Below are 126,852 nucleotides of genomic sequence, written 5' to 3' on the forward strand. Positions count from 1 at the left end.
TCCACAGGGAAGCATTAAAATAAGCCCGTCTTTATAGGCGTGCGGGGCTCAGTGTTTCGGCGGCGGGAGGCCAAAGGAGCAGGAAGGCGAGTGAGTGGCTGGAAGTCCTGTCCCGCCGGTCGGGTGGGGACCCCTTGGCCCGCAGGGGGGATCACTGGCCTGAGGAAAGGCTGCTCCACCGGGGCTGAGCTTTCAGCGGTAACCCTGCTCCGGGAAGTGCTGGCTTGTTGGAAGTCAGGGTCCCCCCTAGGCGCACTGCCCGCAAGGCTCGGGGCAGGGCGCGCACCATGCCCCGGGGCAGCCCCAGGAAGGGCTGGGGGTTCCGTGCCAAGGAAATCCTCCTGCTCCGCTCCCAGCCCCTGCTCGCTCAGTGGTGCCCACCCCGGAGCCGGCCGCTCCCCGAGGCGCTCGGAGCTCTCGCCGGGCAGCAGGCGGGCTGGTGCCTGGGGGAAGGGGGCCCGGGACCCGCAGCCTGCAGGGGGTGGCCAAGGCGCCCCTGGGGAGAGGGGAGCGCAGGGCCGGCTCCAGCCCAGCCGTGTCCCCGCGCCGCTGACTCTGCCCAATGAGAGCCCGGAGCGCACAGGAGCTGTCAATATTTCTAGGCTGCCCCCACGCCCGCAGCTCCAGTGTGTCCGCAGCCCCCGCGCCAGGAGCCCCATGGAAGCGGCCCCTTCCCTGCTCGGGAGCGAGCTGCTCCGGCCTGCGCTGGGGGCTTAGCCCTGCTGGAGGTGCCCGCCAGCGGGCGGCGCGTCCCCAAGCCAGCCGGTGCGCCCGGGCGCATGGAGCAGTTCTCCTGCCCTCGGCTGCCTCCCGCTGCCCACGCAGCCGTGGAGAGCGGGACCCGCCAAGCCGCGCTCGGCCCCACGGACGAGGCGGAGCCTGGCTGCCCCGGGAGGAGTGAGGGGGGCCGGCCCCGTCCCGCGCCCCGAGGGAAGCTGGATAAAACTTGCCCCTGTTCTTTCTCCGTCTCGAGAGCCGCCCTGGGGAAGCGATGCTGAGCTTAAGCCGCGGGGAAGGCGCTGGTAGGATCCCCTTGGCCCCCCGGGCCCCCGGCTGCAGCCAGCTCCCGCGGACAGCGGCCCCCGCCGAGGGCACGAATGCCAGCTCCCGGCTCTGCTTCGCGGTGGTGCTGGTGCTGCTGACGCTCACGCCCGGAGTGGACTCCTCGTGGTGGTAAGTGATGGGGGGGGGGGGCTTGAGGGAGCTGGAGCCCGCAACCCCTCCAGCAGGCTGGCTGGGGAGCGCTCCGGTTCGTCCCCCTGCCCGGACAGCTCGGGCCGGTCAGGGACCCAGCCCCGGGAACCGAAGGTGCGAACGGGCTCCCGCCAGCAGCCAGCACGCGGTGACAGCTGCTGCCTGCGGGCGCGGGCCGGGCTGGTCACCGGGCTTTCTGCGTTGGAGGGCGGGGGGGTGTTCCGCGGAGCTGCGCGCAGGGCGCAGCGAGGGTGGGAACGGCCGAGGGAGGACAGGGCCGGGGCTGGGCAGCGCTACGCCGGGGCTGGCTGAGCTGGGAGAAGTTACTGCCCTGCTGAACCCCCGAGCCGGGTTTGTAACTAGCCGGGGGCGCTTTCCCTTGGGCCAAAGCTCCCCCGGCGCCAACCCCAGAGCGAGCGGCCCGCGGGTGGGGGTCCCGTCCCCGCCAGGCCGGATCCCTGCGAGGGACAGGTGCTGCCGGGGGGGGTTCCAGCCAGTCGAAGGCAGCGTGACACTCCGTGAAGACAGAACTGCTAGGCCCTAGGACCCCCGGCCCGGGGTGCTGGTGCCCTGCACCCCTTCCCCTCGCGTTAGCTCCGCTCGCCCCGACTGCTCCCAGCCCTAGTGCTCCCAGCAGAGCCGGTGGGGTCAGGATCCAGCCCCCACCTTCCCCTAGCAGAACTGCCCTGTTAAAAGCCCCCCTCTGCCGGGGGGGGGGGGGAATACTACAGGCTGACTGCTCGGTTTGTCCGGTTGTTAGGATACCGGCTCATGGCCAAAGCAAAAGTTTACGCTTGTCATTGTTAATGCAGCTGTGGAATAAACAGGTCTTTAGCCTCCTACTCACACACGAGTTGTAATTTAAGGGTGTTTTTATTTTTCATACTTTGGAATTAAACAAAAAGCTCCTTGAATGACTAAGGCCGACCGTCCGCTGCGGCGGGACCCAGAACGACCGAGGCGCTGGGTCAATGCTGCAGCTAGTTAGTTACCTTGAGAGCTTGGTAGTACAAGCTGCGGTCTAGAGCGTGGGGCTTTTATAAAACATGGAGAAAACCTGTTTATTTCAAATACGACTATTGGATTTAACTTCCAACGTGTAAAAATTGTCAACCCCGAGCTAAGAGCCCCGCTGACCCTTCAGACACATAAGGGAAGAGGGGGCAAGGACATATTTCAGTCTCGTGTAAACTGCATGTTTAGCCCGAGAACAGGGTGGTTGTTAAAAATTCGCTCTGTGCTGACGTGCTAGGAAATCATCTCACCCACTGTCTTGTTATCCGGAGAGAACCAAAACGAATTGAACAAACTAACCGACCCCAGCCTCTCAAAAAACTCAAACCAAGCAAAGATACCGAGAAACCCGCACGATTATACTCAGGCAAGGAGTCCGGCGGACATTTGGCTGAGTAAAAACTGCAGGATCGGGCCCGGAGCTGGGAGAGGATTGACGCATGAAAACAGGTCCTGTTTCCCGACGAGAAGTTCCCCAAACCAAAATGACAGCGCCCCGTCCAGCCATGCCAACGCTTCATTACCCAGGCTAGCAACGAGCCTACTTTCATGTCCCTGTTCCAACCTGCACAACGCTACGAGAAACTCCCCCCTCCAACACTGGCGTTCGCTGAGCAGGGCGTTGATCAATACAGACATAGGGGCGCAAAGCCTCAGTTCTTTATTCCCCCACTTCTCCCCCCCCCAAAAAAAACCCTCCCTGATTTCTCCTGTCCTGTGAAAGATGTTCATTAGCTGCAACCATTGCGGATCAGGGAAAGGGGCTTACACTTTTCCTCCTTTATGCTGCTACAAGTTAAGAAAAGGAGAAGGCAGTTAACTAACTGCTTGCTTTGATTTTGCTACGCATCCAAATCGCGGACAGAAATAGAAAAACAATGGGGGGGCGGGGGTGTCCGACTTCCACAGCCAAATACTCAACCTGGGTACAGGTGAGTAGGTCACTGCTGAATTCTGCAGCAGGCAATACAATAGAAAGAGGCGAGTCACCAAAGCTGGTGTCCTTTGGAGAATGCTCACCTGTGGACTTTGAGGATTGGAGCTTTCTGATCATCCTATGGAAGATTAAAACTCTCTGCCTCAGATACAGATCTATGGGACTTCAGTATCTCTCTGCTATTCAAAACACCGCCTTTCAAGTTCAGCTTCAAGGAAGAGTCTAGCCAGAAGCAGATCAAACCGAGTTTTCCCTTCAGAAGCCCCCTTTGTGGAGCTCTTGTCAGGTTTTGCTGCTACCAACCTTGGTTGAACTCCAGGGAAGGTCTGTTCTTCATCTCATCAATTTCCTTAAAATCGGGGATTGAAGCCCCTTGCTTAAGAGAACGGTATTAGGACCTGATCGGGAACGGTTGTGAAATCAGTGGGAGCCAGGACTTGTTCAGCTCCTCTAGGATCACACCATTAGCCAGCAAAGTTCAATGAGCTGTCTCATTTTGCTAATCCCCGGCTCCAAGAAAAACGGCCAAAAAGGTTTGAAAGATTGTGAATGCAACGGACCTAGCCTTGGGTCTGACAGGTGGCTCGTATTAAGAATCAGAGCGTGTTAGTGAGGGCTTGTTATGCGTTTTTGAGTTGCCAGAAAGAAACAGACTTTTTTTTTTTTTTTGGTAAAGCATTTGCTTATGTAGCAAAGTGAAGAGAAGATGGCATCACGGCTTTTCGTACTGCAGCTCTTAGATTCTCTGCTCCCAGGGAGAAAGGTGGGGAAATTCCTTATTGTTCTCACCGGTGAGGGTTGGGGGAGATCTCTTGAAAAAATCTAGCCCCAGGTATACTTTAGGGGGTTGTAATGACCCATCACGACCCAGTGCCTCAGCATCTGCAGATTCTCTAACGTGAGATGAAACCTTCTAAAAATTGCATTTCAACCATAAAGTCCCCTCCCTGCCCCAGAGCCCCCAAAGCATTTGAAAACATTTTTGGCCAACACACTGTTTGCAAAACCTCTTAGCTCAGACACAAAAAATAATCCATTTAAGCAGCAAAAAAGCATAGCCAGTTCTGGGGTATCATGGTATAGATGCCCATGTCAAAGAAATTGGGAGCGCAATTTAAGCCACTACATTCTTGGGCTGGGCTTTTCAAAGGAACCCACGAGATTTAGGCACCCACTAATTTTCAAAGGGTCCTTTGAAGATTGCAGCTTTAATCCTGCTCTTAATGAGCTGTCAGTCACTTCGCTAGAGGTTAGATTTTATACCATGAGACAGAAATGGAATGCCACACTGCTATTCATAAGGCATATTGCCTGAATGGCTCTGGGATAGTTTATTTTCTGGGATATTTGAATTAACACAGGAACTTTGCTCTTTCATAGTTCACTTGCTCCTGATGAGTCCTTATTGAAATAGGTAAGCCTGTCATAATCATCTCCATGACAACTCAAGTATGATGTCAGAGAGAACTCTTGCAGGGACAACGTAACAGGAGCCATTCAGCCTTCTAGTACTAGTCTCATTCCTTGTTAGTTCCCTCGGAAATAAGACGTGGGGGAGACAGAGCAAGAGTGACCAGAAAAATGGAGAATGTGAGGTTTTCCAGAAGGCACTAGTGGCTCTTTAACATTCCAGTGATACTAAGACTGCATCACTGGCTGCTGCTTCTCAGGTTCAGGGAAGCTGTCAGTGCAGTCCAGCCTGCAAAGGGCCCTAACCCAACATGGATTTAGTTGCCAGTTTTTAGCAAAGCCAGAAAGTGGGAGTGAAAGAACCAAACCTGACAGTGAAGAGGAACTTGTCTTCTCACCCTGCTTAATTCATACTCTGCCTCAGTAGCTTCTTGGATGGCAGGTGCCCTCCAAGTGCTCTCCAGCCAGGAAGCTGGTTGTTCTTGCTGTTGAGGATGACAATTGCATTCTCATTGGCATAATCTCAGAGGCCACTTCCATAGTGGTACCCTGATTGCCGCTGGACTGCTTCAGCAACTGGTAAGAGGGGAGAGGCCAAGGATGGTGTGCATTCAGCTCATAGCCCAGAGTTTAGTAACGAGGAAGAAGTGGTGACAGACACAAGAAGTGGAATGTGTGAACTATAGCGCCCAGTACAATGGGGCTCTGGCCGCTAGTGTAATACAAACAAATGAACAATAATGCTGTTCCCAGCAATACCCAGAGGAGGACTCGTACGGCACATTCAGCCTGTGTGGAACTGAAGTGACTGGGGCAGCAAACGTGCATCACCAGCCATGAGTATCAGGTTGATACAGGCACTGGCCTGGGGCCACAGCTAGCTACCTATGGTGTCTGCCCCCAGCTTCAGGGCAGGTGAGAACAGAATAACATCCTCTTGGAATGTGAGGTTACTGATACATGAGGAGCTGAGGAAGGAAAAGACTCAGGGACTAGGAGGGGAGTTGGAATATTTCAGCTCCTTACCAAGGAGGAGGGAGAAGGGAAGGCTGGTTAAAGGACTGTGTATTTGGGGGAAAGGGGCTGGAAGAGAGCCCTCCATGGGCCAGCTAACAGCATTTGGAGTAAGCAGTCATGAGTACTGGCTAGTCCCAGCTGAAGTGCTTCCTATCTTATTAACTGAGCTGGTAGGAAAAGGCCATTTATTTTTCATGGGAAGTTTTGAAAGACTTGTTGCCCCATTTCCTCCAGCCTCCCCTCCCCCCAAAAAATCCTGCAACTTTTCTTCCACTTTTCCAACCAAAACCATTTACTTTAAGTTTTCCTCCTGCTGCCTCCCCTACTTTTTCCTTTTTGCGACTGTCAGAGGAGGAAAAAGGCAAAGAAACAGGGAGAAATAAAATGACCCATTTGTTTCTTAGGTTTATGATGAAACACTGACATTTCGAAGGGAACCAATATTTTCTATAGAAGTTTTCATTTAAGAAAAGGCCATTTTCTGTTCAAAAACATTTGATGGATAGGTTTTTGACCAGCTCCAATCTTTACATTTTAGTAAGATTTCTAGGTTCTGTGCAAACATACCAGAAGATGCAGATCATGCCCCTCAGAGCTCACTCTACCATTCCTGCTCTCACACACACAATATAATCCTGTCTCCACTCTGCTGGTTAGAAAATGTTTGGTCAGAGGATTTCTACCCCTCCTCCTCCTCTCACACTGTAAATGTAACTGACATTTTGATCACAAGGGCATGGGGAACAGGGAGTGAGATGTGATCAGTGCTGGGGAGCCGATAAATCTTATACAGTAACTCCAAATCGTTTGGAGACAGCAGATGTCTGACAGTGTCTCCAATGTCTAGTGAGAACATGGCAAGAGTAGGACCTGTTCTGGATGACCAAAGCTAACTCCCCCTGTGCTGAATTACAGGCCATTCTGGAGCATGGACTTGAACTTCTGCTTATAGATCCATAGATAGTAAGGGCCAAATGGACCATTAGTCTGACCACCTGCATAGCACAGGTCAGAATTTCACCCAGATTCCTGCAGTGGAGGGAATTATTCTTCCCTGGAGGGAGTCCCTGATCCAAACCCTCTGAGCTTCAGGCAAACTCAGATTCAGACCGGCATCCAGACTTGGGCTGAGCCCTGGGATGAGGCCCCAGAAATCCTAGCACCTGCATGGCTACACAGGTCTGATCCAAGCACAGCATTGTCGTTGGATGCCATGGGTAACTCAGGAACCCACATCCAGGTGCCCAGACCTAGGTAAACTCTGCAGTGAAGGGATACCCATAGCGGCTAGCACCCTGAATGCTATGGATTTAGATGCAGGTCTAGCCTTTGTGCCCAGACTCCCTTCCCTCCCTCCTCTCTTGCTACACTGAAGGAGGGGTGGGGGGAGAAGAAGAGAGACTATCCCAACATTTTCAAACAGAACAAGGTGTGGCCATAGCTGGTATTTATATAGCACTTTACAGAAAGTGAGAAAATACCATACCTGCTCCCAAGAGTTTACAGCCTATTAGATATTACGGTTACTGGCCTGCTGCTCTCCTGACAGTCCCAGTTCTGGGACTAAAGAGATCTCCTGGCTCCTGTTCTAACAATTCAGCACCTTCTACCATCACTAAATTCACATTAAAAATATTTTTAAAGTTGGATTTTTAGAGCTGTCACTCAAACTGGGAATTCTCAGGGATTCCCAGGAGATGGCAGGTGTGGACCTCTCATTTTAGTGATAGATAACAGCTAAGTTCTGTCTATCCAGATTCTTACAGGCACCCCCACCCCCCATCACCGTGGTATCTGATCATCTCTCAGGGTCTACAATTCAAGGTCTCTCCCTCTTTCCGGCTGATAGAAGTAAATACTTCATTAGATTTAGGAGCATGTTTAGCATACTTTCTGGGGAAGCTGCATCTAGCTCTTATGAAAGCCATCTCCCACGCTCTCAAGATGACCCTCTTGGCTGGCAGTTTTTGTTCTGGCAGAACGTGGCTCTAGAGATGGGTTTTGCGGAACCGGAAATGGCTTTCAGGTGATAAAACCCTGCGTGGGTATTGGCACTAACTCCGCGCTGGCTGGGGAAAGAATTCTGTTGCACAACATTGGAGGTTTCGACATTCGTTTTTGCTCCACACTGGAATACAAACAACCTTTCAAATGTTTTTGCAACACAGTTATGTGAAAAGGGCTGGTTTGGGTCTGAAAAGCTCAGGTGTTCACAGTTCAGGTCTCTCTGGTCAGATGTGACCAGTGAGCCCTGGACCTCAGACATTCCTGATGAAAAAACTTTGTATCTCTTTGAAATATTTCAGCATATTTAGATGAAATGACTCTTCATGGAAAGTGTTCTGGCCAGCTTTTCTTTGAATGCTATCTTCCTTGTGATCTAGATAGGTTTGCAAGCACATCTTTTATGCCATTGCTATTACAGTAAATGCTCCTGGTGGTGCATCGTTCATTGTTTTTATTATTGCCAAATCCCTTTAGGGATTGACACACAATCAACTTGTGCCTTAGAGGAAATGCGTCTCATTTTCCCAGTCAACTTTTAAAGGAGTTTAATTGAAGGAACTGGGTCAGTTCAGCCAACAGTGCGTGGAAAGGAAATATCAACCAAATGCTTCACCTAAACAGCAAATTCTGGATTTTTCAGGGACATCAGGCAGGCCCACGTTGCTTCACCAAAGCTCCAGGAATTGGCAAACTTTGCTAGCTGAAAACAAGGTGTTTGTTCAAAGCCTGTAGCTCTGAATATTTGTTATTTATACTACCACGGAAGCTCAAGTTCAAATGATGACATGGGCTCACTCGACGGTCTCAAAGAGCTGTGAAAGTTTGTGGTGCCATCACATCTGGGTTTGTGTTCCTCAGTGCAGTTCAAGCATCACAGTATATTGTGTTAACTAGCAACAGCAAGAAGAAAGAAAGTCACGTATATATCACAGCACATATGTAGAAAGCCTCCAAACTATAAAGTGTTACTTAGCAACACAATACCAGCTGATCACCAAAATTGAAAAAGGAGCACAGAGGGAAAAAATCTCAGTCACATTTGCACATGAGCTCACACTGGTCATATACAAAATGACTTCAGGCCTGGGGAAGCCCGGTTGTCCCCAGTCTCTGCTCTGGGATACAGCCCACTTCGCAAAGCCTTACTCCAGTGCTTAATCCTATACACGATACTGGGACTATTGTATGAAGGAGAAGATCAGGCCCCACCATGGGCCTCAAATGTCTTTCGAAAGATTAGGGACAGATTAAACAAATGTTGCTTGTCAATATAAACTATGCAATAAACAAATGTGGTGCAAGTAACTTAGTAGAGTTTACGCGCTGTTGAGAGCTTGGTTACTGGAGTGTGGAAAGTCATTTCCAAATAAAGGTTTGGTTAAAGAAGAATGTACACAAACATGTGCCCCCTTCTCCCTCAGACACCCAACCCTCACACGCATGCCCCAGCCCCCTATAAACTCAGAGCCACACAATCCTCCTTAGCTAACTTGTTTAATGCTAACCACAATCCTTGGAAACTACAAATATTTAATTTTGTCTGGCACCAGAACAGATGTGAGGCATCAAACTCCTTAGAGATAAAACAAGCAAGCTCATTCCCTGGCTCAGAAGCTCATGGGATGCTTGGGGCCACTTGGGTTCCTTTAAAACCACAGACACAGTAAGGGAGATCCTGCGCTAACACCGATTGTATTCGCATTGGAATTGTGTTTAAATCCACATGAAGATGCATCCCAAAGATCATTACTGGGGCAGACTGGCAGTACCCAAGACAGGAGGTCAAGTCAGACATGGACACATTCAGTAGAAACAAGTCATCGGCATAAAGTCAACCTTAAAACTGACTCTTACAGTCAGTGTAGCCCTCTAGCGAGGGTGTATTCGAGGGTTCCCTCTATGCTGATTGGCAAAGGATCTGTCACAGCCCCGCCCAAACAGCTTTGGCCCACACAGTAGCAGTTTATGCTTTTAGCTTGGAGGTGCCTGGTTCAATCCCCAGTGCATCTGCCAAGACGGCAGCTGTCACAGCAGCTCTCTACATAGCTCTGCCTTGGGCAGAGAGTGCTGTGGTTTGCTTCTCTCTTCCACAATACCTGCTGTAAAGTACAGAGCCATTCCTTTCTACCCAGTCTCATTCCACATGGCTGAGTAGGGGAAACAGGATGCGACGGGCAGGTTCCCAAGAAATGGACTCTCTGGATAAAAGGAAGTGTGCACACACTGCTGCTGAACGGTAGCAATTGGGGGTCACAAACCATCAGATTTGTGCTGAAGTGCTCTAATGCGAGCTATCCAACAATGGCCTCTTTGAAAAATACGTGTTGGGTTTGTTGTTGTTGGTTTTTAAGTCAAACCCAGCTAAAAATGAACTCTGGCCTGTGGAATTGTTCCAATGCGTGTTGGTGGGAACCAATTGCAACAGATGGGTTCTCAGTCATTGCACACAATCTGGTCCAATTGTATTTCTTGGTTCATTCTTCAGAGGAACTTTTACCTAGACGGTATTTCACTGAAGAAAATGGAGGGTGCAGGGGGAACTCATCTGTTGCTGTTACAAACCTACTAGCCATTATTAATAGTCACTGCAGCAGTGCTTCAAGGCCCTAACTGAGATCAGGACTCTCTTGTGCTAGGCTCTGTCCAGACACAGGAAAAGGTCTCTGCCCTGAAGAGTTTACAATCCAAATACACAAGACAGAGGATGGGAGAATTATTATCCTCATTTTGCAGATGGGGAACTGAGGCAGAGACTAAGTGATTTGTCTGAGGTCACACAAGGAGGCTGTGGCAGAGCCAGGAATCCAACCCAGATCTAAGTCCCAGCCCAGTGCTGGAACCACAGACCATCCTCTCTCAGAGCTACCCAAGGCCCTTATCTGAGCTCTTGAGCAGGGTAAACACTGTAGTGGCTAGGAACTCGCAAGCCCTGGCTTCTAGCATTGGTTCATTGTACGAGCTTGCACAAGTCACACTGAAGCCAGGAGTATTGAGCACCCTCAGCTCCAGTTGAAGTTGATGGGAGATGCGGGTGCTCGGCACCTCAGAAAAATCAGGTTCCTCCGTGTATTCGCTTCCTATCCATCAAATGGGGGAGTGATACTTATCCACCTTCCAGCCTGGACTGAGTTAGGTTTCCATTCCCTACTGCTTTCTAAGACCACATTTGGGTCTTCTCTTCAATACATTCTTTGGCCCAACACTCGGGAGACCTGGCTTCTATTTTCTAGCTTAGCCATTGACCTGCTGTGCCAAGTCCCTTCGCCTCTGTGCCCATCTGATCTCTGTGCCTCTTTGGGAATGACATTATCTCTTACTATGGGTTTGTACAGCACCAAGCACAGAGCCCCAAGCTCAGTTGGGGTTCCAGGTACCACAGCAATACTCCCACATAACCAAGATGGGGTGTCAGTATGCCATTGGCCAGTTCTTGGGGGCAGGCTCTTTGATTCTTCAGATCCAGAGGAGATCAGTAGTTTCTAGACACTTGTTTATGAAACAATTCTCTGTAGTATCCACATTTTGACACCATAGACATTAGGGCTGTAAGGTCATGGAGTGGAGGGTTTGATCAGGAATCAGCTACAGGGCTGGGGAAAATTAAAAAAAAGTGACCAGAGAGCAAAGAATGGAAAAACCCACACAAATTAAATGGGGTTGGGAGATTTAACAGCATAATGCTGTGCAGTGAGACCAGCATTTTCAATATACAGAGCAGTGGCTCTAAGGAAATTAGGGCTGTTAATCATTCCAAGGTGTTAACAATTTTAACAGGCCAGGATGGCTCCACTCCCAGTACGGCTTAATAAAATATTAAGGATTTATAACAACAAAGTAATATCTTGCACATATATAGCACCTTGAGGTCAGACAGCTGATCATACTGGTCCCTTCTGGCCTTGGACTCCATGAATGAATCCTAAAGTGCTTTGTGGTCAGCTAGAAATTCTGTACCCACAGTAGCCAGGGCCAGGAAAGGAAGAGAACACAGAATCCATGTGAAACCGGCTCAGGGAACAGTCATCCTGTTTGGAATTTGCCCCCTGCTTTTGCAAAAACCCACCATGGGCTCTTTAGCAACCAAAAGTGACTGGGATCTCCATTTTACATCTCACCTAACAGACCTCTTCAGTCTCCCGGTGTCCTCTAGCACCACACCAATGCACTGGTTCAATAATGAGTCAATAGGTGGGGCTCTTCCCAATGAGTCACCAGCACCCACTTCCTGGAGCAGGGAGCACCATGCTAGGCCAGGGGTTTAGTGCACAGAAGGATTGGCCCTCCACGTCTATGATTCTCTGTGATAAGTTGCACGAGTCTGTGGCACACCGAAAATGGAAACCACAGGGACAGCGTGAAATAAATGGAATATTAAACCAGCTAATGCAAATGCCACTGGGCTGAGCATCTTGCTCATGTTTAAATTAAGTGGATGCAGAACCTCAGAACCCTGCTGCAGGTTCATCTAACTGTGGCACACATGGAGCACTGGGTATCAAAGCAACTGGGAACTAAGGGGGATTCCATAGGGGAGCTGGAAAGGTCAGAGAGGAGATGCAGAGGTTTCCCCTCCACACCAGCAAATCTTTTCCAGCCCAGGCCAGCACCACCTGAAGTGATGCCCAGTGGCAGCTTGGGGATCTGCTATATGAAGTGAGTTCATGGCCCTAGACCACTTCCTATGGCCTGATTCTGCAAGGTACAGGGTTCCCTCTAAGGGGGGTCCAGAGCCCTTCACTCCAGTGGGTGCTTGCACTCCCCCCTCAGGGGGCAGAATGCTGCCCTCACAAAAACCATCATAACACTGCCAGTCTTGGAGAAGAGGCAGAGAATGAGAACAAAATCTGGAAGCTAGGTACACAGCTGTCAGGACTTTGGAGGCTTCAGGATCAACCTGTCACTTATGGATTTTTGTGGCCTACTTCAGTGTGTGGTGTGTTGAGGGCCCGGAGACCCCAGTCTCTTCCCTCCACAGAAGAAATCACAGCAAGGCAAAGCTTCCCCACGCCTGTACTTACTCCTTGCCAGAGATAGCACTGTGCTGTCCCTTCCAGAATAGAATCCTATAACACGCCCTCGTACATTGCCCCATCTACAGCTGGCAGCAGCCCATGTGCCAGAGATCAGAATGAAACCTTTAAAGAATCCAGCACTGATCCATTCGCCCAGCAGCTAAGACAGACATCCTGTGCTCACGAGTCATGTTTGACTGAGGTTATAACTCAATTGAAGAGGTTCTGATGGCACCGCTTGCTTAGCTGCAGAGGGATTACATGCTTAGCATTTCTTCCAAATGATGCTGGGCCTACTAGCCTGAGTAATAATAGGTGGGAGCGTGAAATATTACAGGCATCCAACAGCCAGAGGAGGGTATTGAATGGGGGAAGAGCGTCTGATGCATGGGCCAAAAACAATGGATTGGCTGCTTTTAAGAAAGCCTTGTTAAGCTCTGAGCCTGTGAACACTGCTCTGCAGAGAGCCACAGAAAAGGCTGCCAGCATTTCTTTGCTTGATCCAGTCTACCTGCAGCTGCCAAAGCCGCTGCTTGTGACTAAGTGGTGACTATACTGAAGGGCAGGCCTGCACAACTCGTAAAGCGGCGAGGGCCATATTACTCCAAAGAAAATAGCCGAGGGCCGAAACCCCCCGGCCGTACTGAAACGCCCCCCCCCCCCCCCCGCGCCACCCAGCCCCGCCGAACCCCATCTCCCCCCCCCCAGCGCCGCCCAGCCCCCGTGTAAGCAAGCAGGACTCACCCCGGCGGCGCCTCCTGCTGGTCTTCTCGGGAATTAGCTCATCCAGCCGTTGGAGGGTCCGGGGGCATTAGCTGCCTTCCCCGCGGAGCCTCTGGCCCCCCGGCCCGCTGGAGCGCAGCCGAGCGGGAGAGGTGCGGGGCTCCCCGGCAGCGGCGGGGAAGTTTATCGGTTGAAGGGGTACGAGGGAATCCAGAGCTTCCAAACTGTCTTAAGGGAGTATAGGAAAGTTGAGTGCCAGGTACTTCAGTGTGAAGGCACCACCCACTCCATCATTCCGTGTTGGACCTTTCAGAGCAAGTCTTAGGGCCCAGTTTGCCCTAAGAGCCTGCTCCAAAGGAGTCAATCGAAAGTCTCCTACAGCTCCGACATGGATATTTTAGGAGTTCGGATTTACTCTGCTTTCCTTGGTCAAAATATCCCCTCCTGACTCTGCCCTGCGGTGCACACTGTACGTCCTGAGCGGTGTTCAATTTGGGTGGTAGTGGATAGTCTGCAAGATGCCTTGGGAGCCTTTGGGATGACAGAAGACGCAGGAAGAGCAAATATTATCCTGGCATCAGTTTGCAGTCACGACCTCTCCATGCACTACAGAGAACTAGAGCTAGCACCTCCTGCCTTGGCTCTGACCACGCCAGGGCCGGCAGCCCGTGCACCCTTTGTGTCTGAGCTGAAGTCAGTGGGTCTAAGGCCTTGCCTATAGTCAGAGGTGCAGAGGAATTTAAAAAGCCAGCTTAGTTTTACCAGTGCAAATCCATGTGGACACCCTTAATTTGATTTAAATCTTGTTTATCATATTTAAGTAATTTAAACCAAGTTAAATCCGTTCAAAACCAGCACCTTTCATTGAACTGGTGCAACCCTGAATGCAAGAATGCTGGTTGGAAAATGGAATTACCTTCCCAGGGGAAATCCCGACCCTTCAAAATTTTGACGACATTTATTGTGAAACAAATTGCAAAAATATTATGATTTGGAAATAATGAAAAATGTTGAAACATTTGAGATAAACGTTTCACTTCAGTCATGTCAAAACGTTATGTAAAATGCATTCATAATATTACATGAATATTTATCATACGAGTCTCTATAAAACAGACATTAGCAAAATAAAGTAAGAGCCAAAACGATTCCTTTCAACTTTCTCCCATCTAAAAATCAAAGACATCAACACACTCCCACAAAATGTTTCAATTTGACAAAAATGCATTTCCCCACCCCCACCCCAGTGGAAACCTGTGCTATTGAGCACTAGGCTGTGTATATCCTAAAGCCAGTCAGAGAGGTTCCTATTCTAGCTCTCAGCTCCCATCAGATCACTACTAGAGCCCTGAATAATGACCTTGACTGTTGTGAGGTCAGTAGCGGGGAGGCCTGGACAGTTTCCCTGCTTGCTCAGAGCACATGGCTTGTGTTAGAGAAGGAGAATCTCCGATATTCCGGAGGAGCAGCTAGTGTCATGTTGGTATTCTAGCAGTGATTCAATCCCCACACCACACTAGGAAGAGGAAACATTTTTGCTTTCAAACTAGCAGCCTGTCCCATAAACATGACCATTCTTTTCACCCCAGAGCCCTGCCTTGATTTCATTAAAGCCCTTTACAATTGCCATAAAGAGCCCAAGCATTTCCACCAGAGCGCCAGAAAAGCAGAAGTTTCCCTTGATGTGTCAAGGGACAAACTTAATTATTTTCAGACAGTGAGACGCTCTGCTTTGCTGACGGGCAGCGATGGACGGAGCCCCTGCAGGGCTGTTCTAGTCAGGATGTTATACTCATCACCAGAGCACCTAAGCACCTTCCAGCAGTGCATTACTCCCGGTGCCTAACATCTGTCACATTGTTTGGTCTCTCCAAGGGGAGAAGCATGTGCCGTGGAGTGTCTTGCTCTGGTAGGGGGTGTCATATATAGCCACACATCTGTTGCTGTGTTTGTTAGTGAAGGGAAGGAGAAAGAAATGCGCCAATACACTTGGAGTGCTGAGGTTTGCGATAGCCCTGAGCTCCTGGAGGAGTTTTATTCCCCAGCCTGGGACCAGACCACAAGAAGTTGTGTTTCACAGTGACAAGTTTCTCCCTTGTTGCGAGTTCCACTGTCCCAGAGGAGTAGTTGATGCCCATGGGCTTTATCCCAGAGCTTTAGATAGTCTTTGCTATCTCCTGGGCCCAGGCCATGGAGCATTTTGATGATAAAGACCAAACCTTGAACTTGATCCAGTATTCCATCTGAAGGCAGAGGAGAGGATAGGTGTGATGTGCTCATGGAAGCCTGTGTTGCTGAGGAGACACAAGGCCACGTTCTGTACTAGTTGGAGCTTCCTACAGGCCAAAGGCCTCATGCCCATGTACACCATTGCTGTAATCCAGCCGAGAGGTAACAAAAGGCCAGAATAACTGAGGCCAGTTCAGCTTCTGCCAGGATGGGGTGGAGTTTCCTAACCAAGCAGAGATGGTTGAAAGCACTGCTCATGGATGCTGCTACGCAAGAGCTCAGCATTAGTGAGGAATCTAGAAATCCTCCCAGACTAGACTGAATTGGCCATTGGGGAAGAGAATTTACCTTCTTTACCTGGACCATTGGGGCTGGGGTTATCTGTAGGAAAATTGTGGCCCAGTTTAGGTTTTTGGGTTGGTTTTTTTACACCACACACAAATTAACAAAATTAAATTGATTTCCTTTTTGTTGATTGTTTCACTTGCAACAAGCCCTGTGCTCCCAGGCTTGAGCTGGGGCAGGCCCCGAGTCTGCCCGCCATTGCTACAAGCAGCTTTCAGTGTGGCCCTAGTGCTAAGTGGTATTTTGGGAGCGGATTTGATTTTTAAACAGCAAAAGCTGGGACGTCCTCTGGGTTATGTCTAAGCTGAGCATAAGCGGATTTCCCCCTTCTCCCTTGGCAGCTCTCCCCCCTCCTGACCCTTTGAGTGGCCCTGTCCCCTATGGAACCCAGGCAGTAGCCCCTACCTTGCAGACGTGAGTCTGTGCCTCCATCCCCCGAGCGGATCACCACACCAGGGCTGGACTCCTCCGAGGCTGCACACTGGTGCTATAAACACCCTAGTGCAGTAGCACCTGCTTTCCTCCCAGGGAGGCTTTAGACAGACACAGATAATGGAGGTGCCTTCCTAGGGAGCCGTAGGACATGGGGATCTAATTGGGAGCAACTAGGGTCAAACCCAATTGACCATCTTAAGGCTTGTTGTCGGTCCATGTAAGCAGGGCTATAAATCAGGCTGCATGATGCAGAAGCAGTTCACTCACTTAGGTGGAAGTGAGCAGTGGAGGGAGAAGGGGCATGAAGATTCTCAAATTGCCAGTGTTCTGTAGAATGGTTTCTTTTAACTCCAGCAGGCAGACTTTGCTAACTTATCTGCACATTCAGGGCCTGCTCCAGGCACCAGCGAAGGAAGCAGGTGCCTGGGGCAGCCAATAGAAAGGGGCGGCACATCCGGGTCTTCGGCGGCGGGTCCTTCACTCCCTCTCTTCCTCTTCGGCAGCACTTTGGCAGCAGCTCAATTGGGTTCCCCCTCCCCCCCCTTTGCCACTTGGGGCAGCAAAAAAGCTGGAGCTGGCCCTGTGCACATTCCCTGTAAGCCTATAGCACAAAGCCATTGCTGGGGGAGGCGGGAAAAGATTCTGCACTACCACAGAGGAAGGGTCGTCAATTTTCCCAATTGCTACCAAGTGCCTTATTCAGCGTTAGAATGAAAAGGTTTCCTCTGGTGATTCTTTACCATGGTCTCAACCTTCCCGGCCACATGCCTATTGCTAGATCTCTCTGAGACAAGTTAATGGGTGCAGGCTTTTCAAATCCATTAATGTAGCAAAAATTAAATACATTTCACAGCAAATATTCCCAGTTCTTTGGAATATTCGGTACATTTGCTTGAGGCCTCAGCGTGCTGGGTCTGCTTGAAACCCAATCCCTTGTATACAGCAGCTTCCCCATGGCCTAGGCACCATAAGTGCCACTTCAACCCAGAGATGCAGAGACTGTGTGCTGCCTCTACAGAGGGTGGCTGGGACGTGTCTGGTACAGCTGAGGGGAGCATAGGGCTCATTGCTGATGGCCTTTGCAGAATGAGAAGCAAGGGCTGCCCAGGTCCCCGTTACAAAAGAACACGGAGAACAGAATGATTCATTTTTAATTCAGGCCAGAGAAGTTGTGGCATTTAAACAGGAACTTTACCTGAGACTGGTCTATAAATGTGTCAGCTGTTCCCTTGACTGGGGCTTGGTAGTCTCCCCTGCAGCACAGCCTTAAGAGCTGGCTGCAGCCTCAGATGCAAAAGAGAAGGGGCAGGATGGAGCCATAGATAGCTGGTAGAAGAGCTGATGGGGTGTTTGCCAAGTCCTTTGGGGTGTGTATGCACTGGGAGCTCAAAGTGCATGGTCAGGGTTGGAGACAGCTTATAACCTGTTCTAAATCCTGTATACAAGTGTGCTGTCTGTACTGACCTCCCCAGCACCCCCAAAACCATAACTCGGTCACTGCAGCAATCCAGGTGGCAAGGCAAGTTTGTTCCATGTTAGAAGCAAGGATCAGAGGATCACAGGGACAAGTTCTGTCCCAGAGCAAAGCTCAGTTCATGAAATTCAATGACAATGGGGCAGGAGAAACACAGCAGGAAGTAGTGAGAAAACGACCGCCTAGCCAATAAGTGGAAAGATGGGTGTCAAACCTTCTCCCAAGTCACAGCCACAGCTCCCAGAACATTCCAGTCAGCCTGGGGACTGGTCATGGCAGATTGTGGAGGTATGTAACAGGAACGCATCTTGCTGGAGAAAGAAGCCATAAGCCAATTCCTCTCTGCCGCTTGGTGTCACCCTAGTGCTTTCAGGGTGCTGCTTGTTACAGAGCCAGGGCCGGTGCTACCATTTAGGCAAACTAGGCGGTTGCTTAGGGCACCAAGATTTGGGGTGCCAAAAAGCGGTGCCCCCAATTTTTTTTTTTACATCGTTCCTACGCCCCCTCCCCAAGTGCACGGTCGCCGCTCCACTTCTCCTGCCTCCCAGGCTTGCAGCACCAATCAGCTGTTTGGCGCTGCAAGCCTGGGAGGGGAGGAGAATTAGAGCGGGGGTGGAGTGCTCGGGGAGGAGGCGGAGCAGAGGTGAGCTGGGGTGGGGAGCTGCCGCACGGCTCCCTGGGCCGGGGGGGTGGGGAGCTGCCGTGGGGGTGCCTCGGGGGGAGCTGCCGCAGGGCTCCCCACCTCTGCTACGCCCCCTCCCCAAGTGCGCCATCACTGCTCCACTTCTCCTAGGGTGCGAAACTGCCTTCCACCGGCCCTGTACAGAGCTGGGGGGTAGAAGCAAGGCAGAGGGATTTTAAAAAACTTATCCGCATGGTGCAAGTCTGCAAGAGATTATTGTTGAAGAACAAAATCCCCTTATGACGTGGAGGTGGAACAGGAACCAGGGACTGTGGTCCCAGCAGACGAGTGACAGAGGCTCGGTCTACACTTAAGGGTTAGGTTGACATAATTACATCAGAGGTGTGAAACAACCCACACCACACTGACATAGCTATGTTGACCTAACCCCCAGTGTCGACCTGACAGAAGAATGCTTCCATCATTGTAGCTAACTTTATTCAGGGAGATGCATCTCCCAGAAAACCTCTTTCATCTGTGTAGGCTGCATCTAATGCTACATATGCTGGTCTAGACATGGCTATGTAGACTCCATGGCATAGACACAGGTACAGCCTTTATCCACTGTGCAACAGCCATTCCTGCATGCAATACACAGGTCTTTCCTCCCTTAATCCATGGCGGAATTGAATGTAGAATCTCAGGAGAAGTGATGAGGGTAGGAAAGCCCACAGCCCTGCGGACCTTATTTCATAGCCAGAGCAGTAGGAGAGCAGGGATGTGACGCAGGATTCAAATCTCTCTTGGATGACCCAACCTAGTGCCAGCAGCCTTCTGAGAACATGAGCCCCCATGGGAATTTTTCAAGAACTAGAGTGCGCACTACACAGGAACACCCGCTGGTAGGGGGTTAAGAGGAAACTTGTACTGTTGAGTAAACAGATGCTTCTGCCTCCAGTTTGTGTGTTTATCTTAGAAGCAATTTAGGGTTCTCCTTGTTTATAAGGATAGAAGTCAGCAGATTCTTAGAACGAGAAACAACTGGAAGCCAACATGTGACAGTTCTCTTCTGTTCTCCCTCTGCACTGGAGGAGCCTGCACTCAGAAGCAATTGAGAAAGAGCCCACGTCAACTGCATATTTGGATTTGCTTGTAAGACAAATTTACCCATGGGGGGTGGGGGTGGGGAAATAGTATCAGGAGGTCAGAACCACTTTACCTCCTTGACATCTCCAGCTCTCAAAGCCACTTGCCTGTGTGTAGAGCAACCTCAACTCTATAGTCAGCACTCAGATTGCCAATGCTCTCAAAGTGTGTTATCCAACTGCTCCTGAAGGGAAGAGTAACAAACAGAAGGTGGAAGCTCAGAGTAGGAATCAACATTAGCCTGGCATCTCCCATGATCCTCCTTGAGGCTCACAGCCATCTCCTGGCAGCTGTGGGATCTGAGCTCTGTAGAAATGGGAGGTTCGGATGCTGCTCTAACGGGTCTCCTGGGTGCTATTTGTAAAGAGTAGCATTGAGGACAAAGTAGTGATGTGTCATCGCCAGGTGATGCACACACAGAGCATCAACCCTGACCTCTGCTTGAGCGAATCAAGTAACTCCTTTAGCTGGCAGCAGTCAGGCTCTTCTCCTCCATGCAACCAGCCACGAGAGGGGGACATGAGACTTTATGAGCATGTCAAACTACACGCGTTCACTGGAGTCACAGACTTAACATTACACAAAGTATGTCTCTTATTTAGCAAAACTCGTGGAAAAGAGCAACATCCCAAGTCTGTCTGCAAGTCTGGGTATAGCTGTGCTCTCTTTCCACTGTCCCTGGGGATAGAATAGACACTGGCAGGAATAGCCATACTAAGATTTACCCTATTCTCCCCTCTCCCGAACACCACCTCACTGCCTGCCCCCCAGTCACTAGAGAGCTATCCTTATGCCCATTTTGCAGACAGGCAATGTTTGTAAATTCCCCTTGCTCCCCATGCCCAGCTCTCCACTGGCTCACCCTACTTCTCACCTGGCCTCCTGCATGCCCTTCTCAACTCTCCCTCTCCAATATTCAGCAGCTAAAATAGCCTCCCTCCCCTGGCATCTGCTGCCTTCCGTGGCTTGTCACTGGCCCCCTGGCTCTTTCCATGGGGGCTAGGAACTGCTCAGCCTCGCACCTGGCTGAGGGACCTCATCACCCCTCACATCAGCTCCCCCTATGTGCCTCTCCCCATTGCCTCTGACACTGCTCCGGTCACTTGGACAACATCTCTCCTCCACACCCACCGGTCTTCCCTCCGCCATGTCTCCCTGCTCCCGGCCCCCTTGCTCCTCCTCACCTCCTTTCCCCATTCAAAGGGGCTCACGCCAGAACAGTCTGCCTGGGCCATCTCCACTTGCTGGGGCCATTCTGATTCCCTCCCTTTGCCTTCCACCCCCACCCCCAATTCCATGGCTGTCTAGAGGCGACTGCAAGTCGAGCTGGCTGACGGCTCATTGGGGGCCAAGGGGTCCATCCGAAACACAGATTTAGCGAAACACGGCAGGGAAAGGCGTCTGACTAAATTCTCATTTACAAACAGAACAGAGCATTTTGGTAAGATCAGTGTCCCATCTCCACCTTCTCAGAAAGGAAGGCTTCCGTTTTCTGTTTCAAAATGACTTGGTTCCATTTTTTAATAATGGAGTTATGAGTGGAACATTTTGATTTCTCTCAGCCCAAAACCAACCCCCCCCCCCCAGACACCCCAGCAATTTTGTTTTCTGGGAAATTTTGAAGAATTTCCATTCTGAAATGGACCAAAACCAAAAACTTCAAAATCACAGAATTTCACATGGTGCCATTGGAGTACAGGGCTTGATTCTCCATTGCCCCAGCACCATGTGTAGTCACTGGCCCCAGGGCCAATTAGGTGCATCAAAAAACCCAACCAAACCCAACTTCTTCCTTGTGTAGCATTCACACAGGTGTAAATGACCATGAGGTGCAGGACAGCAAAGAATCAAGCCACTAATGCTAAAGAAAAATCAAACCATTGCCTTTCTTCCAGATTGCAGACAGCTGCAAATAGCTCTCGCACACTGCATGGAAAGGGAGCTCTGGGAGCCAGATATGCTGGCAAGGTGCATCATGGAAAAATGAAGGAATCAGTGACCCTACTCTGTTCTCTCATCCCACTTTCTCCTTCCAATAATATCTGCTGTGATCTGGCTATTTGGCAGCAGAGCTGAGAGCAGAAATTAGCTCACAGCATGAGAAAGGGAGTGCCTGGTGTTTATCTTGTTCAGAGGATTCTACGTGACCAAAGCTTCCTGTGGGGATAAGTTAGTCAGTCGCCATTAGTGATATGGCTTCCTGCTATGAAAGCATCTCCTTTGTCAGCTCACGGTGTAGTCTTTGTCAAGCCAGCAGCCCCCATTCGCCTCTTGCTTACACCCGCTTCAACCTGCATCACTCTGGGGACATCAGCGGAGCCATTGCCAGCTTAGACTGGTGCGAGTGGGGAGACCCCGGGCCCTGGGGCGTTTTCCAGAGCCCTTCATGCTTTGGCCAGGTTCTCAGGCCTTGCTTAGTAATGCCTCCCTCTCCGGGCACCTCTTCCCAGGCCCCTGGAGACTGAGCATCTGTTCTCAGATTGCTGCACTCAACCCCCCAGTCTGCCTCTTGAGACTCCAGCCCTGGCCTCAGCCATGGTCACTGGTCCCGTAGAGGCTAAGATGGTGACTCCAGGTCTGACCTCTCCATCCTTCCTCATCTCTCTTGGGGACACATGTATTCCTGCTCTCAGAGCCCCCAGCAGCCCACACTGATCACATCATCCAACAGCGCAACCCCCCGCTGCAGCCCAGAAGCGGGAAGAACCACTCAGTTACAAGACAGCGGTTCAGCCCCTTAGCAGAACCCTCCCAGCCATCAAAGCAGCCCAGGGTCACACAGCAGTTCTCTTAGCCCATAGGCAGCAGCTCTCCCAACTGACCCCGGAGCCAAGCCAGGCTCAGCATTGTCTCCCCCTGAGCAGGCTGAGCTAGCAGGCGCTGTGGTGAGCCAGACTCACCATCTTCCTCCTGCCCCATTTCCCTGCTTTGGGGAGGAGCCTCCGTTTCCTTTGACATATTGGGGAACAAGGGGCTTAGGGAGCAGAGAGCTCTGCCTTGCTTTGGGGAGCCAGCCAGCCCTGCTGCTGCACATCCATGCAATGGCTTCTTGCCACTGGGCTCCGGCCCATGCCAGCAGCACACAGAAAATCTTTAAGCCATAAAGGTCTATTAGCAGCAACAGGCCAGCCTGCAGATGGGCACCCGAGCAGAGCACACACCACTCAGCTCTGAGTTTCCAGCAGTGCCCTGTCCTGCTGAGTAAAGGGGGGGAACCCACTTCCTCTATGTGCCCCTGCTCTTGGTGGAACACTCCCAGAGCAGGCCGAACTGAACCCAGCATGCACCCCCATGCAGCCGTGACACCCCATCCTCCCTTTAGAGCAAAGCACAAGAGGGCGGTTACTGGCCTCCATCCCCTGGTAGCGATCACTTGATGAGCTGCTGTTGGCTCTCACGGCTCCCTCCACCTCCCCGGCCCTGCTGCTGCCCGATGAAAGGTTGATGAGCAGGCTTGCGAGAATCATGTGCTTCAGCCAGCACAGCCCTGGCTTGCAAAGCCATGGGGAGCCGAGTGTATTATCCACAGCTCCAGCCTGAGATGACCTTGTGCTTCTGCCAGCATTTAAACAAAATATTTTAAAAAGGTGGTGGTGGGAGGGGAAGCCTTTCCTCCCTCTGTAGTCACAGGGCTTTCTTGGGGCTGCCAGCTATCTCTGAGACGGATATAGAGCACAGCCAGAGACTGAAATATTACCCACATTTATTGCTTTTATTATTAATTATTTATTATTATTAATTATTATTAAAGGGAGGGTCTTATTTCCAGTCTAGGGGCTTGAAAAAAAACAAAAAACTGACTCTCACCCCAAGCTCTCCTCTTCCAGCCAGCAATGCAGCTCAGCGGTATGTGGCAAAGCCCATTCCCGAGCACAAAGGATCCGTTGCTTTCTGGCTGGGATAAACAAGGGACCTAGGCAGGGCTTTCGGATGGATTTGGAAAATGCTACACCCAACTCCATCATCGGTGTTGCTTTAGAGTCGGCAGAGAAGTCTGGTTCTGACGGGGGAGTTGAGCAGACTGGTACAGGGCACACCATGCCTGAAGCATGTTTGCCGCTACAGACAAGCCTGGGATGTCAGTGGATGGAAAACATCCAGACTCGCAGCAGTAAGGGTTTAAAAACCTAAGTGTTTTGGAAGGGATAAACACACCCCTGCTTTGGGCCAGGAGTCAGCCTCTAGCTAAGTGGGGGACGAGGGGAAGAGACATTCCCCAGGGGCAGGTTATCCCATCACTGCTAGTGCAGGATTCTTTCCCCTTCCTCTGAGGCAGCTGGTACTGGCCCCAGGCAGAGGAGACTGGTCCAGATGGACCTGAGTCTGAGCAGGCAAAGCAATTTTAATGCTTTTTTTTGGGTCCTTACCCACTGATCTTGATCTATTGACTGGCAGTAGGGGGCTGGGCTGCCCTGCTGATTTCTGGGATGTGCTTCCATAGGCAGGAAAAAAGGGGGAGAGACTGTCAGTGAATATTGAGGGCAGATCCCTCCACCCCCTTAATGTGTCACAAAAAGACTAGGGCAAAGATTGGAGATCTCTAGAGCCCAGGGTCGCTGTTACCCCCAAAATACGCTGCAGGGCTTCTAACCCTATTCCACGTGGCCAGCTGAGACCTCTGAATGCTGTTTGCTCTGATGTCACTGCCTCCCAGCCCACCACTGCTGTGCGGCATGTCTGTTTCATCCAGCTGTTGCTTCCAGTCAGCCCTGTGGGTCACGATCTCTGGGGCAGGGACTGTCCCCTTTCTAGCTTGTCTGTACTGCACCTAGCACAAGAGGGCCTGTTCCTCGATTAGGCTCCCAATGGTAATCATCAAGCCCTGGCCATGCTGGTTCATGTGTTTGCCCCACTGCTCTGAGCGGGAAAGAGCTTTTTGATCAAATCCTGCTGCTGCCAGCAGAGCTGGATTGGTGCGGCAGGAGGGACAGGCAGGGCTAGAGGGTTTTGCATATCAGCCTGTTCCATCAGCTGCCACCGCAGTAACTTATCCCCTGAGTGGAAAGTTCACCAGGCTTTAGCAGACAAATGTCACTTTTGAAAGCGACTGCCTCCCTCGTGCACCTGATTGCAGCATCTCAGAAGGGGAACCTGCTCCACGGGTTTCTTTGCTTCCTACAGCAATAATTCAGGTCGAGCACACAGCTCCCCTCCTCCCATTCTGGGCTTGGTGCAGCTCAGGGTTATTTTGTTAGACACAAAGTCCCTGACGGCTCAGTACTGCAACATCTCCTACACCCTGCCAGTCTGGTTTAATCACAGCACTGGGAATCGAATTCAAATCCGAGCAGAGCGCTCCAGGTCTCCCCGTGAAGTACAATGAGCGGAGCACTGCCTCCCAAGGAGGAGGGTCTGCTTGCCAGTAACACGCACAGATCCTTGTAGGCGATTTTCCCCATCCTGGCATCAGACAGCAGGGCTAAGCTCACACCACTGGAAATCAAGATTGAATCCCTTCTGCGTCTAGTGCACCACTCTTAAAGGGCAAAAGTTAGACCTTTAATAAGCAGCCAGGTAGGAAGAGTGGCAAGTGTGCAGCAGAGATGTGAAATGGGGGGGTGGGGGGGGAGAATCACCACCTTTGTGCTCCCACCCACACCTTGCTGCAGAAGCATATTCCACCCACCCTTCCTGTCATGATTACTTCATGCCATCCTGCTCATGGGGAAAACGGGGTTAGCCCCCAGCCAATGTTCTCCCAAAGCAGTCATAAGTCAAGTGACTAGATCAGCTTCACCAGTAGGAGGCAGCACGGTCCCTCCCAGAATGGCTTCTGGCATGCAGGGAGGAGAGGAAGGATGGGGAGGCTGAAGCAGCAGGTTGCCTGCCCAGTGGTGTAATCCAAGACTCAGCACAAGAGGGAGAGGAATGGGGCACACCAGGCTTACCCTGGTGTGAGCAAGATCATACAGAGTGAATTATTTATTTATTTATTTTATTAATGGAGATATCCTATCTCCTAGAGCTAGAAGGGACCTTGAAAGGTCATTGAGTCCAGCCCCCTGCCTTCACTAGCAGGACCAAGTACTGATTTTGCCCCAGATCCCTAAGTGGCCCCCTCAAGGATTGAACTCAGAACCCTGGGTTTAGCAGGCCAATGCTCAAACCACTGAGCTATCCCTCCCCCCCATTGCAAGGAACAGAACCCAGGAGACCTGACTGCCAGTCCTGCCCCAACCCTTTGCCAGTAGATCCCTCCCCCAGGGCCAGAGCTAAAGCAAGAGTCCAGATTCCTGGTTTTTAACACCAGACCTCATTCCCCTCCCAAAGCTTAGAATAGAACCCAGGAGTCCCGACTCCCAGTCCCCCCTGCTCTAACCCATTGGACCCTACTCCCTGAACACAATAAAGTGCCTGCACTGTGCTGATTTTTCACAGTGTATTTTCTCTTTCTACAGGTACATCGGGGCACTGGGGGCAAGGGTGATCTGCGATAACATCCCTGGATTAGTCAACAAGCAACGGCAACTCTGCCAGAGGTACCCTGATATCATGCAGTCTGTCGGGGAGGGGGCCAAAGAGTGGATCCGGGAATGCCAACACCAGTTCCGGCACCACCGCTGGAACTGCAGCACGCTGGATAGAGACCACACGGTCTTCGGGAGAGTCATGCTACGCAGTAAGTTCTGTCAGCTTTGCCTTTCCCACCCAGCCCAGGGTAAATTATTGCTCAACTCCAACCTGGATGCATTTGTCTAAGGGAGGGGAATTTGGAGAGCGGATTGAAAAATGCCAGTTATTTTTTGTAGGAAATTTTGAAGAACTCTTTTAAATAGATGTTTCCCCTCTACAATTTCTCTGGAGTTTTTGACCAAAATATGAAACTGAAGAGCATTTTTTAACAAAAAAATGTTTTCAAATGTTCTCATCAAGAACCAGATTGGGTTTTTCCACCAAAACTGAATTTTGATGGAAAGACTGACTGACTCTACTCTGCATACAGTGGCAGAGAGAAACCTGGGCATAGCCCTAAATACAGGAAGAGGGTGGACAATTTCTGTTTGACAGAGGAAAGGAGTATTTGCAGAGAAGGTTATTAACTAGGATCTATAAAGACCTTGTGTAATGCACTGGAAGGAAAAGAAAACAATCTAGTCCCTCCCTCTGGATTTAGGAGGAGCTCTGCATTTAAGTTCTCATATCTGAGTCACCGAGTATCTGAAGGCGAGGCTGGAAGTTGAGAACCCACAGGGAGGGGAAAGGTTTGCTAGAGGATCTGACATTGATGTTCCTAGCCATTGGACCATTGGGTTCCTCCCCATCCAAAGGGGGGGGGGGGGAACGGTGTAATCCTAAAGAGGCCACAGGCAGGCAGGCTGCACAGTGTGCTGCTGCATGGCACATTGGGGAAAAAGCAACGATGCAGCAACCCAGGAAGCCAAGGGGCCGACTGGCATTTCCACCACAGTCCATTCATAGCAGGTACAGCGGCTGGGTCGCTTTAGACACACCTTTGCAGAGCTGATCTCCAGCATAAGTCAGAGCAGCCTCAAGGCAGCTCTAATTTAGACTCAGCTCCCTATGGCCCAAAGGGACCAGTCCAGCAGCTAAGAATCACCAAATGCAGAAAAACCCTCTTTTCACCAGCCACAGCCCTGATGCCCCATAAACTAAGGGCACTAATGGGGAAGGGGCTATATAGCCACTGGTCAGCCCTGTGCCATCCAGAGAATCCCCCTGTGCCAATGGGTGTGTCCCAGTGGCCAGATCCGCTGGCTTCACAGCCCGTTTCTTGTACCAGAGTGATGTAATGGGACCACCGTAGCACACTGGTGGCTCAGGCACCAAAGGCGTAACAGGCAGGGAAGAGGCGAAAGGGTGGCTGACAAAGGAAAGTGTTACTTTGCAAGCACATAGGGGGATCCCAAAGATCTGCTTTCACTGAGGATCCCTGGCTCCTTCCCTCACAACTTAACCTAATTGAAAGTCAAGGCACCCTGTGCCAGGGGGTCGTCACATCCCCTGTCTGACAGTCTCAAGCCCCTTCCCTCCCAGACTCACCCCTGCAGCCTGTGGCCCCACCTCCTGTTTTAAAAGAGCAGCCAGTTCCCACCTCACTTGCACAGGACTCTGAGCACCCCAGAACCCTGCAGCTTGTCCTGCTGGACACCACCACCACCGCCGGGCTCATCTTCCTAGCCCTGCTCCAGCCACTGACGCTGCCAGACCTGATGTGAACTCAGCAAGCTTCTGCCCGTCAGCAGGAAGACAGATGCCCAAATGCCCTTGGTCGACCGACTTGATGGGAGCTGTGGTTCACACCCATCCAGGGGACAGTTGTGTCTCTAACCATGCTGTGCTAGGTTTCAGTAGCAGCCAGGGCAGGATTCTTCCCATGTACCCAGGAAGAAATCCCAAGCAGTGCAGCACCCACCCTGGGAAGGAGGATGGCTTTGTGCTTGAGGCATTGCACCAGGATTCAGGGCAGCTGGGTTCATTCTGGCTCTACCATCAACTCCCGGGGGGACCATGGCATTGGCACCAGATTCCAAAGGGACACTTCTGGCCAGACAGTCAAAAGAGCCCAGCACCCGACATGCCACGCTTGGTGTTCCAGCAGGCACCTTCAGGGCAGTGTGGTAGGGATGTACCTCATGGAGCAATGCCCAGCTGAAGAGTGGTTCCGACAAGGTGAAGGCATATTAACCCCCTTCTGGAGTCTAGCAGACCCCCTGTGTCCATTGCTACTGAGCCAGCTGTCTGTCCCCCCCTCCCCACACCCCTGGGGGTACATTACACTCACACTCCCAGACCTCAGCTATACCCAGAGGCTAAAGTCCCCCCTGAAAGCAGAGCCCCACGGCCTTCCCAGACAATATCCTCCCCCGCAGCCCCACAGTCAGCAGTGCACAGTGCAGCCAGCCCCTGATTCCCTTGCCCCCTCTATCCATCAGGTAGGTGCTCTGGTAACGCCGGCAGCTCCTATTATGCCAGCACTCAAGAATCACTTAGAAACCTCTTTTCCCTTGTTTCTCCGTGGCTAGGCTGCCATGTGTGGTAGGCTGGGTTACTTCCTTCGAAGCGGGACTATTCTCCAAGCTAATCAAGCGGTAACAGGAGCCTATCGCTGCTCTGGGACAGGAGTGGGTGGGGGAAGGAGACACCTCTGAAGAACAGGCTTGTATGTAAACAGTAATGGGATATATAAATATTTGGAGAGCAGGGCTGGCCAGGAGTCAGCTGCTCACATGGGAACTTGCTGTCTCCCTACGTGACAGGGAAGCCAAGACGGAGAGCAATTAGATCCCAGGACAACCACAGCTTTGGGTTCCAGAGGAGTGGGCCATAGGCCTGGCACTGAAGTGACACCTCCCTGTCCCCCGTCCCCCCGATATAGGGACAAGGGGGACAAAGGGTGCATTGTACCATAAATCAGAAGGCAATAGCCATGGGTGCAGCAGGGGGACTGCATCCTTCTCTGAAGCCTCCAGCATTAGCGGCTGAACTAGACAGACCATTACCTCACAGCACTAAAGCAGCCTAGTGCGGCCATTGCACTGCTCTAGAGAGTGAGCCAGGGAGGAAGGTTACTGACTACACAGACCATCCATCTGACCTAGTGCTTCTGGTCTCCACGCCCTGGCTGCAGGTAGCATCGCCAACTCGGAGCTTTCACAAATCAGGACTCTGGTCCCCAAATATCATGAGATTACTTTAAAAACCAGGGGATTAAAAATAGTGAGTGCTGAGGTCTGTTTGCCACCTGGCCTGGGAGCCTATAGGGGCCAGGTTTTCAGGCTAGTCTCTGCTACCAGGCACAGTAGAAACTTCCCTCTAAAAAAACAAATCAGATTCTCACATAGTACCACGACTCCAGGAGTTGGGGCTTTAAGAAAAAACACCAAATCCCATGAGACGTGATGAAGTTACAAGAGTTAGGAACACCATGAGCTCAAACAGTGGGCAACAATTTGCATCCTGCATGCCACAGAGACCATGCTGCACTGATCAGATACTGTAGCTCCTACCTCCATGGAAATGACAATAGCCAAGGTTAGAGTGTCCACAATGCCCCCCAGCCCCCATTAGCAGTCCAAGTCCAGAGGACCCCAAAAGGCTCATTTCTTTTAGGGTAAGAGTTCCCAGCCTGTTGGATATACTTTGCACCAGAAAGATGCAGGCATCTCCTGGGAGATGAGGGAAGTGTTTGCTAGGCAGAAGAGCAGGTTGGCACTCAGCTACTCTGAGGAAAAGGAAGAGCAAGGAGGGAGAGAGGTGTGGCTCAGTGGAGCCACAAAACTGCCCAACAGAGCAACAAGACCCAGCTCAGAAAAGTTTGAGCAAACGATACCAAGACTTATTTTAAATAAAGGCCACTAACAGCAATGAATACCTTTAATAATGTCAATCAAGCAGAGCCAGGCTCCTCTAGGTGACTCTTCCTCCAGCAGCCATAAAGAGCTGGCTTGCAGTTGCCAGTTTTATAGAGGGCTTCCTCACCCAGAACCCTTTGCAGGGAAGGGAAGTCCCACCCCTGTTTCTCTGGGTGATTGACACCCCATCCAGCCAATCAGCTCTCTTTTCCTCACTCCTGGTTCTGCAAAACTTTCACCCCTTCACAAGGGGTTCTGACACCCAATGCTCTCTGGACGGAGTGTTTTTAATTCATGTGTGATCAATTGTGAATGAGGCTGGAACCAGAATGATCTAGCAACAAGATAGATGATCCTGTCCTTTCCCACCCTGCCTGCCCACCTGCCCCCCCCCCCATACACTGGGTCACGTTCAGCCACAGGGCCTGGAGGCCAAGATCAGCTGGGAAGGTGCTTCCCTTCACCCCAGATAACTCATCTGGAGAGTGTCTGAGCACCCCTGGGTAGGAGGCAGAGGCACTGGCACCCTCACTGCACATCAGGGACTGGCTAGGAGGCAAGGAGGAAGGAGCTAGCTAGACCCAGAAAGATCCCAGTGCGGGTTACTGGAGGGAAGCTGTCTGGGTGGGAGGAGACAAAGGGGGAGCACTGTCGGCTGCAGCCTGCAGGAGAGATGGGTCTGGGGAACTGCCCCAGCCCCTGACTGAGGCACACTTGCTGCTGGGTCAGAGCCTTCCTGTCCCTGCAGAGCCAAGGGCAGAGGCTGGGGTTAAACCTGTTGGAGTTATGGGCCCCCCACAATCAGATGCAACCAATGGCTTTAAGCGCCTGCTCCCCGAATATGATAGAGGCCAGAGACCTCTGGCCTTTATCCCTGCCCACCCAGACGTTCAGACTGCAAAGCCTGTGACACCTGGAACTCCCTACGCTGAGTCCAGGGGCATCCTCCATAGCCCCAGTGCCTCCCCTGGGGCCTGGCACACGACAGCCTGGTGGGTAGAGGAGTCGCCCACCCTCTGGGATGCCCCACCTCTACCCCCGAGCCAGCAAACAGCGAGCAGCAGTTCCTGCCCTGGCAGCCCCGGGGACCCCCCAGGCTGCGTAAGCAGAGGCAGCAGTGTGCAGGAGCAGGGAGCCTACGTAGTGGCTGGAGCTGTATGTGTGACACTGGGCTGGGCACACACCCTGCCGTGCCAGGTCACCGTGCACGGGGCATTCACCCTTTCCCGGGCACCTCTGATCACCGTCCGCAGAGCAGGCGTCCTGCCTAGGACGCCAGTCCTCTTCCTGCCTGCTACACAGCGCCAGCGGCTGGTGCTGGGGTGTGGACTGCTCGCTGCTGGCCAGCAAGGGGTTCAGAAGGCCTGTGGCCCGTTGGATAGAGCTGGATGGATTACCCTGGGCAGCCCGGAGCTTTGGTTCATAGGTTGAGAGCAGAGAGATTGTGACCGTGTGTCCCCGAGCCCCCACGCACCCATGTTTGTTGGGAGAGCCAGCGAGGATGGAGAGCCGACAGGAGAGCTCTTGGCTTTGGTACCTGTCCCCCAGCTCTGGCCAGGTACCCAGAGAACTCTGTTCTTTGAGGCTGTGTTTGAAAGGGTCCCTCCTCAGTGAACCGATGCATGGTTTTGATTTGCAGCTGCTTTTACAACTTATAAAACCAGCTGTGAACTCAAACCAGAACCATAAAATACCAGGTGGCATCCTGTGCTGCTTGGGGCATCCTGCAGCCTGCCCATTTGCAGCTCCGGCAGGCTGGGATTGTAAGTGCTTCCCAGCACAGGAGGGGGAGATCAAAAGCTGGCTGCTGTCACTGCCCGAGAGGGAAGGGCTCCTCTGCTCTGGCTGCAGCAATGGGAGGAGAGGGAATGGCGGGGCAGATTGAGGTGTGAGGAGCTGGGAACTCAGCTAGAGATTTGAATATATGTACAGCCAATGTCCTGCAGAACGCCACGCTCTCCAGCCAGGGCAGGCACACCGGGCATGCCCAGGGAATTACCCCGAAAGGCACGACAGTTGGTGTCTTTTCTAGCTAAACCTCAATCTTCCATCCCATGTTGCCATGATACACCCCCCGCCTTCCATCAGCTCCGCTCTCTGGCCTTTGTCCCTTCCCAGTAGGGCCCAGCCCTTGTGCTTTCAGTCTGCCGCCTCCAGGGCAGTTCCCCTCTCAGCACCCTAACGCCCTTGGGTCTCTCCTCCATCACGCTGGCCATGGCATCCCTCTTGGGGGCTGGACTGTGCCCCCAGGTTCCACTTCGAGCTCATGCTTCCCAAGCTCGGCTTTGTGAGGCGAGGGATCTGCCGGGGGGAGAGCTCTGTGCAGGGACCTGCTGGAACCTGGCTCAGCTTTGTTCTTCCATGGGACTCCTATCTGCCGACAGGCCGCCCCCTTTATCTCCCTGTTCCTTCCAGGGGCCTTAGACTCTGACCTCACCAGATGGCAGCTCTAGTTCAAGCACGTTCCGAACAGGACCTCAAGCTCTATGCTCATCAGAGCCGCCCACCACTCATTGTCATCCCCGGGAGCTCCCTCTCAGAGCCGAGTTACACTGCTCCTGTGGTGCTCAGGGTCTCTGGGGAACTGTCCAGCAAAGGAACTCTGAACAGGCTGGTGCGAGTGCTGAGTACTGACTAGCAAGGCTTCTGGATAGCCCCCGGGGGGCATCTCCCGTCTCCTCCAGCTCCTCCAGCAGAGGAAAAAGTAAGCTCCATTACGCTTAGCAATGCTGACCACCGCCCGCCCAAAGCCCACCGTGCAGCACCGCTGCATTGCTTCCCAGGCTAATTCACACCCACACACCCCGTTAACAGCCGGCCCTTTGGGCCCACGTCCCCTGGTTGCTTTTTAACGTGGTTACAAAATGAACGGGGGGGCGGAATGCTCCGCTGGAGTTCTTCAGTCAGGCCGCAGGACGGGTCTTGGGGCCTGCAGAGCACAGCAGCCCGTGGCTCAGCTACCCCAGCACGTTAGCCCGCGCGCAGAGTCCCTCGGAGGGGTAACACACGGGGGTTATTTGTTTTTCAGTAGCTACTACAGGGCCCAGTAAGATAGTGGGGGGCCTTTGTGCCGGGCACTAAAAGAGAGGCTCTGCCCCACAGGGCTTTCAGGAAGCATGACACGAGACAACAGGTGACTCCCACAAATAAAAGGAATGGCAGGGGCCCAGGTAAACTGTCCTAATTACCAAGGCGCCGAGATCCCAGCCAGGCAGGGGGTGGGCTGGCATGGGATGGGCAAGCATCCTGGCAGAGCCAGCAGTGAGGGGGCTATAGGGTTGCCAACCCTCCAGGATTGTCCTGGAAACTCCAGGAATTAAAGATGAATCTTTAATTAAAGATTATGTCATGTGATGAAACCTCCAGGAATACATCCAACCTAAATTGGTAAGCCTAGGGGGCTAGCCTGGTGGCTGTGCAGCTGTTTGGCGGGACCGTGGGCAGAAGCATTACGGCACTTGAGGGAGACGTGGAGGTCGGGCGATAAAGGCCAGCGCTGCCAGGCTGCCAGTTCCTCCCTCCCAGTGCAGTCGTCACCCCCTTGTTGGCAACTACCGGGCTCTGCATGGCCCCGCCCCCCGGCTCATGCCATGCATTGCTCTTGCTGGGCAGTGTGATGGGGGACGAAGCGCAAGCGCTGCTAGCCAGCCCCCGGGTGAGGTGCCCCACTCACGCTGTTTGGGCTCGCAAGCCAGCCGTGACCTTAGCAGTCCAAAGCTGGGCTAGCGCCAGGTCAGCTCCAGGCCCTAGTGCCCGAGCATGGCCGTGAGGCAGACAGGGCAGGCGTGAGCAGCGCCAGCCAGCTGCCTCTGAGCTAGGCTGCCTCGTGCGGTAGGAAGATGGAGGCCGAGCATGCCCACCTGGCTGTGGGATGAGCAGACGGGCGGAGCTGGGAGGAACTGGTGGCCCCCAGCCCTGTAAGTCTGTTTAGCCGGGTTCAGTTGAGGCCCTGCCTTTTCCCAGCCGGAGTCCCCGGCCTGTGGCCTTGGCCGCTTTTATGCCCGTGGACTCTATGCATAGAGCAGGGGGGCAGAATGAGGAGGCAGGTGCCGCAGGGCCCTGTTGGAGGGGCCTCGGGGCAGCCAAGCACAGCCATGCTTTATACCTGGGGATGTCTCTGAGGTTTCCTGCTCTCATGGGGCTGCCTATGCCCGGGCCCGGTGCACACCCTCAGGCCTGTCCCTTGCTCCCCCCGGCAGGCAGCAGAGAGGCGGCCTTCGTCTACGCCATCTCCTCGGCCGGGGTCGTCTACGCCATCACCCGGGCCTGCAGCCAAGGGGAGCTGAAAGCCTGCAGCTGCGACCCCCTGAAGCGTGGCCGTTCCAAGGACGAGCGAGGGGAGTTCGACTGGGGCGGCTGCAGCGACAACATCCACTACGGGATCAAGTTCGCCAAGGCCTTTGTGGACGCCAAGGAGAAGAAGGTGAAGGACGCCCGGGCGCTGATGAACCTGCACAACAACCGCTGCGGGAGGACGGTGAGTACCAGGGTCCAGGCCCGGGCCAGCGCCAGAGCCCGGCGACTGCAGCCGGCCCAGGCCACCACCCTGGGCCAGCTTGCAGCCTGAATTCCTACCCTGCAGGGCCCCTCTGCACCCAGCCTGGTGCCCAGTAGCCAGGCTGTTGCCGAGCTGTGGGCACAGCTGTTCACACCCCCCTCGGGCTGAGCACCTAGGGACAGCATAGGGCACAGGAACTGAGCAGCCGCTGTGCCAGGCCCCTTGCTGCAGCCCCAGTCGGCCACTGGAGCCTGGCAGGAAAGCAGCTTTCCTCCCCAGCCGGGCGCTCCGGGGTGAGATAGCTGCCGGCTGATTCCCAGCCAGAGGCACAAACTCTCCAGTGGGGGGGACCCCGTTCCAGCCCACACCCTCCCCCCACCAGCCGGAATGCCCTCGCCTGCCTGGACTCCCCACCCTGGCTGTTTGCAGCCCAGCAGTGCTAGTTTGTGGGGGGAGGGTAAGGGGGCTGGGAACAGCACATCCAGCCTCCAGGGCACAACAGGGCCCCTGTGTTTGGGATGATTCCCCATTTAACTGGGACTCTCTCAGAGGCAACCAGACTGGCAGTGCCCTCCCCACCCCCGCTTGCTGAGCTGCTTGCTTCCAAGCTCTTCTCTGCAGCAAAGAGCCCAGGCTCCTGCACGAGCAGCTGGGAACATGGAGGAGCAGCTAGTGCCGGGTCCCTGCACTAGCAGGGGAGCAGATGGATCCTGTGGGCCACCAGGGCCTGCAGCCCTCCCTGCAGTCCCACTGGCCTTGAGGAAGGCAGAGCCCCATGTGACATCCCGCAGGGTATAATCTGGACTGCTGAATAGCTGTGTCTCCTATCACACTGCTTTACTGGGGAGCAGCCCCTCCTGGCCAGTTCACACACAGCCTCCAGCATGTCCCTTGCTCCCAGCTGCACACTACTGAGTGCTACTAGCTGGCCACTCATGAATGACACAGCAGAAGACCACCGGCAGATTCCTGGTCCCAGCCTTGTCCCCCAGAAATGTGTGTCATGTCCTGCTCAGCACACGGCTGAACAATGCAAGCTCATAGAAAATCTGTCATTTCATCAATGGAACATGATATGCACCAACCTTGTGATCCCAAATGGAGTTTCCTACACACTTTAATCCAAACACACTGGTTAAGATTAAACAATAAAATAAGTTTATTAACTACAGAAAGATAGATTTCAGAGGAGCAGCCGTGTTAGTCTGTATCCACAAAAAGAACAGGAGTACTTGTGGCACCTTAGAGACTAACAAATTTATTTGAGCATAAGCTTTCGTGGGCTACAGCCCACTTCATCGGATGTAGTGTAAAATACAGTAGGAAGATATATATATACACAGAGAACATGAAACAATGGGTGTTACCATACACACTATAAGGAGAGTGATCAGTTAAGGTGAGCTATTATCAGCAGGAGAGAAAAAGAACTGTTTGTAGTGGTAATGAAAATGGCCCATTTCCAGCAATTGACAAGGAGATGTGAGGAACTGGGGGGGGGGGGGGGGGGGGAGGAAATAAGCATGGGGAAATAGATTGTAAGTGATTACAAGTGATGATGCATCAAAGTCAGGATTGGTTACAAAAGAAATGAGTAAAACGCCAGCTAATACCTAACTTAACAAGCTAAGTGAACTGAAAAGCAAAAGGTTTTGTCTTGGCATACATTTACTGCAGTCTGTACTGGCTGAAAAGCCAGCCAGAACCACTGCTCCCCCAGTTCAACGATGCTTTCCTTGTCTTTTGAGCATTGCAGCTGCCATGAGCAGTGATGGGGGAGAAAGAGGTGATTTGAGGCCACTGTCTCTCCTTCTTACACCACTCTCCCCTCTGAGGATTACCCCCAGCTGGGTGCAGGTGACACGTAGTGTCTTGTGGATGTGAGCGTTGACGAAATGTAGATTTCTCTTTCACATCTTCCCATTGCTGGAGAATGGTCGCTTAACTAAGTGATAACCCAGGTGACTGTGTTGATACATGTCTGGGTGTGCCAGTGTCTCCGAAGAACTGGTTTAGGTCTGCCTGTCTAACTTTGGAACATGTTACAGCAACGTTATACAGTAGAAACTTGTAACTTTACATACACGGTTGATGCACACATTTTACTAGGATGATAATGTTCAGCAGATTACAACGTTTCAAATGATACCTCACGAGGCAGACTTTGTACAACATTTATCATAGTCTTGTAAAAGTGGTGAACATCCGTCACACCCCATTAGCACTGAAGTCAGGCCTGTGTCTGTGTCCCCTTCTGGACAGAGCTAACCCCTGACCTGTCCCCAGCCCATGAGCTCAGTTTTATAAATGGCCTGATGCTGAAAGCTCCCTTCTCTCAATCAGTCTTATCGCTCCTCCCACACCCATTCCAGGATAAACGGCCACAGGGCAAGACAACTAGCAGTAGCACAGACCTGCTTTCAACTGAAGCTTTGTCTACACTGGCAAGTGAACGACAAAACAGAGATTAAAAAAAACCTCACACCCGAAAGTCAAAAGTTTTGCCGACGACAAGCACTGGTGCGAACACACTAACACCGCTTGTGGGGGGTGGAAGTTTTTTGTCAGCACAAACAGCAGCTACACTGTGCACCTTTTAGCGGCATGGCTGTAGCGACACAGCTGTGTCGCTGAAAACTGCATTGTGTAGACATAGCCTGAGATGTGCCCTGTGCATAAATCATTCCTGTGGCCTTTTGGTGTCAGAGCTGTTGCAAGGGGAGAGAGGTTTGTGGCATGGCAGAGGCCTTCTGCCTTCAATCCCTGCTGCTCGGCTCCCTAGGGTGATCAGGGGGCTTCACAAAAGCCAGTCTTGCGTGATTTTCCAAAGCCTCCCTTTGGCTCTTCTGAGAAGAAGGCTCACAGAACTCCCTGCCTCTTCCCATTAGCTATCACCATCCCACGTGGGCATGAAACAGTGAGCAACTCCAGGAGGCTGAGCATCCATGGCTGGGATCTGACCGACGTGAGTGCAACGGGCTGGCTCGGCCCTACCTTTTCCTCATGGCCTCTTTTCTCTTATAGGCTGTCAAGCGATTCCTGAAGCTGGAGTGTAAATGCCATGGAGTCAGCGGCTCCTGCACCCTAAGGACTTGTTGGTTGGCAATGTCAGATTTTCGGAAAACTGGGGATTACCTTAGGAAGAAATACAATGGGGCCATCCAGGTGACAATGAACCAGGATGGCACCGGCTTCACCGTGGCCAACAAGAACTTCAGGAAACCCACCAAAACAGACCTGGTGTACTTTGAGAACTCTCCTGATTACTGTGTGATGGACAAGTCGGCAGGTAAGAACAGCTGTCTGCATGTCCAGTGCGGCGGGCAATCTAGCAAAACATCTCTCACCCCCTTGCCAGGCCTGCAGTCTCCCACTAACCCACAGGAGGACTCCCACAACCCATATTAAAGAGCAACCCACCCCTTGGACTATTTGCTCTCAGCCCAGTTGTCGAATTTAGGCAGCACAGGCCTATCTCACCTGGTTACCACTTAGAGACCAGGTGGGTGAGGTGTTGTCTTTTATTGGACCAACTTCTGTTCTGAGAGAGACAAACTTTTGAGCCAGAGAGCTCTTCTTTAGCCCAGAACTGTCTCCCCAGCAGAAGTTGGTCCAATAAAAGATATGACCTCCCCCACCTTGTCTCTCTAATATCCTGGGACCGACACGCCTACAGCCGCACTGCAGTTACTGCTTGGCATTTAGCTTGCACGTGTAGAGGGCTGCCTAGCAGAGAGTGAGGATTGAACGCCTGCGGCTGGGGCCGGGGCTGCACCAGCAAGGCAGAATGTAGGGTAACCTCCAGCATACGCTGTGCGTTCTCGGCTGTTCCATTGCTTTGTGGGACGTGTCCAGGTTTCAGAGCCATATTTATTCCCTTCTCTCCGCCCTCAAAGGCTCCACAAAACAGCCCCTGAGGGGGTTTACTGTGGAATTTCTCATGACAAGAAAAAAATTAAAATAAAAAGCCCAACAGCATCTTCCCAACCAGCAAAGTCCGTGATTGTGAAAGTGCAACTTGCAGACCGCTACCACTTGGGCAGTCTGAGCAGCAAGGGATTATGGGAGCTGCAGTAGGTAGCAGGAAGGACATGAAGGGGGCTGGCTCTGTGCTGCACGCCTGGGAAATCAGAGGTGACTCAGGCAACGGGGCAGGGGAGGCTCAGTCTGATGTGAATCCTGTAGCCATCCAAGCGCACAAACGTCCAGGTGTGAAAAAATGGTGAATGGCAGTTGTCAGGCTGCTGCTGGGAAGGAGTCAGAGGAGCCCCACGCAGGCAGCCCAGCTCTGGAAACACCCCAGCCATTTGCAAGCCTGCTTATTGCTGTGTGTCACTCAGCGCCGAGCGAGGGGCTGGTGGCTACTTCTCCTCTGGGGCTTTCAGCCGAATATACTAATCAGCTCGGAGTCCCAACAGCCAGGGGGGAGCCAGCCCACTGGAGTTCGCCTTACTGGCCTCAGGAAACTCCTGTCAAACGTCCCAGTGCCTTTCCCCAAGTTCTGCCACCCTCCCACCACCAGGGCCCTTCACAGCACAGGGCCCAGCTCTAAGCAGCGTGGGTTTGATCTGGTTACACTCTGACCCCATATGCTCAAACGGTAGGAAAGAAGGTGCATTGAGGGCCCAGGAATATCAGGGAATCATCCCCCAGTATTACCAGGCAGCCGCTGCCGCCTACACCTGCCCTCCAAGTTATCAGCATGTTCCCTGGGCAGCAGCCAGCACTAGAAGTGAGCAAGGGGCAGAAATTCTGCTGGGATAGAGATTTGCATTGCACCGGTTTCTCCAGAATTTCACCTGCCCCAGTTCTGGGTGTATGTGATTGGAGACTCCTCTCTAAACCCTAGGCCTTTCTTGGACACACTGCTCCACAGGGCCGGCTCCAGGCACCAGCTTGTCAAGCAGGTGCTTGGGGCGGCCACTCCAGAGAGGGGCGGCACGTCCAGCTATTCGGCGGCAATTCGGCGGACGGTCCCTCACTCCGGCTCGGAGCGAAGGACCTCCCGCCGAATTGCCGCCGCAGATCGCGATCGCGGCTTTTTTTTTTTTTTGGCTGCTTGGGGTGGCCAAAACCCTGGAGCCGGCCCTGCTGCTCCAGCACGCTGCCATGCAGGGTGTGCACGAGCTGTTACTGCAGGCTTTTGAGTCACTGCAGCTACACTGCATGGACTTGGGGCGACGTGCAGAGAAGTCCAAGTTGCTGTTATTCAGCTTCTGCAGAGAAAGCACCCGGTCTTCTGTGTGACGGTTCTGGCCACCAGGTCAAACAGCCCTGCATTGCCATCGGTTTCCCTGGCAACAGGCACAGCTCCCTGGACCCAGCAGTGCAGCCGCGGTACCCAGGCAATCTGTGAGGGAGGAAAATAGCAATGAACAAACGGTTTCTACACTTAAACAAGCCACTCGCCCCACATTTATTCTATGCATCAGCAGCACAGAGGTATTTCTACCTTCTAGTAGTCCCACCCGTCCCCTTCCACCTCAGCCACCCCATCATACACATACGCAGACCCGTGGCTGGTCTCTGCCCCAGGTGGAGGGAGCCTAGCCGTACCTGCCGCCGTGTTGCAATCAAGCCAGCAGAGGGCGTGTATGCCAGCGGCAAATTGGATGAACTGACAGGGCAGAAGTAGCTCACAACCAGTTCGTTGCTGCCTTTGGCACCAGGCAACCCCATGGAGCAGCACGGTGGTTTCAGTAAATACCATGCACCCTCCTCCTGATCAAAGACATGCTCCAAACAATCAACCAAACACACAATAAACCAACCACAAACTTTGTCACCCTTGTGCAGGGGCAGGGCCGGCTCCAGGGTTTTGGCCGCCCCAATCGGCGCGCAAAAAAAAAAAAGCCGCAATCGCGATCTGCGGCGGCAATTCGGCAGGAGATCCTTCGCTCCGAGCGGGAGTGAGGAACCGTCCGCCAAATTGCCGCCGAATCGCTGGACCTGCCACCCCCTCCGGAGTGGCAGCCCCAAGCACCTGCTTGGCAAGCTGGTGCCTGGAGCCGGCCCTGTGCAGGGGCGGCTATATGTATTTTGCCACCCCAAGCACGGCAGGCAGGCTGCCTTCGGCGGCTTGCCTGCGGGAGGTCCGCCGGTCCCGCGGCTTTGGCGTCCCCGCCGCCGAATTGCCGCCGAAGCTGCCGGACCGGCGGGCCTCTCGCAGGCATGCCACCGAAGGCTCCCTGACTGCCGCCCCCACAGCGACCGGCAGGCCGCCCCCCCAGCAGCTTGCCGCCCCAGGCACATGCTTGGGGCGCTGGTGCCTGGAGCCGCCCCTGCCCTTGTGTAACCTTCAGAGCCAGCCAGGGCCACTTCAGACATGCCTGTACAGTTAAACTCACAAAGAGGAACAAAAGAATCATCAAGCCAGGCCCAGGGCATATTCAGACCTGACTTACTTACTCACTCTCTCTCTCTCTCTCTCTCTCTCACACACACACACACACACACACACACACTTCAGACAGGTTAATATTAAAAAACTTATATTTTGTTGAACAATTTTTTTCACCATTTGGGGGTTTTTGAGCAGTGGGTCTGAATTTTTTATTTGTGAAAAAATTCTAAAAAACAGCAAAAGAATTCAAAAGCGTTTCACAACTACTCGTTTTCCAACTAGTTCTAATAAGCACTAACAACATAGCAAATTAAAACCAAATAGCCACATGGTTTATTAATCACGCAACTGGAATTCCATTGCGATTGCAGCCATGCACTGCAGGGCCCTGCGGCTGGACTCGGCGGGTGCATCTACGCTGCAGCTGGGAGCGAGACTCCCGGCCCCGGATGACAGACACACACAAGCACTCGAGCTAGCTTGCTAAAAATAGCAGTGTGGACGTTATGGCCCAGGCTGGAGCTCAGGTTCTCCAGCCCGCCCTCATCCCTAGGTGTCAGAGTCCCAGCTCCAGGCCGAGCCGCGGCTGTCTACACAGCTGTCTTTACAGTACTAGCCCAAGTCTGTGGAGTTGGGGCAGGAGGCTCGCTGCCACAGGCTCCAAAATGCTGTGCAGACAATCTGCCAAGCTGGGCTGCAAGGCTCGCTCCCAGCTACAGCGTAGACATGCCCTGACGTCCTGGCCAGGCCGTGAACTGTGAAGTCAGTCAGAAAATAGACTCAAATGAGTCGAATTTTCAGTCTTGCTTTTTTGGGAGGGTTTGTTTAAAATGTGTCCCAAAAACTGAGTACTAAACCCACACACGGCACTAGTGTAATACCAACAGACCCCAGTTGTTGTCGGGCGGGATTGAACCTGGGACCTCTGGAGCTTAGTGCATGAACCTGTATCGCATGAGCTAAAAGCCAATTGGCCGTTAGCTACAGGGTGACCAGATGTCCTGATTTTATAGGGACAGTCCCGATTTTTGGGTCTTTTTCTTATATAGGCTCCTATTACCCCCCACCCCCGTCCCGATTTTTCACATTTGCTGTCTGGTCACCCTAGTTAGCTAAGGCTGTACAGCAGACTCATTTGATCTCTAAGTGGTCTTTGTGCCACTGGATGGGACAGAACACCCCACCCAGGTGTGTGGGTTAAACTATCACCTTCCATCAGAGCCTCACAAAGCGCTTTGCACTGTACAAACAGCAACCTGCATAGCAGGACGTGACGAGAGCTGGTCAGGAAAGAATTCCCTCTTCTCCCCCAGAGGGAGAGGGGTTTGATAAAAAAATGAAACCCCCCAAATCTAACACATTTTCATTTTAACACCCAAAAGTTTGTTTTTTCCCCCCAATGAAAACATGAAAATTTGTCAAAAATAAGTTTTAAATGAAAAACTAACCATTCTTTTTGACAAAATTTCAACCCCCTCTAGTAAGTATTACCCTGTGGCCTGGTCCACACTAACCCCCCACTTCGAACTAAGGTACGCAAATTCAGCTACGTTAATAACGTAGCTGAATTCGAAGTACCCTAGTTCAAACTTACCGCGGGTCCAGACGCGGCAGGCAGGCTCCCCCGTCGATGCCGCGTACTCCTCTCGCCGAGCTGGAGTACCGGTGTCGATGGCGAGCACTTCCGGGATCGATTTATCGCGTCTAGACAAGATGTGATAAATCGATCCCAGAAGATCGATTGCTTACCGCCGGACCCGGCAGTAAGTGTAGACCTACCCTGTGTTACTGAAGGGGGAATTGAAGCAGAGAAGTGAAGTAACTTCACCCAGAACTTGCCCAAGGTCTCGCAGTGAATCAGAGGACAGAACTGGAAACCCAGGAGTCATCTCAGTTCTTCGCTCTTCCCACTAGACCATGCTGCATCCACTACTAGAATCATAGACTTTAAGGTCAGAAGGGACCATCATGATCATCTAGTCTGACCTCCTGCACATTGCAGGGCACAGAACCTCGCCCACTCCTGAAATATCCCCTAACCTCTGGCTGAGTTACTGAAGTCCTCAAATCATGGTTTAAAGATTTCAAGTTACAGAGAATTCACCATTTACACTAGTTTAAATCTGCAAGTTTAAACTAGTCCTATCTAAACTCTGTCTCCATTTCAGATGCTGGGAGTCAGCCTGTCTGACTGACCCTTACACTGGTGTTAATCCAGAGTAACCCCATTCATTTGCACCAGGGCAAAGCTGAGCAGAATCTTCCAAAGTGATCTTCAGTCACTCAAAGTCTCCCTTACCTACCTGAACCAGTGCAGAGAGCAATGAACAAACCTTTACATGGGGTTTTCAGAGCAGCAGCAGGCCACAGTCTTTTTTTTTTTTTCTTTTCTTTTTCTTTTTTGTGCGACCAGAGAAGCCTGGACTTCCAGGCGGTGTGGGGTAAGAGCAGCTATGCCAGTTCACTGGCAGCTGCACCAGCTCTGCAAAGGCCGTTAGCCCTGCAGAGGGCTTCACAACTGGAGACATTTCCACTTCTAAATAGGGGTTGGCCAGGGCCACTTAACTGGACATTCAAGCCCGCTGTCTCCTGCCCAGCTGTCTGCCAATGCCTTGGTACAGGTCCCAGGTCCAGTAGCTTCCTGCTGTGTATAAACCTTTGCTCCTAGTACTTGGCCTCTCCAGCCGTCATACAGGATAATTAAACCACAAGTGAAGGGAATTTGACACACGCTAGTGGGGAGAGCTCTTTGCATACCTGCCTCAAGGGAGGGCTGGCTGCATGTTCCATCCAGCTCAGAGTAACACACCCCAGGGGAGACAGGGCCAGGCACAGGGAGAGAGCAAACCCAGGGAATGCAGAGCCAAACTGCGAAGACGAGAAGGGGGTGGGGGGGGATATCCATGGCCTGTACCTGGCCTAGAGAACGGATTAGTGCACAGACAGAGGGTGGGGTGGGGAAGGAAGATCAGCAAAGCTGAGGGGATGTTTAATAGGAGAGTTTCAGCCATTTTAGGAGGTTGCTTCCAAATCTCCACCTCTCACACACTAGGAGCTGCCGTGAGGGTCTGGCTGATGGGCCAGTGCAGCCGGAAGGCTCTGGGCTAGGGAAGGCAGCTTGGAAATCACCCCGGGCATGCAGCGCTTTCCAAAGGAGCAGCAGAGAGCACGAACAGGGCTGGCCCTGGTTGTGCATACAGAGCGCACAGATAGAAGTGCGAGGACGGTCCCCAGGGCAGCAGGAGGGGCTAAGGTAGCAGTGACAGAAATGATTCAAGAATTGGGGAGTAGCTCTGAGGAGAAAGTCACATCCAGCCCCCCTGAAGGGGCCCAGCCAGAGGGTCCCCTCCGTGGGGCGGCACCATGCCCAGCCTGCTGTCTCAGGAGCGGCGGCCTGGAAAGCGTGTGCCAGTCCCGGCTCAGGGGAGCCTGTGCGCGTGGGCTGTTCATCAGATTCCACCCTCTGTAGCCTCTTCCTCCCTAGGGACCCATAGAGCATTAAACACACGAACCCCTGCAGCACCCGCGGGCCTGATCCTTTCCCACTGTACTGGTGGGGAGGCAGCGGCAGAATGAGTGCCGTGGCAGAGCTGAGAGCCCAGGAGTCCTCTAAACCCTGGGCCTGCTATTTTATATGCCTCTCCCCGCAGACTCTCTCTGCTCCTCCCTCACACCAGCTGGCAAGGCACACAGGCAGGAGGATTCCAGCAGAATAGACAAGCCTGCGTTACCGCCTTTGCTGGATACTAGAAATCACCGAGCACGAGTTAGCACCGCTCTGCTACCACCACTCTCCCGGTGCTACCTGCTTCCCTAGGCCTGGCATGAGCAGTACAGAGTCCCCGAAGCCAGCCAGCTGAGTCTGGCCTGTCGTGCTGTGAAGCCAGGGCCACCCAGGGGGGGGGGGGGCAAGTGGGGCAATTTGCCCCAGGCCCCGGGCCCCACAGGGGCCCCCACGAGAATATAGTATTCTATAGTATTGCAACTTTTTTTATGGAAGGGGCCCCCGAAATTGCTTTGCCCCGGGCCCCCTGAATCCTCTCGGCAGCCCTGTGTGAAGCTGATGAGCAGCGCAGACACTGATGCTAGGATGGGCACAGCCTGCAGCTCCAGAGGGGATTCAGCAGTGCCCAATGTTCAGAGACCTGGCGAGCATTCGCTGCTGAAACCAGGAGCACGGGGCTGGTGTAGATACACACGTCCATCAGGTTCGTTAAACTGACACGAGCTCCTGCCAGGGCAGAAGTGGCTTCAACCATTCTGGCTTGAGCTGGTTTAGGCAAAAGCAAGATCAGCCATTTCTAAACCAGTTCACGTGTCAGACAGAGGTGAAAGGGGACCGGTTTGTGTCTAGACAACCCCTGAACTGGATCCAAGGGAGAGGCCAGAAGAAGAAGGAATTTACTCAGTGCATTGCCCCAATTCCCCAGAAACCAAAGGCCTGTCTGAATAAGGCGTGATCAGCAAGGCTGAAGGTCCCTGTCCCTCACCAGCTCGGTCCCTCAGCTATGGCTAGACGGCTCAGAGCGGCTGCTAGAGACCAAACTGGGGCCTCTTTCCCCTCAGAGACCTGACCTCAGCCAGGGCAGGTCTGAACTCGTCTGATACTAGACAGAAGATGTGACCTCAGGGCCCAGACCCCCCCCCCCACCACATCCTCCAACAGAAACCCCGCAAGAGAGGAAAGGCTCTCCATTGACATGGGCACTTGCACACAACACTGCCCCCCAAAATGAGAATGCGAGGGGTTTGTGCTAGGAAAACTAGAGCCCAAGAATTCTAGGAACCGTACAGACATAGGGAAGAGCATGCAGGTTCAGTTTGGGGCCTGAGCGACCCCTCGGCTCTCCCTGTTGTTTAAAGCATGCATTACTGGGTCTTTCCCTGCTGCTCTTTAGGGGGCTTAGCTGATACCATTTATGTCCATGCATGCAGAGGCCCTCATCTATGGGAACCAATTCCCCATTTCCCTGCGCCTGGTGCAGTCATTTACGCCAGTGGAGAGTGAGTGGGGAATGTTACCGTGCCAATGTGGCAGTGGTTCCCACCCACGTTGCACTGGTCTAATCATCAGCCTTAGGTGCAGGGCCACGGGGAATTGGGCCCCAATGACTCCTGAGCACTAGCCAGTAGATGCCACGCTTGTGCTTTTGCTTATGGGGCTACCACGGGATCAGGGACTTTAAGGCAGGCCACTTTGTATGACCAGGCTCCACCATGTGGGCCAGCGCTCAGAGCAGCTCGGGGCAAAGCGTCTCTATTTCTGAACCCATCTGCCCTGTGAGTTCTGAGCCACAGGACACAAATGAAACGTGGTTCAAGGATGTGGCCTGGTTGAAAATTTATACAGAAAATTGTGCTCTGCATTTCATAGAAAGACCTGGGGCTGTTGTGTAAGGATTCACGTCCTCTATGGACGAGGGAGCTGAATGCTAAGGCAGAAAGACAATTGGTCCATAGATCTATAAACATACTGCTGTTGACCCACAAGGCACAGTATGATCCCTGCACCCAAGAACCTACCATGTAAAAACAGTAAATTAGGAGTTCATGCACTGCTAAAACAGCATGTGTTTAAACTCAGTCTCTCCAACTTATATTGCAGTAGGGCCTAGTGGCCCCCCAATCCTGACCTGGTCCCATCACGTGAGGTGCTGTACAGACAGAGAACAAAACAGGCAGGCCCTGGCCCAAAGACCTTACAGTCTAGATGGACAGTAGTTGGTTTCAGAGAGCCCCTGATAGCAATGCCTGGAAAATCACCCCAAAAACTATACAAGGGGAACTAGATAAAAAGAACGAGATAGGTCCATCAATGGCTATTAGCCAGGATGGGCAGGGATGGTGTCCCTAGCCTCTGTTTGCCAGAAGCTGGGAATGGGTGACAGGGGATGGATCACTTGATGATTCCCTGTTCTGTTCACTCCCTCTGGGGTAACCTGGCATTGGCCACTGTTGGAAGACAGGATACTGGGCTGGATGGACCTTGGGTCTGACCCAGTAGGGCCGTTCTTATGTTCTTATGTCACAATGGTGCGTTTTCATTCATGGCGAGATTGAGCGGGACAGTGTAATGAACCCTTGCTTCCTTCCTACAGGTTCCCTGGGGACGGCGGGTCGTGTGTGCAATAAGCTGTCCCGTGGGACCGACGGCTGCGAGGTCATGTGCTGTGGCCGGGGCTATGACACCACCCGCGTCACGCGTATCACCAAGTGCGAGTGCAAGTTCCACTGGTGCTGCGCTGTGCGCTGCAAGGAGTGCGAGGACACTGTTGACGTGCACACGTGTAAAGCACCGAAGCGGGCCGAGTGGTTAGACCAAACCTGAGGAGACAGGAACCAGAGAGGGAAAAACAAACTCACGCACGACCCGTGCCCCATGGGCCATGGCATTCCGGGAGCTGTAGTTCAGCTGCATGGCTTTTATTTAATTAATTCTGCAAAGCACTAACGACAGGACTACATTTCCCAGGAGATACCGTGGACCCTTCCAACTGCTCAGCAAATCTATCCCCTTCCCTAGAAGGAGTCTGCAATCATTGCTTAAACTGTGAAGCTTCCTCTGCCCATTGTCGTCTTGCAAAAGGTCAGTGCAGCTGCTTACGAACTTGAGACCGATCATCGGAACGTGGGTGACTGATCCCTGCGTGTCCCTAAAGAATTTTGTTGCTATAAATTAAATTTCACCAGGAAAACAAACAAAAAACCCCAAAACAACCGTCACCAACCTAGAGCAAACTATGAAATCCTTGCAGAAAGCTCTCTCTCTTTGCTTTGTTTTTAGCGAGGCCCAAGGAAGGATGTTGCAAAGCCCTAAGGAACTCGATGGTCTCAAACAGACCCAGCATGTTAATGCACGGCTGCACTATAGACAGGAGCTGACAAGAGCAACTCTTTGTAAGTGGACTTTTCTTCCACTCCTCAATGAAGATGACAGGCAGAGTTGCAAATTGTCACCCAAAATCTGATTAACTACTAAGGGGGGGGGGGGAATCCAGAGAGAGAGAGAGCAAAGAGTCTGTGAAGAGACTGGTAGGTTTTAAAGTAAACTAATATAACAGTGGCTCTTTGTAAAACTCATTTGTATGTTGTGTATACTGCTTTATTATTTTAAGATAAAATTCATTATAAACCTATATCAGAAACCAACGCTCTTTGCTTTGTGCATTACTACACGTGTGACTGGGAGCGAGAGCTTCTCTTCACAGTCTCCAATACAGAAGCCGACCTGCTTCCCCACTCTGTTTAAAGCCTGTAGGCTGGCAGATGGTGCAGTCTTCCAGTGAGATTTCCACCACAACCCCCTGAAATGATCATTCTTGGCTTTCCATGAAGATCGTCAACATGCCAGACATGTCCCACCAGAACAGAACAATAGTTCAGGTAGAGCCTCCTGTCTCTACCGCTGGCTGCCTTATAGGCAGGCAGTTCTCTGTGTAAGCCGCCTGACTGCACAGTGCTAGACCAAGTACTAGGTTAGCCTCCAGATCTTTGCTGAGTTGCTGAAACTTTATTATTGACCGAAATTCAAGTTGATAGAAAAAAATACTTGTTACCACCCCACACACACCACCCCTTGCCCCCCACCACCGCAAGCCCTAAATTAGGCCTAGTCTACACACAGAAATTGCACCAACTACCTACGTTTCTGAATGAGTATAGTTCAATCGGCGCAGCCTGGGAGTGCAGAGAATTTGGTTTAAGGGTGCTTTACGTTGATTTGTTAGCCACTCTGAGCTGGTTTAAGACTTTCCTAACAAGCAGGTCGCACCAGTGTAACTAAACTGGTTCAGAAACCGATGTAGCTAACCCAATGTAATTTTTGCGTATAGACTGGCCCACCATTTGTGGTGTCCAACTCTCAAGAGTATGCACCCTTGCTTGGACAGTATTGTGCCTTAGGAGTTAACTGTAATTTAGTGTGTCCGATGCACATTCCCCTCCCGCCTGGTGGGTTTACAGTAGTGTATTTATTTACTGGGATACAGATATAGTTCGTTTTTGTGTCATTTTATACAAGTCCTTTAAAGGCAATATATATGAAATGCCATGATACTGAATCAAATGGTTAAGGATGCCTCTAAACTCTCCTCCCCAAGTTTGCTTCCCTATTTGCCCAGGGCGAGTCATGCTTGTTTGATGGCTGACTAAAGTGTGACTGGGTTTTCCATGATCAATCATCCTGCTGAAGGGCAGGTGAGTAAACGGTGTGCCTGAACCTGGACATTTTCATGCAAGTTTGCAAGGGTGTCATAAACCTAAAGCAACTGGAATGAAATCCAACTTCCCTGGAAACATGGCTCACTGGTTTCCATGGCAATGGACAATTCAACGTTTACATTTTTTTCCATCTGAAAAAAAAGATTGGGGGGTCCTTTCTGCACCTCTTTGTATTTCCACCACGCCTAAGAGAACTGGGGAAACTCTCTGATGATTAGCCTCCTCTAGCACTAGGCAGTTAGAGATGCAGCCAGCAGAAGCGGGGCAGGGAGGGATTAAAGCAAAGGGATTTTTTTTTGATTATTTTTAACCCATGCCTGTGCCGTTTCACGGCTCGGAATGAAGCTCCTGCTCTGGACTGTGATCTGACCCCGCTCTGCCTCGGGAGTTACTAGGCTGAAGTAGTGGGGGAACCAGCTTACCTAGACGCATCCCAGGAATCGAAACCGTTTGCTGGTGAGCCGAGCTGTGAATCCCTTCCTCTGCGTGGCAAGTTGGCGTGGGCTGCCCAGGGGTGGAAGGGGCTCCCCGTCTGGCCCTTGCTGAATCCTTTTCATATAGACAAGGTAATGAGCTGAAACTTGAACTAGTCTTGTAGGAAATGCAGTGGCAAAGGACTCGCCCCTCGGCCAGCCTAGAGCAGGGCCAGTGCAGCACTGGATGGGTTTGTGTGTGAACACGGACTAGAGGGGACATTTCATAGCACTACAAGATGGTACATCCAGTCTGTAACTGCAGCGCGTTACCAGCCCCTGCTGAACTCCTGTGATGGATGAAATTGCTTTCACCGTGTGCGCTGGGTTTCCACTGCCCAAAAGGCTGGTGCCTCCAGGCACTGATGTGTCCTTTAGGCCTGGTCCACACTACCCCCCCACTTTGGACTAAGGTACGCAAATTCAGCTACGTTAATAACGTAGCTGAATTCGAAGTACGTTAGTCCGAACTTACCGCGGGTCCAGACGCTGCAGGCAGGCTCCCCCGTCGATGCCGCGTACTCCTCTCGCCGAGCTGGAGTACCGGCGTCGACGGCGAGCACTTCCGGGATCGATCCCAGAACATCGATTGCCTGCCGTCGGACCCGGAGGTAAGTGTAGACGTACCCCTAGACAGGCAGGACAAAGTCTTCTCTCAACCTTGCTTTATCAAGGCCAGATTTTAAACCTGCCTCTTCCAAAAGCCAGGCAGAGGCAGAGGTGCCTGAACATCTTCGCTTTGCGATCTTCACTCACGCATTTCATCCCAGTTAAGAACAAGCCATTTCAGAAGCAGTTCCCTACCTGACAGGCACACAACAGCAGCAGATTCAGGGGCACACAACAATGTACGCACTGTGCACTGGAGCAGAGGCATTCACTTCTGCGAGGCCATGGTGCAGAGCCATTGTCTCCGGATCTCCTTTTTACTTAACTCTGGGCCTCGCAGCCAGCGGAGAGGGAGCAGAGGCGGTTTCCCTTTTGAACGGTGCTCATATTAGGTGTTAGAGGGCCCACCAGCAGCTCCCAGCCTCTCTCAGCTGATGCAAGGCTTTGGTTCAAGGTCAGGTTTGTTCATCTCAGAGGTTTTGGTGCCTCCCCCCTTGGGCTCTCCAAACCCCTCTGGGTTTCTGACATTATGCAATTTTCACAGCGATTTGTTTCCTCTCCAAAGGGTGTTGGTGGAATTCCTGCAGGTGAAGGGGAGGAGAAGGGTTTGTACTCCACCCAGGGCATTTCAAAGCTGCTGTAGCAGACGTGTTCACCTGTGCAAGGTCTAATCTACCAGGAAGAGCGCCCCTCGTTTATCTTCATTACGGCCCCGCCTGCCATCAATTTAAGACAAACTAAAAAAGAAAAAAAGAATCTTTGCAAGAAATCTGCCTCCCCTCCCGCTGGGTAATGCACACTGAATGGGCCAGAAAGGCCCCCAGTGCCCTCAGAGCTGAAGAAATGTTTCTTTCTCCCTGCAGACCTTTCAGGAGTGCTCCTCTGGCAGAAATACGATGTTGCGGGTTTACAGGCCCACCTGATGAATGATAGGACATGTGCTGCACCTTCATCATTAACTGCCATTAAAGCCTTGGAATATTTCTTCTCCCTGAACGCGGGTGTTCAATATTTTAAAGCAATGGAGAAAAAAGTCTTGCACACCATCCAACCATGCTGGCAGACTGCTTCAGCCACGGGGGTTTATTGGCTTTCCCTTCCTAGCTGCAAACCACACCAACTCTACAAGGTTAACCTTGGGAAAGCGTCATTTCACGGTGTGACAGCAGCTGAAGGGGCAAGCCTCTCAAGCACTGGTAATTGAGGCCTTCCCCACCCCTGCATGATGGGGAATTAGAATGACACAGGGCAGTGGATTAAGGACGCCAGTTAGCAATTATTAAAGAAGCAGCTAGAGGCTCCAAGTGAGAGCAAGGCCTCATTGTGCTGAAGGCTGCACATATCTAGTGTGAGACAGTCTCTGCCCCAAAGAATGTATAATCCTAAATAAACCAGGTAGACCAAGATGAGAAAAAGGAAGTATTCTCCACGCTTCACAGGTGGGGAACTGAGGCATACAGCGACTAAGTGACTTGCCCAGGGTCACACAGGAGGTGTCTGTGGCAGAGTTAGGAACTGAAGCCAGATCTCCTGAATCCCACTCCAGTGCATCACAAGACCACCCTGCCTTTTTGTTTAGTTTTTTAGGCATGCCGTAGAAGAGGAAGGAAAAATCACAAGAGTCCAAATAAATGCAAATGAAACAATCCACCACTACCAATGTGTGCTTCTCCTAGGGGCATTACTGGAGATAGATGAAGGGGAATGAGCAGCCAGAGGCAAAATAATCATTATTTCTATAGGACATTACAGACAAAAGTCTCAATTCTGGCTCCAATAAGCTTACAATGCATGTTAGACACGAGATTGGGGAGGTGGATTTTTGTGCAAAATTAGGGAGTGACTTGTGTGCACAAGGGGCAGATAGGGGATGTGTCACTCCTCTGTCGGTGCTTACATCTGTTTAAACAGGGCAGGAGTGTGACCTCTGAGGGACTGGGAAAAGTCAGTCTGAGCTTTAACACACTCCCAATAAGGCAATAACAAGTTCCAGCTAATTTCGGATGAGCTGTGCCGGTTCTGTGAGAGGTGCTCACCGGGGGGAAAGAGAAACTGAGCAGGCAGGTGTGTGAACCAGTGCTGGAATACGTCTAGGAGATCACGGAGGTCGGGTGTTTGTGACTTGCACATAAGGCAGGAAATATTAAAGTTATCTTCTCCCTACAAAGGGGATCCTTAGCATGTGACAGACATTCATCAACCCGTACAGCACTGCGCAGGATTATCCCCATCTTGCAGACAGCAAGACCAAAGCAGACGAGTTAAGGGCCAGATCTTCAGAAACACTGAGGCAGCACAACCCCAGCTGAAGCCAGTGGGAGCGGCAGGTGCTTAACACCTTTGAAAACTGGGCCTGGTGTGGCTTGCTCAAGGCCTCAGAGGGAGTCCAGGCAGGACTGCATGCACATCTCACACCTAGCAATGTAGAAATGTATTCTTTTTTTCCAGCCATGCATGGGATAAGGCACAGGGCAGGCAGTGATGCCTGACACTTCCCTGGGTTTGAGTGGGTTGCTGGCATTAACAAAGGAGCTTGTATCAACAACACTGAAACACATCCAAAGTAGCACAGACAAGGATAGTGGCCCCGTGGAGTTAGCAGGGGGCTCACTCCTGGCTCTGCAACCAACTTGCTGTGCAGCCTTGGATAACTCCCTTTGCCTCTCCACCCGTCTGTGACCACACAGAGGCCACTGTGAGACAGCTAATGTTTGCCCCATGTTCTATCAGCAAAGAATTAGTCATTAAATATCTAGCAATTAGAAATAAGTTGGTTACATGGAACTACCTTCTCGTGCCTAATGTGGAGACTTTCCATTTGCAGGTCTAATGAAATTCAGACCTCCCTTGTGCTCTGCTACAAATGGGACCAACAAACTCCCCCCTCCATTCACCACAAGCCTCCTTAGAAAGCAGATGTTTTCTATCTGTAAGAGCTTACTAAGGCTGGAGTCTTGTCAGAGGATACTCAATTCCACTCACTAACCTCTCTTAAGTGATCTGTGCTAAGTGTATGGAAAGCCCTCCATGGAAGATCGTGTGCTAATCATCCTGAAATTCACCAAGGCCTGTCTGAACCAAGACAAGGAGCAGAATTAATTGCTTTATGGGTTTCTGAATGGATGGCTGTGAGGCTGAGATCTTGGACAGGACACATAGTGGGGCTGGGTAAGAGGTAGGATGCAGTGCTTAATTTGTGCTGCGGCTTGCCAGGGCTGAGTCCCGGCACCTCTGGGCCTGGCAGGTGACAGCCCCGGCACCGCTGGGCTTGCTGCATCAGTTATGAATGTAAAAAAATTGCTTGAGCCTGGGCACCGCTTTCATTACAAATGAAGCCCCGGTTGGATATATCCTACGCTTCCAAATGGACGTAAATTGAGTACAGGATTTTCCTCCTCAGAAGCCGTGCCTGAGCGAGAGCCGGCACTGTGCCCTGACTACACAATGACCTGCTTTTCGTGGATAACATGGTGCTAGTTACAAGACATGGTTAAAGTCAGAAACAGGCACTTACGGAGAGCCAGGGGGCTGCTGCAATGTGCCCCAGCCCTGAAAATGCCTCCTTGCTGCCATAGACCCATCAACAACTTGTACACTTAGCCAACAGCCCATGCTGTGCACATCTCCTGTGTGTGTGCATGGACACAAGGAGCTCTGCTGACATACACATGCCAGCAGCCACTAGCTGTCACCTTGAGAGGGGGTACGTACATGTGCTAGCCAAGCCGCCATGCTCCCCCACAGCAGGGACCACAGCACCAAGCCCCAGGGTCAGATTTCTTGGGACATTTGTTGCATAACCTGTCGTGACCCACGTGGGAGGACTTTTTTGTTTTGTTTTGTTACAGCCTCCAAGTCCATTATTACTGAACATGAGACATGGGAGGCTGCCCCAGAGAGCAGTGGAGGAGGGGGAAGGGCTGGATTACGGCCCTGGAATCTCAGCTGATGACTCAGGACAAGAGAACGCACTAGTCAGAGTCCGTTGTATGACTGATGATAGCCTACAGCGGGATTAGAGGGGAACTCTAGACAGCAGGGTGTTTCTGAGCCCAAGCTGTGGCTGCATAATTCAGAGGCTCTCAAGAGCAGAGGAACACATCACTGGACAAAGCTCCAGGGCTAGCGCCAGGAATTCACCAAACAAACAAGGAGCCAAAGACTAAAGAGAAGAGACCCCCTACAGAGAGAGACATTAACCCCACGGAAACAGTCGATTGATACAATGAATTATGGTAGAGACAGTGTGTTACACAGCATCCTCAGTGCACTGGCTCAGACAGGGTTCCTTAGATTTAAAAGGCCAGACTGAAGGGGAAGTGGCTCCGAGGAAGAGGCAAAGCTCCAAAGAGACGGGCAGCACTAGAGACAGCAACGCCCAGCTGCAAAGCCATCGGCAGCAGCGCACATGATGCTCTGACAGGGGAGGGAGGGAGGTTGGTTGGTGGCCAGAGGGGCGAAATGGGGACAGGGAAGCAGAGTGAATGGGTGGCAGGAGGCCGGGTGGAGTGAGACCGTACAGGATTCGAGGTGGGAGTGGGTTTTTGCTGCCATTGTCTATATAACCCCAGAGTGGAGGGTACGGGGCGATTTTGTCCGAAGGCCGCTCACTCTACACTGCAACCTGGATAAAGAACAGTGGACACCAGCTGTCCAAAGGCAGATGAGATGCCAGTTCGTTCTTCTGAAGTGCAACATACATGGAAAGCTGGCGCTGCTCATAGGCTGCTGGGCAGGATTTTATACTGCACCTCTTCCTCATCCACGTCTCTCTCTGCACCGTCAGCAGCTGCACTGTCCTCTGGTCCCTCGGGAGAGGAAGCCCGCCTCTGCAGCCATTCCTATCCTGAAATCCTGGGAGTTATTCAACTTGGCTCCCACACCCCAGCACCAGATCCTAGCAAACTGGGGAGTGCTGCTCCTCTCCCCCAGCCCAGAAACGATAGGCTCAGTTCATTTATGCCTATGAGAATCCGATAAGAGCATCCACCTCCTTCTGGGGAACTAGCTCACGTTTTAACCTCTTCAGTCTGCTGGTACTAGAGACCTGTGATCCAGCTGAAGGAGAGAGGCAGGCCCTGCACTGCCCCCCACCCACTGACCCCTCTCCAGTCTATATTTCTGGAGGTTTTCACCCATTGCTTCTCAGAAAGAAAAAGGACCTCAAGATGAGCATGTATTTAATAACTGGAAGACAAGCTCCAGCTACTGCTGCAGAATTACAACACCAGAGAACAATTTGCTGCATTCCTCCGAAGCCCTGTAGGAACCCAATTGCCTGCTCTCAGCCAAAATAGGTACCAGACACCAAGTGCTCCGTAAGCAACCAGACAGAGCCCCCAAAGTGCAAAAAACGAAATAAGTAAAAAGCTTCACGTTCCATATAAACCAGCCGTTTGCACCTTGTTATTAATGGTTTTGCCTGCGACCCCTGAACCCTGCCTCGCTCAAAGTCAGGGATCTACGAGCCTTGGCACCTTCACAACAATTCCAAACTGAGGGGGTGGGGAATAAACACATTGGACGCAGTAAGTGGGAATTAGGTTGCAGCAAAACTGCCCCGGGAACCTCTTCCACTCAACTGCCATGGCCAGGCCACAGCTTTCATTGTGCCAACATGACACTTGCACTGCGCTTGCCCCCATGGCCTTGGTTAGCAGTGTCACTACACACACGCTGATGGGTAACAATGAAGTCCAGCGGCACGTGCACCTGTCCCCTCTCCCCTATACAAAAGGCTTGCAGTGTTGTAAATAAATCACCAGGAATCCTAGGGCACCAAGGGCCTTCCCTCTTTGGTTTATAAGCCCGAGGGAAGTGATGTTGTCTCACACAGACCCTGCTACACAAACATATTGCAACCCGCAAAATGCCACATCAGTCGCAGCAGGTCAGCGAGTGGAAATCTTTTTAATTACAGGATTTATTTGACAGATGTTGCAGAAGCAGGAAATGCTCAGACCTGTGCAAAGGGGACTAAGATATACAGAGAATTTCTAGCAGAAACAGGTTTCTTTCTCTGAATCATTCATTTATCCAGGCCTCAGTTTAAGAGCATAAAAAAGGGTACAACACACAGGGATACTGTGTTCCCTGGCAGTGTGGTAAACGGGCCTAAGGGAATTGGTATCCTAGCCCACTGACTTCCAGGGGAATTTGGGACCTTACCTCCTGTAGGTTCCTTTGAAATCTCAGTCATGACAAAGTTCTAGATAAGCTAGCAGCCAAAAGTCTATGTTGTCTCACGGGGTAATTCGTAAAGTCACGTGTAAAAAGCCAAAAATGGTCGAGAACTTAAGAACTGGAGGGCAACGGACTGCAAAGCCCGGTGAACTACAAACCTGGCGATATTCAAAAGAGAGCTCTCCGCCCTGCTTGCAGCTGTTTCCATCGCTTCTCACTGACTCAGACTGCTAGGCTTGAATGATGTTTGTGGCTGTTGCGTGTGCTGGTTGTGTTGCTGTGCGGGTTTGCGCCGGTGGTAAATGATGGGGTGTGTGCTGCCGTGAGGAGCTAGGTGTGTTTGAGGCTATTGTGTTGCACTTTGCTTAAATATTCTTAAATGGAACATATGGTAACAATAGTTGATTTTTCTATCTCCCCTGAGCAGCCATCATTACCCACTTCTATAGAGGTACCTGTGCACATCACTGGGGGATACAGTTAAATGGCATTGCTATGTATGGATCAGGTGCTGGGACACTGCTCACAAATGGCAAAGGAATGCTATGTAGGGCATGTGTGGTTCCCCTAAGAAATGAAACAGAGCGGCTCCCTCATTAAGAATCACTGACAGCGTTGGAAGGCAAGCAGATTTTCATGACAGAGAAAGTTGCTAGCACTACTTTCGGCACAAGCCCATCCCCTTTCTGTTACTGTTATGTCAGGGGAGGACAGTGAGAGAAAGCAGCTCTTGGGATGATACATGGGAGGCAGTGCTTCATTTATAACCCCACACAAATGCTGGAAAATGTTCAACTTTAAAAAGCATTAGGTTGGTTACCTTCTGGGCCCCTGTGGGCCATGAAGTGAAATTACATGAGCACAACATGTCTATTAATCACTGCAATGATTCCACAGTGAGAGATAGCCCCACTGGCTTATATTCAACTGGAAGGAAAAGTTGAGAAAATTACCTACCGGTAGTTGGAGAACTCCAAAACTTTGTCAGTATCTTTCTGTAGATCTCCCCTCTTGACTCCTCCTAAATGAAATCAAGTATTTAACCTACTGCCTACAGCAAAGGCCCCATTAGTGCAAATGTACAGTGGGAGATAAAAATGCTGTGCCACAGCTTCTACCTAAGGGGGTGTCTTTCTCTCAGCTACAATAGTGGCATAAGAGATACTTAAGGATGGATGTGCTAATGACCGGCTGCTTCACAGTCCTTCAATGACAAATTAAAGAAGGATTTGGCTAATCCATGCTCATTCTCCTGCATCAAGAGGGAATTATGGGGCAAATCTGAATGGTGGGGGAAACATCCCTTATGTAGCCTATTGAAACTGCATTGCCACTGTGTGGGATCAGATTTCAGACCCTGACCTTGCCCACCTGTTCCTTGGCTGGGACCGGAGACTGGACTGAGCGGCTGGTGGGTGGGGATGCTTCCATAGGATCAAAGGTTTGGCTAAACATGGACTTTATTTGCACCAATTAGAATACCCTCATCTCCTCAGGAGCCTTGACTCCATTGAGCACCATGAACACAGAAGTGCTTAAAGAAAAGATTGAAAGAACCTCGAGTGTCTGATCTTGATTTATGTGTTGCCAGACAGTAATATGAGGATATGCAGCACCCAGCAGCTTCCTCCATTAGGGGCACAGACGTTAGTCATTCTGCATTTGGCTGGCAGTAACAAGAAAGAGGGTGTGAGAGGACTCTATCGGCCACCACAATACGAGTTATGTGCCCAGAGTGCAGTGAAAAGCATCGCGAGTTGCCGCACTCCCGAGACCTCTGTGAAATGGTTGAAATGTGAGGATAGCAGCCTTGTACAGCCTTCCTGGGACTCCAGAAGTGAATGCAGATAAACACTGATCTTTATGAATAGACGCCTCCCCCACCCAAAAGCAGATACCTTTACATTTATGTCTGTTACATTTTTACGACTGCCATACTTCAAGAGGCCAAGGTTAGTGTGGTTTTGTTTCCTCAAAGGAGTAACAGAAACCCAAGCCCTGTAAGCACAAAACAGGCAATTTGCCCCCTGGATGTCTCATTTCAATTGTCCCAAGCCATGCTGCTGCCATCTACCTCCTTTGGGAGATTCTTTACATTACTGACCAGTGGACATCTATGTAAGTGTGCTATCCCTCTCAGGAGTGCTCCAAGTTTCAGTTTTCACACCTCAGAATCAGTGGATGCTAGTACGAATCTTGGACCTACCTTTAGGAGTCCCTGCCTCACAAAATGACTCATATACCGGTACCTCAAGCATCTTGGTGGCACTTTAAAAGGCAATTCTTAAATCCTTTCACTTTGAAAACAAAAACAAAGGCAGAATGTTTAGCATTTAACCTAGAACGATCTGAATACTGAATCCAGACGCTTTTTCTAAGTTTGCACTTAGTTTCCTTGTGCAACGTAAGCTTATGGGATAGGACATAAGCAGACTGCTCATGCTGCTTACTGTCTAGTGTAACCTGTCTTAAACTGCCACTTAAAGGGTCGACAAATCAGCTACTTACAAAAGGGGCCTTCTAATAAAGAGAGTGCAGAACTGTACTCAGTCCTTTAGGAATACTTAAACCAGGGAGGCTGGCTAGTGAGGGTATCACTATTGGCAGTTCAGGAGGAAATGCCAACGCTGAAAACATCTACCTGATTTATTGTGTTCTGAAGTTTAGTACAGAGAAAGTAGCAGCCTCGACTTGTACATCTGGTTCAGGGAGCAAATAAGTTATTGTTCAACAAAAATGTTTTCTTAAATGATTACAGATCCTAAGGCCAAACAAGGGATTTGGTTACTTTAAGCACCATTAACAAGATGGAAGACAACAGTTTAAGTAATGCAGCTTATCTTCCTTTCGCTCCTCTAGCTGCCAGGTAAGTGCTCCATTGCCCAACGGGAGCTGGTGATAAGGTTCCTGAGAACATCGGGACTCATTACTGTGCAAAACACATTCCTGTCAAATTTGGGTCAGCTGATGCCAGAGACTGGATGGCATGAAGCGCTTAAACTTTTCCATAATGAAACTGAAGGGTGAAAGAAGCATCCCAAAGAACTAGAAGAAACAAAACAGAAAACATTTGTGCTTGAGTTAAAAAAGCAGTGGGATATCTTGCATCATTGGAGTACAAATGGAGAAATCTCACATCTCTTCAGATCAAACCCAGGCTACATTATCCTTGCTGCTGTACTGCCACCATGAAGTAGAAATTTAATACTAATACTGGTTTACACTTACAGACACTTATCTCAGAATCTCAGTGCATGTCACAAAATATTAAACACTCAACACTTCTGTGACACAGGAAGTCTTATTCCCACTTTAGAGATGGGCAAACTGAGGCAGGGGTTAAGTGACTTGTCTGAAGTTGATGGGACAATGACAGAGCTGGAGATAAAACCCAGCAGATCCCGGCCTCCAGTCCTTTGCTCTAATTGCACCTTAAAGTTCGCTTGTATGACACATATAGCCACAGTATAGCCCCAAGAAGGAATGTGATAACACTGTACAGAATGTGTGTATATAAACTCATCCAAGAGTAACTATCACTTTTTAAAAAAATTATCCTATATTGGAGGGTCTGACAAATCTACAAAAATCAAGAGAACTCAGAGGAGGAACTGAAACTCAATTTAATTCACCCCACTGTGCTTAGATGGTGCAGTCTGCTATCATCTGGATGCCAGAACACTGGGGGAACTTGCACCCCAAAAGAGCCACACCACCTAGGCACAACAGGATGAGTTAGGATGGAGTTTCTCTTTGCTCTGAATCGTCCTGCTGCTTCATTAAGTTCTACCCCCCTGATGTTGATCAGGGAGGCTGGGGGAGGAATGCGGCACATTTCCTTAGTTTTCCAGGCAAGAAGTGCTTAGACCATTGATTCAATAGTATAAATTCAATCTAACAAATAGACAGTGCTCACAGATATAGTTCATATTCTATAAACCACCAAGACTTTTTTTCCCCTTTAATGCGGCACCTTCACATTAAATCCATGAATTAAGATGTAGATTAGCAAGGCAAGAAACCTTTGTCCTTGGCATCGGCACACACAGCTTGTGACAGGAAACGTTAGGATTTTTTATATGAAGTGTAGAACTATTATCATTACATATTGGCAGGGAACTGCACATCTCCAAACTATGCACATTTTCTCTTAGATAAGCAAAAGCCTCAAGTGTTTATAAATATGAAAAGTTCAGCAGCTGGGTAAAAAGTTAATTCTCCAATTTCACTTAATGAGCCTTCAGAAAATGGTAGGGGATTTGTTCATAGAGTAAAGCAGATTGTCACAAAAACATAGGACATGCCACACTGGATCAGAGCAACGGTCCAGTGTCCTGTTTCCAACAGCGGAAGTACCAGCTGCTTCGGAGACAGCAGCAACTAACCCTCCAGTAGGCAGCTCTGGAATAACCTGTCCACAGAGAAAGTTTCTTCCTAATCCCATCAGAGACTGGCGAGGTGAGATATTTAAAACAAATCCCCAAAGACCCTTTCTTTGTTTTTGGGAAGTCTTTTTCTTTCTTACATTGTTGAGCAATTATTTTATTACAAGCTCTGCAAGGCAAGGGCTGCCTTCCAATGGGTTTGTGCCATACTCAGCATAGTGGGGTTGTGTTCTGTCTGGAGACTCTGGACATTACTGCTATATTGCTAAACACGTATAAGAAACTAATAGGGGCAAATTCCAGCAGGATATCCTGGAATACAGTTAACATGATTTACAAAGTGGGATTAATTAAAATGACAGACATCCAGGTAAGATGCTTTACCTTGAAAACAAAATAATTTACCTTGAATAAAATCACTATCTGATACAGATGATGGCAGCTATTGTAGAACTCTGGAGTATGTGTTGGCTTGGCAGAATTCAATTTCAATTTTTTATCGCTTCAGTGGAGAATATTGATGTTTATTTTAAAACACTGTTTTTATCTATTTACAATTTCACAGTTGCAGGAAATTATGGGCGGTCAGACAATTATTTAACGACAGCAGACATTGAGATTCAAAACGTTAAAGGTTTATAACCATTAAAAAACAAATTATCAACATCATGTCAAAATGTACCAAATAAATACCCTTAAATCAAAGTAAGAAGTTTTCAAGCAGCATTTTTCTTACCTTGCCTATCTGTAAATGTTGATTATTGATAGAAATATTTTTGTCGGTTTGTGTGTGTACGGTGAAATCGATGTGTACTGATATTTACCGATAAAAATCTTATCCCATTCCAAGCCTAAGTATATGTAAGACTGCACACATTAAAGAGTTGGGAAACTTTGCTTCTACAAGTGCATTCATACTTTTGAAGGCCCAATTATCATAGACTCAGACTTTAAAGCCAGAAGGGATCATGATAATCATCTAGTCTGAGCTCCTGCACACTGCAGGTCACAGAACCCCGCTTCTGAAATAGGCCCATAGCCTCTGGCTGACTTACTGAAGTCTTCAATTGCGATGTAAAGGCTTCGAGTTACAGAGAATCCACCATTTTACTTTCATTCATACCAGCATGTGACCCATGCCTCATGCTGCAGAGGAAGGTGAAAGCCCTCCAGTGTCTCTGCCAATCTGACCTCAGGGAAAATTCCTTCCCAGCCCCAAATATGGTGATCAGTTAGATAATGAGCATGTCGGCAAGACACTAAATTCAAGCACTAAACTGTGAAAATATGTAAACCAGGACTACTCAACTCAATTTAAAAAAGTATTAACATTTGGGCTTTTGTGACGCATATAATTAACAATACAGAATCAAACAGCTGAAAACAATGGTTTGATTAAAATAATCTACTCAATAAATTACGATATAAGAAATGAGATTAGGGTTTACATTCACCTAGAGCTTAATGGTGAAAAATCCAGGTATTACAAATACCATTCTACCCCACCCACCAAGCGCACACTTGTGTGTCTTGGATTTCCTATAAACCCATCCTTGGCATCACACTTCACTGTGGTCAAACCATTCAATTTCCATTACAGAAAAAATCCTGAACTATGTAATAAACACAAATGCACAAAAGTATTATGATTTACCTGGAATTAGGATTTTTCCATTTCAAAGGGATAAATTTAAGGCCTTTAGACCTTTATGAAGGTATAAAAATAAGACTTATGTAATATTCACAGTAAAGTGACACACTTATGCTTAGGAATAAAGAAATTTTAACCACTTGAGTATGAATAAAGTTTATAGCGATAATCCTGTTTTTTTAAATAGCAGAAAACCAGTAGTTATATCAGGGGTAGGCAACCTATGGCACGCGTGCTGAAGGCGGCACGCGAGCTGATTTTCAGTGGCACTCACACTTCCCGGGTCCTGGCCACCAGTCTGGGGGGCTCTGCGTTTTAATTTAATTTTAAATGAAGCTTCTTAAACATTTTATAAACCTTATTTACTTTACATACAACAATAGTTTAGTTATATATTATAGACTTATAGAAAGAGACCTTCTAAAAATGTTAAAATGTATGACTGGCACGCGAAACCTTAAATAAGAGTGAATAAATGAAGACTCGGCACATCACTTCTGAAAGGTTGCCGACCCCTGAGTTATATACTTTGTATCTTCAGTAGGCTGTTGTAGAGCTGACAAGTTTTATGTTGCTCACTACAAAAAAAAAAAAAAAAACACATTTCTACCTTGCTGCTATCAAAAGTAAAATACCACTATGTGGCAAGACCAAGCCTTTTCCCCTACAGCTCCCTCAGCAGCTCTCTGCCACTTCACAACCTACATTTTTCAAAAGGGACATCTCCAAATTCAGGATGTATGAATCAAGTTAAATTAGATTAAAAGTGAGGGTATGAAAATTAAAACATATTCAAGCAGACCTCAACATCTCTTTTTAAACTGATCCAATTGGGTGCCAGTTTTCTAGGTATGAGTTCCAATTCATATAAATATATGGAATTCTTGCTAGCATCTAACAGACCTCCCAAATTTACGTGAGGCGCTGCCTCCTCGCTGAAATTTAAGGAAATCTGACTGTATTTCTGATTCAGTTGGTACCAGAAGATACCAAGTTGTGTCTAGATAGGCAGACATTCTACTGTTTGGCTCATCACTAGCTAGAGCAGTATTTCTCAAACTAGGGTCGCCGCTTGTATAGGGAAAGCCCCTGGCAGGCCGGGCAGGTTTGTTTACCTGCCCCGTCCGCAGGTCCAGCCGATCGCGGCTCCCATTGGCCGCGGTTCGCTGCTCCAGGCCAATGAGAGCTGCTGGAAGCGGCGGCCAGTACGTCCCTCGGCCCGCGCTGCTTCCAGCAGCTCCCATTGGCCTGGAGCAGCGAACCGCGGCCAGTGGGAGCCGCGATCGGCCGGACCTGCGGATGGGGCAGGTAAACAAACCGGCCTGGCCCGCCAGGGGCTTTCCCTACAAAAGCGGCGACCCCAGTTTGAGAAACACTGAGCTAGAACATTGGAGTGAATCAAAATTAGCATTTTCTTTACATTTCGATGCAAGAAAAATCACAGAAAACAGTAAGAGTTTATTATTAATTACATACGTTCTTAAAGTCTCAGAACCCCACTTTACTGATTGGGAAAATGAGACCGTGCTGAAGGGACTTTCCTAGGGTCAAAGAGCAAAGCTGTGGCAGAGTCAGGATTCGAAGGCAGGTTTTCAGACTCCCAGTTTACGCTCTAACCACTAGGCATTCTACCTCAAAAGAAAGTTTTTCTACATACTGGATATGGATAACTAGTTGAATTAATTTTTTTAAAGAGTGTCAATATGAAGCACCTGTTCTGAATGGCACTTTAAGAACTATTATTGCACCCAGTCAGGGAAAAGAACACATCCAGGGACAATGCAAGTCAGTACAACCATTTCTGTACTTTCTGTGGAGGTTATCCCTTGGGATCCTGCTGGGAGAGGCACAGAGGCACGCACACTTCTCATCCATCTTTTCAATTGAACAGGGACTAGAAAACCATCCTTTCCCATGGAAAATGAGTGCAATTTAAAGCACTGCCCAATGAACAAACCAGGCTAGTGCTTTTGCCCACATTCACCAACATTCCACTTGACATGCAAATTGCCTGGTATGCAAAGTGAACGTAACGCACACAAATTACATTTTTTTGGTTGAAGAAACTCGGCCGAGAGAACTTCCCCAAGCGAGTCTTTGTTAGTATAACATTTGACCTTGTATCTCTTTGGAAATCATACAACTTTGCTAATGTAGTCCTTAAAGAATTAATCAAGCAAATAGTTAGACCCTGGTTGCCATGAAGCCAGCCAATTACGAGCAGCAGAGAAATTTGTCATTGGCATGTCCAACTACATTTTCCCACATAAAGATTAACAGAACAGTGTGGAAATGGGGCCCCGCTCTCAGACCTGTGTGGCTTGGACACCACCGAGCAGAAATGTCAGCAAAACAAGGATTTCATGAGAACTTTGCACTTTAAAATAAGTTAGCATTTTTGTTCCATCTGTCTCAATACCTGACCTGCTCAACAGCAGAAAGCCTGACACGCTCTCATTCTCAAGTTATTCAAGGTTTTTTTAGTTCCAGAATAATGACTGAATGTGTGTTCAGTGGCTCTGTGGTTAGTGCTCCAGGCTACCACATGAAAGACATGAGGGCAAGCACATTGCAATGTGGTTTTGGTTTTCTGATTATTTTTATTTGAGGGATAAGCAGGGTGGCAAGCAGCTTGTATGACTGTAGCTTTCCCTCTTTTCTAGAGCGCATAACCTATTTTTGAGAGCCGGAAGGAAGGTTACCACTATGTGCAACCTTATATGGGGCTGGCAGGGGGAGAGAAACCATGAAGAGAAACAAAAGGGGTGGGTGGGAAGAATCAGTTCTCCCTGAGACATGCAAGATACTCTATCTCTATGTAAGCACATTTCTAAGTGCCTCACAATACTTTACAGAAGATAGGCAAAAATCCCCATTTCACGAGTAAGGGGACTGAGCACAGTAAATCAGGATCAAAGCCTACATCCAACTTCCATCCTGAAGCTCATACTAGCAGAACATGGTGCTTCCTTGAAACAGAATGAGTTAACCATATTGTAAGGTTCATTCAACTTCCCACCTAGTAACTGGAACCAGAATGTTTTATATCCAATTGCTTTAGTTTCTAAAATGCAAATGGCAGTTAATTAACAGCTGGCTTGGAAGCAAACAAGTAATTCACCTCTCTGTCCTTGTCAGTCCCATTCTGAGACTCTTTTGCTCTGGCTTCCAATCTGCCTTTTCACTCTCACTTTTCAGAGTTTCCAGTTTCCAATTTATTTTTTGCAGCTCACACACTGTAAAATTTTATGAAAATAAAATCTATCTTCAATGCAGTGCTTGGTGGGGAAGTTTCCCTGGGGCTGAAATGCTCCACTGCCCCAATAAGAGAACAAGTGAATACCACAGTATGTTTTAATCACTCCACTTCTTTGTCCAAGTTAACTATTGGTTTTACCCCAACTTCAAAAACCATTTTTCACAAATTAGTTCCTTACAAAGCAGGACAAGGTGACTCATGACCAGTGCCTCTTCCTGAGGAAGGGTTTAGAACTTCACTTTCACCAATGCAAGCCAAAAGTTTTGCATTACACTGCAATATGAACAACATGTTAGAAGACAGCAACTGTCTAAGTGCCAAGTTTACATAGCTTTGGTTAACATCTATCCACGTATCATCACAGTATCTTAGCACTCAGGCCATGTAGTAACAAAGTTCACAGAAAAAGTGTTAAAATAACTTTTAAATCAACAGAAAGATAACTACATAGGAACCTATTTATAGGCTTTATTTCATTGATTTCTATTATATAACACCTAGGAAACCCAATCAATCAATGGTCAGGGCCCCACTGTAGTACACGTATTGCAATCAAGAAGCAAAGACAACAGTCCCTGTTGCAAAGAGCTTACACAATTTAAGTGTCAGATGAAATGCAACAAGTGGATGAGACAAATAGGGTAAGGGAAGGAAATGAGGTAACAAAACAAACAGAGCTTAGCATGAAAGAAGAAGTCAATTTATTGTAGTAGCTGACTTACTAACGTTTGAATGTACTGGGATACCTGGCTCAGCAACTTACCATTAGCTTTATGACAGCAATTGCACTGCTCTATATAGGAGAATTTCCATTAGAACCCTCCTAATTTCATGCATTAACAACTCAACTGTTTAAAAAAATCTCTGCCTTAAATTTAGTATGAAAGGTCCTAACTGAACAGTGTGCAAAGTTCCGATTGTTTTTGCTTAACACAATTTGAAAAATCAATGTGCGTGTTTTAAGTCACAAGAGTTTAACAAAAGAAGCTCTGAATGTATAAGGTGCCTTTTGCACTCCAACGTCTTAGAAACTGCTGTATTGCCATTCCCACTATGGAAATGAAACTGCTGCATTTAGACTCATCGCTGTGCATGCCCAAGAAGCTTTTCCATCGGTCTCAAAGGACTCTGAGAACATTGGTTTTGTTCTCCAACCCCCCCGCCCCCCAGTCTACCATACATACCTTACAGGCTCTTTTCAAACTATCCAAGTGGCTGCTGCGGGCACCATACAAATGCAAATCCCAGCTCATGGCTAATTTCTCCCTGGGGGGCTAGTAGAAGCCTGTATGGAAGTTATCTATGTAGGGGACTCCCATTTCACTCCACCCCGTGCAGCTCCCCATGGAGCCTAGCAGTGACCCTTCCACATTAGCCAAGAGGTGCACAGTGCTATGGGGTGTTTCCCAGCCCTCCCACTAGGGACTGACTGCATGGCCATCAGGAAAATCATAGCACAGTGTAATACTCCATTGGGTATTTCTGTAAAATCCCCTTGTACTGTCTGTTGCACGTTTAGAAAGAACTCTCTCTGAGCAGGAAGACAACGCTGCTCTGGCTGGATGTAGACTCTGCCTCCCAGGCTCACAGTAGCAGTGGCTTAACACAATGCAATTGATGAAGAGGCGCTCCAGGGAGACCAGCTCCACTAACTACCGAGCGACTTTAATACTGCCTGCTCGTTTATAAAAGAGTAGTGCCTACAGGTCCCAACTGAAACTGGGGCGCCTCCACACTGAGCATGGTACAAACACATAGTAAGACACAGCCCCACCCTGAAGACCTTCCAGTCTAAACTGACAAAAACAGCAGCAGGGAAAACAAAGGCACAGTGAGATAAAGGGACTTGCCCACAGTCACCCAGATGATCAGTAGAAGAGCTGGAACAGAAGCCAGGTCTCCTGAGTCCCAGGCCACTGCCCTGTCCACTAGACCTAGGGTGACCAGATGTCCCGATTTTATAGGGACAGTCCTGATATTTGGGGCTTTTGCTTATATAGGCTCCTATTACCTCCCACCCCGATTTTTCACACTTGCTGTCTGGTCACCCTAACTATACCACTCTCCCTCTATTCTAGATAGGTTTTATACCATGCTCATCACCATAGTATCTGAGCACTTTCCAGAAGCACACTAAGTAACATAATTAACACCTTTCATGTGCAGTTTGGCTTCCCAGATCTTTAAAGGCAAAGAAGACGGAAGAGGCACAAGAGAGAAGTGAGATGCATGTGAAAAAAGGGCTATTTTATTAGCAGGTTTTCTGGGGCAGGGCCGGCTTTAGGCCGATTCCCCCGAATTGGGCCCCGCGCCCTAAAGAAGAGTGCCTAACTTAGGCGCCTTTTTAATTTTTACTCACCCAGTGGCGGTTCGGCGGCGGGTCCTTCACTCGCTCCGGGTCTTCGGCGGCATTTCGGTGGCGGGTCCTTCAGTGCCGCCGAAGACCCGGAGCGAGTGAAGGACCCGCCGCCGAAGTGCCGCCGAAGACCCGGACCGTCGCCGGGTAGTCGAATCGGGCCCCGCACTTACTAAAGCCGGCCCTGTTCTGGGGATTCACTTATTTGCTTTCCAATTTTATCTGATGCAATGAAAGTGTTTTGCAGATGTTTTTCAGCCCTTAATGTCACTACTGAAGCATCTTTGGATGGTCACTATCCAGCATTTTGCAGAATGAAAAGCAGTAGCATCAAGCAGCAATGGGGCAGGAGGAGGAGGTTAAACAGCTTGAGAGGGTGTGTGCAAAATTGTATTTGTTAAGCACACAGACAATGCGCTCGGCACGGTACAAGATGTAGCTATAAACAGAGTCCTTGCCTCACAGAGCTTACAATCTAAACGTTCCCATGGCTTTGGCTTTAACCTATTAGTTACTGAAGAGCCCTTAACTCGAAATTCAGAAGCTTTTGCTTCCAATAATTCAATTTAAACTAAAAATCAGAAGCTATGTCTGTGACACACAGGTCTAATCCGCAAACCAAATTCTCTTCCACAGCCTTTCCAGCCAAGGGAGAAAGAGAGGGCTGGGTTGTTCCTAAGTTGGCAATCAGGACTGATTATCTACTACGATTGATATGCAGAAACCAGCTTTATAATATAAAAATATTACTCTTTACAAAATGAGGAACTCTGAGTCCAAGTGAAGAATCAAGTTTAATAGTTGCATGACAAGGAACTTCAGAAGCACATGACAAGGCATTTTAACTGCATCTCAAAACATCTGCACAGACAGGGCCCTCAGCTTCTGAATATCTCACAAACACTCTAAGCAAGTCCTGGACTGGAGACAATACTTACAGCTTTAGCAAAAATGACCATGAGTTCAGGGAATTGGTGTGTGAGAACGGCAAGCATTGCCGAAAAGGAACACAACCCTGCTGTGAAGTGGATGAAGAAAGGAAGCTCCTTCTGTGGGTAAACGGAGACATCGTGAAATGCTGAAAGGGAAATATTGAAAAGTTATTTGACATTTTAATATTCATTGATTGTTTTACAAAAGGTCATAATTACACACCAGTTTACATTATGCAAATATGTCAAAGAGAACTATTATTGCAGAGCAGCCAGTGTTTTACATTCAGATTTATAGTTTCAAAGGACATATACATGGACCCGAACCTTAAGTGCAACACAAGACTAAATCCCTGACATTTGCTCAAAGCAGATTTAAGTGGCTTAGTCCTGATATATTTTCTCATATACTACGTGTTTTTGCTCTTTAGTTATTTATTGGTGTCACTAAAGCTATCCTTCCCCCACCACTTTTTTCCCCTCCTTTATTTTTAAGAACATTGCAGGGTTAATTTTTGGAATCAACTGTTGCGACAGAAGAGAAGAAAGTAACATAAAATTCACAAGATGTCATCAAGACAAAGGTTCCAATGAAAACACTTGGCCCAATTTAAATAATCAAGGAATTTGTAACAGTTACAAATGCTAAATTCTGTTATTTTAGTGTATGCCAATGTTTTAAAAAGCAAGCATCCTATTTTTCCCTACTTTTTATGTAATGTTTTTCTATCTTAAGAATTCCCATGTCTAAAAAGTAAAATAACTCTGAAAGCAATCAGATAATATACATGGTCAGATTCTGTTAAAACTTCCCAAAGACTGCAAGCTGGCAGACTACAGTAAATTTCACAGCAATTGACAAAGCAGATCTCAAAGAAAGCAGCATCAAGATGGGGTTACAAATTTTGTACACAACCATTAGTTACACTTTAGGGCAAAGAAATCAAAATAATTTCACTAGACAGCTCTTGGGAGTGGAATATGGAGCTTCGACAGCTCAAGACATTGAAAGTGGTCACCATCTAGGGACTGTGACAATTCTAGATTTTTTATCCAACAATTTTGCAATGTTTTTAAATAAAAGGAACAGGCAGGGTCTGTACATGCAATTAAGTATGAAAAGTCCTGTATATTCTTCTGGAGCAGACCCAGCAAAAAGTAACTTTTGATTTAATTAAATATGGAAAATAGGTATAGTCGGTGCAATAGCCAGTGTTTTTTATTTTTTTATTTTTATTCACTTTTGGGTTGTGCGCGTTTTCAGCTTTCAGTAGGCTGCAGAAGGAAATTTAAAGATGACAGAGTTAAATCAAGATGTCACCAAGTTTCAGGTTGCCTTCAAATTCAGGAAGTGATAACTGCAAACGTGACCCGATGTGCGATGCAACCTTTCCTTTGTAACCCATGAAGGCTAGAAAAAAAATTGTTGAATGAAAGCTGAGATTCTGAAGTACAATGGTGTGGAATGCTAAGGCTTTCTGTGAGGCCAGACGCCAAAGGAAAAGAAAATAAGTCCTAATCAAACATGCTTAAGGGTGCTCCCCTCAAGATTCTCTCTCATTTCACCTCCTTGACATCTAGTCATCCCTGCTACTCAGCAGACTAGTAGGATACCCATACTGTTCTTCTACTGGGCAAACAAAGCAGTGGCCTGCCCATGATGAAGCTTGACATGCAATACACTCCATCTTCCATCAGCCACCCTCATAAAAACTGAACTGGGACATGGTCAGCTCACAGAATGGTCTGAAACCATATATTAAGGACATATATGGGTTGGAGGGGGGTGCTTTTTAAACAGGAACTAGAGAGAGGAACAAATAGTAGAAAACTAGCAAGCAACCTGAACACAAGAGTAGGAAAGCCAGGAAAAATTGGGGAGAGCAACAAATAAAAATATACAAGAATTCCTTATGCTCCCAGAACTGCCACTACACAAGGAATGCAGGATCAGGCCCAAAGTATGTACAGAGAGCTAAATAGATTTCTGCATGGTTAGAGCTCTCTCTTTGTGCATCCTTACCAATTCGAACAATTAGCTTTCTATTTGAAGTTTATCAATTTAAGCCTCAATTTGGTTTACTTTCTATTTTCAAATATATTAAAAGAAATGATTTTTTTAAAATTCCAAGACTTCTTGAGAAAGCTGCACAATAAAAAATGTTAAGATGGCTTTATTTTATGAATAGCCTTATATTTAAAACGTAGCAGGAATGCGTGAATGATTGTGTTGAAATACATGCATGTGCTGGTGTTTAATTATGCTGGAAAGCCTACAGCTTAGGGTTAGTCACTAACCAAGGAATTCCTGGTGCAATATCCTGCATAAGTGAGACATGAATAATTTAAAGCAGTCTGGGGGCAGACTTCAATTACACATTTTAAATTTAACTTTTCACTTTTTGTAACAGAAACACACATGTGTAAGTTTGCTCTTCTGCAGCTGTATCCCTCTGACACTTTAGCAGTAGCCCCTGCAATTCCATGAAGAAGCTGAGATTTCCAGAGTTGTTGAAGCCCACATTTAGAATCCCACCAGCAGGTAAGATGAAACAAGAGCCCCATTATCATCTAAGTGAATGAGCGACAGAGTGAGTGAGGGTCCTAGTGGTTTATTTTCAGGTTGCTTTACAGACAGAATATATGTGGGCTAATACCTGGATAATGAAGTAGGGGAGAAGACTCATTCTTCAGTGTCAAATCTTAGGTCTCATTGCTAATGTACAGCAATGTATGATCATAAATATTCCATGGAATGTACAATCAATCAAATCAAATTATGGAACAATAAAGTGTTCTCTCAAACTACAGGTTAACCAAGGATGATAAATATAAATATAAAGGTTCTGCAAGTTTTCTTGCCCTCCAAGTTGAGAAACAGAATGTGGAAGCACCAGGTATGGAAGCCTCTTTCCGCCAGACACGATGTTATTACAAAATCCTCATGACATAGGGTAACACTCACTGGCAACTCAGTACCTCTTGGTGGCACCCTCTGCTAGCATTTGGTCCTGATCTAAGGCGACAGCAGAGAGGTGCGCTTTGCCGTTGGTGGGGACTCCATCCAAGTGAGATTGAAAACTTAATTTCTGATAGCCAGTGGTCATTAAAGATCCCATGGCACTCAGTCTAGGTGTACACTAAACTGGAATTTGGTATGGATGCCAAGCGTTATTATAGTCCATCTGCTTAAATTCCCCTTGCTGTTGCAATTGGTATGGCGTTTCTCACTCTCCCCACTGAACTGTTGGGCTGTGCCGCTATTCAGTTACACAGTTTATTTCATCCAAATGGTGGCTGCATTTCAGTGGGAAAGTATGTAATATTATATATTTCTATACCCTCCCCCGCCCCCCCCCCCACACACACACATGCATTTGTGAAGTGCCTTGGGATCCTTTGGGATGCAAAGTTACAACCTATACTGCTGTTGCATTTGCACAGTGCATTCCATCTGGCCAAATACACCAGACAAACAGCAGAATCCATGTCACAAGCAGTTCATGAGCTAAGGACACAAGAGAGTAAATACATAGCAATACAGTACAGTACACACTGGAATTTTATTACATATATTTTATTCTACTTATTAATTAGAAACAAAATAACCACTTACTTGGCAATAGCTCTCTGTCTGCTGTCTCTGTGCAACTAGGATAGGGATAGAAAAGATGGCCCTTCTCTAACGGATACGGGATCATTCTAAATGCTGAGGACAAGACAGTCAGTCAGACTTATGCTAGACCTATGTACAAAGCAAACCCCCTAAATTCCACCACAAAGAACATCTCAGTCACGAAGAAAGCAAATTTAGAAATAGACTGGAAATAGCTGCATCTCGTATTTTGTATTTTCTTTTAGAAGTGAATTTGGAGAAAGGTGTCGTATCTCTAGTAAGAATTCATACCATGCTGGCACTCAAAGGCCCCAGTCTGGATGGGGTCCTACCAAAGTATAAATTCTACTATTAGGACTGGGGCCCCCTTGTGCTGGGTGCTGCACAAATACAGATGAGAGAGAAGATTGACAGCAACATTAGAGACGGAAGAGCCCTATTATTCTACAGATCTGTTCCAGTATAAGCAGCAGCGCATGCCCCTTGTATCCCCCTAGAAAGGTGTTTCCATCGTGGAGCAAGCCCCTCCAGGAGTAAGAAGGAAGCTCAGTCTCCAAGCAACATTCCATTTCTCCCTGCTGACAATGCCCACAAGGTGGCCAACTGCATGTTAAGGCATGATGGCAGGTGTGTGTGTGTGTGTGTGTGCCAAGTTGCACTGCTGCTGCTTGTGCTGTACCCCAGTTCTGGGGAGAAGAAAGAGGATACTTCAGTCTCCGGTACGGTCTAGCTCCAAACAGAGACTTAACAGATATTAAGATAAACACATTTTAATCAAACAGTGAAAGAAAAACAAACAATTAACAAATCCAACTGGGTCTTGATCTGGGGTGGATTGGTCTCTTCTGCTCTGCTCTTGTTGGGGCTGCTGCTGCTCCTCATCCTGACCTGCCAGGGTCACTCCTGGCTTCTTGATTCAACCAGCAGAAGCACGGGAGCTGTTGCTGGCTAGCTGCTAAGCAAACACAGACCTCTTCCTAGGTGACTGTTCAGGACCTACTCCCCCCCCAACCCCATCCCAGGTCAGGGGCTGGCTGTTCTCAGCCCTAGGTCCCTCTCTAGGTAAGGGTGTCTGCAGCCTCAGTGGGGCTTTTTATACCCTGGCTGCTTGGTGGCACTGGCTCCCATTGCCCAGTGACACAGACACACTGGGGAGCTTTTGTGGGGGGAGGAAACAAGTTGGTGGAGGCCACAAAAAGTGTTAGTTCTGTATATGGCAGTGAACCGCTATCGTTGGCGCCCTGCTGATGAATACAAATAGTTGTATCTATTGATAGTAGTTGTGTACATCCCCCTGGGTAAATCCCTTTGCCTTCCTGTAATGTGGCATCAATTAAGCATCTCCAGCAAAAAGCCAAACAACAGCACTGAGTTCCCTTTGAAACTGAACTGAACAAGGCTGCCTTAAGGAAGTTCAGACACTGGTTAGAGTAGGCCTATTATGAATGATTTGAATAAAAAGGTAGAGAGATTAGCTAGCTGCACTGGAAAAAAAAGATACTTACTGCCCTCCCATGTACAGTGCAGCAGGTTAAGGGCCCCTTCTATCCGCTTCCAATGCTGAAGATGGAAGAAAGCATATGCTACTGCCTCACTGTCCCCTCGTTTCAGAATATGCTCTGGAGGTAGAATTAAGCTTTTCATTTCTAGTAAGTACTAGAAGTAGAAAATGGAAAGAGAAAGCATGCTTAGTTATGGGGCCAGGCCCAAATCCTTGTTACTGCCAAAGGATTTCCCTGATTTTTTCAAAATGACCAGAGCATAGCATATGGAGGTCTTTCATTCATTAAGGAGGTATTGCAATTTAGGGCCCAGTCCTGATAAATTCTTGCCAGATCTTATTTACACAGAAAAATTGGGAGCTTGGGCTGCTAAACTCAGCAGAATGTTACACTCAGAATGTTAAAAAGTATATATGCTATCAAAACGGATCTGCATTTTACTTCAGTGAGGAGATATAAAACACTTCTATGGCTGGAGTGTAGTTCCTGGATCATAACACACAAGGTAATTTATCCGGGGAAACGCACACACATATACACAGATTTTATGTTGCATCAGGTCGTGCTCCATGAAGGCCAAAGGAAAGTGGACTGATTAAGTGCAAGTGTTTCATGCACCGGTATCCCAGAAGTCATCCTTTAACTCTGTTAAGAGCTCCATGTGAAGCAATGCTAATGATATGACACTGAAGTGCTTGCTGCAAGTCTAGGTTCATTTGCACCTTGATACCTTCGCCTCTGAAAACTTTCAATCTAAAGGGTTTAATATCTGTTAGTTCCCAAGTGTCAGGTACAAATTAGAAACTGATGCTAACTGCCAGGCTATCAGGTCTTGATTGTAAAGTTTAGAACAGTATTATCAGAAGCACCAAGCACGGATCTAACTCTGATTCCACTGACTTCAATGGGAGCTGTTAAACCAATGCTGAGCACTTTTTTGAAAATCCCATCCTTAATTCACAGCTATGTTGTGCTGGCACAACTACAGCTGCGGTTACAAGGTGATGGGAGAAGGCAGAAGTGATGGTGCGCCGATACACAGGCAGAACACGCTGACTTGTTTCCAGGCAGTGAACTCCCAATTTCAGATGCTCAGAACGGGAGGCAGCGAGCATAAAACTGAGCATATGCACTATGAAAATTGCAGAATTTCTAAACAAACATTTTACATTTTTCTAAAACCTTACAGGATGTTCAGTTTATTTTTATTTTTTAAAATGCAGCAGAGGAAGATAAGCCAATTTGTTTTAATTCTCAACTTTGTTTTTAAGAAATGTTAAATAATTTTACAAGTTTAAAATGAATGTTCCAATTTTCTAGTATATGCTTATGAGTTGTCCTTTCGTAGTATATAGTGTCCCACTCAATAATGGCCAAAGTTAATCCTCATCTTTGATCAGTGTAGCTGGTAATTCCTTTAACTCCCTCCCAAAGTATAAGAATGCAGTCAACTCACCGATTTATTTCAGCAGATGCCACAAACTATGAGATTATTTACTAATCCAGTTTGGAGACTTAACTTTTCCCATTCAGATTCTTGAAGGAATGTAGCAGAGGTTGTGCTCTGGCCAAATAAAGCACATTTACTGCCTGGCTGGGTTCTTCTCTTAGTGCCTTGGGCCTGCACTCTGGAGGGTAATATTCTTGCTAATCCTTTTTAATCCCTTCTATTTTTTTTTTTTTTTAACACGGTAAAGGATCACTCGCACAGGGCTGCTGTGGGAAAATGGTCTCAAATATCTGACCTTTGACATGACTCCTCATACTCTCTGCAGTGACTAGTTGGCAGTTGAATTAAGTGCTTAAACAGTAAGGGAAGGAAAATGTAGCAGCAATGGTGAAGCCTCGATATAATTATTAGTGCCTCAACATGTTTGTCAGCTCTAGAGGGCAGGGATCATGTATTTTGCCTTGTGTGTGTTATGCCAGGCACATTTACGGTGCTGTCCAAATAAAAGATGCAGTTGCAAATTTTCGAACTTAACTTCTTATAGTCCCTGTTTAACCATTTAGTTTTAGGTAATAAAAAGCAAACCAGGTACTAATGCTGAAAATGTCTATTTCCAAAAGCTACTAGTTTACCCAATTCAAAGCAAACTTATGTTTGCAATATTGAGACACCCTTTCCTAATCATCTCCTGGTTACATCTCAGTGCCTGTATTTCATTCCTATTATAATATACGACAGGGATCTGGATTTATAGCTCTGACTCAGTGCCTCACCTCTAAAAGGGGAAACAAAATAATATGCTAAAATGACCTCCCCACACCCTTTCAGAATAAGATCCATCTCAAAGAAGTGTCACTGCAATGAAAGGAAAAGAAAACACCTGTTGTTCACTTCCCTTGCATGATGTTATTCCCCCAAACCAACCACTTTCATTAAATGCAAAGAAAGATGAATGTCTACCTTATGTATGTACATTTTTGATCAGGAGATAGGACAACGGACAACGGACTGAGACCCAGAAGACCTGGGTTCTATTCCCAGCTTTGGCACTGGACTTCTGTGTGACCTTGGCCAAGTCACTTCACCCCCCTGTGCCCATTTCCCCTCCCGCCTTTTGTCTGCTTTGTCTGTTTAGACTGTAAACTCTGCAGGGCACAAACAATGGGCTCCCAATCTCAACTGGGGCCCTTAGGTGCTACTGTAATACAAATAATAAAAGTCTGAATTGGCGTATGATCAGAGGAGAAGATACAATTATTGAAACATGATACTAATTTAGTTGATTGTCTACAAAACTAGTGAATGCATCTCACATAAAGACTGATTAAGTAGTTTAATATAACTCTTTCAGAGAACACAAGGGTTCTGAAGGATACACAAAATAAAAGAACTTTTAGGTAAGGATAATGTGTTATAATCTTCTTCCCCTAAAGGCACAGTCTGAAGAAGAATCTGTCTGAGACTGCCTGAAATGAACTTGCTACACTCTTGATCAATCATGCGAACAAGCAGCAATTTCTCTCAGCAATTAGCTTTCTCCATGCACATTCTATTAAACTGGACAGGCAGACAGAACACTGTGGATAGATAAATTCAGACCTTCATGGCTAGATTCATTTGGACTCCATGATTAGTTGAGGAGAATTAGTGCTAAGCCATCTTTCCACTTTCGAGACTACAACTTGCATGTATCAACAGTGCTAGTAAAGGGGTTGTTGAGAGTTCAGTAAGGTTAGCCGGAAAACAAGAATTCCGTATCACAAAAAATTCTGAGGTTTCAACGTTTTCATTGTGCATTGGAACAAAAATCTAGATCATTTGAAATTTTTCATGAAAACAATGTGTGTGTGTGTGTGTGTGTGTGTGTGTGTGTGTGTGTGTGTGTGTGTGTGTGTGTGTGTGTGTGTGTGTGAGAGAGAGAGAGAGAGAGAGAGAGAGAGAGAGACCCACACCCACACCCTGGAATAGCCAGTATCCCAGTGGTGAGGGCACTTGCCTGGTATGTGGGGGAGATGGGTTCAAGCCCCGACTCTGCCTGGTTTGAAGCAGGGTCTCCTATATCCCAGGTGAGCGCCCTAACCATCAGGCTGTGGGAAGTTCTGGCAGGGGATGTCTCTTGCTCCCTCTTCCCAAAGATTTTGTCAAAACTGATATTTCCATTAAAAGTTTCCTTTTCAACAAATTGACATTTTCCCTAGGCAAAAAAGTCCTGCGCTGCTCTAGATTTTAGTTACATGGCCTGCTTGGGGAGCCTAATATCCAGCCACTTCAGGTATTAGCAGACATGAACTGCAGCACAAGAGTGAACTGGTTTTATTTTTGTTCATACACAGATTGGGGAGGGGGGGAAGAGATGAACACAGACTGTTTTGAATTAGAGATTTCAGATCTCATACAATTATCAGGGTTTTAAAGGCTCTCTTGCCAATAATCTAGAAAAACAAAATAAGTAGTTACTCCTTGGAGAGGCCTGTCCAGCTTCAGGGATTTTGAAGACTACACATTTTAATTAACCATTACCCTTGCCTGACAGTGTCTTCAGTAGCACACAAGCAGACTGTCTTGAGGAGGACAGGAAATTTTAGCACGGATTGTAAGCTTTTTGGGACAGGACCTATGACTGTGGTTTGTATAGCACCTCGCACAGAGACCTTGTCTGGGCCTCCAAGTACTGCTGTAATATAAATATTAAATGGCCTAATACCAATAATGGGTTGGAATTACCACAGTCCTCAAGAAAATTTCCCTGATAAGGGGAGTGTGCAAACATAGGCCTTGTCTTAGCAGGAAAGACTGCACAGTGAGGCTTAGACAGGCAGGGAACAGGACATGTGCTGTAAGCCAGTTTTAACAGTTCATGGGGGTGCAGTTATCACAGCATATTGTGACAATCCTGGTGAAACAGTGAGGACATCTGCTGCAGGTATGGTTACATTTAGCCCATTTGTTCAGTTTTATATTTCATTCTGATCTGCTAAAGGCTGCAGCTGAATGAAAAGTGTGTTCTGACACCCTTGTTTTTCAGCTTCACAGACATTCTCACAGTAACGAAGCTAATGCTGTCGCAGTCTGCATGTGATAACCAAATAAGTGATTTCTCATCTAGGCATAAATATTTTAAATATGCTGCTGATTTTAAAAAGATCTTCCTATGTAACCACAAGGATGTAGCAGCTTACATGTGTTTATGTATAGCGGTTAAGCACAGAATTATTCAAACTATTATCTATTCAGATGAATCAAAGTCCTGTATAAGCAATCAGTGCTAATGAAATATTTAAGAGCAAATTTGCAGCTAAGGGAGATTAATCCACCACACTAAGTTTCCCTCTTTAACAAAATGCATGCTACGGATAGCCAGGCCCTTTAAATCCAGAGAGGGAAATGGCAAAGAATCCCTGATAAACAATTCTATCCATAGCCATTTTGCTGCTATGTTCTTTAAAAATAATTTTTTTTTTTTTAATGCTAACTCTTGCCAATGTTATCAAGTACAGTGTTAAAAAGACAGCTTTACTACATAGAAAAGTTGCTAGTCACAGGAGATGTTTAGGAAAATAAGCCTGGAAAGTCCTCTGGTAAGCAGACGGTTGCCAAAAGGTTCAGAAGAGTAATCTTCTGCCTTTGCCCCGAGTTTGCAGGTAGAACGAGTGGTGTGTAAGGTGGTGAAGTAGCTTGCCCAGCAAATTACTATTTTCGGTCACATGAGACCTCAGTACGATCCTGACTTCTAGTCCTGTAATCACTAGATCACAGAGCCTTTACTAGCCAGGACAGCATGAAAATGTAGCTAATTCACCATTTTCTCCCAGAAGTTGTGTCATGGCTTCTGGGCCCTTAAGCTTTGTGGCAGCAGAAGGATTTCTTCTAGTATGCAATTACTGCTGCAACAGGAGTAGGCACTCTTTGCTAAACTAGATATATTGTGCGGTTTGCCTTGGAGGGGAATTTGGGAATATTGTTCCATGCATTTGTTTAATTACAAGTGGGAGAAATTTCTGAGAGAGATTGGTACAGAAATTAACTAGGGACTAAAATAATGACTCAGCCATTCTTTTGGGAATCATCTGTTCCCTATTGTTAATTATTTGATCTTTTACATGTCCAGTCTTTACATATCTGCACTTGCAAACTCCAAAATTTCAGATGTTTAGAAAAATCTTTTACTTATAGTTAAAACACAGGAAATTTGATCTAATAGGTTCATTGTTTGAAATTGTCAGAGAAGCTACTATTAAGAGCATGCAATTTTGCTATTTATGCCCAAAGAAATTTCTAATTCAAGAACAGTTTGCACCAACATACAATAATTACAGTCCCAACTCAACTTGGGTTAAATGGGGGCATTCCATCAAAGATGCAGTTATCATAAAATCGTCAAACTGAACAGCTTCCATCTATATCTGCTTCTGGACACCCTTAACCTCAGTGGTTGTAATTTCCCCGACAAGAAGTTGAATATTGGCAAAGGTCCTACCCATTAGACAAGTATCAGTATTGTGCCCATTTTACAGATGAGGAAACTGACAGAAATTAGGTGCCTTGTTTGAGAAGTGTTATAGTGGCAGATTATGCACAGGCACAGCAATCAGGACATGTGGTTTCTAATCCTAGTTCTAACACAAAACTTTAGGAAAGTCATTTCCACTCTTTGTGCCTGTTTCCCCATCTGTGAAGTGGGACACTTATATTGTTACCTACTGTACTGATGTGCTAAGAGACTTAATTAAATGTTTGGAAAGTGCTAAATACTAAGTTAGCAGCAGAAGTTGGACTAAAAATCAGGAAGTCTAGCGTTTTTCAAATGCGGCCACAGCCTCCTGGGCTGTGATGGGGGGTGGAGGGTGGGGAGGGGAGTAATGCCCCTTCCCCCTCCGTTGCTCCTGGATGCACCGCCTTGGTGTTGGTTGCTGGGGCCATCAGTACGGATTGGGCCCTGCCTCCCTATGGAGTTCCCTGGGGCACAACGCTGGAGGAGCAGGCAGCCAGTGAGTTCCCCACCTTCTCAGGAGTGGTGAGGCTCAGGCTTTGGGCTTCAGCCCTGGGGTTGTGGGGCAGCAGGCTCTGGCCACAGGGCTTCAGGTTCCAGCCCCAGGTTCTGGCTGCGCAGCGGCAGGCCCCAGGCTCCAATCCACATGGCTTTGAGCTCTGTCCCTGGGCCCCATCCTCTCGCCATGGGGCTTTGGCCTCTGGCCACGAGGCTTCGGGCTCCAGCCCCCCGCTGCCTCCCCCAGCCCCACTGGCCCCCACTGCTTCCCCCGACCCTCCATCCAGGGCTTAATTTGCCCCCAGGCTTGCCAGGGCTGATCAAGTCTCCTGTGAAAAGTGATACTTGTATGTTTGTTAATATCACTTTTCACAACTGACTTACTAGCTAGCAATACATAAATTACAATGATTTGGATGTGTATATGTGCATATTTATTTGGTTTTCCTAATGCTAATTTAGTATTTTAGGAAAAAGTGTGAGAGCGGCCACCAGCAAGAGTTGGTGGCCGCACTCCGAGGCCACCAAAAAATTTGTCCTGAGAACGCAAGCATTCCAGCCCTATGCTAATTCCTTTAGGCCACAGGTTCTCAGGATGATAGCAGCAGCAGGAGAGTGACAATTACTTTTAAACACACTTTGCATGTTTAAATCAGCTCAGTTGTATGGGCACGTCACCATGCAGTCAAACAGCTGCTGCCACATGACTACTGAATCCATGTTTAGAAATGCCAATTTAAGTTTTCCACTGAACATGTGCTGTAGTGTATTTTCAAATGTTCTTAGCCTCTATTTTACAACCATTTTATGAACTGCCCAAAGCACAACCTCCTTCTTATAGACTATGTGCGAGATGGAGTTTAAAGGCTGGAAAAGTTACGAATGTGCAAGAACAAGAAGATACAAAGAAAGCTGATTTGCAACCTGAACTATAGCAGTCATTAGTGGTGGATGCTAGTATTTCTATCCATGCTACGATTCACCCAGGATTTCCAAGTAGTTTCAGGTTCTACATGAGCTATCCTCAGCCTACTTCAACCACAGAGAAGTAGTCACATGTTTCACAGGGGTAGCGAGACTCCAGGACCACTGCAAACGGTGACTATATTTCAGATAGTAAGCTAAACTGATCCCATAAGGAGAAAAAAGTCAGTTCTTACCTTTGGGACATGAGGGTTAAATTCCACAGCTCTGTGAATTGCTTCCACAGCATTAATTTCTGCTGTGCTGAGTCCTCTTCTGGAGGCTGTTTCTGGAGAGAACCTGCATGGAAAACCTGAACTGAACAATTTACTAAAGAAAATCCAAATAAGAATGATACTTTAAGATCGAAGCTCATCATAAACTGTGGGAAAGACTGATTCTTGAGAAAGAGAAAACGCCTTTTGGCTCAGCCCTGCTTTGCTCTTTATGCAGCTAACCACCACAGGTAACTAACTCAGGTATCTTGACTACCATCCTTATTCATGTGCCAAAGGCATCTTAAGCTTTTGGAAACCAAGTGGCACTATGGAAGGATTTTCTCTGGGGCATAACAAACACAAGAAGTTGAAGTGACGACTAAGATACTAGAAACTTTTCCATCTGGAGTTTTCAGATGGAAACTGGACTTAAAGCTGAGCATTCAATTAGTGTTACAAGATTTTATGATGACATACACTAAGAGGCAAAGCTAAAATTAGCAGAGGATGCAGTCAGCAAGCAACCAGAGAAGGGGGAGCACCAAACAATCTCCATGTAGGGTCAAGAGTCCAGCTTCCCCACACACCCTCCACCATCTCAGCACGTGCTCAGGAACAGTGAACCATCTAAAATCCAGAAGATCTAAGATATCAGATATTTGGATGGACTAGTTGAGGGTGTAATTCAGGGGTAGGCAACCTATGGCACGTGTGCCGAAGGCGGCACGCGAGCTGATTTTCAGTGGCACTCACACTGCCCAGGTCCTGGCCACCGGTCCGGGGGGCTCTGCATTTTAATTTAATTTTAAATGAAGCTTCTTAAACATTTTAAAAACCTTATTTACTTTACATACAACAATAGTTTAGTTATATATTATAGACTTATAGAAAGAAACCATCTAAAAACATTCAAATGTACTACTGGCACGTGAAACCTTAAATTAGAGTGAATAAATGAAGACTCGGCACACCACTTCTGAAAGATTGCCAACCCCTGTAATTTATACTTTAAAGAAAGCAGGAGAATAATAGTAGTAGAGAGAAACTGAACATTTGCTCATGAATAAAGAAAGAATCTGTCTTCAGAGATGTGAATGCTATATATGGGATTTAGGGTTTTGTTTGTTTTTAATAATTGATCTATTTTTTTACACCAGAATCCAAGATTAGCATAATACACTGATTTCAGTAGTTTCTGTGTTCACTTACCTGTCTGAAACAGCTCTGGCCTTCAACAGTGCTGCTGTGTAACATATTGCTGCTGATTTTGGAAGACTGATATCTACGGTACAATAAATAGTTAACTTTACGATTCTAAAGTAAGACAAACATTTTAAATCTGTCTCCTCTGAGCTGAATGATTTGCATTTGGGATGGCCCATACAGTAAATTCAACATCTGGAACATTTCAGTTATGACTAGAAACTTTCAATTCCTTAACTGCCTTGCACCAGTCCCCAAAATCCTCTTTCAGAAAAATCCCCTGGTTTTACAGTCCCAGTTGCAGGGTCAGGAATTGTTCCTCACCACTCATTTCTGAGCATAGTTATCAAATATGATGCTGTAAAACTGAATTTATACAGAGTACATTATCGGGTTAAACACTTTTAGAAAGCGCCTTCAGCTGTGTTAAACACCACTCTCAGTATTAAAATAAATAATTTTTAACCTTCAACTTACTTTTTGCATTTCTTAACTTAAAAATATACTAGTCAGTTTCTAGTAAATTTCATTTTCAAGTTCTCATACATTAGCACCTTTCAACATTGAACTACAAACACTAAAGGGGAATTTAACTAAAATATCTTACCATTTAATTATTTTTAGTTCTATGGAAAAATATCTATTGGTTTTAGTTTCTGTAAAACCTAAATTTATACAAAGCTTAAATTTGGTTCCAAATTTGACCTGACTGTCTTTAGGAGAGTTAAAATTCTACAGTACAAGGTTATTGTAAAAATAGATAAAAGATTCTGTTTCTAAATAAATTCCTGAATACTAGTCTATGCGTACCAGTTGAACGCCTCCTGTTTTTTAAAACCTCTCTCAGGCTTGTCCATCATGTAACAAGCCAGCCAAGCATCTGGCAAGTACCATATGGGAAGGATTTCTTGCAAGTTTCTCTGAACAGCCCTCTGAAGCTCATCCTAACTGTTCCAGATGTTTAGAAGGAATCAGTGCCCCCTAAATTAAATAAGTGTCAAACTTTCTGAAGTCAACATGAAAAAAATTCATGACCATGTAAATGTTTTTTACCGTGTTAATGAAAAATACCCGCACAGCACAGCATGGGTTGAGTAATATCAGCACACTGGCCACACACTTGGGTATTAGATTTTGGCAAGAATCTCATGCCACTTATTCCCTGAAGCAATAGTGAATAGAGGCATTATGGAACACACTGACTCCTGGATGCGAGGAAGATTGACAGAAACATTGCTTCTATAGGCCTCCTCTCTGAAGTTGACTTAAGGGACAGTTCTGACAGTGACTTGGGTGTAACATTCTGGTCCCCGACCAGAAGAAAAATTGCTTTGGGAAACACTTATGTGTTATAACTCTAAGGACACAAACAAAATAGCTAGGCTCTTCCACAGAAGAATATCTAAGCATATGGCACACTGGAAGCAGGTCAGCCTTGAGGACTAGTAACTCTGCAACATAAGGGATCAAATGCTTGAGTGCTGATCTCTCTGGCAAACAGGATCCAAGAGTGGTATGAAAGACGCAGGCCAGGCAATAGGGAAGACTGCCGCTTTTCTGCTCACTCGCATTGACTACTCTGGTGAGGGGGGCAGCGCATTGACTTTGAAGGGCTGAAAAAAATCCATTAGCAATGAAGGAACTAGGAGAGGTACAAAAAGAGTGCTCCTGGAGCTCATTTTGCCCCCACTACACAGAGCAGTTATATTTGTTCACGGATTAAAGCTGAGGTTTGAAGAATGTCTGTCACATGCTCTATGTTAACATACAGAATGGCAAACATGAATGTTTTTATGCTTCATGACAAATGTCACTCACCATCATACTTCGCTAAAACTGCCTGGACATCAGCATACGCCTGTAATTCCAGCAGCGCCTCCAGAAGGTTTTCGTGAATATTCAACATACTAAGAAGTGGAAACTCTTTCATTAACTGCACATCAGAAAAGAGAAATAACTCCATTTTACTCACACTTACCATAAGCAGGATTTGAAAACACAGAAAGCCCTTTGCCTTTATTTATTAAAATGGTAGTTTGGGCACAATAACCCAAAATATAAGACCAACAATAATCTAATTTAGCCAAATAAGATTTGTCTGGTATTCATGCTTCAAATTATGCAAGGTCACAAAAGCCCAAAGAAATCAGGCCCTCAACCAGTTTTTCTGTGGAAATCCAGAAAAAAAAGTTGATAAATAACCCATCTTAGGCCTTGTAATTCTTCCTGCCAATGCAATAGACACACTTACTTATATTCAATCTGTTAACCAAAGCAAGTATCCATAAATTGCTCCAAAATACAATATCAGAATTGTATTCATTTTCCAGGGTTGTTTAGGTCACTGTTTTACATCCTTAATAAATTATCAGCTCTGAGCTGCTAAACCAAACCAGATGATAAATCTAATCGCATTGTTCAATAAATTCAGCAAGGCATTCAGATAAAATAGAGTACATAAATATTCAATGCAATGGTTTCAAGAACTTAATGGCTGATGTTCCTTTTCATCCTTTACTTCTTCCCATCTCTCTCTGCTCCCCACCACCAAAGAGACCACCACAATTTTCTCTACATTTATCTGCTCAGTACACTTGTTTCCCAGGTGTTCACACAATGTGCTCCCATGACTTGGCTAGCTGCACAAAGTGGATGGTTTGATCTATAATACATGCCTGTGTAAAAATAATGTCGCATCCACCTTGGGCAAGTGAAAGAAATAAAGTGCCATCAGGGGCGGCTCTAGCTTTTTTGCTGCCCCAAGCACGGAAGGCAGGCAGCCTTCGGCGGCTTGCCTGTGGGAGGTCCACCAGTCCCGCGGCTTCGGCGTACCCGCCACCGAATTGCCGCCGAATCCACGGGACCAGCGGACCTCCCGCAGGCATGCCGCCGAAGGCTGCCTGACTGCCGCCCTCGCAGGGACAGGCAGGGTGCCCCCCGTGGCTTGCTGCCCCAGGCACGCGCTTGGAGCGCTGGTGCCTGGAGCCGCCGCTGAGTGCCATAGTACGAAGCATAGAGTATAGCTACTTTAACAAGTTAATCATCAAGCCAAACATAAGGAGAAATGGAAGGTAAAACTCTAAACACATTAGCCATATTATGTACATATATACTTGACAGATATCAAAAACTAAAATTTTGTTGAAAACATTCGTATCTCACTATGAAACTCAGTCACAACCTAATTGTTCCATCACCTCCACTGTGGTTTTAAGCTAATAACTCTATTGTCCAAATTATACAAGTTTACATTTTATTTAAAATGACTTACATCTCTCATAATTTTTACTGCTTCTTTTATTCTTCCAAGTTTTCTTGCACACATGGCTAGTCTCCTTTTCACGTAAACCAATACATTGGTGTCTCTTCCTGAGTAAAAATATAAAACAATTAATCTCCATTCTAAAAACTCACTTTCAATCTTTATTTTGTTAAGATTCATGTTAAGATATGCTTAGTTGTAGAAAGGGAGTAATAAAAAAGGATTGCGGGATGTGTTGTGGACATCTCTCTAATAGAGTGCCTAAAATGGCATGAGATGACATTATTCCCCAAGAAAGAATGCACAACACCCTTTCCCTAACCAGCAGCAGAGAGAAGTAAGAGTATGGAATAATCACCTATGCTTCCCAGACAAAATTCTGGCAGTGGTCCACCAAGAAAAAGACCAAACCCAGCAATTCATTTCAGCTAGGTTCCCAGTCATCATATGGCAAGAACTTTTGAGTTTCTTTCCATCTGTTGGGTGGGATAAAATCAGTGACCAATGGTGAACTGCACCATTAACGCTTACTAATCCTTCTATTATTCCCCACCACCAGAGTATCATATCAAGACATTAAGATACACTGCCACGTATATGCACAGACCCAACAAGGCAGAGTGACATATGCTACTGTGATGACTACAAGCTCTATCTGCTTTTTTATAGATTTACTCATATGCAGACCATACAGCATATTATGCTAAAGTGGAATTACAGAATAAGTACTAACAATGATGCTCCTTATCAGGGTTTGGTGTTTCAACTGCTACCCTAAAAACAATCATATTTCTTTCATTTTGCTTTTGTGCTCAAACAGAAAAATCTGTAACTGTTCAGTGCAAAGGTGCTTACTAAGCTGCGCTTCATGTTGGGAGTTTTGGGGATGGCAGTGCTGAGATTTTCTGTAAACTGTTTCGCCTGCTTTTAGTGCCTGCTTAAAATACTTCTCAGCATCTAGAATAGTTGTTGCTTCTTCCTCAGCTAGGAGAACATATGCAGTGGCACAACTGTAATGGAAACAAAAAAAAGAAAGCCACAGACTACTCAGATGGAAGTCAGTTGTAAGGATTTTTTGCACAAGAAAGTAATGGCATCAAAGGTATCTATGGGTTTTGTCCTGTACGTAGTACTTGAAAGTTTATGAAAACCCATTACTAATGAATACAAATTAAGCATGCAAGAATCCTTATCAAACACCCTGTGAAATATATGGTACCTAGCAGAGTATTCACTGGACTACAGTCAAGTGACAAGTGCTAGGAAAACAGAAGCCTTTACAGCAGGGGTAAGCAACCTATGGCACAGGTGCCGAAGGCAGCACGCGAGCTGATTTTCAGTGGCACTCACACTGCCCGGGTCCTGGCCACCGGTCTGAGGGGCTCTGCATTTTAATTTAATTTTAAATGAAGCTTCTTAAACATTTTGAAACCTTATTAACTTTACATACAACAATAGTTTAGTTATATATTATAGACTTCTAGAAAGAGACCTTCTAAAAACATTAAAATGTATTACTGGCACGTGAAACCTTAAATTAGAGTGAATAAATGAAGACTCGGCACAGCACTTCTGAAAGGTTGCTTTACAGTTTTAAGAACTTAAGGCAAATGTTCCAAATGGAAAAATAAGTTGGTTGCAGCAAGAAAAATTATTTTCTCAAAAACAATGAAAAGGTAGTGTGACAATGATGAAAATGGTCCCTTGTGGCCATGAAATCTATAAGTCTGATTACAACAACAACACTGCATACAATATTATTGGGGGTCAGTAATGACATTGCAATAACAAGACTCCATATGGAGATTTACTTTGTTTCACCTCAAAATAAGGTTTTTCTCCTTCTGTACGTTATTTCTACTGACCCACAGACAGAAATGGCACAAATCAAACTAACGTTCTCTTTTTAAAATTAAAAGATAGGTAGGCCAAAAGCTATCTTTTAATCAAACCAGAGCTAAGTGATGCAATGTACTCTGATAGCCACATGTTTATTTCTAATTGATGCATACAGGAAAACCCTCACACTATTTGAAGACATTCCTTCTTGCTAATTCTAAATTCAAACAAAAAGTGACACTGTGTCCTGGGTAAAGCACTTTGTTTTTTATGCCAGAACTTAAATTTATGTTTATGTTAATTTCAAACTTACTCATTATTTAATTCTAAAGCTTGATATGCTGCTTTGATTCGGGCTTGAGGGTTTCTCTCTCGCCATGCCTTCTGCATAACTGTGGGAAAAATGTTTTAAAACAGATCATGAATAGAAATGCTTATGTATGAAATATATAGTTAACCATCCACAAAAACTAGAGCTTTTTAAGAAGTAACACTTAGGTAATTTATACATCAGCTTCACTTGACCAACAATCATTTGTACTCTGAGCTTGACTCTATTCTTCCCTCAGACCCACGCAGCAAAAGGAGATTTAAATTCTGAGGAAAGTTTCTTCCACCACCAACTGATGACACTTGTGACACATCTGATTAGATTACAAATTCCACTTAAAATGGGAATATCTGCAAGGAGATTATTCATTGTTCATTTAAAACCTCATTTGATATGCAAATCACATAGTTCCTGTGCACATACAGACTGGTGTACAATTCCTCGATTGGTGCACACTGTTTTTTGTGTGCATTGACAGTTGCCCTGGCACAGACCTGCATGAAATCCTAATTTTTGTTTTTTATTGACAATACTTTTATTTTAAGGAAAGACATGATAAAACAAATTATTGTTGTTCTGGTGCAGTTTTGTTGTGTTAAAGCTGTTATTTAATAGATTATAAATGGTTAAGCAATTCCTTTTAAAGTTGGGATTAGAAAGCAAGAGCAAATTCGAGTGGCATAACATGTTACAGCCGATTCAAAATATACTGTTACTGTTTATCATCTTGTTGAAAGGTGCTATGAAGCAGCTAAAAATACACATAGATCAGAACATGCTCTTTATCTAAACTATGTTTGAATCTAAGAGGTTTGTCTGAATTATAATTTTCTGCAAAAGAATTACAGCAAGAGGAGGAGTGGGAAGAGAATCAATTCAACACAGCACATCTCTGGACAATATCAGCCCCTATTATGAAAAAATGGAACCCAAATTTAAGAGCCCACTTTAACCAAAAGAAGGGCAATGTTCTTACCACTACCATTTCCTAGGCAGAATTAGTCTCTTCACACCCAACAACATTTCTGAAAAGATTCCAAAACTGTTGGTTCATGGAACGGAATATCTGGCCTCACTCAAGTTTGATAAGAAAAACTGGAGAATCTATACATATTTCTTTTGGAACAAAAACTGCAACTGTCCAGTAAGAATAATGTGGAAAATATTTGAGTTTTCCTTTGGAAACAAAATATTAGTCTTGGCTTAAAAGACGAGACAATATACTCCATTTGTGCAACAAAAATACATTCCTCATATCAAACATGTCACCAGCTAGCTGACAGCTAACACTTCCTGAACTTGACAAATTGATAAGAGTTAGCACCTCATCTGACAATAGCCAGGTAGGGCATACTAACTGTACAAAAATGTTGTAACATTACAACACACTTAAAGAGACATGCCTGTTTATTAGTTATGGCCCCAACTGTGAACTTCTTTAAAGACATTAAACTAGTGGAGAACACAATCCAGGTTTTAAAAATATATAATTAGAAAAAACAACAACCCTGTAACAGCTAGTTTATGCATCATCCTAAAATATTTGGTTTTCTATATGAACAGCGAACCTCACAGCGAGCAGAGACAGCACAAGATCTCCCTTTTCACCAAACTGTGCAGCACTGTTTACCTCCATGAAGATGTAAATGTAATCAAAGGGAAAGTCCTGTGGGCTAGTTTAATAAGAAACTGATTGAAGACAAACAAGGAAAGATGTTATTTTCAAACTTCTGAAATGTATTACAAACAACGGAGTAAACAAAAACAAGAGTCTCTCACCATATCCCTTAACAAATGTAATTCTGTAATCTATACTAAAATACCAACAAAGTTGCAACCATAGATCTATTATATGGCAAGAGGTTTAGTCCTGTATTCTGGATGCCAAACCGTCTTGAGCTGAAAACTCATCAGATCTCAAGCTAAGCAGGGTTGGCCACAGCCTGTTCAATGGGAGAACTCCAAGGAATATCTAGGTCAGAGGTTCTCAAACAGTGGTCCGTGAGCTCCAGTCAGGTGGTTCACGGATAGTTCCTGCTAAGGTGCACGCCTGGGCAGAATGAAGGAGAGAGAATGAAGGGCCACCCACCTAATTAGTGGAGCCACGCCTGCCAGGACCCTGGAGAAGACGCAAATGTAAGGTGAGGTGGTGGCCTTGGGGGGAATAGGGGGTAGGTGGGAGGGGGCAGTGGGGTGAGAAGAGGGGGTGGGGGGAATTTGGGATGTGCAGGGCTGTGGCGGCCAGAGAAAGAGGTGACTTTCCCCAGCTCCAGGGCTGCGGCTGCTGGGGAGAGATAGCCTTCCTTCCCAGCCTCAGCTCTGTGGCTCCTGTGGCGGGGAAGAGACCTCCCTACTTCCCAGCCCCAGCTCGGGTGCTGCCATGGCAGGGGAGAGAGGGCACATCAATTGCATTAGAAAGGTAAGGTTACTGATATTAAAATATGAGTTGTGTGCTTTTATTTGTAGAACAAAAAAAATGTTAATTATTATTAAGGTTTTTTAATATAGTGCTTTTATCCAAAGTGCTTTACAATAGTTAGCTAATGGTACAAACAACATTTGGAAAGATCATTAAGTGGTCCACTGAGACCCTCAGCAATTTTCAAGTAGTCTGTGAAAAAAAGTTTGAGAACCACTGATCTAGGTGATGCAGGAAGCAGGGTTGGCACTCTTCTTTCTGAGTCAGTATTGAACTAATGACCAACCACAGTACTGAGGGCAGAATACTGCTGAGGGGACCATTTTTCAGGAGACCAAACTATGATACTAAGCATGTCGTAGAGTCTAAAGCACCTTTTGCAAAAGCAGGAACATTTTCACAATTTACTATTTCATATACGCAACACACTGTGTTTAGTGTGTCTTTCATCCAAGGATCTGAGCGTTTAGGCAAACATGAAGCCTCATCATACTCCTGTAAGTTACATTAGCATTATTCCCAATTTACAGATGGGTGAACTGAGCCACAAGACGGGAAGTAGCTTGCTCAGAGTTACAAAGTGAGTCAATGGCAGAGTTTAGGAATCGCTTTAAACCTCTAGACTGCACTCCCTATAGAACTCAGAAGTGTATCTATCACTAAACATATATTTTGTACTCCCTACGTTGCAGAATTATGCAGTTATTACTTTATAGGTTTCCACTCAGTAGTTGGGATCACCTTAGGGTGAATATTTCCAATATACTTTAGATATTCCAACTGTTCCATCTTTCACACATACACCCTTGTTTTCATGCAGAAACAGCTAGTACCTGTATCTGAAGGCCGAAGAAAGTCTGTGTCACACGTGAAAAAGGTCTGATGATCCTGAGCAGACAAATTCATGTCGTAGTATGTAAGCGGTTCCTTCCCAGTCACCCACGTGTACCTTTAGCAAAAGACAAGAAAAGTCTCAAAACATGTGTTGTAACAGCTGGTACAGTGGGATGTCTGATGTCTTCAGAACCTGAGGTTAGCACTGAAGGGTCATTTGTTATGTGCATTTTCTAATCATAAGATTGCAACACCAGTGTTCTGTACAGGTTGCCAGAGGGCTTCCTGGTGAAAGGCAATGCATGATTTTTGAACCTAAAAGCCAAAATGGCTTGGCAACTGCCTGTTTGAGAAATGCTTTTATCCCTTTGCAACAGGGTCACAGTTATGGACAACGACAATGCTCGAGCTGAAACCACCACTCTATAAAGGGGAGTGTGGTTCCACTAGGGCGTACTATATGACAGACTCTACTTCGGAACTCATTCCTTAAGCTTTGGAATGAAATAGCCCAAATCTGTCAGCTTTCAGGGCATGCTGCAAAGCTCAGATCTTTTCGAGTTTGCAGATATTTTAGAATTTTGGAGAAAGAGGGTTGTGATGAGCACTGGAACGGCTGTTTCTTTGCTTTGGGGAAGCTACAGAGCTTACTTTGTTTGCACGAATATTTGTATTTCTAATATGGGATGAAGGCACCTAGAGCTCTGGACAGATATTTTTTAAGGGTAGGACTGGTATAAATCCCAACAATTACCGATGATGCTCTTTGGATCTCACCATTATTTCCAAGAAGTGCAAGGATGAGAGCTCTGGCAACAAGTTAAAAGGTGTGTGCAGACTCTAAGTTCATTTCCACAGCTGCTTGTTACGTTGAAAATAAAATGAAATTAATACCTGCTATATTCTGCTCCTCTGAAAAGATTAAGAGGGTTTCTCCATACTTTGCACTCTGCAAAATGAAAGAGCACTACTTCAAGTATGAATAAAGTTCCAAAACTAATCCCTTGTCTTTACACAGCTACAGCCCTTTCTGTAAAATCCACATAACTTCAATTCATTCCCTGATCACTTCCTGCTGGACATGACTTGTGCAAAGCCAGAGTTTTCCAGCATTCCTGTCATACAAAAGCACTTGGAAGAAGGGTTAAACATTGCACGAGAATAACCAGAGCAATGCTCAAACTGTATAATTTTGGAGCCTGCAAACTGTAAAATTTTGGTGTCTGCAAAAGCCTGGTATTACCGGGACAATTCAGTGGTGTGTTTCAGTCTATTTTTTGCATTCAAGCTGTGTATTAATCTCTTGACTTAAACTCTTATTTCTAATAATTATGTAACATACTAGGCAATACATAGGTTCTTTCTTTCAGCAGTTCTAACAAATGCAACGATATTCACAAAGCAATTCCAGATTTTACTTCACTGATTACCATCATCATTTCGCTTTACTTCTGCAACTCTCTCGTGCTGATGGTCCCAAATGAGAGAACATCTTTCTCTGATTGTTACTATAGGCCCTAACGGGACGCCAAGACCGTTCTAAGACAGAAATCCAACTAGTTTGAACAAATCTTTCTGGGTTTAGGGAAGACACTTAACATGTCTCTGCAAAGCCAAAAGTTAGAAGCAATTACCTGACAAACTCTGCCTGTTTGTCTCGTTTTCTCCGTTGTTGGCTGAAAAACCTGGCACCGAAGGACTATTCTCTACTCCTCCAATGAGTGGCCTCAAATGGCTCACAGACACCTGCTCAATGAAAGAGGTGCCATATTTTTGGAAGTACCACCATTCGAATATCTGCAGTGGGAACAAGAGAAAAATTGCACCCAAATGTTTCACTAGACAACAACTTACCAGTATTCACAACAGACATGAAACAAAAATGTGAGCCATGTGGACATCCCTTTGCAACTGATTACAGACACTATTTATCTATATAAAATATTGTTAATTTTTGTATCTCCTTCCACTAAACAAGAGAGACATGGGTCTCCCCACCCAATGTGGGAAGAAAAAACATTAAGAAATTTATCAGATTTTAGCCAAATAATGGATTAACATCCACAAAAGTATGCTAACTTCTGAAGCAATTTTAACAAATAAGGTGTCTGGATCCTGCAGCCCTTACTTTAGCACATAGTCAAGGGGACTTTCCCCTGGAAGTAAGGACTACATGACTGGGCCTAGCTTTGGGTTTCATTCTTCCAAATTCACCTTTTTTGCCCATTTTGTATCACCTGCAATATGCTTTGTTGATAGCATGTGAGAGTCCAGGGAGGGAAGTCATTTAGTTCATTTATGAGATGTTTAAGGTCAAGAGTGTTTTTTTTCTTCTTCTTTCCTCCTGTAGGCCTTATGAGGCATTTATATATCATGATCTCCAGGAGTTACAGTAGAGGACCACCCTAGACCAATTCATCTGGGTATTTCCATCAGCATGAAGAGATAAGTCACATTCAAATACACGGCATTCCTATTGTGAAATGTTGCAATAACTCATCCATTTTAAATGTCAACAAAAAATCCACTTTTTTCTTTAAAGCGGGGATTTTTCTGTATCTTAACTATGTAAAATGACTAGGGCAAACATCATCATCCATTTCCTTCTTAAACAGCTCTTCCCAAATCCCCCATTCAGTACTCACAATCCACATTTTTCCTGCAGCTATGGTAAACAAATTGCTTTCTTCACATAAAAAAATATTTTTCTTTTAACTTTAGCCACATAAAATGTCTGTTAAACACAGTTTCAGCATATTTTGGTAACTGTGTGTGATATCTGACAGTGAAAGAATGTTCCAAAAGGCCCTTATCCTGCAACCAGATCTGCCCACACAGATCTGACTGCAGGATCAGAGCCTGAAATCTCAGATGGCTAAAGACCTATCAGAGTTCAGCAAGAATAATTTCTTTTATAGCCCAAACCCTCTCCCCCACCAGCCTCTCTTTAGATGCAACTTTTTAGTGAACTTAGTGCTGGTGAAACATCTAGAACGGCTTTCACCCTCCAAGGCAATCAATTTGTCCAAAGAACATGTGCAATGTTGCAGCAGTGCAAGCCTTCTCTGCGCACACCACCAGTACCTCACCCATGACTTGAAGGGACTGCTTCCAACAGTGAGAGAGGTGGTCAGTCTTCATGGTCTGGCTGCTGAGACTGCCAATGAGAGAATGCCAGTTGTGGCAGTGGCTTTGTGATGCAAACTATCCATTGGGAAAGGGACTGAATTTTTCCTCTTTAAAACACAGGAAATTATATGCAATATTGAAGGTTGAGATTCAATTAGCACAGGATTCAGGAAATTCAGAGTTAAGGTTGTTGTGGGAATCATACCTATGCCCTCTTCAGGTAACAATGGATAGAGTCCTGTGTATCAGAAACTACTGAGGAGTCGTTTCTTTTACAGTATAAGGACACCACCTAGAGACTGGTCAGAGAACAGGAGGGTTTCTTGCATCCTCACTTTAACAAGAGACATGCAAAAGCTCTAGTGAGAAGAGGAATCTACTTACAAATATCAGTCCAGATATAAGAGATGAAGTCCCTGTAAGTGCAACGTAGAATTTTGGAGTCAAAGTGCTTAAGAACACAGTCACTGTTAAGAGGGAAGAACAGCACAGTCAATAGGCAGAACTAGAAAATTCCAAACAATATGTTTGAAAGCAACATAAACAACCATATGCAGCACACTACACACACACATAACAAAATTGCTTAGGTTTTGCAAGGGCCTTGGTAATTTCACAGATGGAAGAGTACAGCAAGCAGAAAGATGAGACTTAAAAGAAGATACTGTATCAAACACGGCTAGTCTTTGCAATCAGAACGACTCTATACAAATCCTTTGAAAAGACATCTAAATTGTAATGCTCTTGCTACACCAAAGGATCTTAACAGTCGCATGGTTATTGAATGAATAAGTAATTTTGACAGACCATATGCTTTATTTTAATTTAAAAGTGAGCTATATTATTTTGATACAAGTTTCTATTAAGTCTTAGCAAGTAAACTGATCAGAAGTTCTGTTTTAAAAAGGCGCATATGTTCTATCCTAAACTACCTTAGCCACACAGAATCAATAATCAATCAACAATAAATAGGTGCTGCTATTTCCCAGATATTAAAAAAGGCACAGCAAAACAAAGAGTGCATCAAAAGTTATTAGGTTCAAATACATTGTACTGTGTAGATTTACACAGACTTCCATTCCTTGCTATTTACAGAACAGAAGAAACCTCCTAATGTTACAACCCTGAGTGAATCTCACATTTACAGGTAAGAAAGGCATGTTTGGTCTGCGTTGTTCTACTAATCTACTGCAGGGAAGCAGTAACAGAGAAAACTAGAATCATATAGCACCACCAACTGGAGTATTACATAACAGAGATAGCCTCTGTTTCCAATGTCCAATATCTCTGCAGGCTGAGGATATGCTGAGTTTAATACTGTAGGTTGAAAATGGACTTCTGATAAAACCTGAAAATCTAATTTAAACAGTGGCCAACAGCTAAATGGAAAAACAGACACAAGAAACATCCAGTTTTACCTTTGAAAAGAAACTAGTACACATGCAGGAAGAGTGACAAGCGTCATGTTGGAATCACAGCAAGGGTTGCAAGCAGAAAATGAACTCTCTTTTAGATGAGGATGCTATTAAGTAACAGTGTAATTTCTCTAATTATAATAGAATCCTGAATTCAACTTCACACCAAAATGTTGAAATGCTAATTCCTAAGTAAACATGCTCCTGGGGAGAGAAGAATTTATTTGCTGGATTTTTAAATAGATCAACAGACAGAAAAGCAGCAATATGATCATCAGTGTATTTAAAAGGGCGGGGGAGAGCGCGGGCAGGCAAGAACATATTTAACTTTCACTGGAAAGTCACAAGCCAGAATCAGAGCGCATACCATCAAAACTTTTTTTGCACAAATAATCTATCTTTTACAGCTGTGGAGAGAGACACTAAATATACTGACTACCTAGCCGTTGGCTAAAGAAAACTGAGGCAATCATCAATTGCAGACTTCTCTGGAAGAATTAATTTTTAAGGAGCAGGCCCACCACTTTCACACCATAAACCTATTTAACCAACCACTGACCCTCAGTAAAGGAGAGATGGAAGAAAGAAACATCTGATGACAGCAAGTCTGTAGCCTATGTAGTTCAGCAATAAATGTCATGGTGTCCCTTCAATTTTTAAATGATACTTGTGACCACTGCAGTTTCACCAAATCTTTACCTATTTCTAGATCTTTATCTAGAAAACCATATTGTTCTCAGAAATGTGACAAAAGGACCGCTTTGAACACTAGACCAAATTTGTGTTAAACTCCCACAGCTCAGAGAATCTTACAGACTCAAGAAAAACATCAATTTTCATCTAGTCTTCTCGCCCACACGCAATAAAGCAGACTAAAGAACCCCTTTGTGGGACCAGCTGGGGTGTAGTGTTGAGTTATTCCAGAGGACGCCCAACCACAGGTGACATTCCAAACTGAGCTGAAATGATGGATATAAGGTAACCAGTACCTTCAAACTGACTGTGGCACAACCAAAGAACATGACCTAACAGTCACCAGCCACCATTCCAATACAAGAACATTTTTGTTACCAAATGGTGATGCACCATCTCCCAAATAACTCAAAACCAGGGCGAGAAGGGACATTTCCAGTTGCATCAAACAAAACATACAATATTGACAAACTGCAGAGGAAATTTTAATTCCTGAACATCTCTAGGATTTGTTAAGTGAATTTCAAAGCACTGAGCTTGAGATGCTATCAAGTATTCCATAGCCTATGATTACCTAAGGCCCAGTAAAATCCTTCTAATTGACATAGTTCATAGGAAATAAACATGCCAATTAAACCATCAACCCAACTCTCCTCAGGCCAAGAGGAAACCATAGCAGTGGGAGATTTCTTTTATTTCTTGAACTGCTTTTTACATAAGCATTGTACGAAGTATTAGAACATTTTCAAAATCTATGTTAAGGTAAATGTGTCTTGTCTGATAGCCACAAAAAAGAGCCAGAAAGCAGTCTGCAGTGGAGGGACACAAAAACCTTGTCTACACTAACAAGAGTTACCCACTGTTAATAAACAATTTATGCAACAACTGCAGTTGAAACAGCACTGAACACAACTTAACTGCAAGTTCAACCAAGAACAAACCACATGGAGGACAATTTTGGAAACTGAAATTGGGAATTTTTGTTAGGCAGGGCAGAAATTGGAAGTTAGTACCAGAAAGCTATCATTCATAATGATTAATGTTATGAGACTGCAGGTATTAACAAAAGGGTGAGTGACTTCATCAAATGAATATCTGTTCCTTAGCAAGGGTCCCAATTGTGCCTTGTGCAATTTATTAAGGGGCTCATCAGGGAATGGCCAAGGCTTGTTGAGTTTGCTCCCAAAATTAAGGATGACAGTAATAATTAGTATCTTGTAAATAGACAGCTTCAATCCAGCCAAGAATTTCCAAGTATTTTACAAGTGTTATACAGCACTTGAAATGTTTATAAGACACCAATTGCCTAGGAAGGAGCTAATACAAAAAGATGAGGCTTGTACCACACTCAATAAGAGGTGTTAGGACACCAACCCCATTCCAGCAGCTGGAGAGCATGCAGAGCTTCTTTCCAAGTGCTCATAAGCTCAGGAGGTTCCATCTTTGGTATCAGCCTCTGGCTAATAATTAACTAATAAAACTGAAGAGTGAAGCCTTTTCCCATTTTCCCCTGGCTCCTGGAAGACAAGAGAGCTTTCTCCCTTATCTCCACTGCTAACTGCAGCATCCTCTGTAAGATGCTGTCCAGAACCCTATGGGCTGAAATGAAACTCAGACTGGGTCAATTTCACCCAGTTTGGACATCAACTTGAAATGCTTTCATCTGAAGGGGGGGGAAATTGTGAAAGCAGTTACAATTCCTCCACCTGCCTGAGTCTCCCTGAAAATTGTCATTTTATAGTCACATATTCCAACCTTAAAAAAAAAAATCTTCCATGCTGATGTATGAAAGATCCACACAAAGAAAACTATACACAAAAAGCTGCCAAATGCACAAAGTAAACACACTAGAAAACAAGAGGAAAAGCATTGTTTCTTCTAGACTCTTTCAATTCTGGACATGTTAAATATTACTTGAAACAATAATGGGTAGGGCCCTACCAAATTCATGGACATGAAAAACGAGTCACAGACCGTGAAATCTGGTCTTTTATGTGCCTTTACCCTATATTATACAGATTTCATGGAGTAGACCAGCATTTCTCAAACTGGGTTTCCTGACCCAAAAGGGAGCTGCAGGGGGGGTTGCAAAGTTATTTTAGGGAGGTTGTGGTATTGCCACCCTTGCTTCTGCACTGCTGCAAGTGGCAGCGCTGCCTTCAGTGGCCGGAGAGTAGTGGCTGTTGGCCGGGCGCCCAGCTCTGAAGGCAGCGCCCCACCAGCAGCAGTGCAGAAGTAAGGGTGGCACAACCCTCCCTACAATAACCTTGTGACCTTCCCCCCCCCCACACACACTCCTTTTTGGGTCAGGACCCCTACAATTACAACACTGTGAAATTTCAGAATTAAATAGCGGAAATCATGAAATTTACGATTTAAAAATCCTATGACTGTGAAATTGACCAAAATGGAGGGTGAATTTGGTAGGGCCCTAATAACGGGTAAGACATTTTTAAACAGAAGGGCTGGTGTCCTCGAAAGTATCATGCCCAAGCCAACATACAGAGCACATGAAACTAGCAGTGTTTTTGTTTCCAGTAGTGCCCACATGTAATTAACAACCAGGCCTAAAACCCTGAAGAAATGATGGTCTATCCTGTGCTTTAGTGATAGGACTATCCAGAAAAGCAAAGGTATCTTCCTGCTCCATTTTTCTGGGCTGCACTTGACAGTCTGCCGTAGCTGGTTTATTTACAATGAACACCAACAAAACAAAGAACAAATCCCAATTATTTCTAGATTTTGACAAGATTAGAAGAAAAGAATATTTCTTCCCCACCCACCCTGTTTGTTTACTGTGTGCATATGACAGTTTTGTAAATGCTACAATCAGTGTCACTACTTGGCGGGGGGGGGGGACGGGGGGACTTTCACATATCAACAAGGAGGGTGGGGGTAAAAAAACCATCAACGTGACTGTAAAACCATGGCAACTATCAGGGAGCCTCAGCAGTCAGGTTCAGGAGGAGCAAGCCGAGAGGAATCTGGGGCTGACAGGACTTTAAAACTTACAGTACTTTTATTTGGAATTAATGACATTTCTCATGACTGGTGGCGCCTCAGAAACCTCCGCTGGGCCCATGGGAGATTGGGCAAAGGGGTCAGAAACCAAAAGCAACTACCTACTGGTAATATACCCTCCTGCCTACCCCACCCCAGGGAGCCCATCCCCCAACCCGGGGGAACCCTCGCCCCCCCAAACGTGTTCTCCCAGCCCCGCCCCCCCCAGCCCGGGGGAATCCTCGCCCCTCCCCCCAATGTGTTCCCCCAGCCCGGGGGAAGCCCCAACGTGTTCCCCCAGCCCCCTCCCGCCCACACCCCCAGCCCGGGGGAACCCCCGCCCCGCCTCTCACCGGCCGCCAGGTTGTCCCGGAGCCGGAGCGGGACCCGCAGCCAGTAGAGGAGCCCGAGCGCCGCCAGCAGCCCCAGCGCCCGAGCCCAGGGCACGGCGGCCAGCCCGGCCCCCCGCCGCCTCAGCCGCTCCCACCGCCCGGGGGCGCCGGGCGAGCCCTGAGGCTGCGCGGCCGGAGCCGCCTCCCTGCTGCCGCTGTCCGCCATGGCCGCGCCGCCTGGGCCGGAGCGCACCACTCGGCCGCGCGCGCGGGGGCGTCCCCGCCGCAAACGGACTAGGCTGTGCGCGCCCTGCGCTCCGGGGGCTCCGCGCGCTGCGCCTGCGGGGGGGGGGGGGGGGGGGTCAGCTGCCTAGCACGTTCTGGGGACTTGGGTGCCCACATTACTAGGGGTGCAAGCCCTGCTCTGGGATTGTGGGTGCGTGTCCTACACTCATTGGGGATGCACAGCACTGGGGGTGCATGCCTTGCTCTGGAGATTTGAGGCACACAGCCCACGCTAACCATTTGGGAGTACACACAGTACTAGGGGTGCATGCCCTGCTCTGGGGATTTGGGGGTGCATGTCCCAGACTAGAGATTTGAGGGGTACCATACTAAAGGACTGCGTTCCCCTACTGCCCGGGGATGAGGCTTGGCTGTGCCAGTGTCAGGCCTAGGACCCACCCCTCTGACGTGCGTGGGGCCTCTCCACGCAGTACATGCCAACCCCAAGCAAGCAAAACTCGTGAGATTAGGACGCAGTTGCGGTGCCTTTTCATTTGCTTTCCCGTGGCTGGCAATGCATTCAATGATTCAGTCACGTTCCCACCTTCCCCTTAGCAGCCAGGAGGGCAGAACCTCCCCTAATGCCCTTCCCCTGCCTCCAGGAGCTGGGGCTTTAAGAGCCGCCGCACCCAACAGTGCGGACGCGCCACGCACCGAGGTCATTGCACCAGGGGTAGAGGGCGGGGCTGAGCCACTGCCCAAGACCGAGATGGCGCCTATTAGCGTCAATGAGAACTACCGGGGCCCACGATTGCCCACAATGAAGATGGCGCCGGTAGCACTTCCGGCCCGGCACTTCCGGATGGGCGGTTGCCTGCTGCCCCACCCCATCCCCTGCTGTCATTTCCCGGCGTGCTTTGCACGGGGTGGCCGGCGGGGCGGGGCCCAGCCAAAGGACCCAAAATGGCTGACTTCGAGGATCGGGTGTCGGACGAGGAGAAGGTAGGGGCAGGGTTTCTTGCCTCCCCCGAGCTTACCGCGTAGCGCCCCCCGCTGCCCCCATCCCCTAGGCGGACAGGGTCTCGGCCCCGCGCTACGGCAGGAGGAGACCCCCAAGCAGCCCCCTGCCCCTATAGCGAGGGAGAAACTTCTCCCAGTACCCCTCACGTCCACGGAAGAGACCCCTTGACACCATTCCCCTATTCCTAGGGGAGAGACCCTCTCCAATACCCCCACATCCCTCTCTAGCGAGGGACGAGACACCCCCAATATCCCCCTCTGCTGCCCTCCCATAAAGAGGGCAAAGATCTCGCCGTCCCTCCTCCCCCACACATATCATCTCCCTGATGCCCCATAGAGGAGAGACAAGGACCTATGTGAACTGTTCCACTGGGTGTTCTCTTCCCTATAGGGTATCATCTTTCCTCCAAAAAGGAAGATAGTCACACCCCCATGAGAGGGTGAAAACCCCTTATACTAATTTTGACTCAGTATGGCATGTGCACACACCCCCTATAACTATGTCCCCTTCTTGATAGAATTCCCCGTCCCCCTTGCTCATTTCAGAGGAGAAGGCACGTAGGGGGTGGTAGTACCTCCTTCCTCTTTTAGTATGTCCTTTTTGTGTCTAATAGTGGGGGGGGAATGGTGGTCTCTCTTTCCACATATTACTTCAGACATGGGATGGGAATTGCTGCTTGCTGTGGGAATAGCACAGTTAATCTGGACTGTTTCTAGTTGCCATTGGGAGGAAGACCTAGACAGTCACTAGTGGAGAGCTAGGAGAGGAGCAGTCACATCCTTGTGATGATTGTTTCCTTCTAAGGTTTTTGTGCAAATGCTCTTTCAAGTATATTTTTCAATGACTGTGGGGAAAAAAAACTGTAAATGTCCATTTTCTTGTTGATGTCTTGTCCTTTTCTAGTAAGTCTCAACTCCTGCACCACTGCTGAATGTACCAACCTCAGGTTGGAAGTCAGCAGTCAGCTAGCACACAAGTTGGAGGAAGACTTGTGACAAGCCTCATCTCCTATGAAAAGTCATTGGACTATTTAGTGTCAACACAGCAGACAGGGCCTCTCCTACAAAGCAAATACACTGATTACATCTATATTGTCAATCCTAACTAGTCTAAAACTTTCATTTTGCCTTTATCTTTAGTTGAAGTTTTTCTAAATCCTCTTCTGATAGCCCCCTATGAAAATAACACAATGAAAATTCAGAACACTTAAGAAATTACAACCATAATTTAGCTGCATAACCTGACAGTTTATGGCTGTAGTCTGGGACATGTTCAGGAACATGAATTTGCCAGCACACTGTGTAGGCAGACAGAGCATGGCCTGCTTGCTACTACAGTGTATAAAAGACGCTGTCTTGTTCTCATTTTTCTTTCTAGATCTGGTCAGTCAGGGTGTGTCAGTTCCTTAATCTGCTTCTGCTAGTAATAGGAGTTTTCATTGATTAAACTTTGGTTTCATATGCAAGAAGCGGCACAAAGGGTAGATACAAGAAAGATGGAATGAGATCACCAGATCTCTTCACAAACACACACAAAATTTTGTTTTGGTGTTTTAAACTGCCATTGGGAAGGTTCATTTTACACTTTTTTTTTCTTCCCAGTAACTTTTCTTCATTTCCTCTCCACCACCCCCCTCCAATATTCTTTTGAAATTTTCTGACCAGCTTCAGCTCATAATAAGGATCTGCTTCATAGATTCATTTATGTACTACCCTGGCTTTCCTCTCACTTGGAAGCTAGAATTGCCTGCTGAATGTTGATACTAAAAATAGAGACCTACTTTACTTAACTAAACACTGGTATTTTAAATTCTGATATTTTGGTACTTTGCATTATTTATCTTCTCATAGCTTTGAGTGCAAGTACTATGTTAGTCTTATTAGTAGTATGGGATAAAATAGGCTTTCTTCTGAACAATTCTAAGGCTAATTTCTAACAGTTTTCTCCATTTGCAAACAGCAGTTTTTAAGCTAAACACCCAATAAGTGATACCTGGTGTTTGTGGTGATTCTGGCCTTCTGTTTCTGTGGCTTTCTTTAGTCCAGGCCTCTTCCTAAATCAATGAGGTTAGTGACCCTTTGCAACAAAAGAAAGGAACAAACTAGGCAAAGGAACAGAGGCCCCTATCTACAAAAAAAAAAATAAAAAAAAATTAGGCTCTGTTGTGTTTTACAGAGCCCCCACTTAGCTGCTGTCTAACTGTGTAGGCACTTAAATTTTTGCTGTAAAAGTTTCTAAGGTGCTTAAGTTTCAGCCTTTTGACACATGCACCACTGTCTCATACCTAAGCCCCAGTGTGATCAAAAACGGAGTCAGGTGTTGCCCTGTCTATTGTGCTCACTAGATTGGGCCCTCTAAGCAAACTCAGAGCATGCTGAATTCTACACAAAATGAATGAAGGAGTGATCACCTCCTTTAATACCTTTAGCCCAGTGGTTAGGGTTTTCAGGTGGGATGAGGAAATCCTGGTTCAGTTACCCCGCCTCTGCCTGATGAGAGAGGATTTGAACCAGGATTTCCCCTTATCAGGTGAGTGTCCTAACTACTGATTTATAGAGTCACTCATTCTGTCTGTGGGCTAATGAATGTTTAATTAGATATACAAAATGGGACAGCTTCAACAAGAGAAATTGAGAGAGACTTAAATCAGAATAACCCATAGTCCTTTATCAGAGGGGTAACCATGTTAGTCTGGATCTGTAAAAAGCGACAAAGAGTAGCCGTGTAGCCACAGGACCCATAGTCCTTTAGTTAGGGTAGTTTGCTCAATGTTGTATAGTATAAATTCTAACCATAAGATTGTATATTTCCTTCTTTTGAGTAAATTCTATACCATTTTCAGCTATTTATACTTTATAGTTCATTATTGAATTTCAGCTGAAGATTTTAACAAAATAAATTAAGCAATCTTTTACCCCTTTCAGTAGGTGTTTCCCCAATTTTAAAAATGTTGGAATCAGAAGGGAACTGAGACAGAGATTAAACGAGTTGCCTGTGGCATCACTGGGAATAGAACTCAGAGCTCATAGTCTTCTGTTCTAACCAATAGACAACCTTGCAATCACTTTGCTGACAAATCTAGGGCATTGTTTGTTTTGCATACACTCTCTTTTTAAATGCTTAGCTTTAACTGCTCTGACTTTAAAAAAAAAAATCAGTGCACATCACTGAGAGACCAAGCAAAATGAACTAATCTGGTTTGTCACATCTATAAGTATCTATTCATTGTCCCTCATAGTCATAGGTAAATCTTGGATAATTGAAGCGTATGCTGCATATTCAAGACTTTTTGAATGTATATTGCTCTGGCTTCTTATGAATTCTGTGTACTGTCATCCTCTTTTTCTGCTTCCATTTAAAAAAAAATTGTGGTCAGGTGACTTCACTACTTGATGCTTTCCCCATTTTAGAAAGAGGAAGTTAGTTTCTGCTAGCACTCTGCAGAGATACCTGAAATGGTAATGATGAGCCAGGAAGTAGGTCAGTTTTGCAGAAATAGTGTTAGTTTCATAGTTCTGCAGATGAACATGCTATCAGTGTGCTGACACCCAAAGGCGAAGAGACTCCAAAGTGACAACAGTGCGGAAGCTTGATATATAGGATTAATTTCTTTACCACATACAAAGTCTGCTTTTTCCATTTCATGGGTAGACATTGCTGTTTTCAGTTGTGTAGAGTAATGATCTCTTCCATTTTTGTTTAATTGCTCCAGATCAAAGGGAGGGGAGGGAGAGGATAAAGTTACACTTTATAAAAATGATTACATGTCTTTGCAGTGTGTTTTGCTCATGGCTGCTGTTTTAATGGCACTTGTCCTAAATATAGATTTGTCAATCACTGTCTTGTCTATTTAACTTCACCAATCCTACTAAAGTGGGAGAAGTTACTTACAGATTGAAGTGTACGTAGGAATTGTGGTTTATTCAGGGTTTGAGTCCTGGACTTAGCCTTTTAGGAAGCAAACTATTTTAGGTGCAGGGCAGAATTTGGGTCTAAGGTGGGATATAATACCAAAAGAGAGGTGGTTATGTCTTCCTAACGATAATAAGGCCCCACTTTATCAGGGCCCCAAGTACAATGCAGTTGTGCAGCTGCATTAATGACCAGCCACATCATTTATCTAATTACCAAGATGTTGCATAAATATAGGCACTGCATAATTATTTTTAATGGCCTTTTATCCAGCTGCCATTTTAGGAGCTCAGTTGGAAGAGTGACTGTGTCCAGCTGGGGAACTGGAGTAGGGGGACTATATCCCCTGCCTTGATCCTTCCAATTGAAATGGATCTTGGCATCAGTTAGATGAAGTTGTGTGTGTACTCTGAGTACAGCAGTTGTAGTAATGCTTTAACATTTCCAGAGTGACATGTCTTATGTTTATGCTTATGCTTGTACTTTCTAAGAAAAGCACACACATCAGCCATGTAGGGTAGGACTCACAGTAAAGTCTACAGGGCAAACTGTGGAACAGCAATGTCCATATTAGTTACTATCCAGTAATCCTGATCACAGTTGAGGATAGTCTAATGCTTTCTGTTACACATTTTCAGAAGTTATATGGATATTAGGTACTCTAACTAGAATGAGAGTTATTTAGCTAGTGGAATTTATTAAGCAATGGAAAAAACACATTTTAGCAATTCTAAATGTCTGGCATGTTTCGGCAAAAAGCAGAAGGAAACTAAGGGCTTGTCTGCACTGGCACTTTACAGCGCTGCAACTTTCTTGCTCGGGGGTGTGAAAAAACACACCCCTGAGCGCGGCAAGTTTCAGCGCTGTAAAGTGCCAGTGTAGATAGCGCACCAGCGCTGGGAGCTACGCCCCTCGTGGAGGTGGGTTTTTATAAGCTGGTGCCGCAACTACACAGCCTCGTTAAAGCACGGCCGTGGCAGCATTTTAACGTTGCTAGCGAAGACATGCCCCCAGACTGAAAAGGTGGGCAAACATTCCATCCCGCTTCATGCCCGTGTTTATGCCTTTTTATTCTTTTGTCAGTTGCACTCAAACATAATTTTTAAAATAAATAAGTATAAATAGTTTTTGCTTTTCAAGTATCTGTGATACTGGCACCTTGCTCAGACTCAGTCCAGCTAAGATGGAGGTGATGCTGGTAGGATGGGAAAGCACCCAGAAAGCACGGCAATGCCTCCTCTGTCAGTGAAATATTTTAAATCCCTTTGAAGGATGTGGAATTACAAGCTAGATGCCAGAAAAATGTTTTTAAAGGGGGTTGGCCTCTCAACTCTGCTCCTGCAGATTAATTAATTGGATGATTAATTTGATATTTGTACTACTCTGGTTTGTTATTCAAAATGGCCTTTACAGGACAAATTTAAAACAATACTTGCTGCATCAGCTGAAGACAATGAATGTAATGCCTTATCCAGCAAGAAAGCCTTAGCCAACTCTTGCCATAATCGAAAGCTATGAATAACTGTAAAACTAAGTGGAAAAAAGTGGTATGTTTTATATATAAGCCTCAAAGGGAGCAGTGTAATTGTGTGGCTGAGTCTATTTGCCTCCAGAGTCCTGTCCAGTAACATTATATTCCCTCAGGTACTGTGCAAACCATAAAGCCTAGCTTGGAATTAGGGAACCAGTTGTTTAGACTGAAACAAATTTGCCTTAGTACCAAAGCCATGTGAATTCAAATGATACAGCACACTAGCATTTAATACATTTTAGAACTCACTGGTGGTTTTGATTTTCCTTTCCCACTTCAGAGTTCAAGAAATCTCAGGTATTACTTTCTTCTGACATCAGCCTGCTCAGATCTTTATCATAGTGCTTCTGATTCCAGATGCCTTAATTTTTTCACTAGATTGTGAAGCTTAATGATAGGCCCACAGTACAACTATCAGTGAAATATACAGTTCTAGACAAATGAATTAACAATGTGTCACAGAATGGCACCAAGTCCCTTTATTGACACATGCCAGAAATGGTTCCACATTCTATGTGGAATTGTTTTCAGGTTTTTCCTTAACCAGAGACTCCAAATGAACAGTAATTCCAGAAGAGAGAATAACGTGGCATTACTAATGATCAGGGAGCTTAGCTTTCCGTGATTGAAGAAAAAAAAATTATCTGATTAAAAAAACCTCACAAAAATCCATGTTTTTCCATGGTTAAAATGAAACACTGAACTAGTTCCCTAGCCACAATATATATAGGTATCAATGTTTTAGTGATATACAGTAGAACGCCATTTATCCGAGCCTCCATTATCTGGCTTTCCTTATTAACCGAACCACCAGCTGCCCAGGGACTGACCGCCCACGCCCCAGCCACCAGGGGCTGACCGCAAGAGCTATCAGCATTGGGCAGCTGGTGGTTCGGTTAATACGGAGAGCTGGATTATGGAGGCTTGGATAAAGGGGTTTTACTGTATACATTTTTATTTTTTCACAAAAGTTTCACTGTAAAAAAGCAAATTCCACATTTTTCCATGGCAAATGGATTGCTAGGATCCCTGATAATGATAAACCATGGTGCCCAGTAGTGAATCCCTAGTCAACTCCGTGCAAACTCAGCAACTAATTGATAGGCTTAGATGAGCTTAAATAGAAATTTTCTCCCTTGTTTCCAAATAGGAGGGCTTAGGTCTAAAAGTTTCCTGACCATATTCACTCCATGGTCTTCTTGCACAGGTCATATTGTGTGGATGAAAGATAGAGATGTACCTGTGTAATCAAAGTAGTATACATACACGATAGCCTGAATTTTGAAGAGGTGTTCAATGCATGCAGCAGTAATAATGTTGGCTTAGGGTTTGCTGCTTTGTAAACCCAAAGGTTTTGTGGCTACTTTTTTCTAGACTGTGGCTCCTGCTCTCTAGATTGCAAGAACAAGAGGGTCCTGATCAGACTGCCACAGTAGCTAAACAGGTCAAAAACTTAGGCCTTGGCTACACTTGCAAGTTACAGCGCTGTAACTCACTCCCCGTCCACACTGGCAGGGCACTTACAGCGCTGTATCTCCCTGGGTACACCGCTGCAGGTACTCCACCTCCCCGAGAGGAATAACAGCTGCAGGGGAGTGGCTACGACTCAGGGGGGTGAGTGTAAACGCTGTACTAATCACCTTGTCAAGTGGCCAATCCTCTCCATTGTTGTGACTGGCTGCAGGAATGCGGAAGTGCCGGTTTCAAAGCTCCTACCACAGAGAAAAGTAAACAGTTTGCAGCTTGCTTTGAGTGAGTGAATGAATGAGCAGGGGGCCGGGAGTTCGGAACTTGCAAAATAGAGAGCTGACATGCTCCAAAAAGCACTCTGTCTCCCCCCACACTCTGTCACAATCCACACACACACACCCCCCCCGTTTTGAAAAGCACGTTGCAGCCACATGAATGCTGGGGTAGCTGCCCATAATGCACCGCTCCCAACACAGCTGCAAATGTTACAAGTGTGGCCACACCACTGCGCTGGCAGCTGTCAATGTGGACAGACTGCAGCGCTTTTCCCTACTCAGCTGCACGAAGACAGGTTTACCTTACAGCGCTGTACATCTGCAAGTGTAGCCAAGGCCTTAGAGATAAGTGCCCGGCCTCACTGCTGACTAACTCTCTGATCCTTCCAATGTTTGTGAAAAGCCTTAAGGCCATGGGTTGTATCACTGATCTGCTTAATCAGGCCTAGACCGTGGCTACACTCAAAACTTCAAAGCGCTGCCACGGGAGCGCTCCTGCGGAGAGAGCTCTCCCAGCGCTGCAGGTACTCCACCTCCACTAGGGGATTAGCTTACAGCGCTGGGAGCATGGCTCCCAGCACTGGGGCACTGTTTACACGGGCGCTTTACAGCGCTGTAATTTGCTGCACTCTGGGGGGTGTTTTTTCACACCCCTGAGCGAGAAAGTTGCAGCGCTGTAAAGCGCCCGTGTAGCCATAGCGCTAGTCTCTTTACAACATGGTCAGGAAATAATGTTTCAGTAGCTAGCTTGAGAATAACTTTGACCTCTGTGAGCTTTTCCCATTTTTTTTTCTACATTGTGGACACTCGTTTGCTCTGCAGGACATCCATCACAAAGCCAGGCAGTGTTGGCAGGAGGTGTGCCCCCAGCTCAGGGTGGTGGGATTCACCAGAATCGCACAACAGCAGATGCAAGAGAAATCACTTGTTGAAATCTGGAGGCTTGTTTCTGAGGCAGGGTCTCCCTCTGCTGACATCTCAATTTCATTTTGTAACTTTCCATCACTGTCCACTTTTGTACTTTGTACGTTTCCATCACTCCCTGCTTTCTCACTTTGTATCTTTACACTTTCTTCCGTGAGTTCTTATAACTTCAATTACTTTCCCTTTGAAGCCTGTAAAGCATAACTAATTGTGTTTAAAGTAGGCAGGATTACATCTTTATGCAAATTTCTAGTCCCATGGTACTTGGTGGGGAGAGGGTATTTGTCTTCCTTCTTGGAAGGGATCTCCTCTCTCAGCTATCACATGCTGCTTGTTTCCTGGTGGTCAGTGGCATCTCCTCCTACCAGTCATCAGCAGCAATGCAATTACATCACAGGCAACCCTCCACTCTCTTAGTGTATATTACACCTCTTAGCTACACAGTTATCCAGTAGGCTGTCATCTAGTAGCAGGACTTTGGTAACTCACTCGGTACGTAATTGACATATGGACCTCCAGGTAGTTCCAAGCAGTGAAACTCAGTGGTGTTTTGTTAGGTCACAAGAAGACTGTTAGATTTTTTTAAAAGGGAGAATGTTGGCTAATTGTGTGTGCACTTGTGCAGGCTGAGCAGTTTGGTGTCTAAGGTGATGTTTGTGATCCAAAAGGGTGTTTCCAAAGCAAAGTCCACGTTTTCAAGTGTTCACAAATTGTGGGTGACCATCTTGGGAGTCCTAGAGATTGATTTGTCAGATGTGTTGAGCATCTGCAGCTTCCATTGACTTCAGTTAGAGTTGTGGGTGCTCAGATACTCTGAAAAATCGGGCCCAAAGTCTTAAGTTGGGTCCCCAGAACTGGAAGCGCACAATTTCATTACACATACACACACACGCGCGCGCGCGCACTATTTCCATTGATCATCAAAATTTACAGATGGGCAAAGTAAGAAAAATGCTATTTGGGAACGTTAGAGTTTGATTTAAGGGTATTTACCGTGTATTTTGGCATATGATATTGACAGTTTGTATTTTAACTGTTAGAAAGCTTTAACTTTGACTTTCAACATCTGTCACTAAATAATAATTGCCTGACCCCCTCATAATTTCCTACAATTGTGAAAATCTAAATTTATGACCATCAAAATGAATGCATAAAACCTATAATTTTGTGCAACTGTGAAAATTTACTGGGATAAAAATTTTAAAAATACTTAAACATAAACATCAATATTATCCATCGAAATTATTTAAAAAAAAAAATCAGATTCTGTCAAGCTTAACTAAAGGACGCTTTTGAAAATTTGTGCCTAAATCTGTCCATAAATAGTAGCACTATCTACAACTGTAACACTCCGTTCTGCTAGTGAGCTATGTTGGTGTAAATATGTTGCAGTTTGTTGGTACCAAAACAAAAAACGTGCACTGTTTATTGAATTTAGTCTAATGACTATTTTGCTTTACTGCAGGTGCGGATAGCTGCAAAATTCATCACTCATGCACCACCAGGAGAATTTAATGAAGTGTTTAATGGTGAGTAAATAACAGAAAATCAAATAGTTCATAGGATTTTCCAGGTTTCAGCTATTATCAGAAAGAAAATATTTAAGGTACCTCACAAAATATGGTTGGCAGAGGGGCTATACTTTTTAAGGCCAAGATTTTTCAGAAGTGGCTAATGATTTTAAATACCGCCTTATGACATCTGACAAGAGGCTGGAGCACTTTCTGAAAATCAGACCCTGTTAAAGTGTCCCAACTTAAACACCTCAAAATTGAGGCACCCAAATCAGCCATTTTTGGAGTCACGGCCTAGGATCCTAGGTTAACGTAAATCTTTTTGTGATCTTTGTTTATGTGTGCATGTCACGTGGATGTTGTTCTATTGTGTTTCCTTAGTACCTTTCAGGCTTGATCTGAACTGTTTGAAGCCATTTATATGAATGCAAAATCCTTTGTCTGGATGCCATTTCACCTTGCTGCTTGGGTACAGCATTGACTTGATGGTATTGTGATGAATAGTAAATGTTCTAAACTGGCTTTTACCAGACAAATGTAAAGTCTAATTGTAAAGGGATATCATCAGGTACTCTGAAGTTTGTTATGGAGACATAATAGTAACTAGCTTTCCATTTATGTAATATATTTTGGACTCCCATCATCAGAAAACACCACAGGAGCCATTTTCACTGTTCAACAATGGTGTGACTGGAATTTTGTTAGAGCCAGAAGGGTTTTTGGTTTACTTTCATTCTACCATAACTCAAAAGTGGCTAAAGAAATTCTTTAACTTAATGATTAAAAAAAAAAAAAAGTTGTTTTGAACAGTGACCAAGAAAGAAAATTACAGCCCCAAAGGTACATGTTTCAGAAAGCTGTGACTGTATGAAAATGGAGAGTATAATGGAAAATGTTTAATTCTTATTCTACTACTACTAATAATAATATTATGTAGAGTTGCATCAGTAGATCTCAAAGAACTTTACAAAGCATCATCATCCCCATTTTACAGATGGGGAGACTGAGGCATGGAGGTAAGTGGCTTGCCCAAGGTCTCACAGCAGGCCAATAGAAGAGCCAGGAATAGAATTCAGGTCTCCCAAGTTCCAGTCCAGTGCTCAATCCACTATAGTGATAGTTACTTGTAATGACAGTAGTATAGCCCCTCTGCCTAGCATGGTTATGCTCTACTAGCCTTTAATCAGAATCATCACACAGACAGCAAGGAGGGAAGAATTTAGTTCCATTATACAACCACACAGTGTTTAGTAAAATGATTTACAGCCACTGTAATGTGTTTGTTGAGCCTCTGCTTCCGTTTCAGTTTTAAGGTGCAAAGACAGACATTTGATAATCTGCCTGAACACTTTCTTTTCTCTAGATGTCCGGTTACTGCTTAACAATGACAATCTTCTCAGGGAAGGGGCAGCACAGTAAGTATTGTTTAAAACAGGTTTCAGAACATTTTAAGGAAGTGTGTGTTTTTTCAGTCTAATGACATAATGATGTGAACTGCGATCAATTGTAGTGTTGGTGGAGGGGGTGATGTACAGTAATTTCCCCTCTCCCTACCAAAGCACCTGGAAAGGTGGAGGGTCATCTCCCAAAAGTCTAAGCAGAACTACCTTTGTTATAATAGAATCTAAACAAATGAGGAGAGCCAACATACATACATACACACATACATACACACATATATATATATATATATATATATAGTAACCTTTTAGCATCCTAAGGAATGATTCATCTTTGTTCAAACCATCAGAGGACTGGTACCGGTCATGCTATCTGGAGTGGTTCATGATCGTGAAAGCCATCCTCAGGGCGGGCAGATACCAAGAAGCGGAGATAAGACCCCAACTAGTTGTATGTTCTATAATTAGCTTTCACCAACCCAGTAACAAGTGTGAACTCCTGAAGCACAAAAACAGTCATACCATGGAGTCACAGACAGTCCCCGTGGGCGCGCCAGTCTGTCTTGTCCCCCAGGCAAGCTGGACAGAGGGCTTGGTACATGTACAGTGCTGCAGCTGTGTCGCTGTAGCGCTTTAGTGAAGACGTGGTAGCTATGTTGATGGGAGAAGCTCTCCTGTCAACCTAGCGCTGTCTACACCGGGGGCTAGGTTGGTATAACTACGTTGCTCAGGGTATGGATTTTTCACACCCCTGAGCGACGTGGTTACACCGATGGGTGTTTGTAGGGTAGACCTAGCCTTAGTGATAGTTGGTTGCTCTATACCAAAGATCTCAAAATATTCATGTTGCTCCCATCACAGGAAACCAGTCATTTACCCCAGGTCAATTCATACCTTAGATATCACACCAAAATATATTCCCAAGAGCACTGTCTATGAAAGTATTAAACATGGACATTTTCTCTGTACTGGGATTTGTATTCATTAGTCCCTCAGTGAAAATATAAATAATAAAGATTGCACAGTTAAAGCTTACCTTTTTTCTTTTCAATTATTAACAGTGCATTTGCCCAGTATAACATGGATCAGTTCACTCCCGTGAAGATCGAGGGGTATGATGATCAGGTAAGACAAAGTTTTGCTGCCTGTCTTTGCAGGTTTTCAGATTGGTATCCATCACTGCAGGTATTACGATGTCCTTCCATAAGTATCTGGATGGGAAGTTCTGGTTAGGTTGAAAATGTGATCTGCTGATCACCTGACATTTTTCTTTGCACTCAGTACTTAGCAAACTTCTCTCCTTACAGAAAAGCCTCAGACTGAATGTTTCCTTGTGACCATGCTCTCTGTTACTAACTAAATGGGGCTAATGCCGTACTCCTTCCTTGGGCACAACTCCCTGCTAAAGCCAGTGGAAGTCTTGCCTGAGGCAGAGTGAGCAAAGAATGCTTTTCTTTTAGGGCTGTTTAGCAGCTCTCAGATGCTGCATACTCCCAGCTTCCATTGGTTTCAGTATCAGGCTCTTAAAAAATAGCATATGTTCTTTTTCCATTTCCATCTATACCAAACCCCTCCTTATCCAATTATTCCAAATATATTGGCTCTCCCATTATATCATTTCAGCCTTCCTGCATTCCCTTCTCCTCTATAAAAACACAAACTAAAGAACTTCCCGTTTGCCTCCAAAAGATGGTCTGGGAATTTTTTTGCCTCTTGATACTTACAGACTGAAGTTTCACAAAGGGTACAATTAATTTCCGTTTTTCTGAGGAAGAAAGTGGGCCCTGTTGGAGACTGAAAGCAGGCTTGGCTGCCTCTGTTTTCTGAGCTCAATACTGATACAGGAACTGCATTCCAGTGTCCACTTGTGCCAGAGGGTTCGGTCAAGTGGTGCAGGCATGGGAAGTATAGCAGTACTAGGCTGCCGATAGAAGCAGATTTGACAGAAGCTGTACAACCTGTGAGAAAGAAGTTTGGCTCTTCTGCTTGGTCTGGCTCTTGAGATGACTGATCTCCCAGTGGGGCGGGGAATGCCCTGTTGTGCTGTTCAAGACCATTCACCCCAGCCTAAACCTGATACATAGTGAAGTAGCCACATCTACTCTTCCTCCTTGATCAGAGGAGGAGTTGCTGCAACATACAGGCTTATGGAAGGAAGAAGAGAGAGGAAAATGATGGAACACCCATCCTTCCCTCTAGGAAGGAGAAAGAAATGGGGCTTGAGTTATCCTATTATAGTTTTACAGAAGCAGAATAATTGATGTTTGTATTTCGTAAAAGGATCCCAAAAAACATTGTAAGCTTTCTATACACAACATCACTGAATGCAGCCATCTTTGGTGAGAGGGAAAGTTTGTCCAAGGACCTCACAGCAAACCCCAAATCATTAAGTGAACCATAGAATCATTAATGTCCTTGCAAAGGAGAGGGCTCTTCAGACCATAAGGTTTCATCTGAAACAAATAGCGCCTTGTGGTGAAATCTAGCAAACTTGCACTCAAGAGCCCCAGAAGAGCAAAGTGACATTTAAATCAGCATAAGGAAGTGCTTCGATCTTTCGCTTTATTTTTCAGGTCTTAATTACAGAACACGGCGACCTGGGCAATGGCAGATTTTTGGACCCAAGGAACAAACTTTCCTTTAAGTTTGATCATTTAAGGAAAGAAGCGAGTGATCCCCACCCTGAGGACACAGAAGCAGCTCTAAAGCCATGGAGAGATGCCTGTGACAGTGCGCTGAGGGCATATGTGAAAGATCACTATCCCAATGGCTTTTGTACTGTTAAGTACCTACCTTATTTTATTGATGGTTCTTTGCCCCATGTCTGTTAGCCCCACAGGGAGACTTTGTACTGTATTTTGGGCTCGCATGAGTGTCTGTCTTGTAGGTCCTAATTCTTGTACAGCAAAGATAGGAGGGTGCAGAGATTTTGTGTGCGCAGTCATATCGTGGCAAAATGTTTAATTACCTCAATCACCTGTGGGTAAATATGCACGAATGCACCTTGCAGCCCTCTCCAGGGCTAAGCTGACCAGGAAAGGGAAGTAATGTGTGTGTGCATAGACAAGGTAGCTAATGGTGTATGTGCACTGTCTGCTCTCACTCAGCGCTGTGGTATAGCAGGATATTGAAGCTCCATCTAGTGTTCCTGAATTAGGAACACAAAGCTGGTGGAATACACACTTGGCACTGTGATGCTTATTTTTCATTTCTTTATGAATTCAGGTTTACGGCAAGACTATAGATGGACAGCAGACAATTATTGCCTGTATTGAGAGCCACCAGTTTCAGCCCAAAAACTTCTGGTAAGAATATTTTCAAGTGTTCGTGCTGTTATGCTTAAACAAAGCACACAAGATCTTTTATAGGCGAGAAAGCAACACGCCACATTTATGGAGAATACAGCAGTTAGCATATGCTTTTACGTCACACACACACACACACCATGCACACAGTCCCGCCAGTCGATGTTTATAATTACCAGTCCAGCGTCTGGATCAATCTAGTGGCCAGCCAGATTGGTCGCAGAGGGAGCCGGGCTCTGTCAGTCGCGATCCGATGCTCCTGGAGTAGTGGCAAGACTAACCCAAAGCCCCATGGCAAAGCACCCTGTTCTTATAGTCCTTTTTCTCCGTTGAAATCTATGGATTTTGCTGTGTCAGTTTATGACAGGTTACTCCTTAATTGGTGTTATCTTTTGATGTTAACATTCTAAAACACCTCCGAGAGGGTCATCCTGTCCCGGATTTGATTTACTCAGTTGTCTTTAGGGGTGCCAGCCTCAACCTCAGGGTCATCAATCTGCCCTTCCTCAATCATGGATGCGTGTTGATGGTTCTCTGGCGTCAATAAGTCTCAATAAGTGTCTTCGCTCCTCCTTTCTTGACCATCTGGTTAACAGTGGCCTTCACACCTTATCTTTTCCTCATGCATGCATTCCTCATTCACACAAACAGTCTTTTACAGAGACCTTTGAGAATACAAACAGCAGTTTTTTATATCGAGCGAAAAGACATTGTAAATTAAACCTTGCTAAATTTTATAACCAAAACAATTCACATTGAAGCCCAGACCTTCAGCGTACCTCTAATCTACTTAACACAGACACAATACAGCATTGTGTCTCTTACTAACTAAGCCTTAAAACAAAGAACTAAAAGGGCCCAATTTGTAATGTATATGGGAAACAGAATCCCATAGTCCCAGAGGGTCATTCCTTTCTGCTTTTCAAAAAGGGTGGCTGGCAGGATGAAATCAAATCATACATTAATTCTCATAGTACAATTATAAAATCCTGCTCCTACAGTGCTCCTGCCTTTTCTAGCCCTTTGAGCACGAGTTCTTCCTTTCCGTGCCTGCTTCCAAGCAGTAGGCTGATCCAGAACAGGTCCTCTGCTTCCGGTCTTGCCTACTTCCCGATAGCTTCTGCGTCTGGCGGATGAAATTGCTCTGAGAGAGGCCCCTGTGCTGCTCCATGAACCAGCCAGTGAAAGAGGCACTAGTGAAGCCAGGGAGCTGTAGCCCTCATTGTTTCAGAGCCCAAGCTGTACTGATGCATCATTGCCTTGAACTGCTCTGCACCAATGGACTGAGGTGCCAGGTGAGGCCTTTGAATGTGGTCACAAGGTGCTGGAAGACTAGCAGGGGCAGCACACTGGGCTCTTTCCCAGTCAGTTTGTGCTTTGGTTCTTTTTAGGAATGGCCGTTGGAGATCAGAGTGGAAATTTACCATCACGCCCCCTGCAGCTCAGGTGGTTGCAGTGCTGAAGATCCAGGTTAGTTACACTGCTCAGCAACAATCGCATCGGTTGCATCGCTGCTTCTCCAGGAGTTCTTATGGGTTTGACTCAGAAAAGAAATCCTTAGGGGTCCACAAAGATGCCATTTTAAACTAGGACACTTCATGACTGCTGACTTGTGCATCGGCTGTTTAAAATACTAAAGCAATGTAATCCTTTGAAAGTTATAATAGCTAAAGTCTGGCCGGATGGTTTAGTGTTAGTGGATTGTATTACCATGTGCATCCAAGCTCTGCACTTCACTCCTGGTCCCTGCTAACCGGGAGTGAGCCTACAAGTTGTCCTGTGAACCCTTTATTGCCTGCTCTCATCCCAGCTGTAATGAGTGTTTACTACATTAGCATAATATTGAAAGGTCCTGGCTGAGAATAAAATCCCTTGGAAAATCCAGCCAGCCTTAGTCTCCACTGCAGGCTGAGAAAACTGTCACAACATTGTTGTGCGTTTCTCCTGGTCTTTGGCCGTGTCTGTGGACAGCGCCTAGCATAACGGAGGTCTGGCTCGATTGGGGCCTCTAGGTATTACCACAATATAATGTTAATTATAAACCGGGCTTGTTCTTTCTTTGTGCAGGTTCATTACTATGAAGATGGCAACGTGCAGCTAGTTAGCCATAAAGATATCCAAGACTCTCTAACGGTTTCAGTGAGTATGGAGAATTTACAACATTTCAGCAGCTCTTTTGTGTTGGTTTATGTCCCCAAGGGCAGCTTTGCTCTCTAATATGACTCTACTCTTCATAGAATATCAGGGTTGGAAGGGACCTCAGGAGGTCATCTAGTCCAACCCCCTGCTCAAAGCAGGGCCAATCCCCAGACAGATTTTTGCCCCAGATCCCTAATGGCCCCCTCAAGGATTGAGCTCACAACCCTGGGTTTAGCAGGCCAACGCTCAAACCACTGAGCTATCCCTTCCCTTCCCTTGTGTCACTTACTGTAAAGGCTTTTGATCAAATTATAGGCTGACCAGTCAATGCAGCAGCAACACATGCAGTGGCCTGTGGGAAACCCAGCTTCTTACACTGCTGGTAGACTAAAGACTGCAGTGAGAGGCATGCTGCAGGTTGTTAGTTGTATGCTCTTCACATTTAGAGTAGGGGTCACGTATGCCATGGGGGAAACCAGTTGCCTTCTCTTCCCTGTGGGAGGAAGAGGGAGAATTTGAACCAAAATACAGCAGCATGTTTCTGAAAAATCTTGATCCTTCAGCACCAAGGCCAGGCAAATGTAGTTGCAACAAGTGCTTGGGTGTCCTCTCCCCGGTGCTGAAGAGAAGGTAACAGTCTTGTAATGACAATTAGGCCGGAAGGAAAAGGGGGGCAGTAGTGTCTGCTCACAAGTCTGTTCTGTATCAAGAACGCGCAGTTCGCTTTTGCCCACTAGAGGGCAGCCCTGTCTTTCACTTTGTACTGGATAGTGTGTTTAATGTCAGCTTCATTTACGTCTGTTACCTGCTGAGCAGCAGCACAGTTGCTAATGGGTACTGGCCCGATGTAGGCCTGAAACTGTCAGCTTGGTCTTTCCCTAATCGCTGATGAGCTAAGTAGTTACAGAATTTCATTCTAGAAGGAAACCCATTTAATAAATTTTTATATTCAGCCTTTTGATTGAACTTGAAAGTAAATTTTGTTCCTCTTACTCTGTAGAATGATGTCCAAACAGCCAAGGAATTTATTAAAATCATAGAACATGCGGAAAATGAGTATCAGGTAAGAGAATTTAGCAGGGATCCCTGTCATTACATTAGGCTTGTTTACTTTCATGAATATTTTAAAAGATACTTCCCTCTATTTACAAACAATCAGAACATGAGAGATTAATGTTCTAGTTTTGTTCCACCCCTTGTCCTTTCTTCTCTACCTTCTTTTTCTAGTTTCATAGTCAGTTTATCTGATTTTGATTGTAAATTCTTTGGAGCAGGGACAGTAGTTTATCTGTAAGCCACCAGGCACAGTTATGGGGCTATATAAGTGTTTAAAAACAAATGAAATAAAGTCAGCAGTATGGCAAGTCCCTTTAAAGGATATTAACAAGAAAACCGGAGTGGGGCCTGGAAGGTGCAAAGTCACTAATTCCAATTCATGAGAAGATCACACTGTGTACAGCTGTTGGCAAGCTCAGCAGAAAGGCCAGGGAGCCTGAACTCTCCTCTCCACCTCCCTGTGACTAAGAGCCTTTGCTAAGGAAAGGTCTGCTACAGCTTCCCATGCAATGCTTGTTCTGTGTGTAAGAAGGGGCCTTACCAGAAGGCCTTTTGCAAATAAATTCACTTGGGAAGGAGAAGGCAAGAGAGACCCTTTCTCAACATACACACACTCCCCCACTAAGTTTGCTTTATCAGTTAGTTGGTAAGTAGCATGCCTGGCTTTAATACTGAGTAATGCGTTTTGAAAGCATCCATCCTCCTGCTGTAGTTTAGACAAACACTTTCAATGTGGTTGCTCTTGCAGACGGCAATCAGTGAAAACTATCAGACTATGTCCGACACCACGTTCAAAGCCTTGCGTCGGCAGCTGCCCGTCACTCGCACCAAGATTGACTGGAACAAAATCCTCAGCTACAAGATTGGAAAAGAAATGCAAAATGCTTAAGGCAGAACTGATGAGATTGATGAAATGGTAGCGTACAAAAAAACTAAATGTGGTCATATGCCAAGTAGGTGGTTTCCAAACCAGTGTGGCATTTTGCTAGGGCTTTCAAAGTTAACAAGTTTTCTTGCCTCAAGGAGAACTATTGAACAAATAGCATTGTCTTTGTGTTTTGTGTTCCCTACCATATAAACTTCCTGTTACTGCATTTACTGGGAGGTCATTTGAATTAAACCACATTCATAGTTCGATGATATAGCTCTGTTTGGGAGTCACTGTAATTACTGGTTGGAAAATTTCCTAGCCCTGAAAGCCCTTTTATAAATACAGGCAGGTGGTGTTGGGAGTATTTTCCCTGCACCCTTATACAGCACTGCAGGTACTTCAGTAAGTTTGTCAGATCTGGTAACAGCTCAAGCTGCTGCGCTGCAAACTGTAACAAATGCCAGAGAAGACGCATCTCCCACACATGCCTGCTGTCGATCTCTACATAGCAATGGGCCTATAGGCTTAGATTCTAATATCTGAAATGAGTTTACATGATCCCTTACAGAAATCTCAAGAAGGCCAGATTTTCTGTGTAAGTACTTTTTTTAAACCCAAAGATTCCATGTTCCCTCTAAGTGAACCTTTTTTTTTTTTTTTTTTTTTTTTTGGCTTTTCTTTTCCCTGGAAGTGTGGTTAATAGACACCTGCATTTTTACAGAACAGCTAATCCAGTTAGTTCTCTCTCTCTCTTTTTTTTTTTTTTTTTTTTTTTAGTATTGTTAAGTTTGTTAGTATTGTGACTGCTGAGACATTTTGTCTGGTTGGAGATTAAATATTAGAGTTAAAAATGCAAATGTCTAAGGAATAGTAGGTATGTTGTGCTTTAATGCTTTGTGGCAGGTTCCTAGAGTTTGTACCACAGGTGTATGAATGGATGGTGTATTAAATGATAAATAAAAGATTTGCACCGAAGTGAGAGAAAATCACTCGCAGTCGTGGTCTTTCTGTTGGGGCCAGTTTCTTGCTATACTTGGAACACTGGGATTAATTAACTTGCTCTAAATTATTCCATTTTTCACATCACAGAAAACAGCTGAGTGATTGAGAAGCAGCTTCCCCTGAAAGAGAGAAGTACATTTTCTCTCTCTAAGGCCATGTCTACACTAGCACTTTTGTCAGTATAACTGATGTCACTCATGGGTGTGAATAAAAACCACACCCTGAGCTACATAAGTTACCCCGACGGAAGCGCCTGTGTGGATAACGCTATGTTGGCTGGAGATGGTCTCCCGCCAACATAGCTAGCGCCACTTGTTTGAGGTAGTTTAATTATGTCGACAGGAGAGCTCTCTCCCATTGGCATAGAGCGGCTACCCGAGCGATCTTACACAATCGTACCGATTGGCACAGCTCAGTCGGTACGCTAGCTCGTGTAGACATGGCCTAAGAAACCAGAACGTGGATGCACTGCTAAATGAACTCTGTACAGCTAATTAACTCTGCTTCGTTTACACTTCGTTGTCCTTACCCCTTTCCCAAGGTCTTTTTTTAAACTGGCTGGGGTCTTCCTATTTTTAAAAATGCAAAGAAAAAGTGGCGGGTTGTGCCTGAAACATCAGTTTTGCTCCGCAATACCACAAAATAAGAGTGTCAGTGTCCCATTCTTTGTGAGAAGTTTTGTCAGAATAAAATATATTTGTATTTGCCATTCAGAATATCTATGTATTCATCCCTCACACATCCTGTGTGTCATCTACTCTGGTAGAAATACACCAGTTTTTGTTCTAAAGCTACTCGTGTCTGTCCTTTATGATCTGATATTTATGCCTAATCAAAATACAGCTAACTGCTCCAGGAACTCCGCTCTGCATCCTGCTGTAATGATGCATATTCCAACATGAGTAGTTTGGGGTAGCAACAGTGTGAGCAGTACTATACACTAGGCTACCCGCAATTTTTCCACCATCTCATATAAACCAGCTTAGAATTGGAGTCCTGAACTGAAAGCTGCGATATTCATGTGCCTGTGAGGACTGCAAAACAACCTCACCTATTCCAATATTGCACATGGGGCTTATACCGTCTGTCCCTGTAGTACCTTGATATGTTATATGGTATCCACCGAACTCTCAATAACTCATGTGCTAGTGTATCACGGCTATAGCTAACTCCTGGGAACAATCAGGGTTCTGTCAGATACATTATGGTACAAAAAGGAATAATACACATTGTGCGTATCTGCACACTAATTGGTTGTTTTAAGGTCTGTTGGCATATCCATTGCAAGTGAATTGTGTAAGTCGGTTACCTCCAGATTTTCCCTTTTAAATAACCTTCAAACTACATGTGAAGATAACCACCAGCATTAATGTTTCAAGATCAAACATTTGTGTCAGGGAATTCCAAATGGTTAAAATTGTGCCATTAACTCAATCAGGTTATATGTGCACAGTATTTTCTAATCCTCTCTCTTTTCAGTATAAGCCTTAATGTACTGCACTTTAAGAATGTATGCCAACACAATATACAGTAGGATGCTGGGAAAGCTTGTCTCTTTCATCAACCGAAGTTGGTCCAGTAAAATAGGTGATGCCCAACCTACAGCCCGTGGGCCATACAGGGCCCACCAGAGCATTTTATAAGACCCACAGCAGGGCTCGGGCTGTCAGCCCCCGATAGATAATCTGTTTGACCCACACAAGGTTGTGCTTAAGTTTATGTGGCCCACCTTTGTAATAAAGTTGGGCACCACCACAATAAAATATATTACCTCACTCACCTTGTCATCTCTATCAAAATGTGATTGACAGTAACTTGAGAGTGTGCTGTGAGCAAGAGTTCTGGGTTCTGTTCCTAGCTCTGCCACTGCTCTCCTGGGTGACTTTGGGTAAATTGTTTCCTTGTTCTGCCTCCATTTCCCTAATTTTTAAAACAAACAATGGAAGCTTACCAACAATCTCAGAGGGGTATATTGACGCTCAATCATCTTATTGCAGTAGCATCTAAGGACCTGATCAAAACCTCACTGGACAATGCACTGTTCAAATAAGCAACAGGCACTCCCTGTACTAGTGCGCTCACAATCTAGGGCCTTGTCAGTGTTACCTGCTTAACTAGAATGGATTAAAAAAAAATAGAAAAACTGGTGTAATTGATTTAATTAAGGATTGTAAGGAATCTGCTTGTTCTAACTCAGTATAACCCACATTTAAATTGATGTAAAAGTCTCCATAGAGGAGGTTTGCACTACTTTATCTATGGGCTTGTCTACACTTGAAAGTTAATGAGGAGTGAATTTAAAGTGCAGTCGCTGTTCCTGAAGAATTCCATGTGTGGACAGTCTTTGAAAGCATAAGTGGGTTAAGCTAAACAGGAACAAAAAGCACTTTTGTTCCAGAATAAGGGTATCCACACATGGAGTTAATCACAAACAACTCCTTAGGTAGACAAGTCCAAAATCCATTGTTAGTTAAACTGGTGCCACTTGTAAAATAGGCAAAGCCTTAGACTGAGACAATATGCAGCAGTTGAGTAAACCATATGTGGGTTGGGAGGACAAAGGTAAAGATGTTTGCATAAATGGTAGGCCAGTATCTCCGTTGTCACAATGTTAGCAAAGCAGTTGAGATGGTTGGGTGGAAGGTGCTGAACTTCAAAGTGTTCTCAGTGAACCCATTAACACTCAGCATTCCTTCCTTGCATTGCTCTGATGGTCCCATAACCCCCTGCCCGCGTATTCCCTTTCTAATCAAGTAGATGAATGCCAGTGCTGTGCACTTTGATGACAGTAACCTGGGTTGGGTCATTCTGGGGCTGTCAGAAGTTAGTCCTGCTTCCTGTACAGTAAGGTTCTATTCCAGCAGGCTCGTGTTGTGAGAAAATTTCTCAGAACAGCTTTCAGCGGCAGTGCTAGGGACCACCTGGACCCCTGTCTTACCATTGCCACTGCTGGGAAATCTCAGAGGCAGCGAGGGAGAGGAAAGGGCTAGTGCTAATCAAGTCATAACCTGAGTTAAACCCAAAACCACACCTACAAGAGCGAATCAGTTACACACAAGCCAGTTTATGGAGAGACATAGTCATAACAAACCTTCAGCAACAGAGCCTCTCTAAATCACTCCCTTTGCTGACCCATGAGCCCACCGGCCCTCTCCCACTTACTGGGAGTTTACAGTGCTCCCCTAAAGACTTTTCCTCCAGTGACTCCTGCAAAGGAATAAATGGCATTACACCCAATGCATGGGGACCTACAATAGTTTGCCTAGAAATCTGAATATTTTACAATCTTCCAGTAGTATCTGAGCCTTATCCACACCCCCGACTCTCTCTGGGGCAGGGAAGTACCATGTCCCTGGTGTACAAGTAGGAAACTGAGGCACAGAACGGCAAAGGAACTTGCCCAAGATATCACTGTGAACAATTGACAGAGTTGGGCATATGACCCTTAGCTCCCAGAAAAAATGCCTTCTCCACAAGGCCAGCCTTCCCTGGTGTATGCAGTGGGCTCGATCAATCTCTCCTCTGTCCTCCCTAACCTGGCTGCCTTTCCCAGAATGCTCCATGGAAGAAAATAGCAACTAACAAGGTAATAACTGTTCACCCTGAAGAATAGCCCATTCTTTACACACCCCTCTCCCATAGGCGGGGAATTCTCTGTGCCTGGGCAGCAGGAATATCCCTGGCCCGGCCTGGCTCCAGCACTGTCTGAGGCCGGGTCTCCCTCCTGCGCGATTTAAAACTGCCTGGGGCCCCCACCCACCACCGGTCCAGAGCGGAGCAGCTGTTGCCTGCTCGCTCCACCGGGCTGCCGGCCTGGGGCAGGGGTCTGGGTCTCCCTGCTGCTCCCACCCCAAGTGCCCCTGCGGCCAATGGGAAGCTGCAGGGGCGGTGCCTGGGGGGGGGCGGTGCGTGGAGATCCCCGACCCACCTTGCTTAGGAGCCCCAGGTAAGCGCTGCACCCCCTCCTGCCCCCAAACTCCCTCCCAGAGCCTGCATCCCCCCACCCCTTCCCAAACACCCTCTCCTGCCCCCAAACTCACTCCTAGAGCCTGCACCTCCTCCCCCTTACCACCCCCCCATCCCATCCCAGAGCCTGCACCCCTCACCCCCTGCCCCAGCCTGGAGCCTGAATCCAGCACCCAACGTCCATCCCAGAGCCTGCACCCCTCCTGCACCCCAATCCCCAGCCCAGGGCCTGCACCCCAGACCTCCTCCCCACACCCAAACTCCCTCCCAGAGCCTTAGGCAGGTGGGGGGGCAGGCTCTGGGCATTCTGGGCACCACCAAAATTTCTACAAACCTGCTGCCCCTGCCCTCTCCCTAGGCACAAAATCAGCCTGCAAGCGAAGGGATCTGCTGGCTGGCCTCTTCTCTGCTGCCCCTTTCCCCGCCCTTCTCCTGAGGCAGGATAACTTTCGTTTCTCTGAGGGAGGAAACCATCAGCTAGTTTACTCACATCCAGTGACTGAGTCACCAGCCTGTTGATTAGGGTGCACCAGGCTGTGGTAGAGGGTTTTAATTTTTCAAAGGCACTGATCATTCTGTGCTGGGGAGTCAAAACTGCAGAGCTGTAAGATGAGCACAGTACCAATTGGGGGAGGCTCAAAAGTTGGGGCTCACTCTGCTGAGAGCCCCAGAACAGCAACCACAGGCCAAGTTCTGCCCTGTCAAGGCAGAGCTATTGCAGTGAAATCGCTGGGGTAGCAGGGTGGCATGTAGCCTTTGTGCTCTGATCCTGCACACACTCATGAGGAATGGAATGACTCACATGCACTAAGGTCAACACCTGAATAAGTATTTGCAGGGTCCAGGTCCAACTACTTAAACTTCAAATCTGTATCAAGTGCCCAGTGTGTCTGTCAGAACCTGTGATTACAAAGGTGCAAAATGGACCCTTGGGGAGGCAGTGGGGTCTAATGGCTAGAAGACTGGCCTAGGAGCCAGGAGACCGGGGCTGTCACTGGCCCAGGCTCTGATCCTGGCTCTACCACTCACCTGCTGGAACACCTGGGGCTAGTCACTTCCCCACCTTGTGCCTCAGTTTCCCCATTTGTAAAATAGGGATAACGATACTGCCCTCCTCCATGAAAGGTTTTGAGAGCCACTGATGGAAAGTGGAATACAACAGCTCGGGATACACTTAGGCGCACAGGATCAAGCATTGGTTTAGTTAAACTTGATACGTTATAGAAATAGATTTACAAACATTCTTGGACTGACTCATGGCCAGCAAGATCCATGCAGATATTCTTAGCACTTTCACGCTAACACGACAGACGGCGCTAGTTCCGCAGAGTCAGAGCAGCCTGTCCCCTAACATCCTCTGGGGACTATGGCTCCAGACAGCAGTATCTCCAGACTATAATTTATAAAAAGGAAAGCTTGCCGGATCCGAAATACACTGTGCCAGACTGACTAGCAGCCATATACCCTGGCATCCTGTGGCCACCAAAGAGAGGAGATTTCTCCCTGAGACACCAGGGGAACCATCCTCAGCATTCAAGCATTTTGCAGAGGTGGCTCAGGCGAGGGGGAGAGCGGAGCCAAAGAAGGGGGAAGTAACCCAGCCAAGGTCGCCCAGGGAGCAGCCAGCGGCAAAGCTGGGAGGAGAACTCAGCTTCCCCATTACCCCCACCCCCTGCTTTAAAACAGTACAACGAGCCCACATCACCTCTGGGCGGGATTGCACAGTGCAATATTCGCAGGCAGGCAGGAGACTCCACTAGTACAGAGCACTGCTGCCCATCCCCCCAGCAACACCAGCTGCCTTGGGCACATCAGCCCTGCCCTCCGCTCTCTGCACTGGCTTCCACACAATACCCAGTCTAGGGCCCAGACCTTTGTCCTAATCGGCAAGACGCTCCGCGGCCTGGGCCCTGCGTAGCTAAAAGTGCCTAAAGCTCTGGGACGAAGGCCCTGGTTGAAAATTCACCCCTCTGGCACAGCAGAGCCCTCAACAGCAAGGGAAAAGCTCATCAGGGAGGTGGGGGCAGAAACTTCCTTGGGGGGCTGCCAGAGACTGTGGCATGAACTCCCCCAGGAACCAAGGCCCATCCCAAACTCCTCACCCGCTGCTCCAAGGGCAGGCCCATTGCTTTGACCTGCCCTTTCCAAAATAAACAGAGTAAACTGTATAACATGGATACCAAACAAGCCACGGGCCTGCACGCAACCCTCTGCCCCAGGGCAGCCGGAGAACAAAGGGGTGACTCAGGCACTGGGGCCGT

General features: G+C 46.8%; 3 protein-coding genes across 3 annotated transcripts; 2 read left to right on the top strand and 1 right to left on the bottom strand.

Annotated features, from left to right (window-relative positions):
- The first annotated feature begins 991 nt into the window (after nucleotides 1–991).
- Nucleotides 992–47,047, top strand: WNT2B (Wnt family member 2B). Its single transcript, XM_065403565.1, has 5 exons — nucleotides 992–1,173; nucleotides 25,964–26,184; nucleotides 34,078–34,355; nucleotides 37,401–37,665; nucleotides 46,818–47,047. The coding sequence occupies exons 1-5, from the start codon at nucleotides 992–994 to the stop codon at nucleotides 47,045–47,047; spliced, it is 1,176 nt and encodes a 391-aa protein (XP_065259637.1).
- A 12,078-nt stretch (nucleotides 47,048–59,125) lies between these two features.
- On the bottom strand, nucleotides 59,126–100,206 carry ST7L (suppression of tumorigenicity 7 like). The gene is made up of 15 exons (XM_065403564.1): nucleotides 100,002–100,206; nucleotides 94,925–95,007; nucleotides 93,046–93,208; nucleotides 92,306–92,360; nucleotides 91,411–91,526; nucleotides 88,141–88,219; nucleotides 86,844–86,998; nucleotides 85,998–86,095; nucleotides 84,545–84,659; nucleotides 82,733–82,805; nucleotides 81,503–81,605; nucleotides 73,909–74,059; nucleotides 72,404–72,496; nucleotides 68,794–68,933; nucleotides 59,126–59,249 (listed from the first exon to the last, which is right to left on the bottom strand). The coding sequence occupies exons 1-15, from the start codon at nucleotides 100,204–100,206 to the stop codon at nucleotides 59,154–59,156; spliced, it is 1,725 nt and encodes a 574-aa protein (XP_065259636.1). The 3' UTR covers nucleotides 59,126–59,153.
- A 940-nt stretch (nucleotides 100,207–101,146) lies between these two features.
- Nucleotides 101,147–120,610, top strand: CAPZA1 (capping actin protein of muscle Z-line subunit alpha 1). Its single transcript, XM_065403566.1, has 10 exons — nucleotides 101,147–101,207; nucleotides 110,804–110,867; nucleotides 112,216–112,267; nucleotides 113,314–113,377; nucleotides 114,826–115,032; nucleotides 115,478–115,557; nucleotides 116,949–117,027; nucleotides 117,625–117,696; nucleotides 118,697–118,759; nucleotides 119,501–120,610. The coding sequence occupies exons 1-10, from the start codon at nucleotides 101,169–101,171 to the stop codon at nucleotides 119,639–119,641; spliced, it is 861 nt and encodes a 286-aa protein (XP_065259638.1). The 5' UTR covers nucleotides 101,147–101,168; the 3' UTR covers nucleotides 119,642–120,610.
- Nucleotides 120,611–126,852: the final 6,242 nt, after the last annotated feature.

Source organism: Emys orbicularis, chromosome 4 (genome assembly GCF_028017835.1).
Source record: "Emys orbicularis isolate rEmyOrb1 chromosome 4, rEmyOrb1.hap1, whole genome shotgun sequence".
Lineage (NCBI taxonomy): Eukaryota > Metazoa > Chordata > Testudines > Emydidae > Emys > Emys orbicularis.

Excerpts from the sequence above, each read along its gene's own strand:
- WNT2B (XM_065403565.1), top strand. The coding sequence starts at position 992 with ATGCTGAGCTTAAGCCGCGGGGAAGGCGCTGGTAGGATCCCCTTGGCC. Across the intron at positions 34,356-37,400 it reads ACAACCGCTGCGGGAGGACG|GCTGTCAAGCGATTCCTGAA; the intron begins GTGAGTACCAGG and ends TTTCTCTTATAG. Across the intron at positions 37,666-46,817 it reads TGTGATGGACAAGTCGGCAG|GTTCCCTGGGGACGGCGGGT; the intron begins GTAAGAACAGCT and ends TCCTTCCTACAG.
- ST7L (XM_065403564.1), bottom strand. The coding sequence starts at position 100,206 with ATGGCGGACAGCGGCAGCAGGGAGGCGGCTCCGGCCGCGCAGCCTCAG. Across the intron at positions 91,527-92,305 it reads AGAGGAGCAGAATATAGCAG|GTACACGTGGGTGACTGGGA; the intron begins GTATTAATTTCA and ends CTTTTGCTAAAG. Across the intron at positions 81,606-82,732 it reads GCCAGAGCTGTTTCAGACAG|GTTCTCTCCAGAAACAGCCT; the intron begins GTAAGTGAACAC and ends TTTTCCATGCAG.
- CAPZA1 (XM_065403566.1), top strand. The coding sequence starts at position 101,169 with ATGGCTGACTTCGAGGATCGGGTGTCGGACGAGGAGAAG. Across the intron at positions 101,208-110,803 it reads GGGTGTCGGACGAGGAGAAG|GTGCGGATAGCTGCAAAATT; the intron begins GTAGGGGCAGGG and ends GCTTTACTGCAG. Across the intron at positions 112,268-113,313 it reads CTCAGGGAAGGGGCAGCACA|TGCATTTGCCCAGTATAACA; the intron begins GTAAGTATTGTT and ends AATTATTAACAG.